At 35.5% G+C, this 124,866-nt stretch overlaps 3 protein-coding genes and 1 long non-coding RNA gene across 11 annotated transcripts; 2 read left to right on the forward strand and 2 right to left on the reverse strand.

Moving 5' to 3' along the window:
* The first annotated feature begins 6,766 nt into the window (after positions 1 to 6,766).
* Positions 6,767 to 74,926, forward strand: LOC138696491 (uncharacterized). Of its 5 annotated transcripts, XM_069821523.1 has the most exons (15): positions 6,767 to 6,971; positions 10,461 to 10,646; positions 10,777 to 10,856; positions 11,262 to 11,354; positions 30,547 to 30,989; positions 31,678 to 31,798; positions 42,596 to 42,835; positions 43,389 to 43,526; positions 45,550 to 45,783; positions 47,570 to 47,671; positions 55,968 to 56,106; positions 56,294 to 56,383; positions 56,930 to 57,192; positions 57,558 to 58,008; positions 73,685 to 74,926. In XM_069821523.1, the coding sequence occupies exons 2-15, from the start codon at positions 10,472 to 10,474 to the stop codon at positions 73,702 to 73,704; spliced, it is 2,589 nt and encodes an 862-aa protein (XP_069677624.1). In that variant the 5' UTR covers positions 6,767 to 6,971; positions 10,461 to 10,471; the 3' UTR covers positions 73,705 to 74,926. The 5 variants fall into 5 exon arrangements, with proteins under 5 accessions (XP_069677624.1, XP_069677621.1, XP_069677625.1 ...); XM_069821520.1 differs by lacking the exon at positions 73,685 to 74,926 and having other exon boundaries at positions 6,768 to 6,971; positions 57,558 to 58,641; XM_069821521.1 differs by lacking the exons at positions 6,767 to 6,971; positions 73,685 to 74,926 and adding an exon at positions 9,583 to 9,684 and having other exon boundaries at positions 57,558 to 58,641.
* A 9,807-nt stretch (positions 74,927 to 84,733) lies between these two features.
* LOC138696492 (anaphase-promoting complex subunit 15B-like) lies at positions 84,734 to 88,420 on the forward strand. 2 transcript variants are annotated; one of them, XM_069821526.1, is made up of 3 exons: positions 84,734 to 84,969; positions 86,015 to 86,074; positions 87,860 to 88,420. In XM_069821526.1, exons 1-3 carry the CDS (start codon positions 84,847 to 84,849, stop codon positions 88,031 to 88,033), a joined length of 357 nt encoding a protein of 118 aa, XP_069677627.1. In that variant the 5' UTR covers positions 84,734 to 84,846; the 3' UTR covers positions 88,034 to 88,420. The 2 variants fall into 2 exon arrangements, with proteins under 2 accessions (XP_069677627.1, XP_069677628.1); XM_069821527.1 differs by lacking the exon at positions 84,734 to 84,969 and adding an exon at positions 85,241 to 85,878.
* Positions 88,421 to 92,701: 4,281 nt separating this feature from the next.
* LOC138696493 (uncharacterized) lies at positions 92,702 to 98,825 on the reverse strand. Its single transcript, XR_011331392.1, has 2 exons — positions 97,977 to 98,825; positions 92,702 to 96,799 (listed from the first exon to the last, which is right to left on the reverse strand). It is a non-coding gene; the product is annotated as an uncharacterized lncRNA (long non-coding RNA).
* Positions 98,826 to 104,012: 5,187 nt separating this feature from the next.
* LOC138696494 (ras-related protein Rab-7L1-like) lies at positions 104,013 to 120,772 on the reverse strand. 3 transcript variants are annotated; one of them, XM_069821530.1, is made up of 7 exons: positions 120,617 to 120,772; positions 119,910 to 120,069; positions 111,797 to 111,997; positions 111,456 to 111,572; positions 108,993 to 109,174; positions 108,535 to 108,656; positions 104,013 to 104,395 (listed from the first exon to the last, which is right to left on the reverse strand). In XM_069821530.1, the coding sequence occupies exons 2-7, from the start codon at positions 119,917 to 119,919 to the stop codon at positions 104,278 to 104,280; spliced, it is 750 nt and encodes a 249-aa protein (XP_069677631.1). In that variant the 5' UTR covers positions 119,920 to 120,069; positions 120,617 to 120,772; the 3' UTR covers positions 104,013 to 104,277. The 3 variants fall into 3 exon arrangements, with proteins under 3 accessions (XP_069677631.1, XP_069677629.1, XP_069677630.1); XM_069821528.1 differs by lacking the exon at positions 120,617 to 120,772 and having other exon boundaries at positions 119,910 to 120,557; XM_069821529.1 differs by lacking the exons at positions 111,456 to 111,572; positions 120,617 to 120,772 and having other exon boundaries at positions 104,019 to 104,395; positions 119,910 to 120,545.
* Positions 120,773 to 124,866: the final 4,094 nt, after the last annotated feature.

Consider the following 124,866-nt stretch of genomic DNA (forward strand, 5'->3'; position numbering starts at 1 on the left):
AAGCATGGATACAGAACTGGTGAGAGAGGGGTGGAAAGCATGGGGAAAGCGTTGATTTCCCGTCCACAGTCCACCGGCGTTCAATGACGTCACTGTGACCGTACGCAATCACATAACAAAGACACTAAATACAAATCCACTCCCCTACCAAGTCATTGGGCCATATGAATAAAACTGAAGGATTTCCTTCGAAGCAAGAGGTTGAAGTATAAGGTTGTGCTCCGAAGCAAGAGGTTGAAGTATAAGCATATGCTTCAAATTGTAAGAATAACCTCTACCTTATCCTTCGACCTTATGCTTCTAAGACAGAAGCATGTGCTCATGAATGTTGTTGTGTCGTTTCATGTTGCAGTACTGTGTATTTGTCGGCGCTCTTTGTCAGCTGAGTGCGGGTATTCGGTTTCATAAAGAAATTAGATAAGTAGCAATGGTAGGCCTCCCAATGACATAGCAAGTTTCCTTCTGATGCTAATAAACCACACTCATTTCAATCACAATCCCTCGCCGTGGCGTCGTGGTCTAAGGCATCTTACCTAGGACTCGCGTTACCAAATGCACGCTGGTTCGAGTCCTCGTGAGGGAAGAAATTTTCTCATGAAATTTCGGCCAGTATATGAGACCGGTACCCACCCAGCATCGTGATGCACTTGGGGAGCTACGGTAGGTAGCGAAAATCCGGTTTCGCAAACCAGCTATAACGGCTGGGGGGATCATCGTGCTAACCACACGATACCTCCATTCTGGTTGGATGATCGTCCACCTCTACTTCGGCATGTGAACGTGAGGCCAGCGGCCGGCTTGTCGGTCTTGGCCCTTCAGGGCTGTAAAGCCATGGATTTACTTTTACTTTACATTTCAATCACAACTAAATAAGGATTCCACGTGGTTAAAACTGCATCTTCCGATTCATACAGCGGTAGCTTTGTGCCCCTTGAAAGTACAATTATAGTTTTAGCTACACATCCTGGAACATTAGAAAAAAGTGACAAGTTCCAGAAGTGAAAAGGAAAAAAATGAGGTAGCATTTCAGAAAATGATAAAAATTTTTTAAGAAAATTCGGCATACTAATAAATTCCTCTTAACATGCGTCTTTGAAGTGCCCATAATAGCATTATTAAATATTATAATTAGCCTAAGCCTACTATAAGAAATACTGATAGTTAATTTAAGTTTCTACGTTAATCTGTGTGCATCAATAAAATACGAGTAGTAGAATTATACCAATGCAGTGACGTGAATGTATTTGAAGTCCTTCCAGTGGCAGGTTCCTCTTGCTCGTCAGTATTTTAATCTTCATTTAAATCCTATATATTGTCTGTAAAGTCATAATTATGATCATATAGATACTTCGCTAGCTTACATTGTGAAAAACAAAGCAACAAACAATATGACTGTTGGGATGTTTGGGGCAGCAATTGTACAGAATGTAGAATGAGAAACCTACTTCTTAGTTAGCCAAAGGAACGTTCTATGATAAATAACTATCTCTTTATTTAAAAATCCGATTTCGATATGATACCATGAGCCATGAACACATCACGAACATATTCTACAGTCAAGAACGGACCCTGGCCAACTAACTGCAACACTAGTCAAGCATTCTTTTGCTTTGCATGGAGCTTGCTACATACTCATAATTTTATCACCATACCACCATGCTGTGTATGTTTAGCAATAGGCACGAGTGCAGTCTAATACACTGATTACACTCGGAAAATTTAATTTCTATAACTATTCAAGTTTTGCAACAGTTATATCTTGTAATGATGATGACAACTTGAGCCATTTGTTCGCTTTTTCCGTTATATTTAAATACATGAATAACAGTTTTACTCATAGTGGTCCGATGTATACCCATCTCTTCTGCAATACCTGATTGGAATCTCCGATCGACCATGAACCGCAAAAAAAAAAAAAAAAAAAAAAAAAAAAAAAAAAAAAAAAAAAAAAAATCTTCATCTTTATTTCCAAGGATGGCTGGCTGGATGGCTGGATGGCTGACTGGCTTTACGAGAGCTGGACCCGAGACAGATTCGTACACTTGAGCACGCTTTGGTCCATTGTGCGCCCTGTATATGATGATTGTCCAAATCCGACAGGTGGCCTGAGTGGCACTCATGAATCTGACACTGACAGGTTGGCCATTCTGTCTCAGCCCCAGATACAGCCAGGTCCCGTTTCGCGACTATAAATCCCAGCGGCCGGAGCTCCAAGCCCTTCCTATATCAGCATCGGAAACCCGTACTGCTCCCAAGAATTCACTCTAACCTATTTTTACTATTGCAGATATAGATGAAATGGAATGATAGAGGGAAACGGGAGTATCCCGAGAAAACTCTTTGCAACATCTAATTTGTCTACCACAAATTCCAACACGACCTGGCCGAGGATCGAATCCGGGCCTCCGGGATTGTAGACAGCATACTAGCACTTGGGCCCCTCCTCTTATCTCCTGTGTTTCTTCCAGAAAATGAGATGTAATCCGTTGGATATTTTCTTCATTGAGTGAATATAAACTGTTATACTGCTCCCTAACAGTACAGCAACGTAATTTGTAGTATTTTTCACGACGTAATGCGACTGGTAATTCAACGAGATCAGTAAACCACAGAGATGAGTCTGCTACTGACCAGACTTCACTTTTTAGAAGGATATGCTTCTGAATCGAAGGATATGCTTCACTTTATTCATACATTTTTTCTAATTCTGAAGCAAAAGGTTGCGCTCCAAGCAAATGCTTCTTCCTGTGAAGCAAGTGCTCTTTTCCTATTGCGTCATCAAGAGCAGAAGGTTTTGCTCTGCATTTTATTATTAAAATCTGAAGCACATCCTTCAAAATAGTAGAGTAAAAGGATACGCTCAACTTTATTCTTACGGCCCATTAACGCGGAGGTGGAAGGAAGGAATGAGTGAGGTATTCCGATGAGTGACAAAACGCCACAATTGGCGCCCAGTTATGGAAGCCTACTCTGAAGTGTTATAGTACGTCCAATAATATTGTTTGACAAAGCCCTACAGGCATCCTACCAAACAGCGCGTGGTTGATAACTTTTTTAAGCAGCTTTCGTTACTGTCGCTCTTCTTCATCTCATCTTGAAGTGAAGTAGAACCACTGAAGAATGTGTATACTTCTTGCACAGACACGAAAAATGTTGTAGCTGAAGACAACAAATAGCTGCCGCTGTACCTATAAGATTTAACGAATGTGCTGAACATGGCACAAAAATAGCTCATGGATTGTGAGAACGATTTCTAGTTTGTAATCCTGAATAATATCCTTCCATATTTGACGCATTGTCGTATGACTGTCCTCTCATATCTTTAATAGGAATGTTAAGGATGACAAACTATTCAAAACTTTGTTTTCTAATTCGCCTGCTGTATGTCCTGAAAGTCTGACAAATTTTATAAATCTATCTATTGGAATTCCATCTTCACGGACATAATCTAACTATAAGCGTAAGCTGATCAGAATTTTTGATATCGGGAGTTGAATCTGCAGTAATCGAGTAATACATTGATGCCTTAATTTCCTGCACTATTACATTTAACATTTCTTCATACATTAAGTCAATGAATTCATTACAAATTGTCTTAGATAAGTGATTTGTTTTTCCACTTCCTGGGCTCCGTGTATGTTGGTATGATTTTTCAAGAAGTCGTCATATTCAGTTGTAAGTTCTAGAAGTCCCATAAAGTTTCCATTTTCATTTGAACTGAATATTTCATTTCCTCCCCACCTCGAAATGGTAAACCACGAATACCAAGAAACTTAATTACGCTTACAATTCGACGCAAAACTTGTTTCCAGTAATTACATTCTTGTAAATACTGTTGATGGAACGCAGAATCTATTTTACCTAATATATTCTCTCTCATAACAAATTTCTATGTACATTCGCGATGTTCATTGCTGCGTTCATGTTCATTTAATCTAATTGTGTTCTTCCAGTCATTAAATCCCTGTGTGAATTAATGTTCACCGCGGTGAAATAGTTTACAAGGAACACAAAAATAACTGCCTTTATTTTGTGAATATAGTATCCACTCCCGTATACTCCCCATTCGGTAGTGTAGTGATCTCGCTTGATCAGCGTAAACGTGTTTCGAGTTTGAAAAATTTAGTAGGGCCTATGTTGATATCACTCTGTACTGGCACATTTTGTATTATGTAGTCAATGTCATCTGAAGTTAAGCAGGCACAGGTAAATTTATTTTGAATTTCACATCAGTACCGGTTTTTAGAATGTGTGAGTTTATCAAGGTCAAGGTTCTGATAAATTTATTTTGAATTTCACATCAGTACCGGCTTTAGAATGTGGGTTTATCATGGTCACTAATATATATATATATATATATATATATATATATATATATATATATATAATTTTTTTTCCAGAGTTCATGAGGTCGGCGTCGGTTACGTCAACTTCATCAAGGCGAGAGGTCTCAATTTGTTCCAATTTTGGGGCTTTAATTTGGGAATCTGTTTGGAGTGAAGTTGAGGGTGTTGCAGAATCATAAACCAGGATATGTGTCTCCGAAACACTGAGGTGAAGAACTTGTTCAATTTTGGAACTTTCTGAAAAACTTCCGAAAACTTTTTTTTCTTCCACTTTTTTTAGTTTCCGTTTGTATGACCTACTTGCACTATGCATCGACTGCATTTTTTCACATGCCCACTGTTATTGTATTGTATTCCTATAAATACGACTTCTCAGCCTTCACTTCAATATCACAGTTAATGAATAAAATTAATAATTAACAGGGTTAACACTCACTTATTCACTTTGCTAACTGAAAATGACAATACATAACGACACGTCGACACAAGACAAGAATGCCAACTGAAACAACGAACAGAATATAATTTCGGTATAACGTACAGTATATATCATTTCAAATTTCAAACAAATAAACGTATTTCACTGGCTTCATATTTATATTATTATTGTCGCGTTGCTGCCTGCAGCTGCAGCTTTTTAAACATAGTTTCCGTTTCACCATAGTTTTCTTTTCTATGCTGCAATTGTTGCGTCTGTTTTAGCAATAGGTTAAACTTATACTGCAGAAACTCATAAAGCAATATCCAATTGTAGAAACGCCTAATGATTAATGAAATACAGTATTAACCTGTACGTAGAAAATTATGATGGAAAATTAATTTTAATTTATTATTAATTATGTTTGAATAAAAGAACTCTCTTCGACATAAATGAGAACTAGAATAGCTTCGAAGCGGCCTCTCTTTCATGTGTGGCCCTAGGCTATAGCCTGGGTTAGCCTAGTGGTAAATCCCTCCATGACACTAATAATAATAATAATAATAATAATAATAATAATAATAATAATAATAATAATAATATTATTATTATTATTATTATTATTATTATTATTATTATTATTATTATTATAATCCGTGGCGCCACAGCCCTTGAAGGGCCCAGACAGACCATCCGCTGGTGGGCTCACGTTCACATTCCGATAATTATGCACTATACTGTAACATGAAAAAACATGTTTTACTCAAGTTACAAGTTTAGAGGTAAAGATTGTTTACTGTAGTTAGGGCCTACTTTCATTCTATATCTTATGGTATAATAAATAGTTTTGCAACGTGTAGAGACTTAAAAGAACTTACTTACTTACTTACTTATGGCTTTTAAGGAACCCGGAGGTTCATTGCCGCCCTCACATAAGCCCGCCATCGGTCCCTATCCTGTGCAAAATTAATCCAGTCTATCATCATATCCCACCTCCCTCAATCCATTTTAATATTATCCTCCCATCTACGTCTCGGCCTCCCCAAAGATCTTATTCCCTCCGACCTCCCAACTAACACTCTATATGCATTTCTGGATTCGCCCATACGTGCTACATGTCCTGCCCATCTCAAACGTCTGGATTTAATGTTCCTAATTATGTCATTGTATTAATGTATGCAGTTCTGCGTTGTGTAACTTTCTCCATTCTCCTGTAACTTCATCCCTTTTAGGTCCAAATATTTTCCTAAGAACGACTTAAAAGAAAAATTTAATAAAATCATCCGAATCATATTCATTCATTTTATAGGCAGTCTTGCAGGTCGCATTTACATTTCTTTCAGTATATTGCTGGAACTCTTGTCGTACGAAGTGACATCAAAACGTTTTTCCTTGCATTTTTAAATGTCCGGATTGTGCCTATGCAGTGTAAATATTACCATGGCAACTAAAACTTATCATGCAAAGCCTGCATGGTATAGTAAAAAAAACAACAAGGTACAATAAAAATGTAAGGAAAAAGTGTTTGATGCCACTGTACTAGTGACAGACTACAGCACAGTTGTATTAGACTGTATCATCACTGTGCATTTGTTGGTTTATTTATTGTAAGCTATTATAGCAAGCTTTCAATTTATTGCATTCTTACATTTACGACATATTTTAGCAAAATTAAATTATAAATTAATTTTTATGCGTAACTTCCCACCCTGGCCGTTCTTAAAATAAAAAACTGTTTCGCGGAATATTTGAATCACCCGCACAGATGATAATCATTCCAATAGAGGGCAGACATAATGCAACTTTGTTTTCCATGTATATATTGACAGTTTTACCTGAGTGCAGAAATAAACCATTTTTTGTTTTCTTAAATGTAATTTTTTCCCATAATTCGGTGATAATAAAATATGACATTTATGTAATGTATATTCTCACAAATAAATGATATCTAGCCAGATTAAGTATGATTTTGCACTCATCCAACAGAGGGCAGGATAAATCTTGCAACTCGATTATATCGACGTAGGAGTTTTGTTCACGAGGCTAAATATTGGATTTGTGTAGAGTTCTATGGTGTGATTGTTGTAGTTCGTTGAATTTGCTTTAAACTTAATGCGATAAGTACTGCTTACAGTTAGAGCAAAAAACTTCGTTAACACAACTCTGTATTAGGGTATGTTAGTGTTCAGAGCATTCAACGTAAGCCGGTAAGTAATGAAGTATTATGTTTTACTATTGTTGGTATTTTCTTTGAATAGAGAAACTGAGCGAGAGCATTAATATTTTGTAACTTATGCAAAGAAAAAGGTTATATTTTGTGGGTTTCTTTTATGTGCACTGTGATCAAAAAATATAATTTTTGGATATATGTCTTTTATTATCTCAATGGCGTGATGGAATAGTTGGGCGCCATTTTGATGGTTGGTGCTAGGGATAGGGTCAGTGTTGCCAACAGTTGTTCATATAATCCCGCTAGATAGCTTTCGAAAACCCGCGATTTTCTAACAAATATCTCTAGATTTTTTATTTTATTGGGTTATTTTACGACGCTGTATCAACATCTAGGTTATTTAGCGTCTGAATGAAATGAAGGTGATAATGCCGGTGAAATGAGTCTGGGGTCCAGCACCGAAAGTTACCCAGCATTTGCTCGTATTGGGTTGAGGGAAAACCCCGGAAAAAACCTCAACCAGGTAACTTGTCCCGACCGGGATTCGAACCCGGGCCACCTGGTTTCGCGGCCAGACGCGCTGACCGTTACTCCTCAGGTGTGGACAATATCTCTAGATTTTAATGTATACTTATTATTCAATAATAATAATAATAATTGACAAGATAGAGCATCCAACCGCCAATGTAACGACATCTGTCCTCCAATGTAACGAATATTGTACACTTTTATCATTCCCAATGTGGCGCAATAAAGCAATTTTAAACACTTTTATCACAGACACAACATATTTAAATTCTTATTGCATTATATATGTTAAAACCCAAAACCCAACAAAACCAGTTTCCATGTTGAATCTTTCGTACACTACTTTTAACGCTTGAATATAAATAATTGATTAAATGGCGATCTTACTCGTGTTAATTATGTAAGCTTGTGTGGCTTACAGCTGTTTCGGTGCTACTTGACAGCATCCTCAGGGCCTACTAGATCTCGGCGCTATCTCAACTTCGCTGCCTGTTGTGTGGGTGCGTTCGTGTGATGAAGATTTGCGTCAAATAGTGTGTGTTTTCTGAAATTGATCATCACACGAAACCACACAACAGGCAGCGAAGTTGAGATAGCGCCGAGATCTAGTAGGCTCTGAGGATGGTGTCAAGTAGCACCGAAACAGATGTAAGCCACACATGCTTACATAATTAACACGAGTAAGGTCGCCATTTAATCAATTATTTAAAACCAATTTACCAAACAAAAACCTAAACAAACCAAACCTAACCTGACTTTGATTCTAGATCATACGAAAACTCACTTTCTGTCTATCTTTATTTGCTTAAACTAGTTTTTACTAGTTGAAACTGGTTTTGACGGATTTCGGGTTTTAACGGTAACCTATATAATATGGAATTATCACTACATTGACACATCCATTATTTCACAAAATTATGAAGGCTGCTTTTAATGCTAATATGAATTTCATTTCAGAAAATTTAAATATTAAAAACCGCTAGTATTCCCGCTAAGCGGGATAATATAATTTTACCCGCGAGACGGTTATCCAAAAAGGCTAGATTTAGCGGGAAAACCGCTGAATTGGCAACATTGGTTAGGGTTGCCAGATTGGGCTACTTAAAATTTTAATTGGCTATAGATTTTTACCATTGGGCTACTTGCGACTTTTTGGGCTACTCAAAAATTTTCGGGGCTATTTTTGGGCTATTTTTTTCTGATTTGAATTTGGGGAAAATTAATAATAATAGGTGTAGTAACAGTCTTCCTCTCCGTGAAAAAACCTGTTACAGTGTACGTCTCGCTTTATTCCACCACCTTAACCACGAGAAACGACGTACCTATGCGAAATATATATTTATTGTACATGTCAAATGACCAATCCAGTGTAAGGGGATTTTCTCATTTTACCGTGACCAGTGCCAGCACTCCAGCAGAAATGCAGTGGCGAAGTGCAGCCTGCAGGCACATAATAATCAGTTGCTGTTTTTCCTCCAATTCAAGCATTAGTATTTTTGTGAATGCCGTTGTAGTTTATTACAGTAATCTTAAATTAGGAACTACTTAGGATCTTTTGTAAAAGTGATATACAATTTTTAAGTTATATTAGAGAATTAATTTTTTTACTTTTTTGTATCCTAATTATAATGTAGGCTAATTATTATTCAATTCTGAGTCCTATAGTGAAATAATTTTAAGAGAACTGTGTTTGTTATGGAAGTGATATACAGTAACATTTTTAAATTGTGATAGTGAATAACTTTTTTATATATTTATTTTGTTTTGTGATTATACTGAAAATGGAAATATTTATTATTTCGTTCTGTAATTGCTGAAAATGGGAAAGTGGGAGAAGTATACCAAAACGTTTAATAGGCAGTGATTAAATGGTACTTCATTCTCAAACTGGCTTCAGGATGTGAAAGACGACAGCAATAAAGCAGATTGTAAAGTTTAAATTTCAAATTAGTGCTCATAAAGGAGACTTGAAGAAAAAAAAAATCCGATTCAGTTAAATATGTATAATCCGCGAAATATAAATTTGCCATTTATATTTGGCTACTTTTTCTGAATTTTGGCTACTTTTCCAGCGAGCTTTCGCTACTTTTAGTTATACCAATCTGGCAACCCTGGTTGGGTAGCGACGTTTCTTTCTAAGTGGCGTATGGTGTGGTTGCCGGCTTGTGTAAATATCCTTTTATTAATTTGGTGATATATTACAATATTGTGGAGGTGTGACTGTACGTAATGTATTAACTGTATATTTTTATGTTCTACTGTTTTACAACATAATCTTTTAAGGTGATTTATTAGAAATAAAGATCGTGCCAACACACACACTCCGTGTGTGCATGAGATAAGCCTACTTGTGATGCAAAGACATTTTAAGTACATACTGCTGGAAAACAATAGTTATATTACTTTTCGGGATAGTTTCCTAGTACCCGGTACTCGTCACATAAGTCGTTTTTGTGTTTGTACAGTGGTTCCTTTCTGAAAAGAATTTTAATAGTTTGTTACTCTTCTTTCTTTTCAGAAAGGAACCACTGTACAAACACAAAGAACAAAGACTTATGTGACGAATTTTAATAGTTTGCTACCAGTAATACCCATTCGGGTGATCCTTTCGTCATATAATAGTTTGTTACTAGATGTGATTTTAAACAATGGCTGACTTAACGGCTTACGCAACGTGTACTGGGTACTAGGAAACTTCTCTTTTCGGGAGCCAAGTTTTTTGGTTTGCCTAGTAAGCTTTCGGTGGAAATGGAATTATATACTTAACCCTCCGGTGAAGCCCTCATTTGTAGCTGACGTAATTGCTTATAAAGATGATGTTACCAGTAACATCGGCACATGCATTAGGGTTAGGAAACTTATTACAGTAAAGTTCATGTAGCGAAGTGAAAAAATTGTTCTATATGTTCGTGTCTCTAGGCCCTCGTAACTTAATAGGTGTGCTTGTCAGCGTCTTTGAGTGCATTTTTGTAATCCTTATGTAAATGTTATATTTTAGAACATTCTGAAATGTCACGTGGCCGCGGGTTTAGTGGAAGGGGCAGTTCCTTCCGTGGAAGAGGAGATGGAAGCTGGAATGATGGCGGCAGCCGAGGAAGAGGTTTTTCAGGCCCTTCTCGGGGACGCTTTAATTGGTATAAGGAGCATTCCTCAAGTTTCGACTCTCGGAGCAGATACCAATCAGGTAATAGTGTGTTGCATATTTGTGTGAAAAGTAAAATAAAAGTTCTTGCATTCTGACTTCAGTGATGCAACAGTACGAATTAAAGAATTATAGGGTAGGCCTAATTATATGTTAAATTTCTCGGCAACAGGTGGAGTCAGCAGTAGTGGTGAGAGATATTCAAGCAGGGGTCGTGGTGATGACTCTAGCTACCGTCGTTACAGCCGCATGGTATGTTAACTTGCTCATATGCCGTAGCATAGAATGTTGTGAGAAATCTGTTAACCCTTAAATTGACATTGTATCCTATAGGATACAACAGGTTAATAGGCTGTATGCTATAATTTTAATAGAACAATAGAAAAAAAATTGGTAGGAAAATTTAAATTTCACAATACTGTAATATTGTACAACATATAAAAATACGGACATTGCGATAGTTGTTTTCTTTATGGTCCGACAAGGTTTAATAAATTAGTGTGAGAAATGAAGCTTTGCCAAGTTAAGGGTTAAGTAGGTATGAAATTTGAAATTATTTAAGAATGACAATGTTATTCTTGGTTGGAATGCACTTCAGGTATCTGTTGTGTGGAAACAGAATTTGGCACATAACCACCTATGTCATCTTGTTGACAGGATGGGCCTGGATATTCCTCTCGTGACCACAGCCATCACCGATCTCCAGAATCTCAACGCAAACGTATGAGGACAGATCATGGTTATGTACAGGTATTGTGATTTAGATCCATTTTGGCAGTTTAAGGACGATTGTTGCAAAACAAATTTTCTTACAGGTGTTCTAGAATTATGTTATAACCTATAAATTATTTGTTTCGTTATGCCATTTGATAATGAATTATCTGCACATGAGTAATTAATGTATATTTTACTTTTCTGTTCTACATATGTATTTTGAATACTTACCTCTGCTCTGCTGTATTTGAGTTTAGTCAGTGCAGTAATATTTATTTTTATCTGTCATGTATCGCAAAAAATTGAAGGACAAGAATTGCATATTTTGCATTAATATTTTTTCAAATTTCTACCAGTGGCTTTTTATAGTTTCCACCCCTTTCTCCAGGAAAGGGGTTGCAAGTTATTTTATTCCCTTACTGCCATTGTCATTTGTTTTCCAAAGTTTGCGTTGTCTTGAAGGTGTTTGTACTGCCTGAATTGAAATTTCTATCAAAGTGGGGCAGCTAAAAGAAAAATTGACCACCATTGTTGTCTTGGCATAACGAGTGGGTCATGGGATCTGAAGTTGCGATCGGGCATGGGTTCGAATCCTGCTTGGGTCGTTTACCCAGTTGGGTTTTTTCTGCTGAGGTTTTGCTCAATTGTAAGGTGAATGTAGTTTAATTCTGTAGTGAATTCTCGAATTTGTCACCAAATACGATTTCGCTTATTACCAATCTCACTGGTGCTAGATAACCTCGTAGTTGATGTAGTGTCTTTAAATAACCTACTAAAACAATAATTTCGTTGTGGAAGATAGGTTTTCTTGTTAATTGGGAATTAATTTGGTGGCTTAACAGTTTTTGTAGGATACAACAGTTCTCTTTATTACAAACATTTTGCATGTATGTGTCCATTGTATTATTGAAAAATTTCTGTATGATGGTTACAAAAATTGAAATGTGTAATGATAATCTTCATATTTAATGTTAGAAGTTTTGCTTCATCTAGTAGTACAATGAGGGAGAAAAACAATCAATGGCATGATCATAGATTGTGTAAGAAAACCAAAACTAATTTTTCCATTAAAACCTGTGATTTTACCTATTGGATGGTATTGGAAATTTTTCTTTTGGGAAATAGTTGTAGGGGCTTGCATTTATCTCTTGAATCTAATAAGTCTTTATTTTGGATTGTGTACTGTCATAATTATTAGGTTAAAATTCTCCCTGCACCATAACCATAAACTAATAGAGTTTTAATATCTCATTTTGTGTAGCCTACAGTATAACAAAGGTTTATTCCTGTTTCCATTCATTCATTGTGAATTCAAATTCTCATTTCGAGTACCTGCATATCTTGCAAATTTTTTCTGCCTAATAGAGATAAATTTTAGTATGTTTTTGAGCGCAAATGTGTTGAAATATTTTGAGGACATTTTGTAATAATCGTGATGTGTACAATAGAAAAGGACTTTCCATCTGCACTATGAAGGCCAAAACCATTAGAATCTTCCGTATATACTGATTCTAGTGATCAGTAAGATCATATCTTTTTCTAGACACTGATAACGTTGACTGCTTTACTTGTGGGATTGCGACTGCTATTGTTAGTTTCCTTAATATCTTCATGTAACTCTTCTATTATGAAACAAAGATTTGTGGATGAATAAAAGGATGTTAATTGTAAATTGTAATTCTCCCAGTTGCTTTTTCATCTGAGATTTTTCTATGAAAAGAAACTTGTGAGAAAGCAATAGATTTCAGTGAGAATGCATTATTGTCTTCTGCAGTAGAGAAGATATTACGTGTTTCGAACAGAACAACTTTGATGGAAAAAAAAATACAATAAGTTATATGTGAAGGTGTTGGAAAGTACACAGAAAAAGCAAGTTCCGAACACGTATAATAATTAATCTTCAGTTTCTTTTCTATGTAACGTTTGTTAAATCTTTACTGTGGTGATTGAATGTTCTGATTTTGAAATAGCCAAATGTTAAAAAGAAAATGCTGCTATAGAGGAACGTGAATTTGCTTCGAAGGATGCTTTTTATGATGCATTATTTTATACAAATTGATTCAATGAGGCAAAAGAAATTTGTTAAAACAAACTTCGTTTTAGTCTTCTTATAACCCCTTATTACAAGATTCAAAAGCTATGTTTCATAGAACTTACATATATGATTAGATGTTTCCTGACTGCTCGTTTAGATTCTGACAATGTCACATGCATAGAAAGTAAAGCATCTTTTAAATGTACATTGAAAAAAAAAAAAAATACAATGTATATAGGGACTTCTCTTGTCACTAGAAAAACACATTCAGGTTCGTGATTGTGACATTGTAGCCTATATAATTAAAATTTGAAATGAATATGTATGAACTCAAAATTCGTGCTATATTTCTTTTGGAGCATAGAAGACGTCTTTTGGGTCTTTGCATAACTGCATAAAATTTGAAGAAAAAAAAATTATGTTGGTATGAGAGATATGAATATCTTCAGTTTGCACAATGTTGAAGGCATTATATTCTTCAGAGTTTTCTTCATTTCTACAGATTGCAAACTATCACCATGCAATAGGGATATCTTATGCGAAGTTTTACCGCTAGATGGCAGGAGCGTTTCATGCGGTGCAACATGTAGAGCTATGTTATGTCATATGCTACAGTTGTTTTAAGTTTACCTGCTTGTTGATTTTCTGTGCGTGTCAAAATTATATTTATAATTATTTTGTATGAACTAGTATAATTCAATATTTTCTTACTTCATAATTTAATTTAATTTAATTTACAATAAATAATAACGTAAACCTGTATAATATTGAGCGATTCCCCAAGATGGGTGGGAAAATGTGCAGTATGCAGAGTATAGATAAGAGTAAATTGAATGTTCATGAACCTAAACGAGAACTTTTGAGAATGAGATGAACGAATGAAAAAATATGAACTATGTCGAAGGTGAATATTGCCCTCTTTAATCATTAGTATTTAAGAACCGTACGCTAAAATCAGGATATGGAGCCACCATTGTGGTTTTTTTTTTTTTTTTTTTTTTTTTTTTTTTTTTTTTTTTTTTTTTTTAAGGGAAGGGACTATCGAGATTGAATTCCTTGTATTTTTTTCTGTAGTTGCAGAAATATCAAATGCAATTTTTAATAGGAAGATATAATGTGATCGCAGTAGTTATCACAATTAGTCGTGCGTTTTGTAGGTTAAGGACATGCAGTTTTGAATACAATGTAGGATGATTTTGAAAATCTGAAGTTAAAACATGGTTTTAATAATTAGGGTACAGTACATTAAAAACATTATTCACGAAATGGATTTCACTACGAATTGTCCTGGATAATAAACACCCAGTTTATCGAGAGTTTACTGCAGGCGTAAATTTAGGAAACTCCTAAAATTACTGCATATAATCTAAGCTAACATAGCTCGCTGTCGAGGTTGCGTATGTTTTTATTACTTTTCTTTTTCCTCTTCCAAAATGAAACTGTAGTCAACAATTCCTTACTTGAAGTACCGGTAGTTACTTTTATTTAATAGCTAGCACTTTCGAGGTGCAATTTAATTACTTATATTTTTTAAAGTTCAAAGCATATATTCAGAATATTTTGGGACATGATTGAAGACAAAAAGCTTTCTCTGGTATTTACATATAGGGACATAACAAAAATTTGTCATTTTTAGTTGTTTTTAAGGGTATTTAATATACTAATACAATACGTATTTCCTCAATGTTTGTATACCGAAAAACAAATGCACACGCAAAGCACATACCTCAAAGTACATGTGCGCTATCTGTTGGTGCTAGTTCAGTATATCCCTATCACAACAGTCTCTTCAATACAGCATATCATTTCAGATACTGAGTTAATAAATTGTGGAGTTATGTCTGTAAATTTAAGTTCAGTTTGCATGCAGTCCTGGTTGGCATGGAAGATAACAGCAGCAATTTACACGACTCTGAAATGGCTTTGTTTTAGAAGACATGATTGATGTCTTCATACACATTTGTACATATGGTTGAACTAATTATTTTCTATTCACTAATACTTGAAGTACGGTTCAGGTGAACATATTATCCTTATGGATAATTCAACATAAAATGGTCAATACAATGGACATTGAGGATCAGTGGCAGGTTGTTTGGTTTGTTCAGGCTTTTGGTATGTCTACCAAAAACATATATACAAGGTATACCAAAAACCTGAACAAACTGAACCTAACCTGTCGGTGATCCTTGATGGCCGTCTTGTTGACTAATGTTTTCTACCGAATTAACTCATATGTTGCATATTGAAAATCGTGTAGAATAACAAGGATTCACTTTTTTCATCCATTGACTTGAAAAGGAATGAGTAATCCTATTACTATAACATGTCCCAGACCTTTTGGCAAAGTAAATATTCTTCTACATAACAAGTGAAGGTATGTGATCGTCCTTGTGTAGCTTGCTTTGAATACTGTAAATTATTTTTGACATAGTCTTGTTTCATTAGTTCTAGTGCTGTGCCTGGATTTCATTGAAGACACATATCTTTTTCCCTTACTTTTGATTGTATTTTGAGCTTTGACATGAATGATATGAATAATTACTGTTTGAGGATGGAACAAGTTCACTTGGTACTCATTTGGTCCTATTTACTACCTCCTAATTTTGACGTGAACAAGAAATGGCCAGTAACTTTTGTGTGGAGGCCTCTGTCAGGGAGTGTTATTTTATGTCAAATCTACATTGAATCCTTCCAAAGGATTTTTATTGCCCTCAGCTGATTATAACCTTTGAACTTCAGATGCAGTGACAAGTGTGTTAATTGCTAGACCACCAATTATTAAATTGAAGTCTATAATATTAAATAAATCACAATGTATTTCTCACTATATATGTACACAAACAATATAATTTAAGGAAACCTGTTTATATACATTTCTATCAGCACACACACACACACACATATATATATATAGCAGAAATTCAATAAACATTAAGCTAATGCTCAATATATTAACAAAAGCTAAGAAGAAATCTGATAAATATTTTTACTCAAAATTTCAATATAAAGGAACTAAATATTGCAATATGAGCCATGCTCGACATCGTAGCTGTTCATCTAATACGTCACTTCGTCCGACAGAGTGCTCTCAGACGTCATATTATAGATAGCGCTATGAATCCCTTCATTTTCTTATCCAAACTATCCTATGGGCTGGTTGATTACATCAGACGAGGAGAGAGGGAAAGCGAGTTTACTTGGTTACGTGCAGTCATATGTTACAACACTCAGGAGCCGGAGGCCGTAGGGATAACAACACTCAGGAGCCGGAGGGCGTAGGGATAACATCATTCAGGAGTCGGAGCCCGTATCGACAGTTTCTTTTAGGAAATTGATGTGCACTCGGGAAGTGGAGCTCGAACTGTATTCTACTTTGGTAACTTAAGTTCATCCTGGTAGATTGTTCGAGAATAGTGTGTCATTGTATTTCACTTGAGTATTTACGGACTATATGGAACCTTGTTTGAAATGAATATATTTTGGGATTTAGCGCGGCATTAGTTGTATCAGATGTGTAATCATTGGAGTAGGCAAATTTGGGTTGTGATATTCCCATTTTTGGTTATATGTGTTTGAGATACTGTGCAGGATCGTGTATTGGAAATCATTCGCTGATGATACGTCTTGGATTAAGTAATTGCGATTACGTGAAGTGATGTATTGTGATATAGGAGGTTGTATTGTATTAGGGGATTATGTGAGGAAATATGATTTGATATGAGAGGTTTTGATGTTCCAAGACTGTTTGGGTAATAGCGTAGTGATTAAGATCTCTTGGGTTACATCGTGTTTGACGCTGTAATGAACTAGAATAGTATGGGCCTCATTTACCTATTCTCTATTTCCTACTCCATTTTGGTTATTATTGATTTCCACGCTGGTATTCAGGAATCGAGTGCATTGACTTTCCGTTGCTATTCAAATGATTATTGGAATTTGAAATTATTGTCGGTTACTTATCACATATCCTATCTCTCTCTCTCTCTCTCTCTCTCTCTCTCTCGGGCATTGTTTCATTGTTTAATGGTAAAGTACAGAGATAGTTGTTAGTACTATTTGCATAGTTTATGTGAGACATATGTGGAATTGGTAATGTATATTGTGATCAGTCATGTGGCGGTTCGTACTAGGTAAATTCTTTGTGTTATACTGAGTTCATGTGTATGTTGAGTTTGGTTAATCAGATGTTATGTTATCTATAATTGAATGGGCCATGTGTTATGAGTTAGTGTACTGACTGGGCGTTCATGTTGAGGTTTATATCTAGTTGGATATACGTGTATATATATATATATATATATATATATTGAGAGAATGTTTCAATGACTAAATGATTAATGGGTCAGTAATTGATTATTGAGAGATGGGCGTATTAGATTCTATTACGACCTATAAGTATGTTTGCTGCCCAGTGTAGTTAAACTCTCCACGATTCAGTCATTGCTTTGGTACTTATTCAGATTAACTTGTTATATTCACATTCATTTAATTTCATACTTACATGTTATTTCATTTATCATTCATATATATTGTTATCTATTATTGTTAATTATATCTGTTATACAAATTCACGCTATTTATTTCTAAAGGTCCTCCACTGCGCACATCTAATCCTTCAATGTACCATCCACTTGGCGAATAACAGCCACTATAAGAAGTAGTAGAGGAGGAGAGGATGATCGTACACCTCGTCCGTCCTTCTCAAATAAATAATGTAAAAAAACAAGAAGTCACCAGGCCCAGATAATGATACATCCTGAATTTCTTGAAAACATTGGAAAACTGCTAAACAAGAACTACTAAAACTTTAAATTGTATAATTTTATAAGATAAGTTATATTCTGGAAAACTATTAGTCTGCTGAATGAAAGAAAACAGTCATTTCCGTTCTTACAAAAAACCTGCGTCAGAAATAAGAAATTATAGACCCATTTCACAAACTAGTTTCATTGCAAAAGTCATGGAAAACATTGTATCAAATAGACTGAATGGTACTTGGGATTCCAAAATTTAATTTCATCATGTCAGGTTGGATTTAAAGAATTATTTCATTCAGCCAGTGAACAGATCCTTCTTTTCAGTAAAGAAATGAAACGATACACTAACAGTTTTGTTTTGTAGATTTTAAAACTGTATACAATTCTATCTGTAAGACAAAATTATTAAAAAAAAGAAAACTAGGTATATGATTTAGGCACCACGAGGTTATGTTGTATTGGATTCCCCATTATCCAACCCAACGTGTTATTGCATCAATATAAGATGGAAATATCTTCAAATATAGACAAGTTCACAGAAGATTATCACAAGGTGCAGTTCTTAGTAAAATACTTTTCAATATCTATATCAATGACCTGCCACAAACAAAAAATCTGGGGGAAAGTGCTCTTCTTTCATCACCTGCCAAAAACCTGGGACAGTTATAGTAGCTAAATATCATACTTAGGCAGTTGTGGCAGCAACCAGTTTAACCTTACTAAGAGTACAGGTGAAATACACGATACTAATTTGTGAACTGAACCGCACATTTAGAACCCACTCTTGTTTTTAGTATATTCTAGTTTTATTTCTACATTACATTGTCACTTTAGTACATTTGGATAGTCTGTTCTTAGTTATGTAACAAAAATTGTAAGCGAGATCATTTGGAACACTGTAGAGAACATAATCCATTACTGTTCATGTAGTCCACTGGAGAATGATGTATGCAAGGTTTTTAAACTTCTTTTCTTGTAAATATCGTATCGTATTTGTAATGTTCTATTATGTAAAAAACTTGAGTTTTACAAAAAAGATACGTGCTGCAATATATAAATTATCGCAGCCATAGTGGCCTAGTGGCTAGAGCACTAGACTTATAATCCTGTGGACCTGGGTTCGAACCCTGGCATACCCCTGATTTATAACTTGTATTGGGCAAGTCTGTGGGATTCAGGTAACAGGTTTTCTCTGTAAGTTTCAGTTCTCCTGTGACATACCAACAAATTTCCATCTCATCACAGTTGTAGTGTAGACCAGCCTCCTATGACACACCTTGAGCAACAACTCTGTCAGTAAATTGTCTAGACAACTGGCTTCATATTAAAACAAAACCTCTATCTTGCAAGGGTAAACGTGACCAAGGATGAGAGTGGTAACTTGCTTGCAAACTCTTATTCAATCCTTAACAGATGGAAAAACTATGTAGGCAACTACTAAATGTACATAGGTCAAATAGAAATAATCGGGACGAAATTCAAATACAGACTGCTGAGCCATTAATACCTGAACCCACACTCTCTGAAATCGAAATTGCGATAGAAAAGCTAAAAATATACAAGTCTCCATGTATCAATCAAATTCCACCAGAATTAATACAAGAGCTTTACAAGCTTGTACTTTTTATTTGGGAAAAGGAAATTGTACCAGAACAATGGAAGGAGTCTATAATTGTACCCATCTTCGAGAAGGGGAAAAAGACTACTTGTAGTAACTTTCTAGGAACATCACTTTTGTTAACGTACGAAATTTTGTCAAACGTTCTTTTGAGAAGATTAACTCCATATGTAGATGAAATTATTGGAGATCATCAGTGTGGTTTTAGGTGTAATAAATAGACTATTGAGCAGATTTTTTGTATTTGACAGATATTGGAGAAAATGGGAGTATCAGTTATTCATAGATTTCAAAAAGGTATATGACTTGGTTAAGAGAGAAGTTATATATATGCCGGGTTTCTGGTACACCTCAGTTAACTGTCAGTTACTTGACTGCACTGATAACTTTCATGAGTTTCCGAAAAGTTAAATGTAGATTTATCAGATCTTGTAACTAACAGTTGAGGTAACTTCAAGTTAAGTATCTCTTGTTGTCCGTAGATGTCTCCACTAGTATTTTGTTAGTGTTTTTTTTTTTTAGTTATTTATAGTCATTTTTATTTGCAGAAGTTTTCAGTGAGCTCTGTACTAGTAGGAGCAAGGATTTTTAATTAAGAAACCGTGTGATAAACAATAGTGTGCATGGAACTCTCTGCATCAAAATCCACAGTTAATTCCCAATTTACCACGAAAATCGTCTGTAGCTGCATTTAGATTGGCAACAGGCCATGATTGTTTGGCCAAACACCTGCATAGAATTGGAATATATCAGTCCCCTAACTGCCCATTGTGCAATTCAAACCAAGAAATGGATTCGGAACACCTCAAAATCTGTGCTTCAGTGGCTGGTCATGATAATATCTTTGAAAAATATTGGAGTGCAAGAGGTCAAATGACTTTATTGTCAAACGCCTGGCATTAGAAAACAACAACATGTACACTTCCATCTCAGTTGTAATATGATTAAAAAGGCAATGATTGTTGTTATTTGGCGTGATCGAGGTAAACAATACTAGTGAAGAGAGGGCTAGATGTAATTTCTGCTACAAAACTGCAATGCAGTCAGCTGTGGTGATTATGGCAGCCCTATTGGTAATGTAAAAATGTTACATTCGTCCATATGAATGCTTTCATGTGTTCAAATGGACTTTTCGGAGACTGAAATACCATTGGCATTGGTAGAACACCTAAGAATAAAATATTCCTTGACTGACGACATAGAATCTGAAGTTTATGACGAAAATTAAGCTTAAGATATTCGAAATTGTTTTTACAAACACATCATTATCCTAATATGTTATAGAAAGTAGAACATTTACCTTAAGTTACGTAAATAAAATGCCAAATTTTTAAAATTACACCGATAATATAGTAAATTAATTAATTCCAGTTTATATTATTATTTAATATCAGTTACTATAGTTTAAGAAACAGTAATGCAGTAGTGCCACATGTTATTTGTTCGAATCAGTACAAACAGCCAGGTAACTACAGGCTGAGGCACAGTTACCAGTTGAAGCACAGATAACTGTAAAGATGACGATAACTGTTGTTTTGGAAACTCGTTTGAAACATATCAGTACGTTAAATCTTAGATAACTCTGTATGTACAGGTAACTGTCTTTCCAGAAACCGGGCAATAATAATCTTAATGAATTTGGTGTTCCCAAGAAACTAGTTTGATCAGTTAAAATGTGTCTCAGTGAAACAAACAGCAGAGTCCATATAGGTCAGATTCTGTCATATGCTTTTCCAATTCACTGCGGGCTAAAGCAAAGAGATGCACTATCACCTTTATTTTTAACTTTGCTCTAGAACAATGGTTCCCAAACTTTTTTGATTGCAGATTCCTTTCGACTCTATCACTTGCGTCTTTATAATAATTGTGCAGAGGAAAATGGTTTGATATGAAATAGGTTTTTTTTTTTTTCTTTTTTTGGAGGGAGGTTTACAGTAAAAGCCCATTCATTATAATGCAACTGCCTGGGGACATACTTTATCCCCGCATTTTAGCTTACCCTTGGAATATCAGAAAGTGACCTTATTGGGACTCTAACGGCAGGATGATAAGATGAGGAAAAAAGAACGCAACATGATGCACTGTTACATGTAATTTGTTATAAAACTTGAGCTGTTATACACCTTTATTCCTGTGAAACATTAAAATACAGTTGTTGAGAATTGTCCTTAATCATTCAATCCACTATAGGCTTAGGATTAATTTACTGTAAATTTATAAGTGAAAATTTTGAATGGAGTTGTATTAAATTGTTATACAATGTGTACATAGGTATGCTACAGGAAGAAATTGTTACCACGAGTGAAAAAAAAGAGTGATTTTTTTCCACCGTTTTATTCGAATCTGTGGTATATCAGGCTTTTGCTGTAGAGAAGTTTATTCTTTTCATACCTGGCAAGCTATTGGATTTTATAATTAAATACATGCCCAAGTGCCAATTGTCTCCCTTAATAATAATACTCTTTGGGTAGACAATGTTGCATAAGAAATTTGCACTACTATTTCGTGTTTAACAATAAACTGGACAGAAGGGGAGCTGTTGCAACAAGATAAATTAGATCATAAATAGAAATAAATCCAAGGAAATTCCTCAGTCATCTAACAGAGCAGTGTGCAGTTTCACGTAGATCTGGACCTCAACATAATTGCTAAAATAGCAACCATGTTAGATTTGAATGACCTGACGAAGCATGCCACGTTCGATTCCCAAAATGTTACTAAAGTTCAGAAGCAGCTCATCAGTTAAATGAGCATCCACTACATAACGTTACACAAAAATAACTGGGCCTAGCATTAAATGATTTATTTGAAGCAGTATAAAGTTTTGTTTGTGAGCGGATAGACTCGTTTCGAAAATTTACTTGAAATCAAATTAAACACTGTGATAAGCATTTAAATACAAGAACATTAAACCTCCTTGGTGCTATTCGATAGGAGTAAGCTACATGCCAGCACCGGGTTTCCCCTTCTCCCTTTCTCATCATCATCCTAACGCATTCCCTACACTACACTTACTCACCTTTGTACTCGACATAACTCTCCAGAGATACTACACATGCACAGTATGGCCCTCCCAAGTAGTGTGCAACTTGAAAATGGGTCACAGTCCTGCCATCTATTCTCAATAGACAGAACCCGAATCACACATGTGAACTCGATAGGCATTGGAGACACATTCTTAATTCTGTCATTCAATCATAAGATCAAAGAGTAGTCTCTACTTGTGTATTTCACGATGAAAATAAATCTCATTATGGTGAGTGAAGGGCTAGCAACAAGCTGGGGAATAGGTGGTATTTGTTTGGGATGCTCGAAATTGGAAAGCCTTTAATCTAAGTTTAGGTCCCATGTAGAAGTAACTTTGACTCTTGTGTGCTGATTCATTACTGTGAAAAGTACACTATTTCTCATTGTTAGTAATAGAACGGTTACAAGTAAATTCCATTCTTATCTAATACAGTCTAACCTTATAGAACAATTTTCTGGGGACTAGGAAAATTGTATCGTTATATCAAGATTATTGTATTGATGGGTTATGAAATTTTAGCCATCTTTATGTCCTGAAAGAGAATGTAGTAAAGGCAAGTATAAAACATTACATACTATGAAATAACAGTTACTCACCATTTAATATTACCCTCCTTGACGCACACATTCATTTAACATTCAGGCTTCCCCCCCCCCCCCCCTGTCCCCAATTATTTTTTAGCAATAAATAATGTTTCTTATTGCTTAGAGAACAATAAATAAAGGGTCTAGTGGTATATTAGACACATGAAACCACTTCAAGGTATCAGTGTCTTCTACTCCTGTAATTTCTAAATGCTTACATTGAGAATTGTTGCGATTGTTGACTGCACAAACCCATACTGTTTAGCCACTTTACTCTGCTTCAGTCCTTTTCTAAATCATTAAATGCAGCTAATTTAGTCTCCAAACTGATTTGTAGAGGTCAGGAAGTCAGTTGCAGGAACCGTAAAGGAAGATTCTATTGTGGTTCATGTTGTAGACTTACTCCTTGCACAGAATGTCAAGATCGATGAACAAAAATATGAAAGAGGGTAGATGAAATTATGGGAACATCTATAAGAGGATGACACCAAGTGGAATATTGAACATGAAAATAAAGTCAATCAAAAAATGACTCTTTAATCATTCTATCGGGGTTTTTCCAAAATTTGACTATTGTAATTATGATTAAAACATATTGATATTATGGAAAATAACACTGGGACCAATGACATTTTTTGTTGCAAGAGGGTTTATTGTTACATCAGTTTTTGTTGTATGGAGGTTCGGCTGTATTAAAATATTTAATATAAAATTACATGACTGGGAAAACTGCATAGGAAGTGATAAACAAGTTGGAAATATTAGCTTGTTATAAGAGAATTTATTTGAACAATTTTTAGAATTTTTTAGATTTAAAATTATTTAGTCACGTCCAATTTTCTCGTGATTGTGGCATATAAATTATTTTGGCTATGGAGCACAGTTCTGCTACATACGCTGTTGTAAGTAGAAAAAAGTAGCATTAATATTTGCACAGTACACGGATGCACGTTATACAGTGCATTCGGAAAATCATTGTGCACTTGTTAGTACAGATGTAGATTAGGTTGAAAGTTCGAATCAAAAGCTAAGATTTTTCTATATAGTAATGCAAAATATATTGGTAGAACTGATTGTTCATCGTTGCGTGACTTTTTCTATATTCATTTGTTTCGTTATCACATCAGATTTAACTGTTATAGTTGAGTTTGCTATTGAAAAAGGGATACTGGCTTATAGGAAATTGTAAGTATGGGCACTCAGTGTCAGTACCTTTGATGTAGCAGTGACTGATTTCAATGACCTTCAAACCAGCTTGAGCATGAGATTCTGCTTTTTCCCTAGAGTTGGCGCTGACTTCACACCAGCTAACAGTCGACACAGCAGAAATATAACAGACATACAATTAATACATCCAGGTACAGCTGTCAAAAAAAAAAAGTGGCTGCACTCGTGAACAGCGAATATTTTCAAAGTCCACTTCGGGTCGCGGCGATGTTACACGATGCATGTACTTGTACAAGCAGTTCCGGAACTATGGAAGTGTTCCATATCTGCACCTCGTAGACCAGCGGTAGAGTGCTTGTTTAATGATTCAAAAGTCGTTGGTTCGGGCCTTCTTCGAGTTTTCATTTTATTTTTAATCGTTCTTTAGCGATGTAAATGATATTCAAATTATCATTTATATCGTTCTTTATGGATATCACGTTATTTATATTTTGTTATCGTTCTTTAGAGATATGAATAAAATTCAGGTCATCATTTGTATTCTGTTATCGTATTATAACGATATGAATAATAATTATTATTGTATCTCCAATGGGGGTTAGCCCTATTTTACATATGTATGTTAGGGCTATAGTTTTATACACAAAAAAAGATAAGCATAAAGAGAAATGGAAAAGAAAATTAAATTAGCTTACGCGATGTAAACAAAACATAAACAAACCGTAAATTAGGCATTGCGATTGCAAAACAAATATCAGGTATCAATTTGAAACATACAAAAACATTAACAACACACATACGTAACACTTCTATAACACAAATATGCAGCTTTCCATACCATACATCATAAATTAATACACAATAGTCACACAAACACAATCAAACTATAATTACGACATTGCGACGACATCAAGCATCACATAACTGACTCACATACATAACAAATCAAGCATCCGTTACAACACATACACTTCAACATAATAACCACACTTTTAAAAGTTACAAATTTGGCTCCAAGAAGAATAAATAGGACACTGTTACTAATTACTATTCTTCTACAATTTCTTAAATACATCTGTAATAAATCTGTGAAATTCCGATATGAATAATATTCACGTTTTTTATATTGTTATCGTTCTTTACCGATTTAAATAATATTCAAGTTATCATTTATATTCTGTTTTCCTTCATTAGCATTATAAAACAATATTCAAGTTATTTATATTGTTATTGTTCTTTCGCAATATATTAATTAAACAAACCGATATTTATCATTTATATTCTGTTATCATTCTTTAGTGATACTGTATAAATAATATTCAAGTTATTTATATTGTAATCGTTCTTTAGCGATATAAATAACATAAATTTAATATTAGGTTTGGAAAAATCCAGTTGCATAATAATGGTATTAGTTTTTCTTTTTGTATTATTACATTATACTATCTTGAACCACAATAAAATGAAAAGGAGTAGCGAGGAATTGAACCTGAGAAGTTGACATCTAAATTCCGACGTTCGTCTGCTGAGCTACGAGAGCAAAAGTGTGGAAACATTTTCGGAAAAATTGGCCCAATCACACTCTAAGATTTTCTGATGATTCGTAGAAGCTAGGCCAGGATGGGGGGGACAAAGGCTAATTGAGATTTCCCGGTCTCTGACTGGGTCAAACATCCTGATAGAATTAATATTTAACCCTTGCCGTGACTTTCGGTGAAGTCCGGAGGGCCCAATTAGTCAAATCCACTCTCCTCATCTCCACGCTTGGGCCCCCTGGAATTTAATAAGATGCAAAAGAGATAGTGGTGTGCGGAAAGCAACGGAATGTTACCGCATTTAGGCCTATCCTTCCCAAGAAAACTGCAAACATGAACAAAGGAAGCTTTTAATAGAAGAAGAAGAAGGAGGAGGAGGAGGAGGAGGATCTTCTGCGGACCTCTGGAAAAAGAACTAAGGAAGAGACTAGTGAAGTGCTTTGTGTGGAGTGTGGCATTGTATGGGGAAAGAACATGGACATTACGACGAAATGAAGAGAAACGAATTGAAGCATTTGAAATGTGGATGTGGAGAAGAACGGTGCGTGTAAAGTGGACAGACAGAATAAGAAATAAAATTGTGTTTGAAAAAGTGAGTGAAGAAAGAATGATGCTGAAACTGATTAGAAAGAGAAACAGGAATTGGTTGGGTCTCTGGTTGAAAAGAATAATAGACGACATTAGGATATGTGGATCATATGCAGAGACTAAGAGGAAGGCAGAAAATAGGAAAGATTGGAGATTGCTGGGTTTGCAATGAAAGACCTGCCCATGGACAGAACACTTATGTATGTGGGTATGTTCAGAATGCCTGGAATATCGTGTCTAAGAACAGTCGCTATTTGCAAAGACTAGTCGATTCCATGCCCACTCGACTGCAAGATGATCGAGATAAGAGGAAGATAGACTAAATATTGAATTGTGGCTTTTTGTTTTGTTTTTTGAACGCTTAATTGTTTGAATGTTTTAAGGCCGACGCCAGTAAATTTGTTATGTTTATGCCACGAAAGATATTTTATTGAGAATAAAATCTTTTTTCTTTCCATTTGCAGCCACAATATCATAATGATAATGATAAAGTCATGGCATAATATATTAATGAACCTGATGTTAATGACTAAAATAATCATAAAAGAGAAAGGAGCCATTATGTATAGTTTGTCTCTCTCAAAAACAGAACAAAAAAGGACATAAAAAGCACGAGGTTGTAGTCGAACGCAGGACCTCATGAATAAGAGGCCTGAACGCTACCATTATGCTATCGAATAACACACAGTATACTTCAATTATAACTGTAGATATCAGGCAGCGTGGTCCAACAACATGTAACATCGCCTGTCTCCGAATTGTAGCGAAGATACCCGAAGGGAACTTTGTTTCAGGAGAGCGGCCACTTTTTCTTTTGACAGCTGTACATTATGTACTCAAATAAAATAAATTGGACTGATGAAATAATAAATTCGTTGTTATCGGTAATGTCTAGACACTCTAGAGTTTCTTTATAATGAGAGTTGAGACTTTGACCCCATCAACAGTTAAAATATGTAATGATTTAATACCACTGACAATGGAAAACAAAACTCCTATGAGAAGTAAAACCATACACCTATTATTTTGTATACAAATATTAAACGAATTTATATTATGTATTATATTATTTTATAATATAATTTATTATATAATATAAAACATAAAAATTATTATTACAGCTAGTTTATCACTGAGCAATAAGAAAAAGCTGTTAACTTGAATTTATTGGAAGCAAAGCCATTACTGGATTATGCAACAAGGTAGGCGATGTTTGGATCTTGTGTCTCAACTCTTACATTCAATTATTATCTAGGTACTCTAGCTGTGTGCTTGATTATATTAACCTCTAGCTCTTGAAAGTGAAACTAAATACCGATGGAACACATGTACACAAAAATAGAACAGGAAAATTAGCTCAGTGTCCATTCTATATAATCCCTATTCACTTGTGTAGCATTTAGTTGTTAATTATGATTATTTCAATTGACGAACGTGCTTTTCTTGTTGAATACGTCTTTCAACAAGGTGATAAGTACACAGATTCAGTGCAGGAGGGATTTGCTGAAAATTTCCGGAAACAACTGAACCTCATCACAGTGTAGTTCATCAAATTATTGCGGAAGTTCGAGAGACAAGCTGAGTGCTTAATGGCAAACAAACTGGAAGGCTACCTAAAGTAATTGAAGGGAAGTTGAACATTTCTGACTATGCTGCACAGCCCATCGAAATCATAGCATAAGTTGACACGAGGAAGGCATCTGGCTTGCAACCGTGCATAAAGCAGTTTGGAAAGAGCATTGAAATTATTCCTGTACAAAGTAACAGCCGTGCAAGAATTGAAAGATGGGGGTCATGAAAAGCGAATCCATTACTTGAATGGCTTATAACTGTGTACATAAGTAGTATATTATCATAAGCAGGAAGTGTTTTTAATGGAAATTAAGTGGGTTCAGGCTTATATAGCCACTTGCAGACATAATTTCCAGCATTGTTATAAGTGCACAGTGACTTTTCAAACACAATGTGTTGCAACTAAAATTGCCAGTATTACTGTGTAAATCAAATTTTACAATAAATGCTTATTGTTATGATGCTGTTTAATTGATGGAATTGGTGCACATTGGAAAACTTGGAACTTTCTAACTAACATTTTTTTAGATTTGGTTGTACCACTAGCTATTTGTAAATCATAAATACATTATGTAGAAAGTAATATAAAAGATATAGTAGAAAAAAATTCTTGTATGGCATTGTTACAATGTCCAGGTAATAGCAAAACGAAAATCTTGTCATAGTTATTAATATTTTAAAATGTCATTTTGACGATTAAAATTACTTTAGTTAGATTTGTTAAATATTTTTAAGTTAGCTGTCATTTCACTATAATATATTTTCGAAATGTCCTTATTTTCTGTATAGTGAGCATCAGTTATCAGTTGGAGCAAAAACTGATTCAATTGTTTTGGATCTTATAAACTATATTGATGTTTTCACTTTAGTATTTATTTTTGGTCATACTTTCGTGCATATTTTCTTCTGACGGCCAAAGTAGTCCCACACAGAGATACAATTAGAAGACTTTCGTAACATGTGTTGCTCCATCATGAGTTTTGTTCTTTTGTCATTGTGTCGAGCACATGTAGGAAGTTCTGCAAACTTGGGCATCACTTTACACTGCAAGATGATATATGGTTTCATTGCCTAATATCTGATGTTCACAAACTTTTCGTGTATCTGTTCATGCATGCATATGTGTGCACTGTATGAATATGTGGAGGAGCTATAGTATTCGTGTGAGATGAAGTTCGCTCTCTATTTTGAGATCCTGTACATGTTGATTTAGTTGTATTATTCTTGTAGTTTATATTCTTCCTTCCCTGGGCGCTTGGTTTTAATTCTATCTTCTCCCATGCTGTTGGATTTGTATTGGTATAACTGTTTTCATCTATTTGTAATAGAAAGCCACCTTTCTCGTTTCACAGTATCTTGTGATTTGGATTTCACTAACAGTTTTGGGCTGGGATTTCGCTGCATTCTGTGTAACTACAGGTATGTTGTAACATTTGAACAAGCACAGCACTGAAGAATGGAGAAATCACGAGTCAGAAGATTATAAATTGACAGTGGTTAAGAAATTTTATGTCTAGTATAATACAGAGTAAGAAAAATAATTAAGTTTTCTTGTGACAAGGACAAGCAAATGAAATATCTTCTCCTCACTTAAGAAGATTGTAACTTGTGGAAGATTGCTTTTATATAATATTTACAAAAGTTTACATCTGATGTATGTTATTTTTCCTACTGTGGACAGGTTTCCATTTTACCTATCCAATGATTTTTTTGTATTAATGTTCAAATATAAAGAGAATGAGAAATTTACAATTTAATTGGTATTAGAAAAGATGTACCACAGGGCTTGTGGAATGACTGATATGCCTCTTGGAAAGGAAGGCAGGTCTGACGTTTAAAACAAATAAGAGTATAAAAATGAATGTGAAATGCGATTCATTACTTAAAATAAAACAGAAAATCGTTAATGAAAACTTATTAACCTGCAAAGTTGAAGATATGTAACACCACCAAGTGGTGTTGAATCTGTAATAAAACGGAGATAAGTGCATTTCCAAATGATAACAGGTACATCTTAAAATTATCTTGTCCAGAGAAGAAGTTGTATGCAAACCTGTGTTGTAGCAAGTTGTGACACAGCTATTAAGATGGCCCAGTAAATATGTTTGGGTGGATTTTCATAGTAAATCTCAATTTATTTGAAGTCTTTGTGTAACTTGCAAACCTGTCCAATGTTACTTGACCTCGGAATTGTTGATTTTTTAATTGAAGACTGAAAAGTGTAATTGATTTCACTATATATTTCAGTATTTCAGTGATGGTGAACGAGCAGGTGGGAATGTTTCTCTGCTGCACCTTGAGATCTTGTAATGGTTGTTTTATGTTTTGACTTTGCATACAGGCTTCGTCTAGCCGCCGTAGCCAGGAAGGCAGCTACGGGGGTGGGAGTGATTACAGTAACCGCTATGGTTACTCCGAGGAGAAAGGAGGCTATGGAGATGAAAGGGGCCGCGGTTACCGCGAGGAGAGGCGGTCTGCCAGCAGTTTCAGAGACCGTTCAAGGGAGGATTATCCTCACAGAAAGGCTGAACAGCTGGATTCAAGCATGCCCCCACCCTCTAGTGCCCCTCGACATCTGTCCTCCCCCCGAGGCTCCTTCAGGGGGCGCATTAGCGGCAGGGGAACGAGAGGAATGTCGAGAATGATTTTCACTAGACGAGCAGACAACTTACTCATCAGGAAGAAAAGCTTAATGGATTCTAGTTACACCTTCCGAAAAAGAATGTTAGCAGCAAGATCACAAGCTGAAAACCTAAGGAGACTCAAGCTTCAAAGGCTGCGGAGGTAATATCTGTTAACGGTATATGAAGGAATGGTTACAAAATGATAATGCAAAGAGAACAAGAGGAGCTTGGACAACACAGCTCTTGATTATATATTTGTTGTTAAAACCCACACAAGATTGAGAGGGGAAATAATTAATACTGTGGATTTGGCAGATCCCCAGGTAGATGACCTATGTTATAGATCCTTGTAAGAATTGCTGTATGTCAAAAGAATGCAGTGTCACTAGTTAACTGTATTTGTTAAATGGATGTGACACCTGTGTAATAAACTTGCATGTAAATTTCTTGGATACAATCTGAAAAAAAAAAAAAAAAAGTCTGTTGTACTACAGTGAAATAAGCAGATTGAGGGAAATTGGGTTACAATGACAAAAAAAAAAAAAAGAATGATTAAAAGTAACAATAGATATTGCATTGATTGGGGAATATGACTAAACGTGAAACTGTTACTTCTTATTCAGAAGATGAATGACCTTCAAAGTATATACATAAGTCGGTACATAAATATAGATAAAAAGATATAGAAATAATGTGAAAAAAAAAAGAGATAAGCAACTCGGAGACTGCAACTTTTGCAAGACATAACATCGGGTATACTGACACAAGGGTGACAAGGGTGGACTGAATTTATGTACTGTATGTTTGTTTTATTGTTTTTTTTTTACTAACCTGTTCTGTAATATTAGGATTAGAGAAGCTGCTCTGTCTGCTAAAAAGGAAGGTGGGGACAAAGATGGATCTAAAGCAACTGAGGACATTAGTGATGAGGAAGAGAAAGAAGGAAATTGGGATGAAGATTTAGAAAAGGTAAGTAGAACTAAAATTGAGACATGGACAGTTGAAAGTGAAATTGTGGGGGTGATTTCAATTAATTATTGGATTGTACAGTGTAAATTAGAATGCCATGTGACATGCTTGTTTACCACTTAATAATAAAATTCTGTAATTTACACAAATGTATTTAATGCTGAAAAAGTGAATTCTCTGACTGATATGCTTTGTCGGTGCAGCCGCCATGGTGGTCTAAAGTGCTGGACTTATAATCCTGTGGACCCAGATTCGATCCCTGATGTACTCCCGATTTATAATTTGTGTTGGGCAAGCCTGTGGTCTGAGCAGCACAGGGGTTTTCTCTGAGAGCTCCAGTTCCACAGTGGCATCCTGGCAAATCTTCATGGGCCGTATTCTTATTCATTAGCACGGGCTTCCAGTGGATGATCAGGAAACTAACGTTTTTCGTATTCATAAACCAGTGTTAGTGATATATGATATGAATCCCGTACAAGTAACCAGTCGATAGCTGGGGCTAGTTAGCAAGTTAGTGGGCCAGCGAAATGTCTTTGAATAGTACCTCATATGTCTTATCATGGTTGTAGCGTAGACCAGTCTTCTGTAGTATACTCTGGGCAATGACCCATTAAATTGATGTAGACCAGCTATTTTCAACTGATGTGCCACAAGAAAATTAAATAGTGAAGGTTAGCTTACCAAAAATTGAAAAAAATAAAAGAGAAAAGAGTATAAAAGCAAAGCAAGTTCACAAGAGTCAACATTCAGTAAACAATTTAGTTTGCAAATGGCAGACAAGAGAATGACTGACGTGCAGCCAGGGTTGCCAGTTCAGTAAAGTTAGAATATCGTTTCAGCCTTGAATTGAATTTGAATTTAAGGTAGGGGCACAACAACCCATTACTGCGACCTTATTAGAACTATTGCACTGACCCTCAAACTAGGCACATTCCCGAACCACATCAGCTGGCAACACTAAGGGTATGCAGTGAACCTTCATAGCAGGCAACCCCACTCATCCCTAGGCCAGCACTCTCCATGTGTCACTAGCTGACATTCATGGAATTATGATGGAATAATGTGGATGCCTAATACAAACAGGAGAACTTCGAGAAAAACCCAAACTGCGACACTTTTCCATCAGAAGTACCACTATGGACCAATTTATATATATATATATATATATATATATATATATATATATATATATATTATAATAATAATAATAATATTCCCTCCTAGATAGGAAGAATTGGTTTAGATTGAGTGTGTGTTGTGAGATTTTAAATTACAGCTTTCGTGTCACATGTTCAAAGAGGTTGGAAAATGCTGGTCTAGTCAGTAAGTATGTACACACAATTTCTTGTAAACTTTCGGCCAGATTTTCAAGAGTCAATTGATCTAAGAAAGATACGAGCAGTATAATAATAATAATAATAATAATGACAATGACCCACTGCCTGTTGTGCACTCAGTCTAGTCAGTCTCTGTCACAGTTAAGTGGTCTCTGCTTTCCTGCACTAATCACATCTATGAGCCACTCATGGAATAGGAACAGTGAACAAAAGTTAAGAACCCTCCATTGGGAAAAGAAAAAAGTCTTCATTTGAAATCAGAAAGCATGACATTGAACTCAAATTCCATTTAACTTGTAGTTCCTTGCATAAGATGAAAGTGTGTATAAAATGAGCTTCCAGTTTATTCCCAGATCCATATGCTTTGGGAAGTATTTTTATATGCAGAATTGTTTATTTTTGTCACAAATATTGTATTCTCAATAGCCCCACTGCAAGCAATGTAATGAGTACTTTTTTAAAGAATCCATCATTGTTATAGTGTTAGCATCTCTTGTCGAAACTCGTATGTTAAGCATGAATGAACTCTATTGTGTTTTAACATTCGTGTCACTTTTAAATATTGATGTCCTTAAATTAGAAATGACTACAATATACATATGAGAGGACCCTGAAAATGGAGTCACTGGCATATTTTTTAGCAAAATATTCATGCTTTTCACTATTACAAGGAAAGCATATAAAAATTACGACAATGCTCAGATCTCAGCACTTGTTTACTGAATGTTCTCTAGACGTATTCAGTTTTAGAAACTAATTTTTCACAGAAGTATCCCAGATGGAATCACACCATTTGTGTTCTGAGCTCCTCATAGTAGTAGTTGTATATGTAAGTTTATGAAAAACTTCTAAATTGTACAGTTTAATGTTTCATTTTTTAGCATTACAAAGAATGCCATTTGTGTGTAATCCAGAGAACAAAAGTTATCCTTTTATGTTTGTGCACATTAAATGAACGGTTTCGGTGTGTGTTTTGAACTATAGAATACTATGGTATTAAAGGCATAGCATATCAGTGGTTTGAGTCATATCTCCTAAACAGAAAACAAAAAGTGGAAATCAACGCATTTAATAACTCCTTTAAATCTACTTCAACATGGGGAAATGTTCATACAGGGGTCCCACAAGGATCTATATTAGGGCCTCTTCTTTTTCTAATTTTTATAAATGACCTTGGCCCCATAATGATGACACAAGTATCATAATTTCAGACAAGAACTTTGCCACATTCAAATATAAAACAGAAACAATTCTCCTTAAAATTTATGACTGGTTTACAACCAATAAACTAGCATTAAACATTAATAAAACTAACATAATTCAATTTAAAGCCACTTCAAATTTAATCTCTGAAACATTGCACACAACTATCAACAATATACCTCTACTAGAAACATCAACAACCAAATTTCTTGGTTTGCATATTAATAATACAATAAATTGGAAAAATCATATCAAAGAAATAACCCCCAAACTTAGCTTAGCATGCTTCGCAATTAGGTCGTTACAGCAATTTCTAAACAGCAGTATCTTAAAGACAATATATTTTGCCTATTTTCATTCCATTATGTCCTACGGAATAATATTTTGGGGAAATTCTGTAGATAGTAAAAATATATTCTTATTACAAAAAAGAGCCATTAGAATAATAGTTGGAGCAAAGGCTAGAGAATCATGTAGATTACTTTTTAAAAAATTAGAGGTTCTAACCTTAACAAATCAATACATATACTCTACAATAAATTTCCTCTTATGTAATAAAGAAAATTTTCCAACTAACTCAGCCATACATAGTATAAATACCCGCAGAAGGAATGATTTTCATACGCCATCATCAAATTTATCATGCTTTCAAAGGGGAGTACGTTACATGGCGATAAAAATGTTCAATAGTCTTCTTGAAGACATTAAGACTCATAGCCAAAACCCTGCATTATTTAAGGCAAAACTAAAAAAATTACTTAATATCTCACACTTTCTATTCTGTAGATGAATTCTTGACATTTCACAGTACTGTGTAAATATTATAATACTATTAAATGGTAAACATATTACATTGTATAAAATATTATTGTTATTAAGGTATTAATTCTGTACATATTTTATATGTATTGCATTTTATTGTTAAACGTAAGAATTGGACAGGTTCTTTATTATTTGCTATAAAGCAAATGTAAGAATATTATGGAACGAATAAATCTATCTATCTATCTATAGAGGAAATAAACTATAAATGATAATATCATTCACAGCATAATAAAGGAACTGAATTTTTCTGAAATTCGTAAAACTTCATGCAACTTCCTTTTATAGTAGACTTTCACATACACTTCATGTTTTGCACATAGCTTGTGTGTTTCTACACCTTTATAGCACAATATATACTAACATACAAAGTTTCCATTGCGTTTTCATTGGGATTAGTAATCATTTGCATTTGTTTGTTTTTTTTTTTAGTGTATCACTTTTATTGAAAAATCATTGTTTCACACCTGGTTTCTGGAATGACATTTATCTGTACGTATAGACTCATCTACAATTTAACATGCTTCAACTGGTAACTGTGCCTCGGCCTATAGTTACCAGACTGTTGGTACTGGTTCAAAGTAATACCAATATGTTTCATTACTGTTTTGTAAACTTCATACTGATAATAAATAATACTGTAGGATACATTTAATTTACTCAATTATAGTTCCAACATGTTAGCATTTTCTTTATGTAACTTACAGTAAATAATCTGTTTCTATGATATCAGGACTTGTTTGTAAATAGAAGTTCGAATTATCTTCCTCATGAACTTAAGATTTTTTGTCGTCAGACGAATATTTTTTGATTTTGGGTATCTACCTAGATGCAAAAATTTTTTTGGCTCTAAAAGATCCATTGAAGACACAATGAAATGCCTATTGTTGTTGCGCCTTCAACATCTGCTATATGCATTTAAACAGATTTTTCATTAGAAAGAAAAACATCACTTTTAATTCCCTTGATTTTCACAGCTACCTTCGGTATAGTTTCATAATTTTTCATGTATTGATTGAAGTACATGTCTAGCATTAAGGCTGCTGCAGCTGACTGGTTCCATCTAGCACTGTCTCCAGTAGTATTATTTACGTCGTTCACGCCAAATACCAACAATAATTGCTTTTTTATCATTCTGTGATTGAGATGGCTATGTACACGTACACTATCGTCTACCTGAAAGTTCTGCAATGAGCACCTAATATAGAGTTCACTGTGCACCTATTAGCAGTGTTACTTCAGAAAACTTCCATGAACTAAAGTGTGTATATATATATATATATATATATATATATATATATATATATATATATATATATATATATATAACCAATAAAATATTAATGAAGGCCTCAATTGACAAGCTGTACCTACTAAACATAGTTATCTGAACTATTTGTTGCCAGTGCTGGTAAATCTACATTTAGCGTCCTATAAACCCATGAAAGTTATTAGTGCAGTAAAAAAAAATATATATATATATATATAAGAATGGTTATATAACTCACTGTTATCTGAGGCGTGTCTTTAGTATGAAGGGTGCTTGATTTTCAAATGTCTGCAAAGTTCAATAGGGACGTAGAGTTGTAAGCTAGAACCTGTATTTTGTTGCATACAATGCACTGTGCATTGGAAACATCCTCAAACAAGGGTAAAGTTTAATGATTCTGTATTTACACTGTTCTAAACTCTAGACTTCTCCATTGATGCCGACGCATTATTTTCGTACGTGTTTAATAGTAGTGTCAGTTCTCTCATGGTTCTGGAATAATGGTGTGTTGGCAATATGAAAGAGTTCGAAAATCTAGGAGAATTTTCAACATCTGTGCATATAAACTATGCAGGTATTTAAAGAACTCTCCAACTTTTTCATTTCTCTCCCTACCTTCAAGTAACAGGATGGGTGTGATAGCATGATATCTTTGAAATATAGAAGGCCGGGAAATGTTTGCTTGTTCTGAGCAAATAACTGTCGTGTAGGTTTGCAGTATTGCTGTCAGATGTATCGGCAACATAATGTAATGTGTTCCTGGTAAGTTTTATCCCACTCATAGTAGTAATAGTAATCCAAAGCCAGTTTTTCAATGGAATCCGCAGATTTTGTAATGTGAGCTATTGACCTTCATTTACGCCTTCTAATTTTGGATTTCAATTGGTTCTTCTGCTAGTCTCGCAGATTTTCTTTTTATTACTGGCCAGTGCATGTTCAAGTTTCTCTGTAAACATCTGTTTTATAAAGGTTTGCAATTTTGATTTTATATTGTTGGATACCCAAGTTTCTAAACATATTATAGAAGCACAGCTTTGACCTTGCTTTTAAGACTGTGGTCTGAGTTTCTGGATAGAGTTCATGAGGTTCCGGGTTCGATTCTCGGTTAGAGAACAGGAAGTTTTTCTTAAAGGGAATCATTCCTGTGTTCGTTCACAGTCTGAAACTTAGGTAAGTTTAATTTAAGACCTCTCATAACACCACATAATCCTGATCATCGTACCATATCATCGGGATAATGTAACTCCACCTTCCAGGCACCTCAACCTCAGAAATGGGTTAGACCAAAGCCACCACCAGGAGAGATCAGAAATGTCGAAAAACAACCTGATGGGGTTAGGGGAAAAAGAACAGTTTTTAAAGATCTCTAATTTAGTTTTTTGGGGGATCCATTGAATTCCATTCATAAATATGGTTTGTTCCATATTATAAATTTGTTTCTACAGGAAAGAAAAACATAGAGTATTTCTTCTTTCTCTACTTATCCAGTTTTAAGAGAGATATGGAAATTTCTGTATTTAAACAGACCAAAATTAGGTTATCTTCGATCCCCTAAAATGACATCCGAAGTCTGTAATTTGCATTTTAAAGAATGTGATTTCAATAAGAGTGCAACAAAGTTAACGATTTTAATGTTGAAAGGTTATTCTGCCTGTTAACAGAAAGAAAAAGTCATATCTGATGAAACTGAGGAAGAGGTCATTTCCGAAACGAAGCTGTTACCTCCAACATCAAAGAAAATAACGAAAATACTTGTACAGATAATTGAATAACTCTAATGGATAGTACAACTTCCTCAAATGACATAGGAATTAGTCCCATTTACTGACCACAGGTGAAGTGTATATTGAAAAAAGTAAATGTTGAGACAAACTATATGCTTGTTGGGTTTCTGGCACATTGTCAGCCTATTGAGGTGTGTGGATATAAAGGGAATAAGTTGTCAAAATACCCTGCAGGCCAAAAGTCACCCTATTGAAGTGTGTATATATAAAGGGAATAAGTTGTCAAAATACCCTGCAGGCCAAAAGTTTCCAGACACCTTGAAATTTACACACACACACACACACACACAGATATATATATATATATATATATATATATATATATATATATATATATATATATATTTGTTTATTTAACTTTTTTTTTTGTTAATGAGAGGAAAAAGAAATACAATTAATTCTAAGAGAATTTCACACAATATATATTATAGTGATCATGACACACATTTACAACATTAGATATTACATTTTAGTTGTTTAGAAGGCAAATTAGCATCACACTTTCTTTTCATCAAAGAATCGTCCCTGTGCTCGAATGATATTCTTGACCACTCTTGGCATCCTTTCCACCAGTTTCTGCAAAGCTGTTGCTGAAGTTTCATTCCAGGTAGACTCCAGAATGTTCCACAGACTTTCTTCTGATGTGAGACACACACTATGTACACTGCGGTCCAGCTCTTCCTACAGGAGTTCAATTGGATTTAGATCTAGTGGCTGAGGTGGCCATTCCATGTTCACGACTTCTCCTGCTTCTTCCTTCTGCTTTAAATAATTCTTGCAAAGTTTGGATGTGCTTGGGATCATTGTCTTGTTGCAAGATGAAGTCACATCCATTCAATTGCCGGCCAGATGGTAGTGCACAGCTGGAGATTATGCGATGGTAGCCATTTTGATTGAAGATGTCCTTTATTCTGTGCAGCATACCAACATCCCCAGACCATCACTGAACCACCTCCATGTTTGACTGTTGGGGTAATACAGTCAGAGTGCATCTTTTCATTGGAAGACTGATGAACATGGACACTATGTCTATGGCCACACACTTTAAACTTTGATTCGTCTGTCCACAAGACACTTTTCCAGTCCTGAAGAGTCCACTCATTGTGTGCTACAGTCCATTTCAGTCTTTTCTGCCTATTGATATGCCTTAGCAAAGGCTTTCTCACTGCTACCCTACTCTTACGATTGGCTTTCTTTAGACGATGTTTAACTGTAGTTAAGAGATGTTTTTGTGCCATGACTGTTATTGAAGTCTGCTTGTAGTTCAGGTGCTGTCAGTCTGTTTGTTTTGTTCGACACACTAATTGACATCCTCCACTTCATTAGTGACATTGGGTCTCCCACTTCATTGTCTGTCCTTGTTGGAACCACTTTGCATCAGCCTTTGAATAGCATCATTGACAGTAGAACGAGAAATTTTTAGGTTTACTGCTATATTCCTTATTGAATATTCCCTGCACATGCAAAACAAATTATACAGTATATTGTTTTAATGTACCGAAGTACATATGTTTCCATGTAGATATTCTGGGTCATCATACAATGAAAGAGTAGTGAAATGGAGAAAAATTCTCTGTTCCACTACTCTTTCATAAAACAAATTGTCTGTAGTAAAAACTTTAAACTATATCTAGGTGAAATGTCAACATCCCAACTGCAATACCAACACAAATATTGTGCCTTACTTCTGATCCACCCTCATACATATATTTACATCACAATAACACAAAGATGACTTTATTTGCAAACTCTGTAGTCTGTCTTGTAAGTTTTAACTATCTCACTTTTAAGAACTGGTCATTTTCCACCTTTCATTGCAATTTTGCATTTGAGTTGGTTTTGCTCCTTAACTAACTTCACTCCCTACACCACACATTCACTCAGGACTATCCATGATTTTGAATCATTGAACATACAATCTCATTCTTCCATGGCCTGTGATGAGAAGAGTAAAATGTGGTGTTACCATGATGGTTTTTTAAAGCCTAATCTTAACTTTGGGGAAGAATGTCTTGGTTACTTCAGCCTTTCTCGTCATTTGCCATTCCCTGTTCCACCTATTTTTGTTTCCATTTCGTGATGTGCCTCTGTAATTCTTACCCTTAACCATGCTGAGTTCCTCAGTGAGGGCTTTGATTCCCTCTGAGGAGAGATGCTTCATTACCAGGCTTCACATGTTTGTCAGAAGAGCTATATTGGATGAAGTAGTTTCTCCTGGTACATTAATGGCGTCAGTCAAAGGCGCAAGCAGATTACAAGACCTCTATGAGTTTTGACTTGCGTTATTATATATGTTTTTATGTCGATGAGTTCATTGTGATCTCGTTCATAGAAGAGGTGCACCAGGAGACAAATGCCGCCATCAATGTCTACACTGCAGTTGTTTATTTCGGAATTTGGAAATGATTATTTTTGTGTAAGGAACGGTAACATATTCTTAGAATATATACTTTTTGTTGTTATAATAGTAGTAATTTCAATAAATAGGTGTAAATTATTGTTTGTATTACATTTATTATCAAATTATTAATTTTGAAATTCAATTGTAATAGTGGCGTGGCAAACATATTTGTTCAAAACATTTTGATTGTGCAGACCATTAAAATTAAATTGCAGTGTTGTCATGATATACTCCATTATTTACATTCAGTGTAGGCCTATTGTACCGCCACTTATGCAGTGAGCATCAGACATTTGAATTCTCTTCGTGCAAGGCTATATTCCTCAAATTCAGCATGACAAAAATGCGAAGCCTGTTCATTACTTCAGAAGGAGCATCTGGGGTAAAGGGAAGAGTCTGCTCTGTGGAAGGCTACATTGTCTTAAGATTTCTAGAGACTTCTCGCCAGTGCCTCTGTGGTTATGTGAATTGGATGGCACCAGGGAGATTTTTTTTTAGAGGCCCCGGTATCATGTTTCATATCATAACTAAGGGGAATAAATGTCATCCTCTGCAGTGTCCAAATATAAAGGGATGTTCAGAAATTCATTTGGTTGAGGCCTAGTGCTTAGAAGGTTCTTTAGTGGTACTGCATCTTTAATCACCATTTTGTCTGCATAATTGTTATGCTGTTGGCTGCATATGTTAGAACTCTTTTTTTTTTTTTGGCATGTGGAAGTCTTCTTAATTCCTTGCCTCCTTCCTCCCTTTGCATGTCCTTATGGTTGAGTTGCGTGGTTGAATGTGTGATGGACAAGTTTTGTTTGTGTGTTGGTGGTAATTTCGCATTGTGTTGTTATTTAAATTTATTTTTATTTTTCATTTGTGATAACTATTGAACTCTCCAACTTAGAACTCTCGTTACAATTTGGTAAACAGTGTATAAAAATTGTGCTGAATGAAATATCATTTTAGAATAGTCCCATAGTAATTCTTGGAGTGACAGCCCATAAAGGGCCAAAGGTGACTGGCACTGCTGGGCTACATCCACATGCCTCGGTAATGTGATCTGCAGGATTATTTCCTTCCTCCCTTTAGTCCTTACAGCCGGTTTTCGAAACCAGATTTTACTACCTAGCATAGCTCTCCAAAATCATCACGATGCTGGGTGGGCATCTGTACTATACACTGGTCGAAATTTCAAGAGTACTTCTTCCCCACAAGGACTCAGATCCAATACTCATTCTGTAATGTGAATCCAGGCATGATTTTTTAAACCACGGTGATACAGTTTAGGACTATTCCATAGTGTTTTGGTTAATGCTACTGGTGGTATTGGTCCGAATCTACTACAGCGGTCCCCCCCCCCCCCCCCATAAAAACAGTCCTAAAAGAAATGTAATTCATAGGACATGACTACACCAGTTCAACTGTCTGCGCAGGTTATCCTTGAAGGATTTATTAACAACATTGAACCAGTCAGCCACCAACTGTTACTCAGCCTTTCCTCTCTGCTCGAAATATAACGCCAGAAGGAGTAATTATTTTTTTAGGGAGGATGTAACACAGTGTAGTGACTGGTTGCTTTTGAAGGGGATCATGTTTTGACCGCAATAATGTGATGTAAAAACTCAGTGTGTAGTTGCTGGTGGACTGAATAGTTACAACATGGATTAGAATTAACAATGACTTGTGAAGTGATGAAGTGCTGTATTTTTGGTAACATGGTTGTGGTTGAAGTTCAGATAACTTTTGTGGTAGACTTCTATTCTATAAGAGTATCGAAGTGTAGGTCGTATTATAATTGAGATATTTATTTTTCCAATATATAAGAGATCGTGCTAGATTCAGGCCATAACGATGTGTGGTATTCTTACATGAGAGAACTCCTTGTAGTTTTGCAAAAGAGAATGCAATCCATCCTGTTTTTTATTTTTGAGGACATAAAAATATTTGCTTTTTGAAATGCATTACATTAGACACATTCTGATTTTTTAACAGGTTGATGGAGATGATGATGAGGAGGAAGAGGATGATGATGAATTGGAGGAAGGTGAAACTCCTGATAAGAAAGAAAAGACGAAGAAAGAAAAGAAAAAAGAACCCAAACCTTCAGGCAAGGATGAGGAGAGAGAGGAAGGAGAGGAAGTTGATGATGATGAGGATGATGACGATGATGCAGGTTCTCTGTCTGGCTCTCCTTCCAAGAAGTCTGATATGAAGAATGATGGTGGTGTTCATGTAAGCTGTTTCATTACTCTATTATCATATGTGAGCCTACCTTCAGTGAAGACTGTTTCAATTGCCAAGTAGTGTTTCCAAGTTTCATTGTCGAGTATTGAATTCTCTGGAGTCCTCAACTGCCTAAACCTAATTGTAGAGAAGAAAGTTGTAGAAATCCCGAGCTATGATTTGTCAAAGGAGTTTCCCTTTGTTTGTTTTCGTTCTGCTTCAGAATAACGTTAAAATATCGTAATACTTTGTGCAGACATCGCTTTTCATCCTGTGTTAGAGTGGACATTCACATCATAATAGTCATCTCATACTTCAGAACAAAGTATTTTTTAATCAGTCATAATATTGTAATCCTGTATCTCAATCTAGTGAACTTGATAGATCGAAACAAACTGTTAAATTAAATATTCAATAAACATAAAAAATAATAACTTCAATATCCTTCATGCCTATTAAAGTTGAAATTAGTAATAGGCTTCAGACTTCTATACATTTACAAGAAGATTATGCTGTGTTAAAATCAAGAGTTGTCATTTTTCTAATTGTGTATTAATTTCAGGTTACAATCAAGCAGGATTCAGATGCTCGAGCTGTTAGTGAGGAAGGTCGCAAACGGCTTCCGAGGTCAATGATTACTGGCAAACATTTCATCCCTTTGACGTGTCCACATTGTTATGTGCGCTGCATTACATTCACCGTATGTACATCTGTCAACTGTGGTGCTTCATAAAGTAACCCATTTTGCAATATTAAAATATAAATTGTCACCAATTCAAACCACAGCATTGAAAATAGTACTGTACATCAGACCATTCCAAGTGGACAGCCACCATGATGCCACGTGGCAGCCCTGGGTTCATAGGAGCCATGCCAAAGCCAGCGAGTGGGTGGGAAAGAGGCTGAGAGGGAAGCATGTGTGGAAGGAGTGGAGTGAGTCAGTGAGGTGTAAGGACGGCACACTTTATGCCAGAGAAAGAATTCAAGAATTACAACAATCAGCCTTTACAAAATAATGCAACAATTTTATATATATATATATATATATATATATATATATATATATATATATATATATATAGTTAGGAAGACATCTGACATTTCTTTGATTTCACTAACTTAGTTATGTCAGGGAAAATTGTTTGAGCAGAATGAATTTGTAACACTGCTTCCAAAGCAACATCAGACAAACATAATCTAGTTTTACTCTTATTGAGGTTCATGATATGAGAATATGTTTTTGCAAAGGTATGTAGAGCCAAACAGCAATTAACTTGCATATCAGTGTGGGAACTCTTTTTGCCCCAAGTTCTTATAAAACTCAACGAGACCACCTTGAATATTGTAGTATTTATCTTTCAAAATTGTGATATTGAAGCATCAATTCTGTTTGGAATTTGACTGAAGCCTGCTCAACATTTACAGAAAAAGGCATCCTAAAAATGTTCACCAAGCTCCTGCACGCAGCTGAAGATTGTTTGTGAAGAAAGAGTAATTGACTCAAGTAACGTCACCAGAGAAGGACACAGTATCTCTCAAGTCGAAATCATGCACTCCTTAACAAACATTCCATCCATAGAAGACTGGCTACTTTTGGCGATATTTAGGGCAACAATATAGCTTGCTGTCCAGCTCTTTCGAAGCTTGGCTCAATGTACTGCGAAAGAAAAGGAAAAATGAAATTTTAATGACATTGTCACTATACAAAAAAATACATAGTTGAACTGATAGAAAATCCTTTAGCAGTTTAACAAATGTTTTTATAATAATTCTCATACATTGTAGACATCTGTTCAAAATAAACTTACTGTAACCATTAATTTAATTACATTGACTTTGACTACTTAATTAGTAATTGAAATTGTATTTATCTCGTAAGAAGACTGCATTTCGGCATTTAGTTTCGTTATTAATGCCTTTCTCTCTTCGCTGATATGAGCCTGGGTACCAGAATGTTTAACTTCAAAGTGACGCTTAATGTTTTGCCTGTACATTGATATGGTATATGAAACATTGAACATTGTTGTCGTCAGATTGGACAACACGATACATGCTCTTGAGGGGTTAAATCCTGAACTACTGTCGACACACTTCTCTTCATTCTTGTTCACAACAGTTAAGCACAAACGATGGTAAACCATATGGATGAATGATTGACGGAACACACAATCCAGCAATGCCTGAAAAATATCATCGAACAGACTAGGGGAAGGATTGATGATCACATCCATTTGTACATCATCACAGCCTCAGTGACAGGAGTGGGGGTCCACTCTGGACAGACACAGGGCAGGTCTGGGCTCCCTAGCCCTCAAACGCTGTTGGAATGGTCTGCTGTACATGGTACACAGTAGGTATGATGTAGATGGAGGATGGGCAACATTTGCACTCGGATTCCATTGTATTGCCTGAATTCCAATGTGGACGAGAAATTACCGGCAAATTTATCCTGGAACCTTCTCATTCATTGACAGAATTCTTTTACATGCTGTAAATGTGTGTTTGTTGCTAATAATGGGTTGTGTATTTTACTTTAATTTAAGATTGATTTTGAAGTACTGTGATCTAGTTGTAGTTTTTACGAATCAAAGAAGGTTTTAATCACGTGGGTGTGCTAATTGTGTTTGCATAATAGAGCTTTTTAAGTTAACTTAGTCCATACAATGTTTACGGTTCTGTGAATGTTTTCATATTAGTTCATATGCTTTTTATTTTTTTTCTAGGAATATACTTTGCATCTTTACACTTCAAAGCATACAAACACAATGCGCAAACAGTCCCTGAGACTTAAGCAAACTCTTGCCCGTATGCGCCTGAGCCAGAGGCAGAAGCAGCGAATTTTGGAAGAATCTGAAGAAGTTCATGGATCACTTGCATCTCGCTCCAATTTCTGTCCTATTTGCAAGTTGCACTACAGACAACTAAAATCGAAGCATCAAGCTTCTGAGTCGCATCGGGTAAGTCATAATTTACAGATATCCACATATTCATATATAGGTATATTATTTAGCAGTAATTTTACATTTCATAGTCATATTAATAATATATATTTATGAGAAATTCTTGCAAATTTAAAGTCAAAGCTGTAATAATTTTGTATAATTCCATTGTTCTATCTAAATTAGAGTGCTGCGGTTATCTGGAGCCCAGTTACTATCAAATATATTGTTACTAGAAAAAATTCAAAATAAATTTCAGTAATGGTGTGTTATAGACTTCATAATAATTATCCTACTTATGAGAGTTATGGTACAATGCTTCAACATTTCCATTTTACTAGTTTGCAAATTAGACGAAATTGTCAATCTTTAAACTTTCTTTAAAGTAAACCTCTTACAAATGCTAGATATTGAACATTATACAGATCTACTGGAGGATGTCAAAAAAGATGACACTCCGAAAGACATACTGAAGTCATTAGCCTTAGAATCAGTCCATACAAGATTTCCAGAACAACAATGGCTCCATATTTTTTCTGACGGCTCCTTACTAACAAATCAAATTGGAGCAGGTGCTAGAACTACATGTCATCTGTTCTCCTTTTACAAACCCCTTGGATTTGGTACTAAAATTTGATGAAGTCGAGGCCATATATACGACACTTCAAAATCTTCTATACAGAATAGCTCAATTCCAGCAAGCAGTAATGCTTTGTGACTCAAAAACAGCCATTTTAGCTATAACATCCACTTTAACACCAAAAAGTCAACAAATTCTTGAGTGCTGGAAATGTCTATTTCACCTCAACAACCTAAAGAAAAAAAAATAGTTTTTCAATGGATGCCAGCACATTGCGGATTGACTGGCAACGATACTGCTGATTATCTTGCCAAAAAGGTCTGTGGTACTATTCAAAAACCTGCTACACAATTATCCTATTATACAACAAAAAGAATAATTACTTCACAATACCACAAAATTATAACAAATCATCTCCTAATTTCCAAAAATAAAAGGTGGGAATCTGTCTCAACCCAAAACATCCCTGGATACCCAAGGAAGAAAGCAGTTGCAATTTTTAGACTGTTTATGGGCCACGACTGCTTGGTCAAGCATCTCCACAGGATTGGAATATATCCTTCACCACTCTGCCCCTTATGTGATCTTCAAGAGAAATGGATCAAAATCATCTCCAACACTGCCCAGCCACTATCAACTTGGCGTCCTTGAGTGAAAAATACTGGAAAGCGAGAGAATTAATGATTTCATTGACAGAAATTCAGCATTAGCAAACAACAGCAGCAACAAACTTTCTTTATAAAATTATTAACAATAAGTTGGACTGTGTTGATTTATTATATTATATGCACTTAAGTTTTATACAAAATTTCGAAATTTATTTTTCATACCAAGGGCAAATACTGAATTGCACAAAAATTCCCCAGTTTACTAAATGTTACAATTATACAATAAAAATTGCATCTTCATCCGAATGTTGATATTTTCAATATGAATTTTTTAAGTACATAATTATTTGTTATATTTTATAGATTATTGTTCATTAATTTCAAGCTACTTTCACACCTTATTTTCAATTCCTCGTGTGTGTGTGTGTGTGTGCGTGTGCGCGTGCGCGCGTGGTTTTTTTTTTTCTCTCTCTCCTTCCTTGTCTGTGTTTTATAAATTACATTGTCAGTCTTGAACATTGTAATTGGTCTTTGCCTGTTATGTTCAATAACAAATTAAAAAAGAGTTGAATTTTCGTATTCAATGTTTATATAAAGGCATTGTTTTGTTTGGCAGGCCATAAAGAAATTCCTGATGCCATATTGCCGTGTATGCCGCATTGGATTCACGTCCCCTATGCTCTATGAGAACCACATTTGCTCTCTAGATCATCTTAAGGTTAGTAATGTATTATATAACATTGTTGAAAACTTGAATTAGTAGTAGTTAAGGCTACTGAGGCTACCTCATTTTCAAACAGTACTTAAAACAGAATCGTTTAAAGAAAAGTCAAATTACATAGGATTAATCAATTTTGAAATTGAGTGCAAAATACTTGAAGACATATTGGAGGGCCTTGGTTCTGAGGTGACGAGTAAGATGTTCTTTCAATCAGTTTCATTATCAAAGTTTGTCAGTAAATTGTCTTCATTAGTTGATCTGTGAAATTTACATCTGGGGAAAACTTTTGGTGCATGCATTCTTGTAACTTATTAGGGTGATTAAAATTTATTATATAACACTACCGACTTCATTTCTTCATAGGGTCTCATTGTTTGCCATTGTCAACATATGGAACCTTTCCCATGTTCTCTCTAGAGTTTGGATATACTGCTTACTTTAGTGTTATTGTAATGGCATTGTGTGGCTTGGTAGCATAAACACGTTCTTATACCATATCCCACAGCCAAAAATCACACGACACAAAATCTGACGAACATGTTAGCCACTGTAGATGTTCTCTGCCAGTCCATCTTTCTTGAGATGATGTGAGGTGCAGCACCATCCAGCTGAAAGTATCCTAGTCTGAATCTCTGAGCCAAATTCCGAAACTGTCAGTGGCAGAGTTCCCCAGGTCTTGGAATAAAACTGTCAATTGCAGTGTCCATTGAACCTGATCACAGCACACTATCTGTTCCTTTTGGTGCATTGTTCGAAGAGTTCTTCACAAAGTATTTGTTTTACCCTAGACCATATATACCCAGATTGCTCTGCATTATGGGATTTGACAGTAACAACTTTTGTCAGGTTTACTATGCTGCAATCTAGTTGTTACATAAGGAGTCACGTCATAACTCCCATTTGAACTACATTAGCGACTGTACTGCCATCTGGTGTTTGTTTATGGTGGACGGGTGGCGATCCTGGCAGTTGTTCTCTTCAAAGTGCAACCGATTTTAACATAGGAATGAGCAATCTATATGTGATCTGGGGTTTTACTCATAAATTTTCATTGGATAAATTCTTTGCGTCCTCTCCTTTTATTTTACACGAGGTAAGTCCTGTAGGATTAAGATTATAATAGTATAGAGGGAGCTATAGTACATCAAGGCTATGTGCTTAAACGAATTCGTCCTTGATATATGTATGAATCGATAGTTTCTTGAACAGCACAAGTCCAGTTTTTATCGAAATCGATTTAAGTGCTATACAAGCATTTGTATGTAGTAGATGCATGTCTTGATGCATAAATGGCATGAGTCTTTGTATTTCAAATGAGTAAGCTTACACATTTTCATGTTCTTTGCATAAACATCATCAGTCCTGGACTCACGTCTATGCGATATGGGAGATGGCAGCAGCTACCATTGTTATTGCACTGGCATCACTTTACACTTTCCTTTGTTTTATATTATCAGCTGTTGGTGTGACAGCCGTGCTTGATGTGTTAAAGTGATTAACAAATTACAAAACAACAAAGAACAGACCTGATCTTTAGATTAAGGTTTTCAGTATCGATATTCAGTTTCATACACCCATATCTGGAGCAGTTGTGCAGAACAAAGGTCAGACAGTTTGCTTTCACTAGATCAGGTTTCTTCTCCTTCAGCTTTTCAAAGTTTGCCTTAATTAACTGAGGCATTGGCAGATATTAATAAAACTGTGAGTGAGATGTATCGGACAACTCAGTGAGTGGTAAAGGGTCGAGTGAGTGATCAGTTTGAATTTCATATTAATAAATATTTTCCCCTCCTGGACATATCTCACTCGTGACTCTGAGTTGTTACTCACATTTTATCGCCTAGACATAGCTGTGCAAGTTATCAATGTTTAGACTAGAGCTCCTTGCAGAGGGAAGTCTTCGTCGCATTCGATTTGTAAATATACTTTTGTTTCGATCATAGAGGAGGAAAGTGTGCAGTTTCAAACTTCATTTGTTAATATTTTGAAACAACACCACATATTATTCACTAAATCAGTTACCGGAAATGAGAAATAGGAAGTCTTTTCGTATCATTGAAGACTTGAAGACAAATGCAAAGGAATTTGCAACATGGTCTTCACTGAAGCACAAAAAAAAATCTTTTGAATGTGTAACAATATAATGTGATGATAAACTTACCTATATGTGTACGCTGTATATTATTAGTATTTCCTTTCTAATGACTCGTCTGAGTGATACAAATAACCTGTTCGGTAATTCTGCTCTATCTTCCTCCACTTCATCCTACAGTAATGGAACTTCATAATCTTCAAGTAGGTGTTTAGTTACCTTGTGCGATATAACGCAGCATAATATGATCAAATGCACTTTCCATTGTAACTCTTATTTTGCTTCGGAGAATTGGAAATCGTTGCTTCACTTGGCCAAAACATCTCTATAATCGCACGTTCTTTCGTTACCAGCATACATTTATTGTAGGCTCTTTGCTGTGGAGTGATGGTAAAGTAATAAGCCAAGGAGCAATTCTGTGGCTCCAAGGCAAAATTAGGCCTCTATGTCATTTCTTTCACTTTTCAAGAGCGAGCATGTACAGATATAATTAGAACAACCTTATAAAATTGTAGGAATCATGTTTCATAACAATGGATTAGACAAAAAAATAATACAGATAAATACATGTTATCTTTTGCCACAATAAAGATACCAGCAGGATGCACAACATATCGCAAAACCTCATTTTCAACAAAAATTTAAATATCATCTTTTGCCTTGGAACCACAGAATTCCATAGCCCATATCACCTAGAAGAAGTGCATTGGCATTACTGCCAATCATTACTCTACAAACAGCCGAATTTCTTCATATAGGCCTAATATAGAAATAATTATCCACGCTTGTGAATTCTTCCTTGACATTGCTGGTAGCTCGTACTTTTAAGGCTGGCAACACTTTTTTTGGCTAAAATACTCATCGGCATGTTCATTTTTTTAAATAAAAATATTCGTACAATTCACAGGTTCAATGGCGTCAGAAAATGAATACTTTCTTTTTGCATCCTGTAACTCTTGGACAGTTGTTGGAAATTGAACGCAATTAAATGCTTTTAATTTCAAAGCGTCTGCAACTTCCCAGCAGTTAGAATTTGTTTTATAAAAGAAAGCTATAAGGATAATGACTGGGGTAAATAGAAGGACATCATGTAAAAAGATATTCCAAAATTTAGAAATCTTTATTGTACATTGTGAGTAGATCTACACTCTTTCACTGAATCCACACCTGTGGAGTAATGGCTAGCGTGTCAGGGCAAGTTACCTGGTTGAGGTTTTTTCCGAGGTTTTCCCTCAACCCAATTTGAGCAAATGCTGAGTAACATTCGATGCTGGACCCCGGACTCATTTCACTGGCATTATCATTTTCATCTCATTCAGTCGCTAAATAACCTGAGATGTTGATACAGCGTCGTAAAATAACCTACTGTTTCCCTGATTATGTTTTAAATAAAAAACCAAGGTATATTCAATACTACTCAAAACATTTGCAATTTTAATACAAGACAAAAATCAGATCTCCATCTATCCTCTGTTAGTCTAAGCTGTTATGAAAAAGGAGTTCACTATTCATGTACCTATTACGGTCTTCACTGCACTGCCTAATTATCTTAATGCTTCGAAGGACCATGTTGAGAACAGAATTAACCAAATTTCTACATATAGGCCTACATGTTAAAATGTTAAGTTTTATTTAATGACGCTCACAACTGCCGAGGTTATATCAGCGTCGCCGGTGTGCCGGAATTTTGTCCCGCAGGAGTTCTCTTACATTCCAGTAAATCTACTGACATGAGCCTGTCACATTTAAGCACATTTAAATTCCATCGACCTAGCCCGGGATCGAACCCGCAACCTCGGGCACAGAAGGCCAGCGCTATACCAACTGCACCAACCATGCCGACTTTACATATACATACCTTCTACATAACTGACGAATTGTTTACTTATTATTATTTATTTATTTAATCTAACAAAATGTATGCTTGTAAATTGAATTACCCTGCTTTCTGTGTACTGTATATTTTTGTATGAAACTTCTTGTTATGCATTGCACTATAATTTTGTAGAGCCACCAGGGTAACTTATGTTAGTCGGCAGACTCGCTAGCTGCTGATCAGGAGCTGCACTCGGGCTTGGGTTAGATTTCTCCTTGGACTGATTACCTGGTTGAGTTTTTTTTCCGAGGGTTCCCCAAACGTAAGGCAAATGCCAAGTAATCTATAGCGAATCCTCGGCCTCACTTCATCTCACAAAAAAACTGTTTGTCTTGTTTCGTATCTTGAAGCTTTAATGCTAACATAAGATCTATGGAATACAATGAAATGAAAAGTGACACGGTACCATGAAAAATATCCATATCCTCTGGAACGCCCATTTGAAAACCTGGATCGCCCACATATGGTAAGAAAATTCTCATTTTCATTTCATTTACGAGAACTCTATCCTTTTCTCCCATTTGAATCTTGCAAGAAATGCAGTGCTGCCACTGTACGTTCTCCTTCTTAAATTTGTAAAAATCTTTGTAACTATGTTTACAAGCTTCTCTGTGATGTTTATACCTTTTCTTCTGCGTTATATAACAATAATATACCTCGTCATTACGATTTTTTAACTTCACTCAACCGCCTTGAGTCACCTATTCAGTTAACTCAGAAAGTTGATAGTATAAACTCAATTATTGAGTGAGTAGTAACGTTTATTAATATCGAATAGTGACTTGTCCCTCGTCTGTTGCGTCATCAAGAGTTGTTACTCAAGGATCAAAGGTCAGTGCCAGCCTGAGTGAGAGATAAGTATGTTTATTAGTACATATGCGAGTTACAACTCGGAATTGTCGAGTGATAAGTAACAACTCAACATTATTAATATCTCCCATTGTCTGCTGAGTGTGAAGATATTTTTGCAACATGAAACTCACTGCCTTCCATTTTCTTCAATATATCATGAGCTATTACTTAGAAAACTCGTCACTGTTTTCATAAAAATCTAGAAGGGATGTTTTCAGCTCATCTTCTAAGCTGAAGTACTTAAAGTAAAATAGGGTAACATTTGATGTTACCTTTGTTGCCACTGAAGAATAACATGTGTTATTAATAATTTCAGTTGTTAGGTTCAAAACTGAAGCTGGACAAAGACATCCTGAAGAAACTGCTGCAGCCTTGCTCCTTCCTACGGTCATTTCTGTAGCTATCTTTGAATCGTGAAAAACCTTTAGTTTGGCAAAGAATGGTGATGCTTAACAGTGTCAATTCTGATGCTACTGTTTCATCAGCAGGGGTTGAAGTAGATTGCTTCAAAAACGAATCAATGCATGATCTAGAAACCAAGGAACATCTGCTCAGTTTGTTTTTGTGTCTGTAAAAGTGATGGGTTGTGTCATCTTTACCTTTGTTTGAACAATCAATTTAACATTTTCAAAATGTCAGCTCGTTCCTGATGTTCCCTTGCTGATGTACAAGGGTTGGCTTTTGCTATTTAGTGCTGTGTCTAATTGAAGCCCACTAACAGAATCTGCAAATGGGTGATGTACCATGTTACTCCCATTTCGCTCTTTCCATAGTGCTTCCTCACCCCTGGATCCCAAAGGCATCATATCATTACTGTCACAGGATGCATTTATTGGTTCTTTAATATCTTCATCACTGAATTTGTAATTGAAATCACTGTCAGAGTCTAAAAGTTCTTCCACATCTTTTGCTGTAAAATTTTCTGCAAGTACACATTTACCACTTTCGAGCTTAGAAACAGTTGTACACCAAACCATGACCCTAGGCTTTATGACATAATGGAAATTAAGCAGACATTTAGGAAGGCATAGCTAGAACTGATCTTTGTCTTAAATTCCTTCTTGTACAGCACATTTGCAGTCTCTCTCTTGCTGTAAACATTTTCTCGTGGCTAGAGTACAGCAAGGAGATATGAAAAGTTGATCAAACTCATAAGCAAATGCCTTTACATACATCACAGGGTCTTTTAGAAAAGAACTGAAAACTATTTTGCGATATATATACTTGTTACTCTAGCACATAGAAGAGCAATGTTAATTAATTTAAAGTCGAAATGTCTGCTAACACACTTTTTATTCCATGAAAAAATATTGAAATTTGTAGGAGATACAAGCATTTTTCTATATCCTCGTTTTTAAATTTTACACAGGGCTTAAATCCCTATTTGCCAACATACTAGTGGCACGGGGATTTAAATGGAGGTTAAATGAAGCTTCATAGTTTCTGACAATGTCAATACTGGCAACAGCTTCACTGAATGTTGGAGTCTGTCCATTTAGGTCGTCACAGATATCCTGAACATAACATACACATGTTGTGATTACATTATCGTAAGTCACAAACTCATCAGATGTAATGGGTACATCATTGGGTATTTGGGAGTCCACTCCTTCGGTCTTTCTCTTCATTTACTTCTTTTCCTGAAGCCATTCTTATGAAACATAATTTTGCTGAAATACACGAAGACAAACTTGAAACTTCCACTGTTACTAACACCAAGTGCATAAGTCAGAAAGGTGGAAGTTATTTCTGCTCTACTAGAGTACACCCACACTGAAACTTCAGGTACTGAATGACTACAAGCTTCAACAATTTATGTTTTGAAAACTTAAAAATGAGGAATAAAAAAATTTTAGAAATTCCTAATTTTCTTTACCCTAAATACAGGTTTTATTCTAAAGCAAATTATATTAAATAGAATATGAAAATATATTATTTTTACAGAATAATTTTTGGAAGTCTCTTTTACTTTATATAATGGGTTTATTAATTTGAGGTCCACTGCTGAAAGTAATGGTTAGTACTTCTGACTGTGAAACCTAGTGGGCCCGGGTTCAAATCCTGATTGGGACAAGTTACCTGGTTGAGGTTTTCCCTCAACCCATTAAAAGCAAATGCTGGGTAACTTTCGGTTTTGGACCTTGGACTCCTCTTGCTAGCATTATTACCTTCATTTCACTCGGACACTAGATAACCATAGCCATAGATAGTGTCGTAGAATAGCCAACTAAAAAAAAAATATTAATTCGAGATCACACATAATCGGAGTTTTACTGTAGATAGATGCTGCACTACTATTGACAAAGAATTTATGCTTTGAATACATAGATGCCGGGTTTTTGGCAGCCATGATTAATATGAAATTGCGTATTGGTAGAGGCTGTATTGTTTGGTTAATAGTGATATGCACAATTACTGTTTTTGTTACATTTACCCTTCTAGATACCTAAAATATATTTAAGCAAAACTTATTCACGAAATAACGCGAAGTTTGAATCATTATGCAAAATATGTTAATAACCACGAAATATGTGCTAAACTTTTATTCACTAATGTTTAAAAAAAAAAAACATGTTTGTGGCTATTGTTTCAATTAATTTGTAATTTGCTTGGTAATTCCAATATTTCTGTATTTCCTCTATGGATGTTGTGTACACTCACTCCTACTATCTTTATGGCTATCAAAAAGAGATTAATTTCTGTAGTCAACATTCTTAGATCTTTGCTGATGGTTCTCTATGTGGCTCTTGCAGTAGATGTAGCTAACATTACTTCCTAGTGTTTCTAGAATTGAAAATTTAGCACCTAACATCCTCTTTCAAAATGCCAAAAACCAAATTCACTACTTTTCATTGTAGAACTGAGGAGTATATAAGAGTGAAAGTTTATATGTTTACTTCCTTCCATCTCTTTTTGCATTATATTTTGGGAATGCTGATATGATGGTTAAGCAGAAAGGGAAAAAAGGGGGTAACAAAAAGTTTTATATTAAACATAACCTAATAGGTTTGACAACTTATTTCACTTAGCACCCGTGTTTAACACCGAAATCGCCCATTTTATTTCACCCAAAAAATACGGTCTCCACTTACAGTCTTTAGTGTACCTAACAAAAGTGGTGGTAAATTAACTTTCATCTGAAAATTAGGTCTAAATGATACTGGGATTTTACTAGATACCTTGCAGAAGTTGGGGAAAAGAGAATTATGGGGAAAACATTAGCTGGCTGAAAGGACCTGAATATCCCGCCCACTCTCATTGTCAAGAGATGTAAGCCCTGTTTTTTAAATGGATATAGTATAAAACTGTTCTGTGTAGAATTTTATAAAAGTTGTCTACTTCATACTATTTTTTATATTCAGTGTTCGATTCTGAAATATTTATGCAATTGCTAAGCAGATATTTGAAAGTCTTGTGGAGATAGGATCTCATATTGAGGCTTAGTTGACAGTGTAAATATTTCTACTTTCCAGAGGAAGGCAAGACTGGAGGAACGTATGATGCACATGCACCGTGATCGAGATAGAGATGACGATGATGGTAGTGGAATGGATGATAAGGAGTTAAACATGGATAATTTCATGATTCTCGATTCTGTGGGAACAGTTGATGGTAAGAAGTTGAGTTATTTAATTCTAATAAAATTGTGAGAAATGCAAATATGAGATTTCCTAATATTTTTGAGTTTGTAGTCTGTATTTATTTTTATTATTATTATTATTATTATTATTATTACTACCACTACTACTACTACTACTACTACTACTACTACTACTACTACTATTACTACAACTTCCAGATACTGGGGATGAGGGTGATGATGATGGAAAACCAAAAAGTGATAAAGATAAGAAGGAAGGTGAAGAGAAAAAGAAGGAAATTAATCTTGGTATGTACTTAAAATATTGTCTTCTAACCTTTCACAAGTCGTAAAACATTTTAACTATACCGTTTTTATACAAAATAAGCTTACACTTCTATACTGACAATCTTGCAAATGTAAATAATATTGCATTGAAACAGAATTTTTTCATATAAAATGACAGTAAATTTCTGATTGGAAATGCGTAGCCTATTGAAATTAGAAATGTTTTACCTATTGAGAAATGTAAAAGAGTACATTAAGTTGAAATTTCGGAACACTATACTTATCATGATGCACAATCGTTTTATTGAAATATATCTTTACCCACTATGTGTTTCACTGTTGGGGTAAGATTAACAACTTTAAAAATTATTGTGTTAGCGACAGCAGTAAGTTACAGTATCCTTTAAAATGTGGTACATATGTAAGCAGTTAGTTGCTGATGTAGGTTACACTTAAAAGCTTGTAAGTAATCTTATCCCCCCCCCCTCGCGTATTCAGTTCAGCTGCGTTTTTATTCTTTATGTGCTGAATCTAGCAGTGGAAATTATTTTTTTCATTTGTTTTCAGGCTCTGAATACATCAAGAAGGTGGAAGTTTACTACTGTGAGTTGTGCCGCCTTTATTTGCCACGTTTGGACCAGCCTGAAAGGGCTCTATCAATCCACTGTCGAACTCGAAATCATCTGCAGCGCTACGTTCGTTATCGTGACGATAGAGCACTGAGAAGTAAGGCAGAGAAAATACATCATCGTAAGGAGATTGCAAAGGAAAATGCAGCCAAGGAGGCAGAGGCAAAGAAAAATTCAGAAGCAAAGAAAGATGAGGATGAGGTAATTGGTCGACATTTCTATTAGCACTAACATACGAAATACATATGGGGTAGGCAGTTGGAGAAGGAATAGATTAACCAAAAACCTGAGTTAAATTTCAGTTGTACCCCTGATTTATACTTGTCGGGAAACTTTTATATGGTCCTAATCTGTTTAGGAGTATCTCTCTCACTCCTCGAGATTCAGTCATGTGATTAATGATCTCACGATTTTACTTATTGTTTCTGCAAAATAAACTAGTGATATACACACACATGGGAATAATCCACTTTCACATTAACTTGACATGTTTACACGCCATTTTACCATAGTTAATATACATTTCTGATTTGTGAATTATGCTTTTTTTTATTATTCTTTTTCAGAAAAAGGATGATGAAGCAAATGGCGCTAATGAAAAGGACACTTCTGGTAAAGGATCAGCTAATGCTGTTAGCACAGAAACCGGTGGCAAGAAAAACAATGCAGAGGGCACTACGAAGTCCAATCAGGATTCTGGAGGACACGACACCTCAACAGAAACCACAGCAGATGGTGGTGCTGAGGGGGATGGTGACTTGGATCAGGATTTGGAGAGTGGAATGGATGATAAGTTGTGGGCTGATGTTGATAAGGATCTGGGAGAGCTGCTGCGAGAGGTGGAGCCAGGAAACAAATCCTCAGATGAGGATGATGACTCGCGTAAAGAAGGAGGCCGATATGACAGATTTCGGTACAGCGAGAAAGGAAATGCAACTGTTGCAGATCCTACATCTGAAGGTGACACAGTCAAGACAGTAGCAGAGGCTGATGAAACAGTAACAAAGTCCGATGCAGGTAAGGGCACAAAAGAAGCCATAAATGGGAAGCCCCCTGGAGAGGATAAAAATGAAACTGTGAATGATGATGATGCTGCTGCTACTGCAAGCAATTGAAGTGTCATTTAATTTTAACGTTTCCATTGAGTTATATAATGTTCATAGTAATAGTCAGTTGACAAACCTGCAATTCTTGTTGAATCTTGGGATTAAACTGTGTAGTTCTCATTACTAAATGAAGTGGTATTGTGGCATACTGTCTAGTATTATTTAAAAAAATAGTTGACACTTCTTTTGGACGAATTATGTGCCACAATTACAGGTTTTCAATGTGTAACAGCAGACAAATCTTAACCAGATGTAGAAGACTTCTACTATATAGGGATTATGTCTTTTTTTTTCAAAAGCAGTCTTCGTTGCGCCACTTTATTTGAAAAGAAAAAGTTTGTGTTGCAGAGGTGCATTTTAGGAAACATTTTATACAGTGGTTTGTGTCTGTTTTCCATCAGCATAGTGTCTAATGTGCTTCAGTGGTTAGAACATATGTTCATCATTTCTGGAAAGTTTGGCAGAATGTGTACTTGTATAATCTGTCCGTTATGTGTCTGTATCTTATATGGAAGTGCTAAAATAAATTTTCCTTTAAAATCTACTTTATAAGCACTAAAATATATCCATTAAAAAGAAATCTACGTTTTATAGCAGAAATAATGGTGCATTTAATAAATACCCAGTGAAATAGACCTCGTGTCCTTCTATCCCACTTTTCTGTAGTAGGTGTTTGGAAAGTTCTATTTCTTCTGAAAATCTTGCTGCATGATGACATTTGATTCCTGGTGAAGCTTTGCATAAGTAATATGTGTTGCTGCAATTTACAAGGTACAGGCATTAATACATAGAAATTTTCAGAATTTATGGACAGAGTAACTGATGTGAGTTTCTGAAGGAATTTTCTTCTGCTCTCCCATTGTTCGGCATTTACGTGCTTTACCTTGCCAGGTGGTACAGAGCAATAGCAAATCTATTTGAAGTGCATATAAGTTAAATAGAATACTGGTACATCACGAGAAATTCCCAGGTGTTCAGTTGAAATCCATGAAACTTGGAAAATGGATCTTTAACACGAAGTGGCAGTTTTACAATGTCCTTGAACTCTGCAACTTGCACAGTTAATTTTATCATGCACTCTCTTGGAAAAGAAAAGATTACGAGTATATTCTCAAAAGAATGATCATCTGCTACGGAACATGTTTCACATCTTCGGAATATGTTCCTAGAAATCTAATGTAGTTTCTTACTTGAGTTATTACGAATTTCTTTGTTGATATTAGGATTATTTTCATACACTGTCCTTAAGTTGTCCCCATAAATACTTGTAAAAATCAAAGATTCAAATTTGGTTTCGGAGACCACAAACCATAACTCACTATTAAATCACCAAATACTTCATGAACCAAGATTTTGTATGCAGTGGCATTGTCGTGCATGAAATACGTTATTTCTTTTTGTCAATTTGGCAGCAAGAGAAAGTGGAGGGGTTCAGATATGTATAATATATTTTCGAGTATATTGCATCAAAGAAACTTTTCCAGTTTGTTGTACATTGATTGCACTCCAAACCCTTATTTTTTAAGTTGTGGAGAGAGATTTCAAGTGTTGAGTATTTTCAACACTGAAGGAACTACTTGGCTTTTATTGTAGTCATCTTAGGTGAAACTGAAGACTTTGTTACTGTATAACATTACCAAGGAATCAATTAATCAGTCATAAATACAGTTGAAAGGAAATCTACAAAAATAGAAATTTTTACACTCATTTGTTGTGCTGGTGCTGAATGCCACAATCACTTTCCTGATCAAGTACCAATTTCATCTAACTTCTCGGTTAAAATTTGCAGTTTTCTCTGCACATTACCTTTCCTCTCTCTCCTAAGACATGCCTGATTGCTTTAAATTTCGTCACTAATCTGTATATTGGACAATCTGGGAATTTTTGGAGACACTTTCTCCACTTGAAACTCTTCATGAAATGATGTAAGATGACTGTTTGACGAGTGTCATATTGTTTAAATTGCACTCATTTCACCACATAGTATGTGTGTGGTTCATTAACAATATCACATCATGAATATATTGCCCAGATTGGGTAACTAGTAAGCTGAGTCCCATAGTTTCACCAGTATTGACAAGCAAACATTCTAAAGGGAGCAGACAAAGTTTTTTTTTTTTTTTTTTTTTTTAAATTTCACTGTTAATAATGTCAAAAGAAGTGCTTATACAAATTTTGCAATTACAAGGGTCGTAAAAAATAAGTTTGCCAGAGGCCATTAACAGAAAGAAAATGCAATTTATTGGAACAGACACAGCAATTATGGAGATATTTTTCAACATATCTCCTACTGGAATTGAGACATTTTTCATATCATGATATCAACAAAGAGGTGGAGATGGCTGTCAAATGCTGGTGATATAGCTCTGTAATAAAAATATATTTTTCTAAATGATAGTTAGGACAGAAAAATAAATCATAAACCTATTTGAACTAAGAGAGCACTTTCGGAATTTGCTAATGCTGATTCCCAACAAAAAGTAAGACTTAGCAGAAATTGCTAGTGCTATGCAAATTTCAGAAGACTGTTAAAAATAATGTTCCAAATATTCGCAAAAACTTTTTATACCTAACATTAGGACCTATTCATCCCCTTTATCATAGTTCTCGAAGGAGATTGTAACTTCAAACTGTTCTATTCTTTCTTAGTCCCAGCATTTTTGCTTTTATAGTTTTTGTTCTCCATTTTATAATTAAAAGAGGTGATAAGTAAGCTATCGCCTCTGAAACTAATGTGAACATAACTACAAAATGTATTGAAGAGTAAACATGGAGATGGAAAACTGCAGCTGCAAAAGTATCGCCTTGTGTGTGAACAGACTCACAACTTTTGCAATGCTTAAGGCTGCGCAGCACGAAAAGTAGTGTGCAGCACACTAATTTTGGCTTATGTGTGAACATAATACCAACTTTTACAGCTGCAGTACAAAAGTTTTGCAGCAAAAGTAGAGTGTCTGACCATACCTTAATGCTGTTCAATTTATTTTGCACTTGCTCACTAGCCTATCTTCAGTTTTGTTCCACAACTTTTCCAATGGCACATTCAAACAGCACTTTTACATCACAGCTTTCAAGTGAAATGTTATGTTTGGCATCTTCGTTTTTTTTTTTTTTTATCTGTGTCTGTATAGATTCTTATTGCACTGAAGTCACATTGGTACAGTTTGTTACTGTAGATGCCTTATTTATATCTGTGGAATGATAACATTTTCCATAACTTACTGTGGTGCTGTTTTGGGGGATATTGGGTAACAGTTCATTAACAGAACAATCTTTTAAAGACTCCAGTTCTTTGTAGGCATTTGATTTGAAAGTTAGCAAGGCTATCGGAATGAAAATCATTGAATGCCCAGCATGTAAGGCAAAGAGGTTCTAACCTTTTCCTATTTACTTTTGGTATGATGCCCTAAGACGAAAAAAAGTATGTACTACTGAAGCTGAAATTTGACGAAGACCACTTTGTTACAATGCTTGCCTTACATGAGAAACCTACTGATGCTCAGAGGTAGAAAAAGAGCTGGAGATTCTTATGTTGCGTGTTCATGTCTCATGCTATCCAGTATTAATATTGAGATCATTTCATTTTCGTATCACTAAATTAACTTAATAAATTAAGTACTCAGTTCATATGTAATGCTTTGTCTTCATAGTTATAAAAAATATAAAATGGACATTAACTCTTACAAATTAATTTCGTAATATAATGTATGCAAGTGGGCAAACATCCAGTGGCAGTGGTAACTTAATTACACACAATACAAATACACAATTACATTAATAATAGATAAAATAGCCTAATTTTCTATTACAACTTACATATGTATAGACCCTACATAAGTTTTATATTGATACTGATAACCTTTCACTTCACTCTCATCTCAATCACTGCGCTGACACTTTATAGAACAAATTTTACTGACACTATATAACACATTTCACTGATACTGTGGAACACTATAAATTATCACTGATCGAAACTATTCTCTGCCATTGTAAACCATAATTTTACTGATTCACAATGCTTCACTGATATGACAGTTCGAATAAACAATTACACCCTTATTCATATTTACAAACAGAACTGTATTAAACTGAACATTTGTGGTCTAAGACCCTCTTACAATCTATTTTAAAATAAGTTACAATTCAAACCAAGGGAATAACTCGTCAGGCTAAGTAAGTACATGTCACTTTAAGTAATGTAACATCTCTTTTTTTTTTTTTTTTTAATTTACACTTTATACACAACTTTTTAATTTATTTTTAAATCTCCTTAAGGAAGGACAGCCCTCAAAGACTGCTGCAGGTAGGTCATTCCAATCATTTATAGTTCGATTAAGAATTTACTTCCATCCGTTTTCCGTTTCCTACTTTTGATTTTAAACTCATGATCGTTTCTACCATAGCACATTGGTAGCTCTAACTGAGCCGTTATGTCTACCCATGCTTTTTGACCTAGGTGTGCTCTGTACAATGATGTAATTCTAGTTTTTCTAAGTCTGTTTTCCAATTTTTCCCATTTAAGTTCTTTTATCGTATCATTCCCGTCTCCTCTTTTACCATTAACAAATTTAGCTGCCCTATACTGGATTCTTTCTAAGGAATTTGTCTGATTATACTATAGGGATCCTAACATGTAGTTCCGTATTCCATTAATGGTCGCACTGATGTTAGATATGCTATTTCCCTCAATTTGGAGCCAGCCTTTTTCAAGATTCTCTTAACCCTACAGAGGTCCGGTGTCAAAATGTTACGTCAGTGGTCCAATGGGGTTTGTACAACCCCAATTTTTTTCTTGCTCTTTTAATAAAAAGTATGTATTCTACTTCTACCAAACATGAAAATTATAATAGCACTGAATCATAAACTTGATCACATTGTTAATTGTTTTCACAATTTCTTATATTGTCTATTGTTGAACGGTTTTTCATTAAGAGGAAATTAGGGCCTTCTAGTTACAAATATTTTGAGAATCATATTTTGATATGATTTCAATTTATTTTCTAACTAAACAAGTTAATTATTTCTCGCATTACTGAAGTCACAGCTTCTTGAAAGTAGTACCTAAGAACAATAATTTCTAACACACATTTGATACATCATCAATTGTTTTGTTTTCAGCCGTCACATTCCAAGGTTACATACATTCTATTATTTTGTATTATCCTTCAGTCTTCTTCTTCTTAACGTCCTTTGTTTGCTTCAGTACACTTTTTACAATAGGGGAACCACATGTTCGGTACAGATTGGGGCATCACAATTTTGACACCTCACTTTTGTTTTGCGGTCTTTACTTCTCGGGCAGTGGGAACAACAAACTGGTTTAGTGGCGGTCTGTTTAGCTGGAGGAGCTTCATCTTCTAAACCTGCTGCTCTTTTCACTTTTGTTCGTAATTTTCTAGGTAGAGAGGAGCAGGTACCTCGTTTCTGAAGTTGACCTCTTATTAGCCTGAAAGAAATTTCCTTCAGAAATGACCTACGCGTGATGCTCTTTCTCGAATTTTCTTGATACACTATCTATGAGTTTATAGCTGCTAAATTCATGAGGTCAAAAAACACTTTCATAGGCCACCTTCTGCTATTTCTGGCGACATTGTAGTAGGAACACATTTCATCTACTGTATCTACTGCACTTTTCATATGATTGTACATAGTTATGATTTCCGGTTTTTTCTTGTCACCAGTATCAGCATCGATAGCAGCATCATGATGCATTGATGATAAAAGTACCACCTTTCCCTTCTTAGGTGTATATGATACCAGTGTCATTTCTTGTTGGAAGCCAAACTTGCTGGAAAGAACGTCATTAGACTGAAGATACTCAGAAGGGATTTCTCTTTTATTCTTTCTTCCTGTCCCAACAACTGTAAGTTTATGGTCCTTCAATAGTTTCGAAGCTAATTTCTACCTGAACCTGAAATGGGTAGAATCATTCTCTCAACAACTGCTGCATGTGTGTTGGCTAGGTGATAAAAGACCTTGTGGCTGTTGACCTACATATACTTCAAGTTTCAAAACGTAGAAAGTTCTAGCATCTGCAAGTGCAAAGACTTTGATGCTGTACTTTGCTGGTTGCTTGGAATATAGACTCGAAAAGAGCATCTTCCTCTGAAGGCTAGTAGTTGCTCGTCTATGGTAACATATGCCCCTGGAGAGTAATGTGATAATAAATTCTCATTAAAAATTTTAAAAAATTCTCTTACTGGCGCTAATTTGTCTTGAGCCTTGCATTCTTGTCTGGTACCAGCGTCATCAAACTGCAAACAGGAAACTGAATCGAGATAGAGACATGGTGATTCGAAATAATTTGATGCCTGTACTGTCAGCAGCCCAAAGATCTTCTAAATTTTGGTGGCTTGATTTATAGACTCCTGCAAAGTATAACAGTCCTAATAACGCCAATAATTCATTTTTGTCTGTCTTCTTTACTTTGTGTTTAGATGACTCCCCATAATTTTCAATCTCTTGTGCAATGCAAGAATTGGTGCAACTTACTATTTGTTCTACGGTATTTGGGGTAAGAAAGAGCTGCAAGCACTCAATAGGAGTAAAGCAATTTCTTGCATTTCCCTTCACCCCAGGAAGGCAAGTGACAATGTTATGGCCTCGAGTTTGAAGATTCAAGGGAGGAGATTGTTTTCGCCATTTCGTACTTTTATCTCGACCTATATACAATGAATGAGAATTTTCTTCATTCCTATCAACCTCTCCATCTGTTTCCGTATCACTGTTGTGCTGACTGTAGCTAACATGATCAATTTCGCCTTCAATTTCTGATCCAGAATCATTTAGATCAGGTTTGTTCAGAACCCCATCGAGAAGACTGGTAGTTCTCCCAATATATTCCTCATAAGACATCCATAGGAAATTGTTAATGGAAAGGTTATAGTAAGTCATATAATTTAAGTTCACTGTTCTTCTAAGAACTAAATACTACTAAAATCTTACCTTCAAAAAGTCAAGTTGTTACACCAGTGCAGTGGTCCGGTGGGGTTTCAGACACCCAACTGAGTTTAAATGTGCACTACTAACAACCAAAGCAAACTGAATCAGGACACAACAATCGAAAGTAGAAGCTTAACTTGGAAGGTATACGGAATGCCAAGGTTGTAACATCAGCCATCTCTTGGAAAATAGTAAAAATATCAAGGTGTGACAAACCTCACCGGACCACTGACGGGTTAAAGTGAAGTGTCTTCCATGCTTTACCTGTAACATTATCCACCTGCTCTCCCTAAGAAAGTTCGGAGTTTAAATGTACTCCTAGGTATTTCCAACATTGTTCCTGCGAAATTACAACACCGTTGAATTCGTAGTTTAGACTAGTTCCCTCTCGGATTTTACAAAATGTTATAGATTTACTTTCAGAACCATTTATTTTCATCCTCTGCATTAACGCCCAGTTATAAATTTTATTCCAGTCTGCTAGAATAGCATCCACATCTGAACTATTTCCAATCTTTCTATAGATAACGCAGTTGTCTGCAAATAGCCTCATATTTGATGTAATATTTTGGCATAGTCATTTACGTATATTATAAAGAGTAATGGCCCCAGAACACTACCCTGTGGCACCTCTGAACTTATATTCTCAATTTCCGGTATTTCATGACCTATGCTTTCAAAAAATAAATCACAACTGCATCGATTCTTCAGCTAGATTCTGAACCAGTGACGTAATTTGACTATCACATGAGAAGCCTTTCCTAAAACCATGGTGGTGGTTGTAAAACCAGTCTTTCGCATTTAGGACATGACAAATATAATCCGATATCAAATGCTCCATAACTTTACATACAACAGACGTGAGACTAACTGGTCTGTAGTTTCTGACATTACTTTATTTCCACCTTCATGTATGGGTACTACTAAAACTGATTTCCAGTCACATGGAATAGCTGCATTGTTTATGGAAATATGAAATATACGCATTAAGTATGGAATTATGGCCTCGGAACCTGATTTAAGGATCTCTCTAGCAATACTATCTGGTCCTCAAGACTAGATTTTTTAATTTCGTTATTCTCTAACACCTTTGGAAGTTATTGTAAAAGTCAGTTTTGCTTCTCGTTTACACTCTGTGACACAACCACCAGTATCAGCAGCATTATTATTATTACTGAAATGAAATACGAATTTAATAAGTCTGCTTTTTCTTTGTCATCAGTTATATTTTTTTCCGTGTTGATTTCGTAAAAACACTACCCCTTCATTTTTTTTTTCTCCTGCATTACATAATTATAAAACTGTTTCCAATTGTTACTTTCATCTTCTTTTAAAATATTTTTTTAGAAAAATTTTCCTTAGCTATCCTTTTTTCACATTCAAGATTCTTAATTAATAATAATAAGGAAATGTGCAGAAGTTGTGCATATAACTAACTAGAGTTACTATCACTACACTTCGCTTTTGTTTCAGTTTCACAGTATGATTCTGTGCAGGTCTCAATGATTTGGATTGTTTTTTGCATGATGTGACGTGGTTTTGGTCACAAGCGAGTTCACACGCATGTCTCATTCGGGTCGTGGTAGGTCTTCACTTCACACACTTTCTGGTGGAGTCGTGCATTGCCATAGAGTTCACAAAGTGGCACAGATCTTGATTGATTTCCATCCATGTTATATTTACCATAGCCTCGGTTGTATAGAATTCGGGCCAAATCTCTGTTGTTTTGTCTTCTTATTTCCATTTGCTTTTTCCAGTTCTCTGTAAATGGCAGGCTATACTTGATCCTGAGGTCTTCCATTAGAAAGGTTTCTTTGGCCAGGACATAGACGAGTCGCAAGCAGGTGTGTTTTGATACCCAAAGGGCCGTCTTCAGGAATTGTGCCTTCATGGCCTCCATGGTTGATAGATCTTTTATTCCTAGTTTTTCCCAGATTATTTCTATTCTGTACATTAGGATGGATATGATCTTGGTGTCTAAGAGTTTCATAGCAGTTTTTAGACACAGTCTAGATAGAGATGTTATGTCGAAGATAGCCTTTGTGGCTGCCACCGCTCTTGCTTTAATGTGGAGCTGAAGGATTTTACGATTGTCTGGAGTGTCACGCCCAGGTATTTGAAGGAGTTGACTGTTTGGAAGGGTTCGCTCTTGCATTTGATTCTGTCTTGGGAGTTCTCCCACCTTTCTTGAAGGTCATTGGACCGTTTTCCTAGCATTAATCTGAAGTTTATTTTCATCAACCCAGCTTTCTAATGCATCGATTGCCTTTTGTAGTTCTGTTCTGATCTAATGGCCATATCATCTGCGTAAATGTACGTCTGTCAGGGCTTCTAATTTTGCTGAGATATTCCTATTTAGTGTATTGAACGCTTTCGAGTAATCCACAAGTACTACATAGAATTTTCCTTGTGGGAGCCTGAGAATATTTTCAATATCTTCTATGAGGTTCCAAACTGCTTGAAGGGTGTTTCTCCCTTTTTGGAAACCGAACTGTTCCTCTGGGAGTTTGCCGTCGATTTCATTTGTTAGTCTGCTTGTCATTAGTCTCGTGAGTAGTTTTAAGAAGTTATTCTCCAGTGCAATTCCTCTGTAGGAGTTGGGATCAGTCCTGTCACTGCTTCCCTTAGAGGACGCTAATGGTGGAAGTTTTCCATCTGTTTGGTATGCTGCTGATTTTTAGGCATAGGTTTGTCATGTCAGTGAGCGCTGGAAGCAGAACCTCAGCTGATTCTTTAAGGTGTTCGTTGTAGATTGCGTCTGGGCCTGGTGCTTGCTTATTTTTCAAGTTCTTATTGTTTGTTGGACTTACTCTTCGGCGTTTGTGCCTAGTAATTCTGGTGTTCTTGGCTCGTGTGCTGTAGACTTATTCTCTAGATTCAGAATATTGTGGAAGTGCTTCTCCCAGATTTCCATGCTTATCTTTCCCGTGGTTTGTGTTCTGGCCCTCAAGGCTAAGAAGGGGTCTGTTCTCGCCTCCTCAATCAGTTTTGTGACTTCAGCTTCTATGTAGTCCTTCTGTTTTTGTTTTATTAAGGCTTTGTATTTTTTCCTGGCATTTTTATAGAGCTTCAGGTTTCCTGCTGTGTTGGATGTCCTTGCTAGATGCAAAGCTTGTAGGACTAATTTTCTCTCCTCGAAACATTTGGCTTCAAACCATTTCTTGGCTTTTCGTTTGGTTCTGGGGATGGTTGCTGTCTTGATAATATTTTCTAGCACTGTTGCTTCTGACTCAATGTTTCCTTTCTTTTCGCAGTTTTCTAGGTGCTGTACTTGCGCCTTATTTTCTTTTATTTGCATTACATACAGTTTTTGTGAGTTCAAGTCTCTGTTGTGGGTATTGTCCTCGTCTGGATATTCTAGTGAGAAGCTTGCTGTTATAGGACAGTGTTTATTTATCTTTGCTTCCACTGATGATTATTTTTCGGGCCCTTGTAGAAGATAGATTGATGATACTCCTGCCATTATGTGAATAGTAGGTCCGGTCTTTGTCTCGTTGACGAGCTCGAATCCTTCTTCTGCCATCATTTGTAGTAGTTCCTGGCTCCTGTGGTGCACTTGGTCTATTCTGCAATTCAAGTCTCAGGCGATGACGATGTTGGATCCTCCTGCTGTCTGTTTTGACTCTGTTAATATTGTTGTTAAGATGTCCTCTATTGGCGTCAGAGGCTCAGTATACAACCCTATCACGGTCATTTTTTCCACTATGATTACTATTGAATCTTCTCGAAGTAACGCTATTTACTTTGCCTATTTTTGGCTTGACGAAGCAGGAGATTCCTATCATTGGTCGTCCTCTTGGTCACTGTGTTGCTGAGATGTGTTTCTTAATTCGACATATTAATCCCAATGCTCATGGCTTTGCTTACGTTTACTAAATGGGCGTCTTGCTTTTTTTTTTTTTTTTTTTTTTTTTTTTTTTAAGGTAGTGAATGTAATTAGTATAATATTCTGGATCCAGATTTTTCTTAATTATTTTAGAAGGTACACATTTTACTAATGCCACGAAAATTGTACTCTTAAATTTATGCCACAAATTCTGCATATTTCCTTCAGCCCTTAGAAGGATGATGATTTTCTGTGATAGAAACATTTGTAATTCATGGACATGGGTTTTGTTGAAGTTCCAGACAGACACTGGACTTGATGTCGTCGGATTTACTGTGTTTTCCCAGAAGATTTCTAGTAAGACGCTATTGTGATTACTTATTTTATGAAGATTTTCTCAGAGTTGACAGTGAGAGACAGGTCTTACAGGTTAACATCTAAGAGGGCACTGTCAGGCCTCAGGCCATTTACTACCTGCATGAAACCGTTATGCCAGATCAATTCATTAACAAGGGTCTGTGCGTCTGAATTTGTACCTGAAATTCCTTTCCAATTAATTTGTGGGAGATTTAGATCACCAGCAATTACTACGTTTTGGTCTTCTGATAATGTATTAAGGAATTCATTAAGTTTATGCAAAGTTAAATTATTTAATTCACTGGGTAGTCTGTGATATACTAATACATTAAAGTTTTCCGCCCATTATTATTTCTTAAATTTAAGCTCTAAGTTCATTTAATTTGACTCTTCTATTTACTGTAATCGTTATTCTTGTATGTGTATTATTCTGTGTTTTTGGCAACCCAGGATGCCTGGGCAGACTATTTCTTGGAAATAAATTACAGTATATATCTGAACATTTAATATTTTCAACTTTCTCATGTATCCACAGAACATTGCTACTTATTTCTATCTTAGTACAAACGAAAACTCCTCCTCTCTCACTTCTATCCTTTCTGAAAACCCTATAATCCGACCTAAAAATTTCCAAGTCACTTATGTGTTGCCTAAGCCATTATTCTGTCCCAATTATTACATTGAATTACAAACATTGACCAAGTTCCAAAACGAAATAAGTTTATTTCTAATACTTTGGCAATTAACCTGCAGTGGTCTTACAAGGCCTGTCCTTACTAGAACAATCTGCATCTCCATGGCACCTCGTCACTGCTGGTCTCCGCCTCCCACTGATAGGTCTTTGACCCCATCACCTGCTGATAGGTCCTCGACTCTGCTGTCCCATGCTGTAGAATATGTTATATTTTGTTTATGTATACAGACAGAATATGGCCTATGCACAGAGTCAGGTTTTTTTGGTGAACATTATTAAAAATGTTTGTGAAAATAAATGAAATGGTACTTAATAAAAATGTAGCAGTAATTAAGTGAATGTCCTGGTTCCTCCCCCCCCCCCCACTGTGTAGGAAATGTCATACACTCATACACAACTATCAGTCTTATACACGGTATTGTATTTGCAAAATAAAACTCTTAATAATTTGTACCTCTTGTTTACAGCCTCGTTAATTCAGTTCTATATAAAAACCCAGTCAGCATTGGTCCTGTAGGACATTAAAGAGAATAATGCAACTCAAAATAATTTGTCTCTATTCTTTTATAGCTGACATCTCCAAAGTTAGTGTACTGCATTTCTTTAAAGTAGTCGTTGTTTTCTAATGCCAGGCGTTTGACAATAAAGTCATTTGACCTCTTGCACTCCAATATTTTTCATAGATATTTTCATGGTCAGCCAATGAAGCACAGATTTTGAAGTGTTCCGAATCCATTGCTTGGTTTGAGTTGCACAATGGGTAGTTAGGGGACTGATATATTCTAATTCTATGCAGGTGTTTGGCCAAACAGTCATGGCCTGTTGCCAATCTAAATGCAGCTACAGACGATTTTCGTGGTAAATCGGGAATTAACTGTGGATTATGATGCAGAGAGTTCCATTTTTTCTCTTGAGAATGTGTTATCAAATTTTGTTTGTTGAAGTCTAAGTATGTAGATTTAATAAATCTTTTCACAGAGTAATATGTAGATTTAATAACAGGTCTGTAAGTAGCAGTGCTGCTCTTCTTTGTTAAAGCATCCGCATTCTTGTCTCCCAGGATTCCACAATGGGATGGTATCCATTGGAATACAATTCTTTTATTGAGTGATATTAATTGAGAGAGCATTTTAGTTATTTCTGCTGTTTGAGATGGTGTGTGTGTAGAGATGATTGATAGAATAGCTGCCTTGGAGTCTGACAATATAACTGCATTCTTAAATTTACTGATGTGGCATAGAAGATGCTTGAGACTTTCACTTATTGCAATGATTTTTCCATGAACTTGTTGTACCATATCCAAGAGATCTATAAAGTGAGAAGAGACAGCATGTAACACCTGCACCGGCACCTTGTTCTCTGGAGATCAAGGATCCATCGGTGTATACATTTCTTTAAAGTAATTTAAAAAGAAACTCATCTTTTCGTTTTTATAGAAGAAATGAAGATTTTTCGCAGAAAAAAAGCCAGTTTTCGCAAAATTCGCGATAAATTTACTGTCTTAAATCACATTTATGATAAAACCTGCATATACTTATTGGCGTTTGTCACATTTAGTGTTCATTTATCACAATAAAACTCTATTTATTCAAGGAAGTGAGAGTAACAACCACCCTTACTCAGGGAAAAGGAGACCTCTCTTATTTACATTTGGCACAATGGATGAACACAGGCTTGCGCATGGGAACAATCACTGTTCGCTCCTGTCAACAACACAGAATTTTCGGCTGTTGAAGCAGCAGTAGCTCGAAGATAAAGGAATCCCTGTGTCTACAGATTGTGGGTGAAGTTATTCAGGGATGGAATTGCTCTTTGTTCAGTATGAACAAATACTTTACTACATCATGACTCCCTTCGTGAGGATGAAGTAACCTGAAGGAAACCTGGAATATCAACAGGTTAAACTTTTGTAACCAGAGGCAGCAGGATATCAATGTGATAGACTGGCCTCCTCCGTTTCTAGATTTGAAGCGTCTGGAACATATGGATGGAGATTAAATGAGATATGAAATTTCATTGGCTTCTGGAAGAACCATGGACATCTTTTGTTAGTAGAAGGGGCTTGGCAGTGTGTCTTGTCACTGTCATTACTCATTATATTAGACATTTGATTTTGTCTGATCTGAAGAATGAAGACTAATAAATTCATAGGCTTTATATACCTGATACTGAAATTATTATTAAATTGTTATTTTCACAAAGGAATGTTATTCCAATTCTCTCTTTTGGTTTGCACATAGGTGCCCTAAAATTCGTTCATCAGATATAAATATTGAAAAAATGGCAGGTATACGACCATTCAAAGAAAGAAAAAAAAAAAGGTAGGATTCGAACCCTCGATGTTACTATTAGTACCTACATATTTATTTATTACAACATTCTGTATTCACGTCATGGCAGATTCGATGTATTACCTACATACGAGTATGTGTTACACCCCATGGATGCAGCAACTAGTAAAAGAACCATAGTGCTCAGCAGAACATTGACCAAGACACAGCATTCAGCAAAATACAATTGAAGTTTTGTACTGTATTTGAATGTGTGTGAATGCAGTGTCATATATTTTTCGATGAGGACTTATTCTTGGAAGGCTGTTCATTTTGTCTTTAGAGTGTACATTTAGCCAGCTTTCATTTAAATACATAATGGGACAATCCGTAACTCTTAATTGTTTCATTGTACTTAATTTAAACCTCCTTGAAACTATCCTGCCTTTCCATTAAGAACTTTTTTCCATTTGTGTTTTTAACAAATTGAAACTCCATTTTCCCCAAAATGTGCCTTATTTTTATCATAACTACAAATTGACAAGTTCGTGGTGACGTGTAGTCTTGAGTGAATTGATTAATTGATAAAACAAGTTGATGCTGCAGTCTTCAGTATTCTGTAGAGTTCCCGCAAGTGGTGAGGTGGGAGGGAATTGCCTCACATTTAAGATTATTTTCAAAAGGTTGGCATCTATGCACACATTTCTGGTAGGTACCTGAAAATTCTATCATTGGCCAAAACTATTTTGAGTGAATGTGATTTTGCATCAGATGTCTATTATATTTTCGAGTTAGACACTTACATCGCTTTATTTTCTTGTCTGTAAGAATACGATTATTCGTAATTTGTATTTTTCGAGTCCAATCTGCTCCAGAATAATTTTTTCACTGTTACCACAATAAAGTTATGTGCAATCCAGAAAAGCTGAACAGAAGTTGCTAAGTAATTCATTAAATTCTGACAATACTTACGGCACTTGGTGAAATGATATGGTATGTTTGACTTGAAAATGTGAGAACATTAATAGTTGGAAGGTTTTTTTTGAAGGCATGGGAAGAAAATAGATAGGGGACGTAATGTATTCAACAGTTAAGGTGCAGCTTTTAAATATAGCATGAAAGCTACTGTTTTTGTCCAGGCATGGATGTTGTTTGTCTCTTGTCAGTATGTCCTAATGTGATTACGTTACTTCTCTTCATCATATATACATCTAGTGTAGGTTGAATAAGAGTAATTAAAAAAATTCAGTCACTTGATAGGTAGAAAATGAAGACTAATTCTAATGAAATCTTCAAGGGGAAAAAACTATTACAAAATTCTGCGTTGACAAAGCTGCATTCACCCACTTTAGAATTACATGGTATAATACATTTATATGCCATTCTGAGCTGCTTTGTTGAAATGGGGAACAGATTAAAGTACCACAACATTAATTTTGTTTATATATAAAGTAATATATTACTGGTATGTTAAAAGTGGATTTTCCTCTTTCAGATCTTATGGACACAACTTGAATGGAAATGTAACATTGAAATGCAAATGCAGGGGCCAGTTTCGACATGTTCGGACAAATTGTGTACATTTTTATTCAACACTTCTCTTAAGATTCTTGGATACTACAAATCTTAGTGTCGAAATTTTTGTTTTTTATTTTTATTATTATTATTATTATTATTATTATTATTATTATTATTTTTTTACTATTGATATTTGGAGATGTCTTCAGTGCATGCGAGTGTTAGAGAGAGAGAGAGAGAGAGAGATGAAACACGTGCATATGCGTGTATGAATGGCCTTGATTTATGTGTCATCATTGGTGTATATTGTTTTTTTTTTCCTTCATCTTTTTAAAGTTGGTCTTTTTCATGAACATTGTGCTCATCTATGTATATATTATTAGTTTCTTTGTTCCATGTGTTTCATTTAATTTCTTGGCTCTGTAATTTGTGTACACTTTGAAAAACCTTGCACCGTATATTGGAAAGCTCTGCTCTGAACTAACATACATTAAGTGTAAAGACTTTGTACTGAGCTAGAATTGTAAAAATGTCAAGAATATTGTGGTTCAGTGAACTCTTCAGTAAAATCATGGTGTGCCCACAAGATGTCTTCAATTTTAACGTGAATCCACATAGAAAAACAAATTTCTTATTGGATTACCCATGATGCTTTCTGTGCTTTAAAAAAAAAAAAGGAAGAAGAAGAAAAAAGGGGTGGGGTAAAGGTAACACGTGTGATATTCTGTTTTCCATTAATAATATCATACCGTAAATTCATAGTTTGATATGTACATATTACTAATTCACATAAAATATCATATGTAGTGGTAATTCTATAAATTATATTGCAACCAAGGTAATGTAACAAGAATCAATTTCGTGAGATCATTTAAAGAGTCATTATTGAAATAATCCAGACTCCTTCGCATAGAACTTGTGCAATAGTCTTCTAAATAAGCCTTTTGAAAAGTGTGGACACTTTTTGGAGCCATATACCATGATTTTATGTTTAGAGTTTACTGTAATTGTGGGAGCCTGGAATGCTACTGGATGCTTTTAAGAGATGTGTTAGGACACTTCACGGAACTATGCTTTGTTAGTATGGCTTTGTATGGGACTGCATTCTCTAGTGAGTTGAACTGAGTGTTAATGGATGTACAGTTATATTTTACCCTCTCTTGCCTTGTATTGTAATAGTTCTGTAGTCCTAGATAATAAACATAATTCTTACTTTCAATTCATTGTTTTAAATTGTGAAAGTGACCTGGTGTATCATTAGTAATAAAATTAACACAAAGAAATCTTCTATATTAAAATACATTTTTCATAATCTTCAAAAATCGCATTTCATATTAGTGTTCAGTTACACATTCATTCATTCATAGTGTTCTGCTCAAGGACAGTTCTTTCACTGCAAACCTAGCATACTCCAGTCTTTCCTATTTTCTGCCTTTCTCTTTGTCTCCTCATATGATCCATGTATCTTAATATCGTCTATCATCTGATATCTTCTTCTGCCCCGAACTCTTCTCCCATTCACCATTCCTTCCAGTGTATTCTTCAAAAGGCAGTTTCTTCTCAACAGTTACACATATTGGCAAGGAATTTTTCTTCTTGCTCCTAAAATAAGCAAAAGTTTAGATCAAAACTTAATTCTAAATTTACACTAACTCACTCTGCCACTTCCACTCTTTATACTTTGGTGGATTCTATTCAGATCTTTTCATTATAAGATTGAACGGAGTAATAAGTACAGAAAGAATTAATACATTAGGATCCATGAACACACAAGCCACCAGGACTCCTTATCCTAGAATGCCTGAAACATAAGCTGACTTAAAGAGAATATTTCCTAACTGAAACTTCTAAAAATCTGGCACAGGGTATACTTGATATTTAAATACCTCCAGGCTTAAAGTGTTAAATGCATTTGGAGTTACGATAAATAAAACTGCATTGAGAGTTACAATAAATAATACCAAAGAACCTTTTTAAAGCATCTAAGGAATAATCCCTATTAAGAACCCCATACTCACAAAGACTTCTTGGAGACTTATCTGTATAGATTTACTCTCCAGAAGATGTGTGAATTGAATGATTGTTCATACACGCTCAGACATACCTTCTAAGCTTATAATCTACGAAGAAGTTGTAAGAGGTCATTAAAAAACAGTTATTTCCCATGGAAAAATGTGATCACACGAGAAATACTACTTTCATAGCTTGCCGCCATTTTGCTAGAGAACTGCTTAAAACGAAACAATGATGAAATCTCAACCACATGCTCGCAATAGTAGCAGTATGGTTTGTTTCTGTGTTTTCTCCCACTTAATTTGGAGAGAGAGAGAGCTACCATAGGAAAATATTCAGACAGCTGAACTCTGAAGACTTACCTCCAGGCCGAAAGCCTTAATACTTACCGTCTGTACACAAGGAGATCTACCTGTGGAAATTTGTACAAGGCAGAAAATAGGGAAGATTGTAGAATGTTGGGTTTGCAGTGAAAGACCTGCCCTTAGGCAGAACATTATGGACGAATGAGACTTCTCTACAGGCAAGTCTTTGCATGTATGTGGTCCTTTAGAGATTATTTATTAGTACAGGTACAGCAGTCAAAAAAAAAAAAAAAAGTGGCCACACTCGTTAACAGCGAATATTTTCAAAGTCCACTTCGGGTCGCGGCGATGTTACACGATGCATGTGCTTGTAAAAGCAGTTCCCGAACTATGAAAGTGTTCCATGTCTGCGCCTCGTAGGCCAGCGGTAGAGTGTTTGTTTAATGATTAAAAGGTTGTGGGTTCGGCCTTCTTCAAGTTTTCATTTTATTTTTTAATCGTGCTTTAGCGATGTAAATGCTATTCAAATTATCATTTATATTCAGTTATCGTTCTTTATGGATATCACGTTATTTATATTTTGTTATCGTTCTTTAGAGATATGAATAAAATTCAAGTCATCATTTGTATTCTGTTATCGTTTTATAACGATATGAATAACAATTATTATTATTGTATCTCCAATGGTGGTTAGCCCTATTTTACATATGTATGTTAGGGCTATAGTTTCATACACAAAAAAGATAGGCATAAAGAGAAATAGAAAAGAAAATTAAATTAGCTTACGCGATGTAAACAAAACATAAACAAACCGTAAATTAGGCATTGTGATTGCAAAATAAATATCAGGTATCAATTTGAAACATACAAAAACATTAACAACACACATACGTAACACTTCTATAACACAAATACGCAGCCTTCCATACCATACATCATAAATTAATACACAATAGTCATACAAACACAATCAAACTATAATTACTACATTGCGACGACATCAAGCATCACATATCTGACTCACATACATAACAAATCAAGCATCCGTTACAACACATACACTTCAACATAATAACCACACTTTTAAAAGTTACAAATTTGGCTCCAAGAAGAATAAATAGGACACTGTTACTAATTACTATTCTTCTACAATTTCTTAAATATATCGGTAATAAATCTGTGAAATTCCGATATGAATAATATTCACGTTTTTTATATTGTTATCGTTCTTAAGTGATATAGATAATATTCAAGTTATCATTTATATTCTGTTTTCCTTCATTAGCATTATAAAATAATATTCAAGTTATTTATATTGTTATTGTTCTTTCGCAATATAAATAATCTATATTTTATGTAAGTAATTATTATAACACAAATAACCATCTTTTTTGTAAAATAGGTTATTTTATTTAGATAATTAAATAAGTATTATATAATATCTTATATTAAACAAACCGATATTTATCATTTATATTCTGTTATCGTTCTTTAGTGATACAGTATAAATAATATTCAAGTTATTTATATTGTAATCGTTCTTTAGCGATATAAATAACATAAATTTAATGTTAGGTTTGGAAAAATCCAGTTGCATAATACCGGTATTAGTTTTTCTTTTTGTATTGTTACATTATACTATCTTGAACCACAATAAAATGAAAAGGAGTAACGAGGAATTGAACCTGAGACGTTGACATCTAAATTTCGACGTTCGCCCGCTGAGCTACGAGGGCAAAAGTGTGGAAACATTTTCGGAAAAATTGGCCCAATCACACTCTAAGATTTTCTGATGATTCGTAGAAGCTAGTCCAGGATGCGGGGGGCAAAGGCTAATTGAGATTTCCCGGTCTCTGATCGGGTCAAACATCCTGATAGAATTAATATTTAACTCTTGCCGTGACTTTCGGTGAAGTCCGGAGGGCCCAATTAGTCAAATCCACTCTCCTCATCTCCATGCTTGGGTCCCCTGGAATTTAATAAGATGCGAAAGAGATAGTGGTGTGCGGAAAGCAACGGGATGTTACCGCATTTAGGCCTATCCTTCCCAAGAAAAGCTGCAAACATGAACAAAGGAAGCTTTTAATAGAAGAAGAAGGATCTTCTGCGGACCTCTGGAAAAAGAACTAAGGAAGAGACTAGTGAAGTGCTTTGTGTGGAGTGTGGCATTATATGGGGAAGGAACATGGACATTACGATGAAATGAAGAGAAACGAATCGAAGCATTTGAAATGTGGATGTGGTGAAGAACGGTGCGTGTGAAGTAGACAGACAGAATAAGAAATAAAATTGTGTTTGAAAAAGTGAGTGAAGAAAGAATGATGCTGAAACTGATTAGAAAGATAAAAAGTAATTGGTTGGGTCTCTGGTTGAAAAGAATAATAGAAGACATTAGGATATGTGGATCATATGCGGAGACTAAGAGGAAGGCAGAAAATAAGAAAGATTGGAGATTGCTGGGTTTGCATTGAAAGACCTGCCCATGGACAGAACACTTATGTATGTGGGTATGTTCAGAATGCCTGGAATATCGTGTCTAAGAACAGTCGCTATTTGCAAAGACTAGTCGATTCCATGCCCACTCGACTGCAAGATGATCGAGATAAGAGGAAGATAGACTAAATATTGAATTGTAGCTTTTTGTTTTGTTTTTTGAACGCTTAATTGTTTGAATGTTTTAAGGCCGACGCCAGTAAATTTGTTTTGTTTATGCCACGAAAGATATTTTATTGAGAATAAAATCTTTTTTCTTTCCATTTGCAGCCACAATATCATAATGATAAAGTCATGGCATAATATATTAATGAACCTGATGTTATTTACTAAAATAATCGTAAAAGAGAAAGGAGCCATTATGTATAGTTTGTCTCTCTCAAAAACATAACAAAAAAGAACATGAAAAGCACGAGGTTGTAGTCGAACGCAGGACCTCATGAATAAGAGGCCTGAACGCTATCATTACGCTATCGAATCACAGAGAGAATACTTCAATTATAACTGTAGATATCAGGCAACGTGGTCCAACAACATGTAACATCGCCTGTCTCCGAATTATAGCAAAGATACCCGAAGGGAACTTTGTTCCAGGAGAGCGGCCACTTTTTCTTTTGACAGCTGTACATCACAAGAGATGGATTCTTGCATGTTTCTTGGGCTTGTTGAATTAACAACTGCTTACAATGCAGAGTCCATTGCCGCCACTGAATTTGACTCTCAAAAGAAAAGGCGTAAATCTAAAACAGTTGAAAGGAAACTGAGCGGATAATGCAAGTATCAGTACAGGAATTCATAATGGCGTTCATGTGAAACTGAACAAAGATTGCCCATAATCCAAAAGAATTGGATACAGAAGAATTGAATGAAATAATAAATAAGTACAGGGAAAATGGCGACAACACAGAGAGAGAGAGACAATGGAAAATAATAAAATCCCTAAAATGGCCCTTAAATATCAACCTAAAGGCAGAAGAAATTCTAGCAGACCGAGGAAGAGATGGACCAAACCATATGAAGCCGGGATGGATTAAATAGTCCAAACTGTGAAGTAGAAGTAATTAATCATTCAGAGAATTGTTGAAGGGGAGTACAAGAGTATGTTGAAAGCAGAAGTCCGTGCTGCCAATTTAACTGCGGTTGCAGTACACTCGACTTCATTGGAGAGAGACTTTTTATATGCACATTATACAGTGCGATTCTTGGCTGTAAGCTTACACTAATTCCCGCATGCTGATTCCCAACAAGCGAGACTGTACCATGTACTCACACAGAGAAAATAGACTAAACTTTGAGTGTGCAACTACAAATCGCAGTGAAACTAAAGGTGAGATGTGACAGCTCTGAATAATTGCTGTGATATAATAGCGATTTTGTCACAGTGTGATTTTTGTGTTTGGTTGATTCTTGGTGATTGCAAATGTTATAACACCCTAGCATTCACAGTCGTAACACTCTGATTGTTATATTATTTATGTGTTTGTTTTATTAAGAATTTTAGATAAGGGCGCAAATAGCCATAGTAGCTGACGCACCCTTTTTATACCCTACTACTACTATTCACAGTTGTTCATTACGACTATGATGGCAGGCACATTCCAAGGACAATCAGACAATGTCATCATCAATAGAAATTTATTGTTGCTGTAAGTCTCAGCTTGTGTTCATCTTATTTTCAATTCGTAGCCATTCTACAAAATTAAGGAAAATAACTGTTCTTTGCAACGAGTATTTATACTGGAACAAAGCCGGAATGAATCCGAACATTACAATCAAAAGCATAGTACAGCCCGTAACTTACAAACACGAATCTTCGTTCTGAGACCCAAACCAACTTCTGACTGGTGACCAGTGATGTGTTCAGTCTTCTATTTCACATATTCCATAACATTCGATTATTGAGATTTTACAGAAATCAGTAATGAGGGTTAAATTGTCAAATTCATCTAAATTAATCGCCTTTAGCAATATGGACTATGAATTAGCACTACTGCACCGGTATATTTAATGAAAACATTTCAATGTTTCCCATCTCCAGCCTTTATCGTTCTTCTCTGAACTGAATTGATATACTGCTGCCATGTTTTTAATATCAATAGTAGTGATAGCGCGGCAAGTAGGTACACTAAAAAAACACACTCTGACCTACTTCACCGTGATGTGTCCCAAGAATGTTTACGGATGTGAGTCATTATAGCCATAGTATCAAAGACTTGCCCTTGTTAATCTCTAAAGTGGGACGATAGTGAAGTAATCCCAGATATGTTCTTCAAGTTAATCTTCTGACTAGCAGTTGTCTGGACTCTGCAGCTGTCATGTACGTACATCAGTCACCATGGATATGAATCGCGTATCGGTCAGAGATGGCGATTTCTCGGAGATGTGAATTTGGAATTATAGTCACAGTCGGAACCAGTGACAGAGCAACAAAATCACAGATCTTCAAATCACACCCATCACTAAATGAACATGGTTGTTGGGTGTAGCTCTCTTGCCAGATGAATCATTCGATAACGGACAACTGATGGTTTGCAAATGAGTACTTATTATTTTTATATCTTAGAGGAATCTGCCTTCGCACATCAAGCAGTCCTTGCGTGTCATTCAGAGATGTGCTGGAAGGGGCTTTCAGGAGTCCTTTGTTAAATATTTATATTTGATCAAGTCCTTTGTTAAAATAGCTCGCGAGGAAAAATCAATAAAATAAACGTACTTTTCTAATTTAACCATCTATTCTACATTCTACTAAACCAATCGATTGAAAATATAGAAATTTAACAGCTTTTGCACTGCTTGTTGGAGACATGAATTCCGAGGTTTTGTGGAGGATAACTTAATAGGAAAGAACCGTGCCCCTTTGGCATTCACTATAGTCAAAGCCAAAAGCAAAAAAATGCAAATTCAACCACAATTAGCAGTGGATGTTATTAATTGATATTTTGATAAAGCCACATTACAAAAGGACTATTTTCTAAATTAGTTACAGCGTAAGCTACAGCCTCTATTATTCATGCTCAAAGTTTATTGATTTATTTTTCAATGCTAACAAATTTATGAAGTTACTGCAGTTACTAAACTGCGCTCAGTCACATTTTTTCGACCTATTTAGAACCGAACCTTTCGTTTTGAATTTATTCACTAGTTTATGAATCCCAAAACACATTGGAATACATCTATGTGTTACGAAAATCAAACCTACTGTAGACTAACGAAAGCAGATGTGTGCTGGCAATAATTTAACAACTCAAAGGGCACGCAAAAAACAAAGGAAAAAAAAAAAGAATGACTGTTTCACGTTTTTGGATGTTCTTCCTAATAGATTTTCGCGGTCTAGTTTTTAGAAAAGGACGGATATTTTCCAGGCTGACAATTTGGCAGGCATTTGATGGGCCAGTAGAGTGCATTTGAAGACATTCAGGGCTTTGCGATGTTTATTTTCTGACACTGATGGCTATTTAACAGTGCTCCTGTTCTCTTTAGGAGACGATTCTTGAGTTAATACGTTTTTCGGAGTAGTTGGTTCACCAGTTAATCCCTCTTCAGGTGGTGGCCTATCCGTGATTAAGCTTGGAGCAAAATCTAATTCCGTGAATATATTTCTATTGTAAGGCAATATATACCACTACATTTGAAATCGGCCTGAATATTTTGTGGCGTCATTGCTTGTGGGAAAGCAACGGGAACAACTTCCGGAACATTATAAATGTTCATGGTGTCAGGATAGTTTAATAGCCATGCATCACAAGCAGAATTGGCATATTTTTTGAAGGGACCATATACTGTTCTGTCCAGAGGTTGAAGTTTGTGTGAACAGTGGGTGCAAAAGACAACTACCTTTTTTTTTCAATCCAGTCCATCAACAGACAGATGAGACCCATGATTATCTAGCAATAATAAAACAGGGCTATCAACTGTGCTTTTTGCATGGTTATGAAAATGTTTCAGAAACATCTTGACCAATTAGCAGGGGCTGATGCTATGAAATAGCTCTTGTAGTGGGCACTGGGAAACACAAATAATGGTGGTACATGGTTTATTATGGTAGAAACTGCACATGCCATTGTCACCAGATTTCCGCTGAAACAATATTTCCCACTTGTTTGTAGCCCTTTGTAGCAACTATTCGATCAGGGACTTGAACAGTTGTAACTCCTATTTCGTACAGTTTCTAAATTTCATGAGGCATGAAGTTGTGACGAGACATGACTGTTTCTAAGAGTCAACGTTTATTTTTATTAAAACTTGTTGGCCTTGTTCTACTGGTCAGTTCTGGTTTCCTTATTGAGTTTGTTATGGCATTTAATGAACGCAATGAATCAATACTCTCCTGCCATTTTATTTGCAGTCAACGACTCTGGCATTTCAGTTCCATTGCTATAAGCTAATTTTCTAATTTCTTTGGGATAGAAACCAAAGTAAATGTCTTAAGCTTGCATAATATATTCTGCCAACTCCTTCTCATGAGGTCATCCAAAACCTGCGTGCCTGCTCAGTTTTGACTCCCGCACTTTATAATATCTACACGTCTGATCTACCTACTCATGGATCGTCTCAAATTACTCAAAACGCACATGATACAGTAATTTATTTCAGACACTTCAGTATTCTAAATTCAACAAATACGGTCCAAAGTCATTTGTAGGAATTAACTCAATAGTGTACAAAGTGGAGGATTAAAATAAATGAAAAAAAAAGTAAAGTGTAATAGTTTTCACAAAAAGAAGATCTTTAATATCATCTCCACTACAAATTAATACCAAGATAAACCGTATGCAACAAACAGAAAATATAATAATATTGGAATAACACTTGATAGAATATTAACATCAATTGTATCCCCTGCTTTCCTCTCCAGTTCAAAAACTTCAAAAGAAAATTCAGTTTTACAAATGTTTCATTCTTTCAGTAATGCTTTATGCAGCGCCTGCTTTGGGGTCTGCAACAATTACATAGGCCTATCTCCAGAGATTACAAGTCCTTCAAAATAAGTTGGCAGAATAATTTACGGAGCAGATTACGACATTTGCATTGTTCAATTATATGAAGATCTTGGTCCTAAGTAGGTACCAGTATATCACACAAGAGATTCAACAGACAGCCAGCACTTTCTACCTTCAAACTAGTGAAAACATCAATCCAATTATCTCAAAATTGTCCTCTAAATTTGAAGTACAAAATGTCGAAACAGATATTTTAATAGCAAATCAACGGCCATCATTTTCAACAATTTATTTAAATATCTAGATTTTGATTATTTTTCAATTTAAATGCCCTCTCCATATTGAATGAAGAGTCCACTGCAAGAATGATGGATGTAACTTTCTTGTCGAAAATGAACCAAGACTGTCAATGCATAGCTTAAAACATATAGAATAATTTACATACAGACTTATATGGCATTAACACTGATAGGCATCGTCCAGTAATAATCGGAAAATCAGTCAAGCTTAGAGCGAAGCATTTCAAACTTTCAATTGCTTCTCCTGCAAAATGTGTTCCAAATGACATCCATCATTGTTGCAGTGGACTCTTCATATTTTAATAACAACTTCGTGAATAAATAAAAACATATATGACCACTTCATCGAATTATGGTGAAATGTTATCTCGTGATCATATCATCCGATGTATACTTATGAATCAGGCGTGAGCGAGAACTCGAAACTGTTCCACCATAATTGAAGAGTGGAGTAACGGTCAGTGCGTCTGGCTGCGAAATCAGGTGGCCCGGGTTCGAATCCCGATCGGGGCAAGTTACCTGGTTGAGGTTTTTTCCGGGGTTTTCCCTCAACCCAATATGAGCAAATGCTGGGTAACTTTCGGTGCTGGACCCCGGACTCATTTCACCGGCATTATCACCTTCATATCATTCAGATGCTAAATAACCTAGATGTTGATACAGCGTCGTAAAATAACCCAATAAAATATAAAAAAATAAAAATAATTGAAGAGAGTGATTTGAATTGTATGGAGCAACTGTACTTTCATCTAGCGGTCGTTTCCAATCGTCGGTGGCAATCCTGGTGGCTGTTCTTTTCCCCATGCTACCGTTTTTAACATTGGGATGGGCAATGTGTTATATACAACGAGTTAGTCTCTTCTAATTCGTTGGTTATATATTATGTGAATTGAGGTGAGTTTCGACGTTTAAAGAAAATACCGATTTTCCTTCCAATCTACCGATAGTTTTCTCTGCTTCCCGAAATTTGTTCCTTACAAGTTGGCAGCGCTGATATCGTACGACGATGATACAAATAAAAGGAAATTAGGCTATTATTGATATTATATTGCATTTCCTATTTGTCTCAGTAATACGTTTGATAGAAAGATGCCAGTGCCCTTATTTCCTAGTTTAACACCAAAGACTACGGATTCTTTGTGGTTTAGTGTTGATAGACCCTGCGATGATGAAAATGAATTAATACAACTGGAACAGGAACATCAAACATGGGTTAGTTTATTTCACGCGTTTAAGCTTTTTTTCTTTGAAAGATTTACAATGATTTACTTAATGTTTTCACTTAATTTTCTGTTCAGGCTACTGTTCCCCAATATCACTAGCCTCCGAATTACAATTGTAAGGAGGTTAGGTCTGCATGATGGATCTACCGATACTATATAGGTAAATAGACGCGAAATTTTTGATCGCGTGTGAAAGTCTCAGCATTATTTCCTTTTAATTTACTACATTCCGGAACTGTTTAGCCAATGTTGTGCTTTGACTAATTTGAGGAAGTGAAAATTTATACCTTAGAATACTACACTGCAAATCAACATAAGATCGTAATGTAGGAAGGAGATTATAGTTATCACGTCATCTTGTTTGTTCAACTTTTCTCTTTCTGAAATATCAACCACTGTCTCATATATTTTATTTTTCAGTTTTTCACTAATCTTGTACCACGTTAAGGTACAAATGTATTTTCAACCTTGGGTTATAGTAAAATCATACATCTTGTATACGGAAAAAAAAGTGAGTGCCGACGCCAATTTCACACCGAAATTAAGGATCGAAAGTTGCTATGAAAATGCTGGCTAGTGGAGAGGTGCAGGCAGGATCGCTTGAGCGAAGTGAAAGGGGTAGACGGCAGGGAGGAGAAGCACGTGCATCTCATTTCCGTCAGTTTCCGTACTGGGAACAAGTGATAAATTGAAATATGTTGTGGCTTTGATAAAAGTATTGAAAATTTGTTTATAGCATCACATTGGCAGTGATAAAAGTGTGTAATATTTGTTCAGTGGCCGGTGAATACTCTACATTGATCATTGATAAATATAGAATTTGCGTTTATTAGTGGAGAGAACCAGTTGTTACGAAATTAGAATGACACTATTGACCGCATGTGAAGAATATTGCAATGTGAGAGTTTGTACAAGTTCTTAATGCTTTTAGAGCAGAGTCATATTTAAATATAAAACGTGATTACATTTGAACCCATATTACACTATTATAGCCTATTCAGTAATTTTTACTCTTTGTGTCCTTGCTGTTTCAGGTAAACAGCATTGCACAAGAAGATTGTGACTTAATTCCAATTGGGAAGACTGCATCAGAGGTAGGTAGGATAATTTTAAACTGTATTATATTTATTGGATTAATCAGTCAGCCAAATTGTCCAGATGATTTAGCAATAGAAGACGAAAAATCCGTATCAAAAGACGACAAAGGTTTTTCTATTTTAAGCAAAGAAGTTGAATTAGCGCTTAAGGAAATGAAGAATGGGAAAGCAACAGGAGTTGATGGAATCCCCATTGAATTAGTGAAATACTTGAGTCAAGACAAGTAAGCAAATTTTATCATTATGCAACGAAATATATGAGAATGGCCTGAAGATTTTATGGAAACGGTGTTGCTGCCAATATCGAAGAAAATAATGCCAAGAAATGTAAGGAGTTCATGGAATATGAAAAAATTAAATTTTGTCCATCAATAGTGGGGAAAACTTAAACATGTTACATATGTTTAAAAACTAGAAGAATCATGCTATAAAATGAGACGAAAACAAAATTTTCATTTTTTTTTTAAGAAAAATTGCCATTCTAGGAGTCGATGCATACCTTAACCCCTTTATTCTTTTACTTTTATGTGACAGATTAGTTGTTATAGCAGTAATAACTGCTTTAGAATCACTGAATACAATAGCTTGTTTGTCAAAACACTTGAACAAAATTGGAATTATTTCTTCACCACTTAGTCCATTTTGCAATCTTCAAGAAGAAATGGATTAGATTCATTTTCAGTGATATTCAGCCCTTTGCTCCAAACCCACTGTGTGTGAGAAATATTGGAAGATAAGATAGTTAATGGCTTTATTGCTAAGAACTCAGCAGTAATTAACAACAACAGCCACTGGCGTACTCGGTGGGCTGAGGCACTTGCCTGATGATCCAAAGTTGCACTCGGGCGTGGGTTTTATTCCTGCTTGGCTGATTAACTAGTTGGGTTTTTCCTAGGTTTTGCCTAACCATAGGCAAATTCAAGTAATCTATGGCGAAGTCAGCCTAGGTAGCGTAGTCGGTATAGGGCTAGTCAATAGATTTACTGACATGTAAAAGGACTCCTGAGGGACAAAATTCCGGCACACTGATGACGCTAATATAACCTCTGCAGTTGCGAGCATCGTTAAATAAACCATAATTTTTTCTATGGCGAATCCTCGGCCTCATCTCACCAAATACCATCACGCTATCACCAATCTCATCAACATTAAATAACATAGTCGTTAAATAACCAAGTAAAATAATTTTTTTCCTGGTTGTGAAGGCCAAGTGTGCAAAATTTGGAAAATATCTTTCAAAGCATGTAGATATAGCCTACAATATAAAATTTAATTTATATTGGAGGACTTTGGATTTTCCATCCCCTGACTCCTGTATGCCTGTGTAGGGATTGCAATCATGCACAGGGAAAACAGATAAATAGATCTCATAATCATATTATGCATGTTAGGTTGTGGATTGATAATGACAAAGTCTATGCCTGCCATGCAAGCATGTCTGATGTGTATATTCCTAACTGGGAATCGAGCAGAATGCTCTGTATTACAGGAGAAACAAGTAACCTGAAAAACTTTGTCTTAATATTCGTCTTTGTTCACTATAAATTTCACTTTAATATGGACTTCTTGTGTGAAAAGCTGACACAATAGCTCTTTTGCTAATAATGTAACAGTATTTTACATTGTTGATGAAATTGCGACACTTATGAATAACAGAAGTTAATGGTCACTTTATAATATATTCAGCTCATTCATTCGTGATATGGATATAATAAAAACATCCAGCTTCATACAATTAAGTGAACAACAAATATAAATTAATCCTGAAATATAATGTTGCAGCATCTTGAGGAAGAAGAAGAAGATGATGAAGAGGAGGATGATAATGATGACGACAGTGATAGTCATGATGATGAGGACGATGAGGAACTCGACATGGAGGTGACATACGAACGAGATTCTCCTGTAGATGTCAGCATACGCCTTGGATCTGGGTCTGGGCATGGCGTTAGATGAGCCTGTTATTATGGAATGTGATACAACATTTTTCTATCCATTCGATGTCTGTCACTGAGATCTGTATTTACGTTAGTTTATTTCATAGATCAATGTAACAATTTGAAAAATTTTATAGAGTTGTTAGGAATATATGTGTATAATTTGTTTTAAATGTCTTAATATATAAAGGCATTCCTAAGTTGTTTATTTCCATTCTAAATAAAAATGTATATTTGTCACTTCTTAACTTGGTACAATAAAATTTCATTGACTTACGAAGTGACATTTTTCATAAACTGACGCATTGTACTGTATTGTATTTTATTGTATTGTGTAAATAAACAATTTTTTGTATACAATTAAAATATGTATGTACACATTAATAAAATTTAATCATATACAGTGTTTTGTTAATATCACTTATTCAATACAGAATGTTTCAGAAGCAACATATGTTTCAGAAACATTTTGCCAGATGGAATGAGATTTTTAAAAATTTGTTATTTAACGACGGTGTATCAAGTACTAGGTTATTTATCAGTGGAATTGGTGCTGGCAAGTTGAGGCCGAGGATTCCCCATGAGATTACCTGACATTCTCACAGGGAAAACTTCCAGTGAGATCTGTGGCAGACATAAGATCTGTGTGATTGTTCTTTACAAGTATTTAATTTTCTGCCATTGCTCTGTTATCGTCGACATAGTCATTTTATCTCTGAATAGTCTCTATAATTGAAAACAAAGTTGAAGGAATGAATCCATGTTTCTGAAACCCCAGAAGGTACAACTGAGTGACTTAAAATGAAATTTATGATTACACACTTTTAACACTTTATATCACTTAGGAATATGGTTATTAGTGCTGCGCATGATTCGGTAGTCTCCGGAGCAGTTGTTCACGTGCTTTCGATCAAAGACCACTACTGTACAGGACTGGTAACTGTGTCCGTGGTCTTGTTGGTGAGAAAAAGGTTTTCTGAGGGAAGCGAAGAGGAAGGGGGGAGTTGAGCTTATTAGTAAATGTACTATTATGCGTGCAAGAAACATTTCCTCTTACCTTGTTTTCACGCAGGCTTGCAGTGGGATGCAGACGGAGTCGCGTTTCACACAGATTCTTCAGAAGATGAACTGCCATTTTCACTATCGCTGCCCCCGGCTTCACTATCACTATCAGTGTTCAAGTTGATTGATATTTGGTCAATTACATCTGGAACTACTCCGTCCTTTTCCCAATATTCTGCTTCTAAATTGGCGACGTGGTGGCAGAAACCTGCCCAATCTTGGCGTGTTACCTCCTGTATTGCGTTCTTCGTAGTTTCGCGCAGCTTTGTTAAAGACAAATCTCCTGTAACATTCGTGTCCCTTACAATTCTCTTGATTTTCGACCATGCGAGTTCGATGGCATTTAGATCACACATATATGGAGGAAGACGTATCACAACATGTCCACTACCTGACAACATGTTATCTATTCTATACGTCTCCTCCTTTGGTTTCAGTGGAAGAATCAGTTTATAAAGGTCGTTCTTACGCATCGTCTCATTGCACTCGACTCCTTTCTTTCGCAGCCACTCTATCATGTCCCCTTTGAGGGCATAGAGTGATGGCGCTTTATCAACCTGAATACAATGGTATGGTGCATTGTTTAAAACGACAACAGAATTTGGCTGAAGATTTGGCATAAGTTGATTAACTACCCACTTTTGAAAATTGACGCTATTCATTTGCCCCTGGTAGTCTCCTGTTGTAGAGCCAGCTTTGTATATTAGTTCTGCACCGGCAAGAAAACCACTTGCGCCTCCGGCATGTAGTATGATCAGTCTGTTCCCTGAATTCATATTGTCCTGAACTCCCATTACGTCATCACTTTGCCAACATCTTCGGTGAGTTAGATTGCTATCGACCCACATCTCATCTACGTACACAATTTCACGTCCTTCTCGATACTTCTTCATTTTACACAGATAGTTTGCCCTCCAATCAATAATATCCGGTCTTTCTACCAAGATTTTTCGTTTTGACTGGCATTTCCTCCATCTAAACCCCGTGCTTTTCACGACTCTGTTTAGTGATTTTCTGCCCCAAGGAAAATTGATTTTTTCTTTAATTACCGTCAAAAGTTTAGGTATTGTCGGCACTCTCTTTTCTTGAATATAAAAGTCTTGTATTGTATTTCTTATAACACACTTGTCGAAGTCGTCTACATGCAGTATATTACGAGACATTATTCGTCTCTTCTTTCCTGGCGATTTAAGAAGTCTATCTGAACTGTTTTCTTTTCTTATCTTATGTTCCTTCCTAATCTTCTTTATTGTACTATATCCCACTCCAGTGTATTCGGCCGCTCTTTCAGTTGATTTATTTAAGGGAATCTCAAATGTATTTGCACTCTTTCCTCATCGCACTTCTCTATGATGTTAGCTATTATTTCTCTTGCTTCACTATGAATAGTTGTGTTTGCCTTTCTATTAGCCATACTAAACGAAAGTGTTTAAGACTATCGTTCTTGCTAATATCACTGCGCTATCATCTCCCACTATTATTCCTATACTATAGCTATACACATCCTATACTATTTTATCACTACACTACACTACACTATACTAATCCTATACTAAATATACGCACTACACTGAATTACACAGATTTACTGTAATTACTGTATAAGAAAGTTGTGAATTGAACAATGTAAAGAATACTATAAACTCAAGTTGACTGCACTCTCACAATATATATTCAGAACTGGTAGTTGTCTGTCAATGTCATAGCAAAGCCACCCCCATCCCAAACCTTTAGTACCTACCCTCTTCCCAGCGGTTGCGGCAGACCCCTCTCACACGGACACAGTTACTAGTCCTCCACAGAAGTTACCTCCAATTGATGCCACAACAACTTTCCTTTGAACAAGACAGCGGGTTGTGTATGTGCTGTAGCACAGATGTACATTTTCTGCTGAGCATGCTTTTAATCAGATCATGTAGTGGTTCGAAATCAAGTATTTTTTTAATAAACGTGTAGTTTTTGGTTTATTCTCTCATTTCTTTGGCTTTCTCTCCTTCTCTCTTTTCTTTGCGTAAAGCAGTGGTTCCCAACCTTTTTTGATTGACGACACACTTTACTGAACACCCACAATATTGTGACACATTTGTTTTAATAATAATAATAACTAGTGCTTTTCTTCTGGAGAAAAAGGTGGTGAAACTCTATGTATAATATTTTATAGAGGATGGGGAGATTACTATTTACTGTACGGGAATTTTGTAATTTTTAATCTCCTTTACGTAGATTTTCAAGGTATTAAAAACATAGTGTTATTCACACTTCCATGATGAAAAATGCAACAAAAAGGTGCTGGAACACTGTCCCAGCGTATTCTGCCAGAAAAAAAGCGTTGATAATAACTTCTATGTAGTGTTGGATATCCAGTGTTGTACATAGGTCGATGTTAACATGCAATCAAAAAAAAAAAAAAAAAAAGCAACAATTTGAGTGGCATTAGAAAAAAACAAAGGTATGTGTCAAAAATCCCAACCTATCTATGCTTGATGTCCAATAAAAGATGTTTATTATCGTTTCTCAAAACTCATCTATTTAAATTAATGTGAAGTCTGTGCTTGGTGGGTTGCACAGAGTTTCTCTATACGTTGCCTTATGGTTGACAGACCAACAAGTAAATCATGTGCAAGATGCAGCAGTCTGTTCTTTTGTTTATATTTCATTATTTTCATGGTAGAAAATGCTGATTCACAAAAGTATGACGTTGAGAACAGCTGTTCTATATATCTTTTTAGTTTATTCGGCACAATCGACTGATTTGACAAAACATTTCCGCATATAAGACACTCGGGATTTTGTTTATATTCATCTCCATGCCACATAACACTATGTTGCAAGTATTCATCATTATATTTACGAAATGCAGTACATTTTTATGAACCCTGAAGGGAGTTTTCGCTTACATTATTTGAACTAGCACTGCTGTAATCTAACCCAGAACTTGATTTAGATTGCCTTTCTCGAATTAAAAATTTGTCCATGATAAAATCTAAATACAGCACTTTTGATAAAATAGTCGCATTATCACCCGCTCACACATATATACCGAAACTGACCAATATGTTCTGACGAATCTAAACTCTGTTTATTACGAAGTGGGAAGAGTAAACGAATTACTAAGCATTGTTGCAGGTGTTCACTTTCATTGGAATTATCGCCAGGCAGAAAAATTAAACTGGGCATTATTGTAGGTGTTCTCATTTCATTGGTAAAGTCTGTCTCAAAATAAAATGTACCATATCAAAGACTTTGTTGTTAATAAAAACTGCGTTGTAAAGAGACTTTCTGTATGACATAAAACTTATTTTTCAATTCCAAAATTTCGCGACACAGTCCATGGGTCTCCGCGACACACTGGTTGGGAACCCCTAGCTTAAAGTGCTACTTCAGGAAACAGATTTTTTTCTACACTTGTTTGTTATTCGTAGCATTTGTGGAAGGGCATGTTCAATTATTGTGAGATCTATACCAAAAGTAAAGTTCTTCAATAGCTAATGTAAACATTTATAGTTCTCCTGGAAACATTCGTTTATTCATAAATACTTACGCCAATTATTAATCTAATCAATTTAGTTTAACGTAAAATATATTAAATGGAATCAAATAAACGTGTGGTACGAATGTGTTAAGGTTTACTGTTTAAAAATAATTTATTCAGGCTCTTCGTTACCTTTGACTCTGGAAAACACTTTTACATAATATATAATTACTATTTTGAGCAGCAAAATCACAACAACAAAATTCCTTATATTGACATTGTACTGCTCGACACAGCAAACATCCATATCGGTGGCATTTGGAATTACATATAGCTGTTAGCAAGTATTAATAAGTATGTGGTCTACTGCGCAAGCGCCATCTTTCTGCAACGATCTAGCCATCTACAATCGGAAGTTGATTTCTGAATAGCCCTCCTACTATTTGTTTAGGAATCTTTCTTCATTCATTCTATGTGATCTTTTCAATTTTGTTGACATTTCTATTTTGTCTGTTATAGTAAATATTTCAAGCTCTTGCCTAATTTGTCTTCAATTCTGTCTACCCTTATACAGCCTTTAACATAAAATTTCATTTCTGCTGCTGGTATCTTATATTTTGCTTTTTTATTTTATTTACCATATTTATTTATTTATTTTATATCTAGGATTTTGAACCGTAGAATAAACTGGTATTGCTAGTCATTTTTAATTCTGTCTGTTTTGTTGTTTTATTAAAATTTCATTTCTGCTGCTAGTATCTTATATTTTGCTTTTTTATTTTTATTTACCAGTATTTATTTATTTATTTTATATCTAGGATTTTGAACCATAGAATAAACTGGTATTGCTAATCATTTTTAATTCTGTCTTTTTTTATTGTTTTATTATTTAGTGACTAGCTGAAAGCACCCGGCGTTGCCCAGGTTGTCTTTTTCTTTTAAATTAAACTGGTTGTTAGACTTCTCGGAAATCTCAGAAAATCAACTATAGACAACCAAAACGAATTTCATCACGTGCCATACGTTCAAATGTTTTTTAATTTGTATGTATGTGTGTGTTTATTTATTTATTTTGGTATAGTTAAGACCGTCAGACCTTTTCTTCCACATCATCAGAAATACAAATAAAATAATAGAAAAATCAAACTATAAATAAAATAAAACCAAATGAAAATATATACAGACTACAGCCACACAAACTGTATAAATGAGTTAGCATTGCTTTGATTTTCATTCTTCATTCTCCTAGCGCTACAGTCCAGAAAGGACCCTGGCCTCTTCTTGTCCGCAGCACACCTCTAGCATTGCCTTGAAGTTCAGCTAAACAAAAACGCACCCCTCAGTCCCTATACGCACACTTAACATTAACTCAATGTTCTACAGACCTTATATTTTATCTCTGCCGGTCAGTGACTTAAATTTCAAGTGGCTTATCTTAGTGGTGGGAGTCAGCGTGTTATAAATCATTACAACCTTTCTGTCGTCTCCTTTCCTTTCCACCGCAAATGTGACGTTGCACAGAAGCAGAGATAAAGTAATTATAAGATATGTAAATTGATCTATGCTGTGCTGACATACATTTCACGTAACTTCATGTATATGTATGCATTCACTTAAATTTCAGAGACAGCTGATGATGACGATGATGTTCCCAGTCTGAACCCGTTGGGGTGTCATCGTGAGCCAAAATTTATCTCTATATCAGTCGTACAACAGAATCAATATATACGTATATAATTTAATTTATATTGGAATTTTTTTTTACCCCTTAATCACTGTATGCCCGCTTATATAATACCCAGTTCTTTTTAATATGACTTGAGAAATTGTATCTCACAAATTCAGAACATATTAAATTATATTATTATTTTATATACAGAATACGGATACAATATAAACTCGCAAGAATCATTTTCTAACATAAAGACTAATATTCTGAGAGACATATACCGGTATTTTAGAGATTAACAGATTGTTCTTTCCACAACGCATAACATACTACATTGGCAACGTGATTATACTGATAAAATTTCGCAGTAATAAATTTTTGGACATGAATAACAATACATACTCGTATATTTTAGAATTAGTAATACAGTGTTATTTTCAGTGGGCTTACGTACATTCACATACTACATTAGCAACATGACAAAAGTATCATTGAAGTGCTTTTTGATATGTGTAATTTTTTTTTTTTTGGTATAAAATATAGTTGAGAATGTGAAAAACACGCAGTTTTTAAGTTAATTCTGCAACTTTGAGCGACTATCCTCGAGCTTTATTTTAATAAATGGCTATTACAAATGCTAGTCGCATTGAAATTGCAGTTGCTTAAATCAAAAGGCGTGTTAGTGGGTAACATAGAAATACGTGTGATAAAAACATCTCCTTTCGTTTTGACAGTTAATATTGTCACTTCTATTACGTTTTTCATGAGTTTTTTCTCACCAATTCTCGTTCCGTTGCATAATTTTGGTGGGTCAATACTTTTCGCAGTAGTAGGCGTACTATGGTGATTCAATATTAATAGCAGCCCTTGTGGTTTCAAAGACTACAGTTGGATAAACACAGCCTGCTCACTATGTACAACTGCATCGAGAAATTCATAATACGGTTCTGGATTGTGTAAATATACTTATCTAGATTTTAGCCTTCATGATGTAATATTTAGTAGTATTTATTTATTTAACCTGGTAGAGATAAGGCCATCAGGCCTTCTCTGCCCCTCTACCAGGGGATTACAACTATAACATGAACAATAAAATTACAATTAATATTAAATTTACAATTACAATAAAAATTAAAGTACGACAAGAATACCTGATTAATGCAAGCTAGACATTTTATCATAGAAGTTAAGAACAAAGAATATTTTTGTATTTACTGAATTACAAATTAAACCTACAATAACAAAATTATATAGTGATGAAATTACCGGATATTGAAATATTTTGTGATAGATTAAGAGAACTATTTACAAGAAACCATGTCTGAACGAGTCTCAATTACTGACCAAGTGCCTAGCAAGTTTGCTTTTGAATTGAATTGTGAAAGAGGATGATGTAACAACAATGTAATTTAATTTCGTGTTATTATTTCCATGGCCTCGTGAAAGTCGATGCTGAATACAACAGACAATAATAAAAAACAATTGACTATAGAAGATTGCATTTTAGTATTACACATGAATGTTTGATCGTACTTATTTTTTAATTAATTTAACGTCCATTTGCACAATTTTAATGTAGCCTATGTTTTTCTCCTGATTATGAAGATTAAATGTGCAAACTTTGGGACATATTGGTCAAAGCGTGTAGATTTGTATAGAGAACATACATACATACCCACATTCACTTTTATATATTAGATTGTTTTATTGTTCCACATATTCCTTAAAATTTTGCTACCTAATTCAATATATCTCTGTCATGATCAAATGAGATGCCACATCCTAGCCAATTAAAATGGTTTACTTGTTCGATGACTAGTTTTATATTGCTATTTTGGATCTAATTTGTTGTTTGCCTTGGAATGCCATAACCTCGGTTTTTTCAATGCATATTTTTAAATTGTTGACTGACTCTGTGGTCTGTTGGTCAGTATGCTGGCTTCCAGATCTGGAGGTCCCGGGTTCGATTCGGCTTTCGGTGAATTTTGAAGAAAAATTTACCTGAGTGTCTAGAGTCTGGAAATTTGTATGAATGTGAGTGTGAGTGTGCCTAGTTAATATTAATTAGAGAATCTTCGAAAATATAAAATACAATATATCAGGACTGTAGCTGGGCAGTAACCTGGACACATGTTTCAGCGTCACATTGTTGACTAGTAACTCCATTTCTGTTAGCACAGCCATGAAGCATTTGATAGTTTCATATATATATTTATTACTGCAAACTTCTCTTATTAAAGAGTTGCCACATGGACGAAGTATTATACATATACATAGTGTTTTTCCAAATGGCAGGTCTTTCACTGTAAACCCAGCATTCTCCAATCTTTCCTATTTTCTGCCTTCTTCTTTATCTCCGCATATGATCCATATATTTTAATGTCGTCTATCATTTGATATATTCTTCTGCCCCAAACTTTCTCCCATTTACCATTCCTTCCAGTGCATCCTTCAGTAGGCAGTTTCTTCTCACCCAGTGACCCAACTACTGTAATTCCTTTTCCTCTTCCTGATCAGTTTCAGCATCATTCTTTCTTCAGCTACTCTTTCCTATACAGCTTCATTTTTATTCTGTCCGTCCACTAAAACAATTAGGTAAATTTAGTAAATGTAAAATGTTTCGCTTACAAACTAAAATATTACGTTTACAATTTTTTTAAATATATATATTATATATATATATATATATGTTCGATCCCAGGTGGTGACAGGATTTTTTCTCGTTGCCAAACTTTCAGCCTCCTATAAAATTGAGTACCGGGTCTTTCCCGGGGGTAAAAGGCGGTCAGAGCGTGGCACCGACCACACCACCTCATTCTAGTGCCGAGGTCATGGAAAGCATGGGGCTCTACCTCCATGCCCCCCAAGTGCCTTCATGACATGTTACGGGGATACCTTTTTATATATATATTTTTTTTAATAGACCCCTTAATAGTGATAATGGTCAATCTAAGGAGCAGTGCTTTAGCTAATCCCATTGAGGTCCAGAAATTAGCAAAACATTTTAGAATGGTTCCCCATGCTCCAACCATCAACCCCGTTACTGTCAAACTGTCTATACTGTATTTTAATTTGTTAATCGATTGTGGGGTCACATATAGATTTTGCTCAAGGTTGACCTCTTCTGGCTGGCCACTATGAATGTTAAAATAGTGTAATGAAGAATGAAGGAAAAATAATTTTGATTAAATGTGAGCAAGTGTTACCGAATAGTATTCATTCGTAAAACTTTCTGACTTATAATATATTATAATTTACTGGTTGTTTTATGACACCAATAATCTCTGCCCAATTTTTTTGTAATATCAAAGAAAAACTAACTGCCCTGTTACTGATTAATCCACCGCTGTGGTCAGCACGTCTGGCTATGAAACGAGCGGGCCCGGGTTCAAATCCAAACAATTTACTGTTTGGGGTTTTTTCCGGAGGTTTCCCTCAACCAATTGAAGCAGAATTGCTGGGTAACTTTAGGCGTTGGACTCATTTCGCCATAATCAATTCACATATCATCATCCATACAATAGCCCAGGTTAAGTTCACCGTGCAGCGTGCACGGCCATTCAGCTACCCAGTCATTCACAGAATAGGAGTGGTAAGCACAATAAGCTTCAGGATGCAGTGTAAGCCTTCGGGTCCCTCCTCCGTATAAGAGAGAAAAAAATTATTCCTGATTATTATTATTATCATTATTATTATTATTATTATTATTATTATTATTATTATTATTATTATTATTATTATTATATAAGCCTACTGTACCTGTGAGAGTAAGGAAACTCTTTATTTTGTGATATATGTTAGATATTAACGAAAATATATTTATTTTTCTTATATATCACGTATTTTAATTTAGTGAACCAGTTGCGATAATATATTCTTAAAAAAAATTCTTCACTCAGTATTTAAGTTTGCGACCCTGCTAAGTACCAACGACAAACAAAAAAAATGCAGTCATAATAAAACTTGAATCTCCACGGTATTTGAATAAAACTTGATTTTTTCGTTCAGGACACACTTTTTCTTTAACTTAATTAACTATGAAAATGTGAAACAAAATAATATATTTGTAATAATAATGTAAGATGATATAAATTTGCTGCCATCTATCACATCGTTATTAAACTACATCGATTGTTCTTCATCTTACGCCATCTATACAGTAATGTGTAAACTAAGGAAGATTTATCGATTACCGCCACTCCTTGTGTCGCTTGGGTCGCCTGACAAGCAGGCGGGGTTGCAGGGTCAGCTACCTCCTATACGTTCTTATACTCCTGCTCTGGAAGCTCGTAAATTAAACGCCTGCCAGACAGTTGATGGACAGGTTATTGCCATCAGACAGGTGAGTGTGATAGCTGTCTCGCTGTTCAATACTTTGTCAATTTCTTGCGATTTCCGAACGATACAAACGATCACCCTCTCTGTACACCGATCAGCGAAAAATGCGGCCGCATGGTAGCTCGCGCTACCAGGGACTTATGTCCATGAGGAAGTGGAGATGGCTGCTGCATCATACAATACGTTCTAGTGTTGCAGCAGTTACGTCATAAACGTCATATCATTGTTGTTGTTGAAGTTTTGTTACGAAATTTATAAATAATCTTAATAAAAATCTTGAGCTTATTTCCATTGCATACCCATAATGTAGATATTATTTACAGCTTCCGAATATATATATATATATATATATATATATATATATATATATATATATATATATTCGGAAATTGCCGACAAATAATTTAGGTCAAAAGCATCCTCTTTCAGGGAGGTTGTAAATTCTCTTCCTTTTCTAGTACTAGTAGCAATTTAGATTCTTCTAAAATTGGAATCACCGTAAAACTGTGTTTGCAGTGTGTGAATGTAAGTTGTTAATGTGCTTGTTTATTCTGTTTGCGCGGGTTAATGTGGTTCTAATATGTTTCCAATTTAAAGATTCCAAAAGTGTACTCTTTGGACAGTGGATTACTGTAAAGGAAAAGATTTTGTTAGATCAGATGAGGATGTCGTATTTTGCGACTGTTGGAGTAAAGAGTAAAGCAATGCTGTTCTGTTTCCGAACATTTTATATGACAATTGTTCTTTGTAAAAAAATCATAAAACTTGTTCAAAATAATTATTAAATTACAATGTCCGTTTTTAAATCGTATCTAGGTAACCGTAAGGTCTATTATAATTTCAGATGAAATGTACTAAAAAATTTCAAGTCGACCAGCATGTCGCATCTGTTTCGCATATTGCAAGAATGCAACAAAAGAAATAATCTTAAAAGAATTTCATAGATCCCTCAGTTATGCCCGTGGGAAAGTGAATGTAGCGGCGAAAAACAAATTGGAAAGAGTCCTAAATGCTAACCCGGACTGCGGATTCTTTTGTTCAGTGAAGAAGGTTATTTGTGGCGAAAACTTGAATGAAGAATTTGACCTGACACTGTCACAAATATGTTCATTCAAGTTTAAACCAGTAACTTCTTGCATTATAGAGACAAGTGCAGGAACCTCACAGAAACCAATTTAAAAATGTTATTAGGTTTTTAACTGTGCAAAAAAAGTGAAGTGAAATAAGACACTTTGAAACAAAAATAAAAGTGCATATTTTAATGTATTTTTCGCTTGATCATGCATAGTTCATAGTTTGATAGTAGCCCTACATGAATGCATGCATATTTTGGGATTTTACAGTGTATAAAATTCTCGTCTCTAATAATAATAATAATAATAATAATAATAATAATAATAATAATAATAATAATAATAATAATAATAATCACTCACCAAAATTTATACAACTGGAGCACTTGAGCACTTTTGTTGACCAGGTTAATATGCGCGATAGATAAAACCCATTCGCCTATTCTTCTGACTTGAAAATAAATCCATCATTTTTTTGTTGAAGTTGTCTACTTTGCAAACAAAACTCCTCAGATTCATCGTGCCTTCTTAGTGCTAAATCTAGTGCCCCACAAAATCGTATACAATTTATTATTAAATTTAACACATATCTGTTTTTATCAACTTGCTCGTTGTGTTTTGCAATCGCGAATTTAACTGATTTTCAGTGTTCGCTTTACCCAGCATAGACAAACTGAAGACGTTATTCATATTAACCTTTGACTTATGATGTGTTTTTATTTTACCCCATAAGTGTACTAAATCTGTCACACCCACTTTTGACCAGCTAAGTTCACCTCCGAACAGAACACACGGGAAAAAGAAGAACGCATTTTTCACATCACATCCACACAACCAGTTGTTTTTTTTTTAATAAATATCTGGGTTGAATTTGCAAGATCTGTTAACTTTAGCACTTTGCTGCTTTCGATGAATATTTAAGTGCGGTGTTGGTCTGCCTAATTCTTTAACACGAAGTTTGTTTTCATATGTTAATGTTGAAAACTGAGATTTCAATAAAGCGCCAACCGAATTAATTTTTTAACAGTACACAACACGATAACACGACCACTATTACGATGACAACCTCACGACTTAACACGTTCACACTACACTTGGTACTGTTGGTAGAAATAATAAAGTGAAAACTTTCTCAAGCCAAGTTTTCAAGAAACCGGGAGAGATTTTATTATCTTATTGTTGCAGTCTTCGCTTAGAAACTTGTTCCGATAAAGCGGAAGGATAGACAGAGCGCGAGGTAGTAAGGGATCGGCATAGTAAATGGGGATGTATACAGTTTTACAAGCATTGCAAAAGCCAGCGGCAATTTGTGCCTGGCACATTTCAGATCATGCTTTTAGATGCTGAAAAGGACGAGCGAACATGAAGATTGCGCGCGCATCCCATTATATTTCTTATGGGATGTAGTGCCTGGCACAGATCCATCCTCCAAACACTGGTTACAACGTGTTTCGCTGCAAAGATCATATTGACGGTAGAGTTTGTGTAAGCGTAACTTGTTTCTCTCAGGTTTTGAGCGGAAAATATGAATTCTCCTTTTCCTTCTGTATTCTGGTAGTGCCATGGCACAACGGCACTACCTCTAAAGCCGCCCCTGTATCGTAGTTGATTTTAGATATGGAATCAGTTGATAATTTTTTTATGTAGTTGGGTATGGAGAAATTGAGGTTATGTGATTATCCTAATCGTTTTAAAAATTGATCCTTTTTATTGTATATAATATAATGGATAAATAATTATTTTAAGTCGTGCATTAACATTACAATATTGAATCAGAATAAAAATTAACGAAACATCAGTATTCGGAAAAACAATGGAAAATAATTACAAAACAAAACTGTTGTTCAGACAGGATTTTACACAAGATAAAGTATTGGTAACCAATGGTATTATTATTATTATTATTATTATTATTATTATTATTATTTAAATCGTATAATCATTATATAATTTATAATAAGATGGTGAAACTAGTGCTGAAGTAGTTTCGGCGAATTCGGATGTGAAAATCGTTGCATTTATAAGGATTTTTTTTTTTTTTTTTTTTTTTTTTTTTGGTGGAGAGAGAGTTCCTCGGGTTAAACTAGCGCTGAGGTAGTTTAGGTGATTTCGGAAGTGAAAATCGTTGAATTTGATTTTTTGTGGAGATGCAGTTGATCGTATATCCAAGGCATAACAAAGCCTAAACTAACCAAACCTAACCTGTCACAGATTCGTATATGCAAAGTGTAATGCGGAGTACGAAGGGAACTACCTCAACGCTAGTTTAGTCGTTGATCGTATATGTCTAGGCATAAAAAAAGCTTAAACCAACTAAACCTGACCTGTCACAGATTCGTATATGCAAGGTGTATAAGGGGAATACGAAGGAAACTACCTCAAGGTTAGTTTAGCGAAATAAATTCCCCATCATATCAGCCAGTTTTGTCTCGTTCGGTTTTGAGTGGAAAATACTTGCACATTAATATAAATTGACAGTAAGCTTAATATGAAAATGTGAAGATCTCGGAGGAATACATAAAATATTTATAAAACATATATACAGACTAAAATATGAAAACAAAATGTCAGATTCATGATCATATTATTATAATGCCGCTAATAACTTTGCAACACATCATCACTTTGAAAAAAATAATATTGAACGAAAAAATAATCAAATACCACCGCCCTATTGCTGTTATTGTATCATGCGCATGCGTAAACCCACGACGTAGAGGTGAAAATATCAGTCACAGACGTTGCAACGGTGACAGAGTACTGAATACGGAGCAGATTTCGATAGCGATATTTTGTCACAGATATTTCGCGTCATCAGTCACAGGTTTATCTGTGACAAAAAATACCTGTGACAGAATATCGGTTTGTGAAATATCGCCCATCTCTAGCCAGATCCCTTTTCGCGAGCGAGTAGCCTGATAAGTAGACTTCGTGGAATTGCCACGAGAATCGCAAGGTTTACTGTACACGCGATATAGACTGTATGAGAAAGAGGCGTGAAATGGATGGAGTATGCCTCTGATGTAAACACTGAGCAGCAGTATACTGCAGTATCCTACATTCAAGAAATATAATGAATGAGCATTGAAGTAGGAAATGTCTAAACATGTAAATACACAATTATTTTATAGTGAGATATATTAACTCTTAAAATTTAATGTAATATACTCAAATCATCCTTGAATATGTGCATTGCAGTGAAAAGTTACGTACATTTTGAGTGACTGCAAAGTAACCTCCCTTGATGGTCACTTAACCGTTTTTATTTTGAGAAAATGTACGTTCAACATCACACGATGTAATACGTACATATTTTAAGAACGGAAAGTCACTACTTTTTAGTACACCAACTTCAGATGTCTTGTCGTGACCTGATCGTACATCATTTATAATACGAAGTTGTGAATAGACAGAATTTTTAGCAATAATGTTTCTCAACTTACATTTCACTTTTTTTGAAATTAATGAATTGTTATTTTGGATAACTGTTTGTGATACTTTATCCACTATATTAAGAGCTTCTGAGAGTTGTAGTTTAGGATGGTGCTTTTGGACACGATTTTAAAATCAGAATCAATGAACAGAATATATTCCAATAGCTGTTCAGAAGACTGATTTTACAGCTGCAACAGCGGAACTGTCTATGCTATCCAATGCATCAATTACCTCCATTATTTTGCCGTAATGTTCTGGATAATAATTAACAGAATCCAACCAAGTTTCCCAACGGGTCAAGACTGACTTCAGGGGTAAGGGTATTCCAGAGGCAATTATTTGGAACAGCAACACTCTCATTGCAGTATGTTTGATTGAATTCTTGTCTACACTGAACAAATGTTAAGCTTTGACTATTCCAACCACAGTAATGAAAAAAAAAGTGCTTACATAGGTATACATTAGCTGTAGCTGCTCTATCTATTTGGACCGGTCACAACTCTTAACATGAACTGCTTATACTACGAGACCGGGCGGTCGCTCACATTCTCTATACTACCGTACATCGGCAACCTGATTGCATGCTGCGCGTGGCAATTCAACGAAGTCTACTGATAAGCTTCAGGTGCCCGTCGCCCCAAGCCCTGCCTGACCATCCGACTCTGACAGGTGAGTCATCCTGCCTAAACCCTTTATAGAGCCAATCCCATCCGCACAAGAGTAGCCTGATAAGCCCCAGGGGCCCAGAGTCAAGCCCTTCCTATATCAGTATTGGAAACCCGTACTATCCCCGAGACTTCACGCCATCCAGTTTTTACTATTGCAGAAGATATATTAAATGAGGGGGAGGTGGAGAGTGTTAGCTGTTCATCTCTGTTGTCTCCATTATTTGTTATGTTTTTTTTTTTTTTAATTTTGTTATCTACTTTTGTTTCTGCTGCAAATGACAATAACACGGATTTATATAGCCTAATTCTAATTTTGATTCTCTTATCAAGTATTTATTTTTTCATAACTTATTATACAGTAAGCTTACGTATAAACAACCTGATATTCCAATTATAATTATCGCTTTATAAGGCTAGTTTTATATTTATAGTTTTAATGTTCGATTACTTGTTACTTCCATTTCTAAAATTTTTACTTATTCACATAATGAAAAGAGTATAAATATTCTAAACATGAAAAACTATTAAACACGTAAATTATTCATTTCAGCAGGAGCACCGTTTGCGGTGTTCAGCACTTGACGCTGGTCCACTGAGTCTCAGACTTTCTGACATTCGAACATCGTGTATTCCATCTTGTCTCATCATAGCATCCACAAGGAACCTGAAATAAATAAATAAACAAACAAACAAACAAACACATGAACCAACAAAAAACAAGCACCAATTGTTATTATTATTATTATTATTATTATTATTATTATTATTATTATTATTATTATTATTATTACGTTTTTAAAGAGAACCTGTAACACCTCCGGAAAGGATGCCTTTATTCATGTGTGTCATACTGAAAATACTCCATATTTCTAGCACTGAAGTTTGATCCCGGACAGGTACGGATTGAGTTGCTGAACAGTCTCTGAATCAGGGGCGTATTTTGCGGACTACCGGGGCTACCGGCGGCGGTAGCCCAAGGAAATTACAAAAGAAAAAGTTTATAATATAACATAATGTAATAATTTTGTATTACCGTATTAGTTTTACCACAGTAATTAAAATTAAAGTAATTGTTAGATTTACAGTATATGCGCTCTCTGCTCTCGAAAAGAAACAAGTTGTCAAGGCGGCATCACTGGAGAAACCGCTGCTACGAAGGGTAGCCTGTGACCGTTCCGCTCACGTCGCACAACTCCCCGTCCCCCGCTCTCTTCTGTTTCCATCGTGCAGTGTAGGCGGGTGAGTTGCCGCTCTCGTGATCGGTTTCTTGGAAGGCGCGAAGCAACAATATGCTTAGTACGCTAGCTCATTAATGTGATTGTGTTCTTGCAGTGCAGTATTTTAAATTTGTGATTTGTTCGAGTGTCTAAGAGTTATATTAATTGTGAATTATTAAGTTTTTAATTTCCCAATTAAGTGATATTGTGAAAAATATAGCAGAACAAGTTTCTGGAGAGGTTTGTGTTGAAAATGACTGTGTAATAGAAGGTTTATTAAAAGTGCCTTTTAACCGTCGTACATACAACGAGAAAGTTGAAATTGTGAAAATGGAAAGACCAACTCCTGAGTTAAATTTGTCCATGGACGTAAAAGAAAAACAGCGTGAGTATACGCGCCATTTCACTTCAACATCATATGGTAAGTGGAATTGGTTGTGTGGTAGTTCTAAACTGTCTAAACTATTTTGCTGGCCATTTTTGTTATTTAGCCGCGAAACTAATGTGTGGTCAAAAGAGGGGTTTTCTAATATGAACTCCCTTCGAACGGCAGTCCTAAAACACGACAAATCAAAAGCTCATATTTATAGTAGCATGAACTTTGCAAACTTTGGGAAGACAAGAATTGATTTACAGCTAGATAAGCAAAAAGTTCTACACATCAACCAACACAATGCTCTTGTGAAAAAAAATCGGGAGATTTTACTGCGTCTTATTAACGCAGTCTGCTTCCTAGGAAAACAAGAATTGGCTTTTCGGGGTCATAATGAGAGTGTGGAATCAGACAATAGAGGAAATTATATTGAATATTTAAGTTCCTTAAGTGAATTTGACCATTTACTGGCCAATCATCTTGAGAGTTCAACAGTATTCCGTGGTACTTCTCCCGCAATTCAGAATGACTTAATATTTGCTATAAGTGGGGTTATGATAAAGAACATAAAATCTGAAATAGACGAAGCACCTTTTGTGGCCATTGTTGTTGATGAAACAAGTGACTGCTCTAATCAGAGTCAATTGTCCACTGTTTTAACATACGTCGACAGTATTGCCAATGTTCAAGAACGGTTTATAGGATTCACAAATGTCAGTTCGGACAAAACTGCTGCTGCTTTGTTTCAGCATGTGGAAGGTGTTATAGCAGAATACAATGTCGTCAATAAGTTAATTGCACAGACATGCGATGGTGCTTCAGTTATGTCGGGAAATATTAATGGCTTAAAAACAAAAGTTCAAGAAAAGTATCCTCAAGCACTATTTGTCCATTGTTACAGCCATGTTCTCAATTTAGTTTTGCAACAAACAACTTATCCATTCCAGAATGCCGCATTTTTTTCAAAACACTGTCGGGTTTAGCTGCATTTTTCTCATCATCTCCTAAAAGATCAGAAAAACTCAAGGAATTTATGAAAAAGAAACTCCCAAAATTAGCACCAACTAGATGGAATTTTACATCTCGGCTTGTAAATACAGTAAAGGAATACAGAGAACAACTGACTGCTTTCTTTGAAAATATCATTTGTAATGACTCTGAAGAAAACTGGGATGATGTAATTGTGCATGCTCAAGGATATTTGTATTTTTTTCACACGGTTTCAGAATATATTTCTTCTTGAAGTCTATGCTAGAGTGTTCGCATATACAGATGTGCTCTACAATATTCTTCAGACAAAAAGTCTAGACATAGCATACTGCTTGCAAGAGGTATCAAAGTTAAAAAATACTATATTCGAGTTCAGACGTAGTGGGTTTCCGTCCATATGGAGTAATATGGAAAATGAAAATTCTTCAGCCAATACAATGGAACCACCATTAAAGCGAAGAAAAGGAGATGATGAATTGAAATACAGGCAGCTGTACTACAGCATACTAGATCGTATGCACATGGAAATTACTGACAGATTTTCTGATTATGGAAAGCTTCAGTTCACATATCTACTAGATTCTCAAAAATTTTCTGCTTATAGAAAAAACTTCCCGAATGAGGCACTAAACAAATTATTTCAGTCCTATAACAGTCACTTTGATCAAGTACGTTTGAAAAATGAATTAAGTGTAATATATTCAGCAGAAGTCTTTGATTTTTCGAACAAATCTATCCATGAAATATTATCTGCCATATATGAAAACCAGCTGAACCAAGTTATTCCTGAAGTCCTTAAATTGGCAACATTAATTGTGACAATACCAGCTACGTCAGCATCGGTAGAAAGAACATTTTCTGCGTTGAAGAGAATAAAATCCTACTGTAGATCAACTCATACACAAGAACGTTTATCCGGCTTGGCACTGATGTCCATTGAAAAGTCATTTCTACAGGAACTTCGCAAGCGGCCCAACTGTAATTTCAATGACGAAGTCATCAAAGTATTTTCGTCCCAATCAAGACGTCTGGAATTCACATATAAATAGGTAAGGAATTTTATTATAGGGTTTTAAAAATATATTTTGTGTAATAATAGGGTCAGTGGTAGCCCAGACCCTTAAACCAGTATACGCCACTGCTCTGAATAGGAATTAAGTTATTATTACTCGACACAGAGGAGAGCTCGTGTCGTTGTGTTTATACAGTCTTCTGCATAAATAAATATATAGTCCGCACAATATAAAAATTGGAGCACATAAGTGTATCCATAAAAATGATTGCGAAGCTATACACATTGTAAAATTTACAAATTATTATTATTATTATTATTATTATTATTATTATTATTATTATTATTATTATTATTATTATTGGAGAAAATGCACAAACGATTAAGGAAAACACGGGAATTTTACTTGAAGCAAGTAAAGAAATAGGTTTGGAAGTAAATCCCGAAAAGACAACGTATATGATTATGTCTCGTGAACAAAACATAGTGCGAAATGGAAATATAAAAATTGGAAATTTGTCCTTTGAAGAGGTGGAAAAATTCAAATATCTTCGAGCAACAGTAACAAATATAAATGACACTCGGTAGGAATTAAACGCAAAATAAATATGGGAATCGCTTGCTATTATTCGGCTGAGAAGCTTTTGTCTGCTCTCAAAAAAGTCTAAAGTTAGAATTTATAAAACAGTTATATTACTGGTTGATCTGTATGGTTGTGGAATTTGAACGCTCACTTTGAGAGAGGAACAGAGATTAAGGGTGTTTGAGAATAATCTTAAGAATATTCGTCTAACTTTTTGGATCGTATTGAAACTATGGACGAAACATGGATCCATCATTATGATCCAGAAACAAAAAAAAAAAAATGAAATAAAAATAAAAAGAATGGAAATACTCTGGTTCTCTCTGCCCACAGGAATTTTTCACTCAAAAATCTGATTTTTGGGGCAAAGACGGAATAATTATGGCCATGGCACACTACTTACTACTTATATAGAAGAGCACATTATTTGTCATTATTAACTAAGCTTCGAGAAAACATTGGGCGAAACTGTCAAGTACACAGTAATTTCAATCAAACCATAGTTCTGCTTACAGGAAATCATATCTTCTTTCCCATCACATAGTACATCATCTCCTATGAAAAAATACGTTAGATAAGGCTGTTTAAAAATAAGAAGAAAACACATTAAAATAAAAAAATAGCTCACTTCATGGAATCGTTAACCATGAGCCCTTCTTTCGCTGATGTCTCGGTCCAACCAATGAAACTGTTTTCCTTGTAAAATGACTCAATTTCCATTTGGTCAACTTGTCTTTGCGGCAAGTCACACTAGAAAAGAAAAAGTAGCACTGAGTTATACAGTATATATAATTCATTTTGAGAGCATTTATAAACTAGGCTCTCCTCTTTCGAATTGCTTTGAAATCACTTTTCCATCTTCTTTTACATTGTAAAACTGCACCCATATAGTGTCCCGCATTCTTTATTATTTTATGTTTATGATTAAAGATTTACGATCTTTTGTAAATATACACAAAATAGAAATAAATATCTATACCGGTAGGTACCTGTAAGGGATCGAAGGGTTTCCTAAATCATAAATTACGCCTTTGTCCGGAGACTTTAAAGCACATCACTCACTCTTACAATCTCGCAATTTCCTACCTTGTTTGCAAGAAGTATGCACGGGATGGGGTTGCCATCTGGAAGCGTGCATTTGGCATCGACATCTCTCTTCCATTTGTGTGTGTTTACAAAAGAATTTTTGTTGGTCAAATCAAACATGAGGACACAACCATGACAGTCTTTGTAATATACTCTTGTCATCCATGTGAACCTCTCTTGGCCTGTTTGTAACACATGAAAGGTCAAATACTAAAATGACAGTAGATATTACAGCAATAGTTCAAGCAGTGCCTGCTTCTGGAATTGGGCTGTCCGGTCTCGCCCCGCCTGTGTGAGTGAAATGTCAATTCAAATAATTAACATAAAGACATGTTCTCACTATGTAAGTTAATCCACTTCTGGCTGATATATACTGTACATTTATTACCAGGCAGTATATCTCACTTGACGATATTTGTCAGAGGAAGAACAATTGTTTGTATGCATCTGAGGTCTGATTAGTGTAATATGTAGCTAGTCGGCGATGTATGCAATGGAGGGGAAAAGAAACTGGCCACCCTACCCCATTATCTCCTAGCATAGTTGCCTCATAAGTGGTGTCTTCTTGGTATCACTTGTGAGCTTCAGACCTGTCTTCGGACAATTGACTAAACAACATATACAGGGTTGTTTCCGATCTCTGATAACGAATTTGAATGACGTCATGTGCGTCAGAAATCACACCGACAGCTTAATTGCGGCGAGAGGTGACAGACCAGCAGTGAGTGATTTCATAATCAGAGTGCACAGTGTTTCACAGTAGCAATGCCCAAGAAAATCGAGCCTTTTTGGGAGGGGTACATAACAGCTCTTTCCGATGCCAAGTATAGTTACGTGAAAATCATAGAAGCCCGCAAAAAACCATGGTTCCGTTATTTCCAAAAAAAAAAAAAAAAAAAGGCATCTTGTGTGTACCTAATAAGACTGGCAAAGCTCGGATGAGATTAATTCCAGAGTGGAAAAAGCAAGCAAATCTATCCCCCGTCACAAGTCGCCGCACCCCACGAGATGATACAAATTAATTCCATTCGAGCTTTACCAATCTTATTAAGTACACAGAAGATACCTTTCTTGGAAACAACGAAACCTCGTTTATTGTATGCTTTTTTTATTTTTACTTAACTGTACTTGGCATCGGAAAGGGTTGTTATGTACCCCTCCCAAAAAGGCTCGATTTTCTTGGGAATTTCTGCTGTGAGTCGCCGTGCACTCTGACTATGAGATCACTCACTACTGATCTGTCACCTCGCGCCACAGTTCAGCTGTCGTGTGACTCCTGACGCACATTATGTCATTCAAATTCGTTATCAGAGATCAGAAACAACCCTGTATATATATAGCCTACCTTGAATCGTTAGTCATGTCATTAATTTTTCTGGATGTATCCTTCAGTAAAGAGTAATAAAAATTATGGTATCATTTTGCTGTGTTTTGGATAGTTTTTCCAAAAATAAAGTAGATTATTAAATACGTTAATTGTTTCTTCGTACAAGTTGTAATCAGTGGCCGAATGTACTACAATATCTGTTGTGTGTTCCGGAGAATAACTTCTTCACAGATCGTGATTTGAATAGAAGAATGGGAGCTCACTGTCACTTAATTTGTTTTTAATCTTTTAAGAAAAAAATACAGATGGTGCATTATTAATTTTTCTGTTTTAAGCGTGTAGAGAGAAACTGCAAGAAGTATTTTACTTCAACCAATTAGAAATAGTTGCCTCCCACTTCATTTTGTAGAGTAGTTAACCAGTAAACTTCCATACGAGGAAGCAAATTTCTACAACTCTTTCATTACTCGACCATTCAGTTTGTGGAACGGCAGTAGCTTGTACTAATACACAGCGCGCCTCTGTTACGTCACCTGTGTAGACTATGCCTTTCTCTTTCCCACAGTGTAACATATGATCGCAGCGCCGCTGTTTACGTTCCACATACAAAATTATCACCTACTAAACGCAATTGCTTATGTTTGCATTTACTACTTAAATTTCTTGTTTTCTCCTTCATTGCAAATCTCACCTAAAATCTCATTATCATCAATCCCATCAATGCAAAATAACATAATAGTTGCAGTAGTTGATACAGCGTCGTTAAATAACCAACTAAATACTAAGAATGATTATACTTTGTGTGCATTATTCCCGAATAAATTGATTCGTAAATACTGAATATGAATAAAATCCTTGCAATAGTTTAAAAAGAAAAAAGTCATTGTCAACAAACAGATGCCAGTCAATCCTGGAATAAGGGTTTGGGTAGGAAGAGTAAGACAAGTTTCCTAATGTATGAATAATAACCTGAAGTAAATTTCACCAAGCGTTCAGGAAATTTGGTGATTTTGGCTTAAGCTGGCTGAAGATCAAGAGACTCGAACAAGTAGGCCCCAGTAGTACTTGCTATTTCTCAAGTCATTCCCAGTGATTCAAATTGGAGTGTATGCAAAGGTTGGGGAGACCTGACTTACGATGAGTTGTGGGGGTCAAAGTCGGGGCCCTCATTGCTGCAATGGTCCCTGTCGTTGTCCTTGCCATTCCTGGTGATGTATTCCGAGGTTCCAGAGCTGATTGAGCTGATTTCAGCACTGTCAATATAATTAGTTAAGGAGAAATTAGGAAATGGTGATTCCGGCTTAAGATGGGCTGGTGATGGGCCCTGATCACTTGTGAACTCCATAAAAGGATAGTGCTTTAAATCAGGTCGCGACTAGCTTCTTTTCAGTCTATTTCTATTATGTTTACATGTTACATAGGCCTATAGTAATGTTTTATATATTATTTTGTGGTTTCCTTAATGAAATAAACTTACCTGCAATATCCCATAGCTGTAATTTCACTGTTTGTTTATCAGACCATTTTACAATTTTCAGTGCAAAATCCACACCTACAGTTCCTTTGTAATCTTTTCTGAATGAGTTTTGAACGTAGCGCTGAACAAATGATGTCTTCCCAACAGTTGGATCTCCTATAACTATCACTTTATATAGTTTTTCAGGTATAACAATTGATCCTGAAAAAAAGAGGAAAGAAAAATACTAAAAAAATTTGCTATTTAAAAAGTTAAAAGAACACACGCAGAAGTTCTCCTTCCGTCATTTTTTAAATTTCTGTTTTTATGTTAGTAGACAGCGATGTATGCAACGGAGAGGAAGGGAACTAGTCACTCTACCCATTATCTCCTGGCTTAGTTGCCTTATAAATGATGTCTTATAGGCGTCATGAGGTTCCAATGTGTCTTCGGACTGCTGACGAAACATGGTGTTTTCAAGTTCGTCTATAATGTGGGAATTATTTCTGTAGTCTTTATTTTTAGGGTGCTCCACAAATAATAGTCGTACACGGTATGGTGATACTCTGGGGAACATACTGGCCATACTCTTTAGAAATGATTCTGTCATCAAAACCCTTTTTCATTAATTTCAAAGAATCCAGTACAGTGTGTGCTTTGATAGAATCTTGTTGAAGGTATCCCTCTGAATTTATTGTATCTTCAAAAAAAAAAAAAAAAAAAAAAAAAAACACATGGGCCCTATTATTTTGCTTCCAATTACAGCACACCGTACACTAATATTATTTACCATGCAACGAAACTTTGTGTACTTACAGGGAAGTTTCTGTGCTCGAGTATCTATTATATTCTATTGAGCAACATGGAAGGAGAACTTTTGCGTGTAAATGAACATCTTATCAAAAGACGTCGGGAATGTGTTCATTTAGACGGATATTACTTCGAAGAACTGCTAGAACACAATTTAGTAATCTAGTCTTTATGAAATAAAAATATTATTGTGTCTGTGCCTTCATATGACTAAAAATCATAAATATACGAACGACTAGAATTACGCGCGAAGTTATAGATCGATAATGGCGCAAATTAAGCCGAACACGCATACATAGTTCATGCACGCATTCCCGGCCGGGAGTCGAATGAGACGCTTTGTATAAACGAATAAAAGTAATAGATTGGCCGCGTCTATGGCTCAAGCGGTAGAGCGTCGGACTTCCATTTACACGGCCTAGGTTCAATCTCCAGCGAGGTCGTGATGGAATTTGTGGGACGAAGTAAACGTTACAGAGTGTTTTTCTCGAGGTACTCCCTTTCCCTCTATCATTCCATCAATACTTTCCACCTTCCCTCATTTCATCTGTCTGCAGTATTTAAAAATAGGCTGAGGTGAAGTCGTGGGGCAGTACGCGTTTCCGATGCTGATATAGGAAAGGTTGGGGCTCAGGCCCCTAAGGCTTATCAGGCTACTCAGAGGATGGGACCTGGCTCTATCAGGGGCTGAGGCAGGATGACCACCGATCAGCATGGGATTAACGAATGCCACCCGACTAGAGGAAGCGCAAAGAAAGCTTGCCCATTTGACTGATGCGCAGAGAACGATATTCGGTCCTCGTGCCGTCATGCTCGTTACAGGGCTGCTATGAATCACGTAATGCTGATTACAGGGCGCATTCGAAAGCGCGGTCTTGAGCTGTTCGTATCGTGAAATGTATTGTGCAGAGCGGGTAGAAGCCAGCGTATGCGTTACATATTCTGCGTTTTATCTCTCATATTATGATTTTTATAGAGTTCAAAGTGTGTTTGTAAAATAACAGAGTACTGTATAGCATTCTATGTACTTAACAATGCCCCCCGTTGACTTTAAATTAGGAAGTTCTAATGAAACGTTACACAATCAAACTAGGGAACTGATTTATAACGTTTATAAATGTATGAAAAATGAAACAGGCTCCGCTCGTAACGTAAGGAGTATATACAGATTAAAATAAATCGACCATAGTACCACGCTAGTTATCGGAACATTTTAATAAAATCACATAGTATTAGTTATTAGTATTTTATTACAATGTCAAATATCAATTATTACACGATCACATATTTCTTATAACATCTTTGTAATTTCAATCAGTGATTTTATATGTAAAAGAATTCGTGCTTCTGTATTTTCAACAATGTTATGTTATTAGTTACTCTGCAACTAGGTTTAGGTTCCATTACATGCGCTGTGATAAATCTCACTCGAAACTAGAGATGGGTAAAAAATAACACAACAGTTATTTTGGAACTGTTCCGGTCTCGGAACTGTTGCAAAAATGAACAGTAGGTCGGAACCTCCTGTTCCGAAATAACAGTGTTCCGACTCCGAGCTGCTCACTTGCCCAGCTGTTACGGGCTCGCAGTACCGCGTTGCACAAGGTATGTTCCGACTCCGAGATAACAGTCGGAACGTCGGAGCTTGTTCCGATGAACCAACGACAGCTGCAGTTACACTGTTCTCGTTGTTCTTTATGTTGTACTTGGAACTTCGTTGGATGAAGTTGGTACTTGAAACTCTCACGTGGTTGGAGGGGGGCGCATGGAAATTGAAATCCTTGCGGTGGCGCGAACTTTAATATAAAAATTTGTAAGACTGGCCAATCATCTGTAATGTTATAGTAAGTATTTAATAATCTGTAATATTCATTCCCGCTTTATGGTTTATTTCACCATTAGTTGACTAATTCTGTTTTATAAACATTCTACAAAGTCATAAAGTACGCACACTATTATTAATTCATTGATCAGCTGATTCTGTACAAAGGTTAAAGTCGTAAATGGTAATGAGTGGTTTAGTTACAATGTCTGTATGTCGTTTGTTGAGGTTAAGTCTGACAAACATAAGTTTTTGTGCTATCTCCTCTGTTATCAAAGAACGACAAAAATGTTGTAGCATTATTTGTTGGAAACTACCCATATAAGTACTGATTTGGAGAGCGAGGTTTAATGCGAAGTTTAAATTACACTTTGGTAAAGATGCGATTCCAACATTTTACTAACCCACTGCGGGGTTTCCAGGTTTCAGTACTGCCAATATATATCTTTTTTATTTATGAAATTGTAATATTTATTATTATTATTATTATTATTATTATTATTATTATTATTATTATTATTATAACTGTGCATTAAGAAAAGTAAAAATAAAAATTAATGATTCGTTTTTTTTTTAATTATGTAATAGAGAGAACAGAAATTACATACCATATGTTTTAAATGTTTTTAGTTGGTTACCATGTCTTTATAACTTTATGTACGAAAACAAAGTGTTGTATTCTGTCCTTGTAGTCAACAGCTGTGTAATTACTAACATTAAGATTTTGAGTCCTGCCCGCTTGCACAGCAATTTTCCAAAATCGATTCGAATGTGCATTGCAGTGCCATCTATAGATAAGAATGTGTACTATGTCATGCCTATGAGTGCTCCAGTGTGAGCTGCATGGTGTTATTTATCTATGGTGAAGAGGGAGGGTACTGCACCGTTCGTTTGAACGACTCAACGACTCCGACTCATCACCACTGGTGACTGTTATTTCGGAACTGTTATTTGGAACATAGTATTTTTTCGGAACCGGAACCGTCGGAACTGTTCCGGGAAAAGAACAACTTCGCCCATCACTACTCGAAACATCAAGCCAGCAGACGACTGAGAACTGCCGACAGTTTGCCAATCGAATCGAAGCGAGGTCGAGTGCACCCGAACGTTTCCGAAAGTTCGCGCAGCTTTTCGTGGCAAGCTCTTCTTGCGTTTACTCTACCTGTCGGACTTGGAATATCATCGCATATACAGAGTGTTTAAAAAAAAGTGTCGCATATTTTTACAGGAGGTAGCATTGGTCGAAACTAGAAAAAAAAGGTTCCTATAAACATGTGCCCAGAAACAAATATCTATTGAGATATGGGCAATGCTGAATTGTGGCCTACGATACCTACCTGTCTGTTACGTAGACACTACAGAAGGTGCTCTATGTGGTTACCACGCATTGTTACACATGCTTCAGTTCTTTTTTCTCAGTGAATCACGAACTCTTGCGACCACACTTGGCTGGTGTCGGATTTTCTCACATGCATTTAATACACGCTCCTGTAACGTTTATACTTTGTCGATGGGTGTGGCATATACCAGTGTCTTTAAATCCAAAGGATTTATTTAGGTCAGGTGAACGGGGAGGCCATGCTACTGGCCTACTCGACCAATCCATTGCTCTTTTACCTCCGGGTTCGTATTATCGCACGAGGCGTAGAAAATGGGGTGGTGTCCCTTCGTGCATAAAAAGAAAGACAGCCTACGCCACTGAATACTGTACGTACAGTACCGGTACGTACTTACTAACACAAGTAAAATGATAGACTCCGTAGTATCCTGGACCTTTGTTTACTATTACATTCTCTGTGTTAAGGGATGCTATACACGCTCAAAATGTGCACCATTATTTTGTGTTTAAACTAATAACGATCATAGACCACAATACAGCATGGCCCATATCTCAACAGATAGCCTATTTGTTTCTGGACACATGTTTATAGGAACTTTTTTTTTCTACTTTCGACCTATGCTACCTCCTGAAAAATATGCAACACTTTTTTTTAAACACATTGTATAGGGCGCACAATGGACCAAAGCAAGCCTTGCAACGACCCGTTCCAAGTCCAGCCCTCGAAAAGCCAAGCCAGTAGTTTGCCGACTCTATTCTTCAAGAGTAAAATTCTGCAAGCCTGCATTTCATATTTCTTATCTGCTCATGTGCGAAATTCCTTTTCTTCTCTACGTCCTATTTGTAAGTCCTCGTCGTCTTTTCTGCGCACATTTCATTCAATATTTGAGTCTTCTTCATGTTTAAGTGAGAGTTCTCACAACTAAACATATGAAGAGCCGATGTTCTTGTAATTTACTGGGTCACAAAAACATATTTTGTTACGGAACATACCAATTTCTTACAGCGATTAAAAAGTAAATGCTAGTGGAAGCGTTTAGCTCGACTGCGTACAATGTATTCGTACATCACTCTGCCGAGTCTAGCTAACGTTGTCATACGTCCCTATTTAGGTATAGGTCCTGCGTGTTATTTTTTTTTACTATAGTATTAATGAAGAATATTGTGATGCGACTTAATTTTTACTACTGAAATAGATTTCTTGATTCAGAGACAACGGCCATTTTCTCATCATTTTTATTGACGTCAACAATGAAATAGTAAATTATGATATAAGAGTAAAATAAGATTTTATTCGTCAGCGCCAGTGGAAAATTTTTTAGTGCCCGAGACGAAGCCGAAAATCTGTTTATTCTCGTGTGCTGTACATTATTTTATCCATTACTGATATCTAAATTTAATTTTAAATAAATTGTAGATGCAGACCCTTTCTTTGTAATTTGTTGTTTCTGAAGAAGTTATAAATAAATGAATGAATTGTATGGACTTTATTGTTGCTAATATGTTGGTTGTCATGAAGAGAGTGATTTAAAAAATTTTAATTCACTGCTGAGAGTTAAAAACTTTTGACTGTTGTAAATAAGGCCATTGTTTTGGTTGCTAAGGATGGTGAAAGAAATACCAGTTTAGAAACGAGTCATGGATAAATAAAGTCATGCGCCTATTAACCGTTTAATCTTGAAGTAATAGACATTTAACTCTCTTGCAGTTCTATCATTTTTTCTATTTAGTTATTTAACGATGCTGTATCAACTTTATTTAGCGTGGATGGGATTGGTGATAGCGAGATGGTATTTGGCGAGATGAAGCCGAGGATTCGCCATAAATTACCTGACATTCGCCTTATAGTTGGGAAAAACCTCGAAAAAAAAACCCAACTAGGTAATCAGCCCAAGCCGGAATCGAAACCACGTCCGAAAGCAACTCCGGATCGGCAGGCAGGCGCCTTAGCCGACTAAGCTACGCCGGTATTGCCAACCCTACCAGCCGGCTGCTGGCCTCACGTCCACATGCCGAAGCAGAGGTGAACGATCATCCAATCAGAATGGAGGTATCGTGTGGTTAGCATGATGATCCCCCAAGCCCGATTCACGATGCTGGGTGGGCACCGGTCCCATACACTGGCCGAAATTTCATGAAAAAATTTCTTCATCCATGAGGACTCGAACCAGCGCGCATTCCGTAACGCGAGTCCTAGGCAGGATGCCTTCGACCACGACGCCACGGCGCGGGACACCGAAATAATAATCTATAAATTTCTATCGTGCCCCTGATTGAAGTTCTGCCTGATATGTACATCTATTATCAGGCAGTACATCTCACTTGACGATATGTGTCAGAGGAAGAACAACTTGTTTGTATGCATCTGAAGTCTGATTGTTTTAATATGTTGCTAATCGGCCGATGTATGCAATGGAGGGGGAAAGGAACTGGCCACCCTACCCCATTATTTCCTGGCCTAGTTTTCTCATAAGTGGTGCCTTGTTGGTATCACTTTTGAGGTTCAGATCTGTCTTTGGACAATTGACAAAACAACATCGATTTCTACCGTAATTGGCCCCAAATATAGGACTTACTAGAATCTGTTACAAAGTTACAATAATTACAATAGTATGTCGGCAGTCTTTGAAAGTTGTAAACGTCTTCAACAATGCACAGGCATTCACTTCCTTTACTTTTTCTTGGATTACCGTACGCGCTGGATGTATTTCCTACTGCAAAGACATTTTCCAGTCTTATTCAGATTACGATGGCTTTATTTGTTAAATATGGTTTATTTAACGACGCTCGCAACTGCAGAGGTTATATCAGCGTCGCCAGTGTGCCGGAATTTTGTCCCGCAGGAGTTATTTTACATGCCAGCAAATCTACTGAAATGAGCCTGTCGCATTTAAACACACTTAAATGCCGGGATCGAACCCGCAACCTCGAGCATAGAAGGTCAGCGCTATACCAACTATCCTACCGAGACCGACTTGAGGATTAATATCACGAAATCTGCTTTCCCTTGTTACTATTGTTTAAAAAGTATCAGTTTACCTGAATTGATCAATCACCACCAATCACAGTTCAGATTGTTTTCATTGGTAATTGGTCACTCAAGACAAACAGGTATTGTATATTTTAAACTGCTAATGCTGGAAGGGAGGCTTTTTTATATCTTTTACGGCATAATTATCAAGTGGGCATCCTACAAGTCAGTAGGTATTTTACCCATAAATTTTTATTGCTTTAAATGCGAGAATATTAACATTTTTAGGTTTACAAATTCGGGGTCCAGTAATTTAAATTGTATGAATTTTTATGAAATAATTTATAGTTTTTTGTTATTTTATGATACCTAGTTTTTATAAAACAAATAATTGTTCATTCGGCAACAAGAGCTTTCATGGCTTTTGAAGGTAAATAATAATAATAATAATAATAATAATAATAATAATAATAATAACACAAAACGTTATTGTATTATAATAACAATACATGCAAGGGCTTCAGGACCCCTCAATGGGTTGTGATCCATAGTTTAAGAAGTTTAAATGTCGATATTACCTTATTTTCTTCCCATGAAGAAATATTATATATATATATATATATATATATATATATATATATATATATATACTGTTTAATCACTTTAATCCACACTGTGGATAATGTCATGTTATATTTCATGTGAAAATTTCATGTAACACTTACAAGGAAGCTGAAGTAAGATAAATAATTTAACAGAAACTTAATTTACCATACATTGAATTGTTTTCTTAAAGCCAAACCAATGTGTAATTAAGCACACAAATGTTGAAGAACCACTTGTTTGACAATAAAATACATACCATATATCATGTGCGATAAAATTCTCTGAGGGCCTATATTTTATCAATTCGAAATGAATTCAATTGCATATACCAATAGGACTATTATTATTACAAATAGAACAACAAAACAAATATGTTTATTTGGCTGCAGTAAGAGTCATGTATATGCACAAATATACATATATTTAATTAAATTAATTAATATACGTAAAAATTCTCTTTATTAACAATTAAAATTGTAATAATAATGTAGTATTATGTTTTATGAACTGTAACTTGAATATGCTCTGTGATCTAATAAAATTCATCAAGTAGACTACACACTGAGCATGTATATTGTATACTCACTTGTTTCCATCACAGGATTCACAGGGTACACTTGAACATCACTTTCAGGTCCACTGTCTTCGTCTAATGTTTCTTCCTTTTGGAGTCTGTGCGTTTCTTCCCAGTGAAGAGAATTTTGCCGAGTTTCTCCCACACTGGGCCAAAACACAAGGTGTGTCCTCTCGGACATTCCAAAACACACATGAAAACAAGTATATGTCAAGCAGGAAGCCCTAGACGTGTAGTGGGCCGTGACATGAAACATGATTCCTTAACCAAGGCTAGCAGGCGGTGAGAGGTTTTTATATAACAAGTCGCGTGATAAATAAATAGCTTCTCGTACTGTGTGGAATTGAGATATTTTCTGTTTTGTTTTGAGGATGTATCCTAAATTCATGATATATGCAAAACCATAGAATCTCCATGTAACGAGGTTATGGAGGACACCATTTACTTCTTCCCCCATTATAGCTTGACCGTGGTACAGTATATCGGAATATGGTTATTTAATAAAGGTATTTTTAGGCCACATTTCTTACAGTGTTACATCCATATCCACGATGTTTCGGCCCAAGTTGTATAGGGCTTGAACTGTAGGTCTACTACAAATTATAATAGGGTATAACTTAAAACAATCTTCCTCTTTTTCTCTCTTGTACAGAAACACATGCATACGTCAATAAAATTACGTAACAGTGCTAAGAGAAACTTTTTTATATGAAGCTTACCTTCCTGAAGAAATCATAACAAATGTAAACTCTAATTATTTTATTTAATTACGTCTTTAAGTTTACATATTATACCGGAATCACTTTTCTTTTTCCTGCGTTGTTGTGCAGTTTGTTATTCATACATCTCCAAGTGTCGGCCTGAACACATGCAGACTTCTAACACATGAGTTCAGGCTGTTGCAAAAAAAAAAATGCAGTGCTTCCATTCCTCAAATGAAGTATAGTAACGTTTACCGGTATACATTCAGAAATTTAAAATAAGTATTATAGTCCAGACACATGATCTGAAGACATTAATTCATCAATTTAAGCACAAAATTTAATCATAAACAAAAACAAAAAAGATCTTTTGAATTCAATATTTTCTAATGTTAATAGAAAAAAAAAAAGAGTTCAGACAAGTTTGGGAGGGCATAACTCCGCCTATGTTTTGCAGAACTAATATCAAAGGTCCCTTTTAGAGAATGTTTTTCTCATTATATTCTGGAATACTATACTGAAACATCAACCTCCCCCTCCCTAAATTATGGGCTGAAGTGCCACAATTTCCAATTGTATAAACTATAAACGTGGCAGAATGTTACAACAGTAGATGCAGCATGAATTTTATAAGATATATCCACCTCTCTTCATGGTCATAGTTGTATTAAAATAAAAACATAGACTACATGTGAGATTCTAAAAATGCGAGAAATAGAAATGTGAAACACGCAAGGAAATATTCATTTTGTATCAGTATGAACAATACACTTCGAACGAAATATTCTGTACACAGTATTTGGGAAGCATGGGATATCGAGAATAGGTGAGCACAGATTTAAATTTTCATTACAGTGTTGCCATGTGACAAAATGGGAAATGTTTATGCACTGAAATAAATGAAATTAAAGTGCAACAAATGACTGACGGCCATTTTTATTGCATTAAATTTTTAAGCTGGACACAGTGTATTTCAGCCTTCTGCGTTTCTTAACTAGATCCTTGAACACATCATTTTCATTCATAGGAACTTTTTCATGTGTGTATGTACATGAGAGCCAGTCCATTAAGAGGCTCCTCCCCTGTGCTGCCCTTAAAGTACATTTTTTTAATGACAAAAATGACCTTCTAGGAGTATGAGTAGTTACAGGGAGAGTTGCCATTATTGTGAACAGGTTGTGTATTACTGGAAGTAAGTCACTGTTATTATATTACAGAGCTTCAACAGCATTTTTTTTTCTGTGTGGCTTTGGGGGTTTTACCCCCAAAACCTCGCTCTCTGCTCCAGTTGGTAATGCAATTTACCACGCAGAAGTAAGGTGATAGAACCATGGTCACATATTTTTAAGGTTTTTGCTTTACAAGAAGATATCCGAAAATTTCTTGAAGAAAAAGATCGCCTTTGTGAATTTTTAAGTGATTCCGATTGATTATCCTGCTTAGCATTTCTTATTGATATAACAAAACACTTGAATGATTCGAACACCATATTACAAAGCAAAGATAAACCAAGCAATGGTTGAAGTTATGCAAGGCACAAATTTCTATGAAAAATTGTGGACATTTTCCTACATACAATGATCTACAAAACCAGTGTCCTGATTTTTTGGGAGGTTATTGAAGGTATTAAAGAACAATTTATTAAAATATGTGTAGATTTTGTGAAAACAGATTCTGAAATTTCTTTTTCCTATTTTCTTGTGATGTTGACAGTGCATTCGGACAACTGTAATTAGAACTGCTAGATTTGTAGTATGATGACTGATGATGCAGTGAAAGGAGCCTTCACTCCTAAAAATCTGATAAAATTCTATAAATTAATACCAGATGAAAAGTACCGGTATCTAGCTTTGAAGAACCAAATCCAGCTTATTATTTCCATGTTTTCATCAACATGTATGTGCATGTATTCATGTTTTTGTGTGTTTATGTATATGAATACATATTTTCAAAAATGAAAATTGAAAAACCAAAATTGAGATCGAGCTTGAATGACACACATCTTCAAGACTTCTTGATCGTGAGTACCACTGAATAGAAACAGACAGAAAATGTTTTATTTTCAAAAAGTTAGTTCGACACTTCTTATTAGGTACCGATAATTATACATGCACTTTTCTACCAAAATTGCAAATCTAACTAGTATTAGAAGTAAAATTAAATGGATGATAATAGCTTTTTCAGTAGAATCCAAGGAAGAGTCGCTGTTTACCCGATCAAGAAGTTGGATAACATAGGCCTATATGACATCACATATGTCCACACATTACATTGCAAGTACAAACAACTTTTTAATAAAAATGTGGCAATTTAACTTACTGTAGTGAATGCAGTAGGCTACATATTAGTGTCCTGCAATGTGAGAGAGGTAACCAAGACATCAGAAACTTCTCATTTCCTATGAAAAACTACTCGCAAGTTCTGTGCTAAAATTATTAAGCAGTTATAACATGAATGGAGGACAGCAAATATTTTTATGACAAGGTGAAACAAACACGACAGGCCTCCTTCTGCAGAGTGAACATCGGCGAATATCGAACTTCGCCATAGGCTACTCGACATTGAACTGAACATAGCACCTGTAATGCATGACGCTAGTATGTATAATAAGTCAATAGTTAATGAATGCAGTATTGCCATTATTCGGCTATTTATCATATTAGCTCTGGGTACAATATAAGTTAATTAATTCGTGATGTATTTGTCATATTAACTGTACCGGTAATAAGATTAATAGCAAACCAATGAAGTCATATTATATTAAATAGGCTACCTTTGGAAGTATTTTGATGTTAATTGTAAGTATAATTTTTAAGGTTTTGTTCATGAACGAATTAGTAGTGTAATGGTTATGGCAGTGGTTCACACTAGACGAAAGGTCCTAGGATCGAACCCCGGCATATTTAAAGGTAAGTCATGTATTCTGATTTAATTCTAATATAAAATGGTTTGTAGAATAAAGTACGAAGGAGGAGAAAAAGAGAAGTAGAGGAAAATATGTGAGGAAGGGAATGCAGTGAAGTGGTGTAGAGTGGTAGAAAGGAAAGTGGGAGTAGCGAGAATGTCGGGAGTGGCAGCCCCCCTTAAAATCCAATTTTGAAGTACTGCCACTGTGCACAACATCATATATCATATCAACAATCTTCTATTGGTCTGGAAAAACAGCGACTGATTCTTGGATTTTACTGCTTTTTCCTAAAAAAATTTATTGCGCATTATTGTATTCATTCATTTAGTGTTCTGCCCAAGGGCAGGTCTTTCACTGCAAACCCAGCTTTCTCCAATCTTTCCTATTTTCTGCCTTCCTCTTTGTTTCCTCATATGACCAAATTATTGTATGTATTGTATAAATTTATTTGTATTTCGAGGAATTATCTTAATGTTATAGCACAGTTTACTATATACAGTTGCGAAGCTTGAGGTGTTTTTTTTGCAAATCTCGTGATAAAGCGCTCCAAGCGGTTAGCAACTAGAAACAATAGACTGTCCATGGTCGACTTTGAACTGTGTCGTATTTCTATCGAGTGCTAGCTCGTTGCGTATTTCACATTGATGCTTGTGAAATGTTCGTTATTGGTTATAATGAAAATGTTAATGGCTAAAATATAATAATTGGAATAATAATATGGGACAAGGAGGAGACTTTGTAGTGCTATAAATTGTAGCAACAATAAGAGAAAGAGGCCAGAGTTATCCTTTTTCCGATTTCCGAAAGATTCAGAAAGGTTCCTGGGTTTCCACAAGAATGCCGTGCAGAAACAAAACTGTTAATTTGAAGTTCTTTGTGACTGTTAGAATACATTATATCCTTAAATTTCACAATGAAATGTTTCAGTCTAACCGAAAGGACATTAGATACCGGTTAAAGTTGTCACTTAAGCTGCTAAATTTCCAGAGAAATAAAGGTTAGGTCTACTTTTTTTTGAGAGGATATATTTTTAATTGTAGCTATTAATTTTGTTATTATTTTTATGTGTTATTTTACTAAAGACGTAGAAAAATTAAGTTTGTTTTAATGAAATTTATTGATCACGTTTTATTTTCAATTCTGGTGGGATTATTATTGCTTAGGCCTACTTTTTTCTTCAAAGAATATGTTTTTAATTATAGCTGTTAATTTTGTTGTTATTTTTATTTGTTGCTTTACTAGAGACGTAGAAAAAGTCTGTTACAATAAAATTTATTGATCACGTTTTATTTCCAATTCTGGTGTGATTATTATTGCTTAACCTCAACTACGTAAGCCTACACTACAAGTACCGGTACAC

The sequence above is a fragment of the Periplaneta americana genome, chromosome 3, assembly GCF_040183065.1.
Source record: "Periplaneta americana isolate PAMFEO1 chromosome 3, P.americana_PAMFEO1_priV1, whole genome shotgun sequence".
NCBI classification, from domain to species: domain Eukaryota; kingdom Metazoa; phylum Arthropoda; class Insecta; order Blattodea; family Blattidae; genus Periplaneta; species Periplaneta americana.

Coding starts and splice junctions, on each gene's coding strand:
- LOC138696491 (XM_069821520.1), top strand. CDS start 10,472: ATGTCACGTGGCCGCGGGTTTAGTGGAAGGGGCAGTTCCTTCCGTGGA. Junction 10,647..10,776: donor TCGGAGCAGATACCAATCAG/GTAATAGTGTGT, acceptor TCTCGGCAACAG/GTGGAGTCAGCAGTAGTGGT. Junction 56,107..56,293: donor TTCTGTGGGAACAGTTGATG/GTAAGAAGTTGA, acceptor TACAACTTCCAG/ATACTGGGGATGAGGGTGAT.
- LOC138696492 (XM_069821526.1), top strand. CDS start 84,847: ATGCCAGTGCCCTTATTTCCTAGTTTAACACCAAAGACTACGGATTCT. Junction 84,970..86,014: donor AACAGGAACATCAAACATGG/GTTAGTTTATTT, acceptor TTGCTGTTTCAG/GTAAACAGCATTGCACAAGA. Junction 86,075..87,859: donor TTGGGAAGACTGCATCAGAG/GTAGGTAGGATA, acceptor ATAATGTTGCAG/CATCTTGAGGAAGAAGAAGA.
- LOC138696494 (XM_069821528.1), bottom strand. CDS start 120,153: ATGTTTCATGTCACGGCCCACTACACGTCTAGGGCTTCCTGCTTGACA. Junction 111,573..111,796: donor ACAGCTATGGGATATTGCAG/GTAAGTTTATTT, acceptor TTATATTGACAG/TGCTGAAATCAGCTCAATCA. Junction 104,396..108,534: donor ATGGTTAACGATTCCATGAA/GTGAGCTATTTT, acceptor TATTTATTTCAG/GTTCCTTGTGGATGCTATGA.